General features: G+C 38.6%; 1 protein-coding gene across 1 annotated transcript; it reads right to left on the bottom strand.

Moving 5' to 3' along the window:
- Positions 1-32,042: 32,042 nt before the first annotated feature.
- On the bottom strand, positions 32,043-92,156 carry VTA1 (vesicle trafficking 1). The gene is made up of 8 exons (XM_055137087.1): positions 92,017-92,156; positions 71,032-71,126; positions 70,282-70,409; positions 69,590-69,665; positions 51,457-51,565; positions 46,761-46,937; positions 38,796-38,876; positions 32,043-32,606 (listed from the first exon to the last, which is right to left on the bottom strand). The coding sequence occupies exons 1-8, from the start codon at positions 92,126-92,128 to the stop codon at positions 32,461-32,463; spliced, it is 924 nt and encodes a 307-aa protein (XP_054993062.1). The 5' UTR covers positions 92,129-92,156; the 3' UTR covers positions 32,043-32,460.
- Positions 92,157-144,179: the final 52,023 nt, after the last annotated feature.

The following is a 144,179-nucleotide window of genomic DNA, read 5'->3' as shown; positions in this document are numbered from 1 at the left end:
CTTTCTCTCTGACACTGATTTATCTTCTCTCTTTCCCTTTGTTCTCTCCTATTTTCCTTTTGATGAGAACTTTTCCTTGGAATTATTTATCAAGGCATATATTGGATTTTAGATAATTTTAGTTACTTCTCAAGATAGAAATCAAACACAGGAGCAGGCTCCAAAGCAAACATAGATACCATATACGGAGCCAGGGGTCAAACTATAAGTGGCCTCATGGATGGCAAGTACCTCTTTTTGTTTGTTTTTGTTTTGATTTTGGAGCCACACCCAGCAATGTTCAGGGGTTACTCCTGGCTCTGTACTCAGAAATCACTCATGGCGGTGCTTAGATCATAGGGGATGCCAGGGATTGAATTTAGGTTAGCTGTGTGGAAGGCAAATGTCCTATCCATTGTACTCTCTGGTTCTTGATGAGAATTTTTTTTTAAATTATATTTTTTTAAAAAAAATTTATTGTGTCATCATGAGGTACACAGTTACAAAGCTGTTCATTACTGGATTTTAGTCATACAATGTTCCAACACCCATCCCTCCACAAGTGTACACTTCCCACCATCAATGACCCCAGTTTCCCTCCCTCCATCCCTGGCAGGCAGGCACTTACTTTCTTCTCTCTCTCTCTGTCTCTCTCTGTCTCTCTCTCTGTATCTCTCTCTTTCTCTCTCTCTCTCTCTCTCTCATCTCACTGAGAACTTTTAAGATCTGCTCTTAGCTATGCTCAAATTTACCATACAGATAGATATTATTAACTATACAGATAGATATTATTAACTATCATTACCATGATATACATTACAGCTCCATGATTTCTTTATCTTAAAGCTCCTAATTTATATATTTTGACCATATGATAAGGTATACCTCACATAAAATTAATGAACAGAGGGCATCTGATTAAACCAAGCATCTGCATTTTTCGAGATGGTTGTTCCAAAGCCCACATTTTTCACAGAAGAGGGCGAGGGAGGTTGAAACTCCAGCTACTGTGGCATGAGTTGCAGATCAGACACGGACGATCAGAATTTTGGAATTCTTTCTTAATTCTCCAGGTTCCCGTTGAGTTGAACTCCTTTTTTAAGATTGGAGAGATGCACTTGGCTGCCAAGTGCATACGTGTGGAACTCAGTCTTTGAATCTCAGCAGTTTTAGAGTCAAAGTCCCTCCAGGCTCTTTGTCCCTTTAGAACTCAGCTTCTGCAGCTGCCAGAGCCCTAGGCTATAAAACCCACCCCCTACAGCTCAGCTGTCCTTGAAGAGAATGGCATTGTATGAAAGCTTAAAATTCGTACCTGTTTTATTGGAAATCCAGGCAACACTCTCCACAAGAGAAGGGCCTGTGATGAATTTCTCAATGAGCTTGGATGCAGGCCTGGCAACAATTAAATTCATGAAAAGATAACAACATAGATAGGAAACAACCAGAACCAAAAAGTAGAATGGCAACAATTAAACCTCAAAAATTAATATTCATTCTGAGTATTCATCTTTAAACTCATCATCTAAAAGACACAGAGAGGCCATAGATTTTTTTTAAAGGTCTGTATTTATCTAAATTACATATTCAAGTTCATTATATCTTAACCAGGCTCAGAGTTAAAGGTTAAAGTATTTTAGGACAACTACTTAAAAGAGACTGGAGATGCTGGATGGATAAACAAAAGTCAGTATAAATGATCAAGGGAATACTATTTAGCCATTTAAAGAGACTAAGCTTTGTCTTTTTTTCTTTTTTGTCTTTTTTTAAAAAAAAAAATTTATTTTATTGAATCACCATGAAAAAAGTTACAAAGCTTTCAGGTTTAAGTCTAGGTCATATAATGATCAAACCCCCATCCCTTCACCAGTGCACATGTTCCACCACCAAGAACCCCTCCCACACACACACCCCCCAACCTGAGTGTCTAATGATCTTCACTTTACTCTCTCTATACTTTGAGTACATTCAATATTTCAACAGAGAACTCACTATTATTATTTATAATTTTCCCCCAACGATCAAACCTACTGAAAGGCATCATTTGATAATTTGTTTTCCATTGCTGAGAGTTAAGAATATATGATTTGGATTTCTGATATTTTAGTAATTAAGTCCAGAAAGATTTCTGCCAGAAGTCACTGAAAGAGAAGGCCGAGAGAGAAAAACCTTTTCCCTCCCCGGGCGGCCTGGAGTTGTAGCTCAGTTCACAGTCTAGTGCATTTCTGTAAGAAGCTGCTGGGTGCCAAAAGTGATTAGTAGCCCTCCAGGATCATAGTCTGTAAGGAGCAGAGGAGCTGTTGCGTGTGTGTGGCAGCTCCGGTTCTCATCTCTGTCTTTTTAGACAACATGAATAGACTATGCTGTGAAACAAGACTGAAGGGGCTGGAGCAATAGCACAGTGGGTAGGGCATTTGCCTTGCACACGGCCAAACCTGGTTCGATTCCCAGAATCCCACATGGTCCCCCAAGCACTGCCAGGAGTAATTCCTGAGTGCAGAGCCAGGAGTTAACCCCTGTGCATCCTGTGCATCGCCTGCTGTGACCCAAAAAGAAAAAAAAAAGAAATAAGACTGAAAATGAAAGATAATTACCATATGATTTCACTCTCATGTGGAATATAGAGAACCAAAGCAAACAAACTGGCCAACACAAGAGTAACATATACTGTGGAAAATACGGTGGTTACCAGTTACCAGAGTAAAAAGGGAAGAGGATGGAATGAAAGGGAAGGGGGAACCATTTTAATAGGATGATGTCACTGGGACTTTGGGGAACAGTGCAGTGGTATTCATACATGTACAGAGAGTTTAACTTCTAGAAATCTTTAATAATATTATAAGGTAATGATGAATTATTTTAATTAAAAAATAAAGTGATCCAAGACTAGAAAGAATGCTTCAGAACTAAAATTAAGGCAAAAACTTGTAAATATTTAAAGAAAAGTGTATACATACCCAAGGGGACAGAGAAATAGTACAGTGGGGTGGATGCTTGCTTTGCATGCAGCTGACCTGGGTTTGATCCCTGACACCCCAAATGATCCCTCAAGCCCTGCAAGGAGTGGTTCTGAGCACAGAGCCATAAAGTACTGGATGTACCCCCTGCCTCAAGTATACACATCCAAATATACATGGTTTTTTAATAAAATGGAGGAGAAAATCATAATACTTAAATTTTATTGTAAGGACTTATTTCTTCTTCTTCTTCTTCTTCTTCTTCTTCTTCTTCTTCTTCTTCTTCTTCTTCTTCTTCTTCTTCTTCTTCTTCTTCTTCTTCTTCTTCTTCTTCTTCTTCTTCTTCTTCTTCTTCTTCTTCTTCTTCTTCTTCTTCTTCTTCTTCTTCTTCTTCTTCTTCTTCTTCTTCTCCTTCTCCTTCTCCTTCTTCTTCTCCTTCTCCTTCTTCTTCTCCTCCTCCTTCTTCTCCTTCTCCTTCTTCTTCTTCTCCTTCTCCTTCTTCTTCTTTTCCTCCTCCTCCTCCTCCTCTCCTCTTCCTCCTCCTCTAAATTTTTTTTAGGGCCACAGTCTGTGGTACTCAGTGTTTTACTCCAGTTACTCTTGGATTTGTATTCTGGGATCATTCCTGGTACTACAGGGGTTGCCAGGGATAGAATTGTGGTCTGCTGACATTCAAGGCTAATGCCTACTCTCTATATTATCTCTCCAGCCACAGAATTTGTGTTTGCTAAAGAAAAGCTACTATTATAAACTACTAGTATAAAAATGTAAGCTATCTTTCCTTCAATTGTCTGTCTTTTGGACATTCCATTTTGATAAAACTTTAGCAATTTTAGAGGCAGACTCATGCTATACATACATATGACCTTGTAATAGAGCAAAGTAAAAATATCGTCATTGCTTATCAAAGCCAAATCAAATCACTTTAGTTGGAGAAACTAGGGTTATTTCTAACATTTCTGTAACTTACATTCCCAACATTTTTCTTCTCACTTTTCTGACATTAACTGCTCCCATCTGACTGTTTTCCTGCCTTCTCATGCATCTCCATAAGCATTTCCCTCTGTTGTGCATTCCTGAAGTCTACTCTGCATTCAATGTGTCTCTCATCCAGGAACTTCATTATAAACATTACAGACCTCCGTCATCATCACCATCATTATCATCATCAAGATCATAGTAACTGCTCCTCAGGCATACATGCTGAGCACTCTGTATGCATTATCTCGCTTTATTCTCACAAAACCTTTCTAAAATTTAGGAGAAAGAGTTTTAAAATCTTGCTCAAATTTACAAACTGGCCATGTAGAATAGAATTGGATCTCACGCTTACACATTCCAAAGTTCATATTTCCTGCATAAGGAAAGAATACTAGAGGAGGAGAAACTTTAGGCAGTAAAATAGCTTAGTAGTTAACGAAGTTAGCAGATATAGTATAGGTAGAAGATAAAGAGTACATTATTAGGAAGTGGAGAGAAGAAAAATGATAAGAATATCACGATCATGTGATGTAATCAACAACGTGGCATTTGAATAAATATTAAGATAAAGAAGTCAAGGAAAAGCCTCTGTAACAAAGTTTGGTGAATAAGATGCATGTGTTTGCTAAAAAGGTTAAAAATTGCTTAGTTCATAATGAAGACAAGTAGAGAAAAGGCACTTCTTGTTGTTATATCTTAAATATGATTTGCTTGGATGATATTACTGATATGTGGTAGTCAGAATAATAGGATGAGGAAATACAGTGTTTTAAAGGGGGATGCCCTGATCAACCTTGGCTCCAGAGTATATGGAGGAGAAGGAAATGAAGAGTGGACGAGAGGAAGTGAACAGACACATGAGGAGCACCAGGAGCCAGGGCAGCAGAACCAGGTACAAAAGTGGTTTTAAGGAATGATAGAGCCAAACATCCAAATCACAGTCAACAACACTGGAATCAAGAGACACAAACTTTAACAACTGAACTTTTAATGGTGCGTACCAGAAGGATAGGCTGCTGGTGGTGGAGGGGTTGTGGGAGATGATGGGAGGGAACCTGAAAACATTGATGGAGGGAAGTTGGCCGTGGTGGTGGGATTGATGCTGCAATATGTGTAAAACTCAACTATTAATAACCTTGTAAATCACAGTGCTTGATTTTTAAAAAATGCTGGGGATAGGGGTGAGGAGAGAGAGAAAGAAAAAAAATGACCTATTGTGCTTTTTGCTTTTGGTACCTGAGATTTGCCCGAAAAAGGTAGCTCTTATGCCAGGATGAGAGAGAAATAGAGAGAGAGACAGACAGACAGACACACAGACACACAGACACACAGACACGCAGACACACAGACACACAGACACAGACAGAGACAGAGATAGAGATAAATACAGATGGAGGAAGAGAGAGAGGAGTACATGAAAATTACTAAATATGAAAGAAAATAATGAGATGAGCCCATCGGGATATCTATTTTATGCTCCATGCCACTTCACCTAGATGAAGTGGAGAGAAGATATGGTGCTAGGCACAGTGTTAGAAAAACCACAGGTTCAGAATTATCATCAGGTTCCACATGATCTATTTTTATGGCAAAACTAACACCTTTAAGGAAACCCATATTCACCATAATGTCAGAATGTCCCCAAGATTACCATAGTGAACAAAACTGTCATTACCAATGATTAAAAAATGTGACTTTAAGGGAGAAGGGGAATTAAATAACATTTTTTTAAAAAATTCCAAGACCTTTATGTGGAGTGCAAGGAGGCCAGTTACGTCAGTATCTTCTGAAGAAAAGTGTAGAAGTGGTAAGAGAATTAGAAAAGGTCAAAAATAAGAGGATTGGAAGAGATCAGAAGTGAAAAACAAGAACTAGGGGGCTGTTGGTACTAGAGGAGTGTCAAGACTGGAGAAGAAGAATGGAAACTGTAACTGTGCTATAGGCAGAGAAAGCAGCTGAGGAGCTCAGTGATTCTCACAATGAATCAGGATCATATGAAAAGTTATTGGGACAAGTTTGTGGAGAAAACTGGTAGAACTTTTTTTGTGCAATAAGGAGCATGAACTACTTGAGTCATTAAATCATCTCTTGTAAGTAAAAGGGGATAAAGAGGGAAAGCTTGAGGACCAAGTACTTATTCAAAGAGAACTGATTTAACCAGGAATATAAGTTTACAGGATTTAAATGGCGGAAAGTTGGACTAATTTGAATGGGTTTCTCCAGAAAAAAGTAATTCATTTCATTTCCTTTAAATACTCTAATATTTAGAAAGAAATTCACTATATACAATTTAAATCCGAAAGACTGGAGAATCCTGCCTTCACTGCTGAGAGAGATTTAAATGAGTTTGTGATTTTTGGCACAGAGTTTGTGATTTATTATAAATATATAATGGAAATTTTATTCAGTGTTGATAATGAAAAATGGTAGTTTCTCTGAAAAATAAGTAGAGACAGAGATAAAAAGAAATAACAGGTGGAAGAAAGGAGGAGAAAGTAGGGAGGAGATGGATAAGGAGAAAGAGAAGAAGAGGAGGAGGAGGAGGGGGAAGAGGAGGAGGAGGGGGAAGAGGTTGGAAGAGGAGGAGAAGGGGGGAAGGGGGAAAGAGGAGGAGGAGAAAGAGGAGAGACAGAGGGCAAAGAGGAGGTCCAGAGGGAGAAAGGGAAAGAAGACAAAGAAGAATAAAGAAGAGGAATAGTTTCATAATATGGATGATATTCAGCACAGGTCAAGAGAATGGTGAGGACTCAGGACAGAGATGGAGGGAGTGGTGGCACAGAAGCGTCCTAGAGTCCTAGAATCCAGTGAAAAATAAAAAGGATTAAAAAGGGGAGGGAAATTATGGATGCAAATTGCTACAGAAAAATAGGACAAGACAAATTAAGATGATTTTGAAATTGGTACCTTAAAAACTGCTATCTTCTATTAAGTATTAACTCCATGTATTTTTAAATGAACAAATTTGAACATAGCCTTTTGAGGTTATGCCATCAACTCAGTTGTTCCCACAGATTACAAGCTGAACTCCAATTAAACTCTAGCTCTGTGTTATCTTTTCTTTACAACGCATTTGTCAATTTTTAATAGGCATTTTTATTTTATACATCTAATGGGATAATGGAGACATGATGTAAGAAGCTACCAATATACTATATGATGCTCCTGAGAATTTTTTAGAAAAAAATTTTACTCAATCACTTTCACTTAAGTTCAAAGTAAAATAATGGGGTAAGTAGGTAGAAGCGGCATGATGGAACTCTGCGTACAAATGCCACATCCACCTGGAGCTAGAGGAGCAGAACTGCTGTGGGAAAGGTTGGGAAACTGTGTAAGGACGTCTGCTTTATAGACCTTTTGCATTTCTTTTCAAGTTGCATGATGTCTGTAGAAACTGTTAACCATTAGGAGCAGCTTCCTCACCTGTAAAGTGACCTCTCTGGGCTAGCTCTGTCTTGTTCACTAGAGTATAAAATAAATACAGTACATATTAAATGAATTTGAAATTCAAATAACCATTTTATTTAGTATGCTATCAAACATTCTCTTCCTGTGCTAAAGACGTTTTAGGCGAGAGTGTAAGCCTCCGTTTCAAAAGAACACATTTATACTTAGGTGGAATTCATTTATTTATTAAGTCAATATTATATGAACTATCTCAAGTCTTTGGCTAACATTTCAGTTATAGCTACTTTAGAATTTGGGTCTTTTATTTAAGTTTTCAATTCTAAGCCAAATATTTGTGATTCCATATAGACCAAAGTAAAAGGGAAACTCAATCTTTCAGGTCTTGCTTTTCAAACTTTGACTTGGAAAATTTAGTAGACGTTCTTAGAAATAGAAATGATTGTTTAAGATTGAAAAGTAATTCTGAGCTATTATTATAAATATACTCTATGTAAATCACCTAACAATGTCTCTGGTTCATGGTAGTCATTTCATCTATCCGTTAAACATTTTATAAAATGAGAATGGAGAGGTAGCCCAGCAGACAAGGCACTTGATTTACATGGACTGACCTGGGTTCAATCCTATGTGGCCCCCCAAGCCCCGCCAGGAGTGATACCTGAGCACAAAGCTTGAAGTAAGCCCTAAGTACTGGCTGTGCCTTCCAAAAGGTTTTTTTCTATTGACCTGAATTAGCAATATGCAATCCAAGTAACTTACTTCTTTTCCCAATGATATATCAAGGCTCCATTTATTTTTCTAATCTGTGGTGTCCTCAATGAAATTCTGTGCAAATGTTTAGTATCTTGAGTTGTTTTAAATTCCTTAATAACACTTACAAGCAATTTTTAAAAATAAGCCTTTTATTTTATAAATTGAACCATGGAGAATTATTTATCTCTGGACTTATGTCTAAGAACCCAATTCTATGAATAGCTCATTGTCAACTCACATGGACCAGATCCTCCTTGCCACCGCACCATTGATAGCACCTTAGGAAGAATTTAGTTAAGATGAATGCTTATCAAAACTCTTTATTGTGGATTCAATCCATAGCATCCCATATGTACTCCCCCATAGTTGATTACTGAGTGCAGAGCAAAGGGTACCCATGAGCACTCCCAGATGTGTCCTCCAACCCCAAAGTAAATGAACAGACAAAAGTGCTTTATTTACTGTTTTTCAGGTCTATGTTCCTTAGACACAATTCCAAGTCTCTTGCAAAAAGATGCTGTCTTTGTTTGGTTCCTGATATAGTACTTATAAGTTATTCAACATATACCCCCAAATTGGATCTTATCTCCTAAGTTACACTATAAAAATAAAACCAGTTCTAAACTCAGAGTTTTGGTGCAATGGTGGCTGGAAATCATGACTAGACAATCACCGTAATCAAACCACTACCAAAGGCACTTTAGATCAGACCCAGTACAATGACCTTCAAAGATTCTTCCTCACCCCACACTTCATCACTCAAGCATCTCTATAGAGAAATTGTCCCTATTGCATTTTAAAGACATATGCTGTTAAAATAGGACGTCAAAATCTTCTGTTGTACTTTTTCTTCTTATCTATGCTGGTCCTCTGCACCTCCACTTCCTGGTCACCTTCAATGTGCCTCAATGGACAATAAAAGCTGTGTGTAGTTGTCCTGATTCATTCCCTGTAGGTCACCTGCTATGCTCACCTATCACAGTTTTGAATTTAATAGGCTGACACATGTTGTATGGCTGCTTTCTGCAACGCATTAAGAGGATTTAGATCCCAGGCCAACCATCAGATTTTTTTTATTAGTTTATTTTTAATTAGAGAGTCATCGTGAGGGTACAGTTACAGATCCATACATCTTTGTGCTCATGTTTCCCCCATACAAAGTTCAATAACCCATCCCTTCACCAGTGCCCATTCTCCACCACCAGTAAACCCAACATCCCTCCCCCCCTCCCCAGTCCCGTCTTCCCCCACCCCACCCTGCCACTATGGCAGGGAATTCCCTTTTGTTCTCTCTCTCTGATTAGGTGTTGTGGTTTGCAATAAAGGTGTTGAGTGGCCATTGTGTTCAGTCTCTAGTCTGTATTTGGCCCGCATCACCCTTCCCCCACATGACCTCCAACCACATTTTACTTGGTGGTCCCTTCCCTCAGTTACCCAGAATCAGCCTCCAAGCCATGGAAACAATCTCCTGGTACTTATTTCTACTATTCTTGGGCATTAGTCTTATAGTCTATTATTCTATATTCCACAGATGAGTGCAATCTTTCTATGTCTGTCTCTCTCTTTCTGACTCATTTCACTTAGCATGATACTTTCCATGTTGATCCACTTATATGCAAACGTCATGACCTCATTTTTTCTAACAGCTGCATAGTATTCCATTGTATAGATGTACCAGAGTTTCTTCAACCAGTCATCTGTTCTAGGGCACTCGGGTTTTTTCCAGATTCTGGCTATTGTAAACAGTGCTGCGGTGAACATATAAGTGCATATGTCACTTCGACTATACTTTTTCAACCATCAGATTTTTTTCAATAAAATTTTTATCAGAATGCAGCCACACTCATTCATTGATGCTTTTCATCTGTTGCTGTGTTCATACTGGCATATGCATAGTTGTGACAGAAAATGTTTAAGTCAAAACATCTATAATATTTCTTTTCTGGACTTCACAGAAAAAGGTTCCAATTTCTCATATAAAATATAATGAGAAATATTGTAACTAAGTATGTTCAGTGCCAGATCATACTGGTAATCCTGAGATATGATCTGGACAAATTCTTTAGAAGATTTGGTATAAATTATACTGTTTTGGTAGACCTGATGGGAGGTATTAGCAGAAAATATACTAAAGCCAAAGCAATAGAATTCATCTTCTTGAAGATACATTTGATGGCATCCTATTCCATTTCCTTTATTTTCCTGAATATTGTTATTGCAATGATCAGGGGTTGCCTGACTTTGGTGCGCAGCCATCAAGCTGCAGAGTTTCACATCAGGTGGTGGCACTTGCAAACTCAGCTCCATGCTCGCTGAGGATCACACCTGTTCCCAAGGCTCACACACCTTTCGTTGTGGTGTTCTCATACCCCTGGTGGGCAGTGGACCAGAAATTTCCTGTGGCACCAGTGATCACAGACAGTAGAGATGCCAGGAGCATGCTCTGCATATGTGGTATGTTTCTGAACTCATGATCATACACATGTGAGTTCTAAGGCATGCTAAGCCACAGAGATATTCCTGCAGATTCCAGAGTTGACATTTGAACACTGTAAAATTGCTACCACACAGATTTTCTTAAAAAGTAGGACAGGGGCTGGAGTGATAGCACAGCTGTTAGGGCGTTTGCCTTGCATGCGGCCGACCTGGGTTCGATTCCCAGCATCCCATATGGTCCCGAGCACCGCCAGTAGTAATTCCTGAGTGTAAAGCCAGGAATAACCCCTGTGCATCGCTGGGTGTGACCCCCCCCCAAAAAATAAATAAAAATCCAAAAAAGAAAGTACGACATCGGTGAAGCACTTACATGATGGTGAGTACAAGGTAAAATATAAATTGAAGTGAATCCATGCAAGTTTTCTTATATCATTTCCACATTAAAGTTGATGATGTGTCAAATCAACTAATGGTGTCTAGAATCTTAATCAATGAATGGTAAATGAAAAATTTTCTAACTCTACTTCTTGGTGAAAAGGATGCAGCGAACAACAGTGGAGGAGCCACCTAAATCTGATTCTTTCCCATTCCAGGTATTAAACTGTCACTCAGGAATGCAGATTCATAATAAAATCACTTTTAAATATAAACGAATGTCTAAAAATGTGCAAGAAAATTTGTAAAAGATGCCAGGAATAACCCCTGTGCATAGCCGGATGTGACCCCCCAATATAAATATATATATATATGTATATATATATACATATATATAAGAAAGTGGTGGGTGCAAAAAATGTTCATACTAATTTTCTCTGGGTTTTAGGGGATTTTTTTCATTTACTTCTTTGTTTTATGTAAGCATTGGATTTGTTTTTGCCACAGAGAATTATTTTTCCAAGATCAGCAGCAATATTTATTACCCATATAATATAACTTAAAATGATTTTGAGTGGTAGGGTTGTGCACATAAGATCTGATTCTTGCTACTGCTAGGCATACAGATGTGCTGTATTTTTCCATTCTCTTTATTGTTCTGTCCAAAAGACTGATTGTCTCAAGGGATTTGAATGGAAGTGATATAAAGAATTTCTGGAGAAAGACTTTAAGAAGAGGTGCACACCCACCATATTCTCTTTCCAGATATGCATAGCAAAAAGTCTTTGGGAAATGATAAAACCACAAGAGAGAGAGAGAACCATGTGTTAATCCTCTAGCATCCCCAACATGCACCCATTCTGAGTTTTCACATCAGCAATGTAACAAAATTACACTGCCCTTGAACTATTAGAGATTTTGAAATATTTTGGTATACATGAATTAATATAGACTTTTGCAGATTTTTTTTAAGAACATGAAATTGTGTGCTAATTTGTATTAAATTCAAAATTTTTAAAAAGCAGAGCTTCTCAGTATAAACTGTTTGCATCATTAGGGCATATCTTCCACTTGTCATTGTCTACCATACAGTGGACATGTATTTAGGAAGCATCTTGTTTGAAAACACCAATGAAATTCTGGTCTTTTTTTGAGGTTTGTATTAGATACAGGAGCTGGTCTTTAGGAGTGAGACTATGCGATTGTGTAAGTGGAAAAGTAATTGGAAGTTCTGTGAAGTGTGACTTACACTTTTATGAGGTTTTTCAGATAAAATTTAGCATTGTATTACATCTTACAAAACACTCTGCAAATTTTTCTGACAATCCCTTAAGAATTAATGCCATTTAACAAAGCACAGCTTTATGTAGCTGACGTCAAAATGACTTAAATATTGTTATTAAGAAGGCATATGCTTTTTGAACTCCTGAAAGTGCCTTGAAGCATGGAAAACACATGTATTGACTATATTAGATTTTGCACAGGGAAAAGCTGGCAGCATTCAAGCTTTACCATTCCATTTGTCCAAGGTCCAGATATCATACTTTATTATAAGTGGTATTCTCTTGATCTCAGCCAATCTAGCCTGTCTTTTATTACCCAAAGGATCTAGTTCTGGGAAAGAATAACTGGTTTGTTTTATGCATATTTTCAAAAGAACACTGATCAACACTTCTTGATTGTATGCTTGTATTGGTGGTTCTATTTCACTTTGTTGTTGTTGTTGTTGTTGCTATTGTTTGTTTGGAGGCCACACCCAGTGGTGCTCAGGGCTGACTCCTGACTCTGCACTCAGGGATCACTCCTGACTGGCTCAGGGGAACATATGAGGTGCTGGGGATTGAACTCTGGTTGGTCACGTACAAGGCAATTTCCCACCTAAGTAATACTGTTCCTCCAGCCCTGAGGTTTTCTTTCACTTCATACACTGTGAACAAGCCGGCTTGTTACAAGAGGATGTGAATGTTTACTTGAAATATGAGGATATGGATGTTGTGTTAAGTGCTTTGCAAGTTGTGCCTAAGAGCTGACAGCTGCTGTTGACAAAGACAGTCCAGTCTCTTGTTGGTTACCCCATGATCATAGTTTTCCATAAAGGAAGAAATATCTCTATTGGAATTACAAAGGATTTTTTCCTCTTGACAGATTCAAAAATAATAAATGGAAATGTGCTTTTCATATTTATCAAACATTTCCCCAAGAACTTTACAGAAGTCCATTTCAATTAGTTGTTATTTAAAAGGAGCTATTTATATTTAATAGGTAGACTAAGGGAAACTCTGTGTGCATGCGTGATGGAATTCTTTTATCCCAATTTTTTACTATCATATTTAGAATAAAACCATTTATGGCAAGACAAAGCGTAAAACACTCATTTGTGGAAGATACTATACTTGAAACATTGAACACCATGCGCTTTCCTGGTTTGCTAGATATCATTGTTGCATTCACATGTTACAGCAAGATTAGAAGTTGTTCTCAAGAATTCATTATTTACCATAAATCCTTTCACCATTGGGATTTGGAAACATGTCCTATTTGGCAGATATTCCCTTTATAGGTTTTTCATTTTCCTGCAATAGTTCCCTCGCATAATAATTTAGTAGCTGTGTGTTCATTTGAAGCTTGTAAAGTAATAATGTCGATTATTAAAATCACTCTTTCCTTGGCTTCTTTCTGCCATAAATGAGTTGCATATATGAATGTAATCCAGATTCTGAAATAGTTGAAGCCAGAAAAAATAAGAACCCTGAGAAAGAAAGTGGAGAGAGAAAAACAAGCTGGAATGTCAGCTATTCTTAAGATTTTTCTATAATGAATAATATGGGAATTGTTTCGTCAAAATTTTACAGATAAATAGATTTAACTTGTGGGTCCCAGGAAACCCTTATTATTTAGTAATGACAAATTGCATTTGGCTTTTCTTTAACTGTTGCAACAGATTCTGCAAATGTTATTTTAATGTATTATTTGTACCTGGATATCTTTGATGAAGTTTCTGAGAAAAACACGTTTAAATGCACAAAGTGATAATAGGAGTTTCTTACAGCTTTCATCACATCTGACCATGAAGAAAGTAAGTGGTGTAAAGAGCACACATTTATTAACTTATTGAAGACCAAAGTCTGATACAGAACTCACTGAGCTCAAATTAAGTATTCTGTCAGGGCTGTGTTCCTTTTTGGAGCATCTACAGGAGAATCTATTTTTCTTCTCTTTCCCAGATTCTAGAGGCCACCCACATTCTTTAGCTCAAGTTTCGCTTTGTTCCATCTTCAAAGCCTGCAATGACAGAGCAAACTCTTTTTCTGATTCTCCTCTCTGACCAGAACTTGGACATTTTTTGCTCTAAACAAGTCTGTGATTAGACTGGGCCCACTTGGATGACCCAAAATAATGTACTACTTCAGAGTCCTTAACCTTAGTCAAATCTGCAATCTCTTTTTCCAAGTATGATGGGATATTAAGAAAAGGTTTTGGGAATTAAGGAATCTTTGGAGATCATTATTTTACTAAAAATTATGTATATGGTAATCATGTGGAAACCAGAAATAAAATGTTATAAAATTTTGATATATTATTACATTTGACTTTTTTAACACGTTAATAAAACTTGGAGTAGGAGTCGTAAATTGAAAATAGTAATGAGCGGGGCTGGAGCGATAGCACAGTGGGGAGGGCGTTTGCCTTGCACGCGGCCGACCCGGGTTTCGATTCCCAGCATTCCATATGGTCCCCTGAGCACCCAGGGGTGATCCCTGAGTGCAGAGCCAGGAGTAACCCCTGAGCTTCGCCGGGTGTGACCCAAAAAGAAAAAAAAACAAAACAAAACACACACTTCCAGCTCTCAGCCAGCTCCTTAATGTGTGCTCTCTAGCGCACGTTTCTTCCACATGGCTTAAATAAAAAGCACCAGAAGCTGTGACCTCCCCAAAGCAATAAAAAAAAATTAGTAATGAGCATAAATCAATAACAACCACAATGATCCCCAAATTGAAGTATAGTCTAGTTTCAGGCAACGTAGGTATTACAGCAGATCTTTATTTTGGGTTTTAGAATTGTAGCCTGGGCATATTGATCCAAGAAGCACTTGAGTTGTATGCTCAAGTAACGCAGACCAGCAGTGTATATAAGCAAAAAAGGTAGATCTGTTCTTAACTTAGGTCTCTATGCATTGGTTATTTCAGTCAGTGCTATTCTGTTTGCTAAAAAGTTGTCAAGTGGTGAAAAAATAGCATTTTTTGAAAAAAATTTTTATTAGTGAATCACCGAGAGGTACAGTTAGACTTACAAACTCTCGTGCTTATAGCATTCTAAGTTTGATCTGTCTTTGCTTTGCTTGTAGGATTTCATCATGGTGGATCCAACTGTGCATGCCCCATTGCCTGCTGCCTCTTTGTTCCTTACTAACTGACTCTTAGCAGCATCCAGGCTCTGCCTGACTTTTCCCCAGAATCAAGATAGATGCCCTATGTTTGTCCTTCTTTTCTGAACTATGTCACTGTCACTGTCACTGTCATCCGGTTGCTCATCGATTTGTTCGAGCGGGCACCAGTAACGTCTCTCATTGAGAGACTTATTGTTACTGTTTTTGGCATATCCAATACGCATGGGTAGCTTGCCAGGCTCTGCCGTGCGGGCTTGATACTCTCAGTAGCTTGCCGGGCTCTCTGAGAGGGGCGGAGGAATCGAACTCGGGTCGGCCGCGTGAAAGGTGAAAGCCCAACCGCTGTGCTATAGCTCCAGCCCTCTGAACTATGTACCAGGTATAATTTGTAATTTTTATTGACTCAAAGATTACAAATATTGCAATGGCCTGTTTTTTCAAATTATATCACTTGTATCACTTGTCATCCCGTTGATCTTTGATTTGCTCGAGCGGGTGCCGGTAAGTCTCCATTTGTCCCTGTTGTGTGCTAGTGTAGCCCAATGTATCGGCTTGCTCCAGATATTTTTAATTGCAGGAAATACTAAACTTCAACTAGAGATGAAAGAAGGTAGAGATGTATCTTGTTCATATCAAGATCACAGTCTTTTTCATAAAAAAAATTGGTAACATATATATTTACCCTGGATGACAAAAGCTCTTTTCATGTACGTTTCTTATCTCTGATCAGCTTGGAATTTCTAAGTAGAAGCTCTTTAGTGGAGTTTTAAAGACTCTAAAGAATCATGATGAATGAATTCTTAAGACATGTTAGATCAACCAATGAATGTTACCCACTCTTTACATATAAATTTTGGTGAAATATAAAATTTTAAGGATGTGCTCACAGTGCTTTTGTACTACAGTTGTCAAAAAAGGTATGTGATGCGATCCTTGGACTGAGACTTGGAGCGCATCCATTTCGTTTTCATTGCCAGATGTGGGCCTGATTGAATAAATAGATCTCTCTTGGGTTTCAGCTTCATCCTTTGTAAAAAGAGCAGGAATGAATTACATCATCTTTAAAATCGAGTGAATCAAAGAGTTTGTCACCTTCACCAGCATTACAGCATCTTTTAACACTTCATTAGGATTGAATTAAAGTTTCCAGGATTATTCAGCTTCCCCAGGTACTTAAAAAATTTTTAATGTACAAATCCCAAGATTTCCCTGAGTAGGCGACTTAAGATTCAAATTCCCAATAAGACTCATTTCTCCTTGTGAAAGACATATTGTGAATGCGGGATATCTCCAATCTAGTCAAATTCTTTTTTCACCTAAATGAAATAGCTGTTTAAGTGCTTGGAAACCTTTAAGTGAAAGTATGATATAAGCATTTGAATCACTTTTTAAAAATATTTTTTAAATAGAAAATTTTATTAAAGTACCAGGATTTGCAAAGTTATTCATAGTCAGACATACAATATTCCAGACATACAATTTCAGACATACAATTCCAGACTTACAATGTTTCAGACATACAATGTTCCAGCACCACCAGAGTCACCTTCCTTCCACCAGTGTTCCCAGTCTCCCTCCCAGCCCCCACCTTGACAGCTTGCCATCTTGACAACTACATTCTAAAGTTTGGTTCTTGAAGTTTGGATCTCATGGTTTCAGTGCTGTTGACTCTGTGGTTTGGATATTTAGCTATACCACTCCTCGATATAAAGTCTGTACCCAAATTCCCTTCCTCCCTACCCCTGGTGCTTTTTGTCTGCCTTAGTTAACCTCCTGCCCCCACCCCAACCTCAATTTCTTTTTTTATCTTTACTTCTCCTCCCTCTATTCTGGAATTAAGGGTAATCTAGGCATGCCCCCTTTAATATGTTGTATCCCATTATTGATTTATCCTATCAGCCACGTATGATAAATATTCTGTGTGTCCTTCTTCTGGCTTATTCTATTTAACATGGTATCTTTCAGTTCTATCCATGTTGTAGCAAGTTGCATAATTTCATCATCATTCTTATAGCTTCGTAGTATTCCATTGTGTACATATACCACATCTTCATGGTCCACTCATCTAATAAAGAAAAAAAATCTCTAGCATCCAGTTGACGTAGAGAAGCACTAACTAAATGGAAGGCCAAGGCAACAGTAACTTCCTAGCAGTGATCCTCTGGGCAGGGCATAGTGACATTTCAGTAAGTTGGTGAGACCTATAGATCTTCAAGAGAAGACTTATAGACAGACCTATAGATCTTCACCCGTAGATTTGCCTTTTCATCCTCTGAGAATGTTTTACCACTTACACTTTTCTTCCTCTATCCCGCTATTTTTCTGCTTCTTCCACTCTCCTCTCTATGGTGAATCCCTCTCTTACCCTGATTTTTAGGTGTCTGGGGAATAAATATAGAAAGTAGGGGTTGGGTTAGGTTATGTGCAAAGACCAAGAGACCTCAAATGTACACAACTTGGTATTTACATGAAATCACACATTTTGCTTTGAAAAGAATAAACAGAGGAACAGACTATAACTCAAAGCATCTGAGCTTAGATGCTACCTACCAGACTTTAATATGCAAATGTACCTACCAGGTTTTAATATGCAATTTGAAAAATTTAAGAGTTATCTCCCCTTTCCTGTTGTGAATATTAAGTGTCACACAGATCTGGCTGTGGTGCTCAAATATTTAGCTGGCGAGCTGGTCAAGAGCACATATCAGGCCACAGTGCTTGCACATGGTGCTTAACTTTGGTGCTCACTGAAGGTTGCTTTCTCTCTTTCTCTCGTGACTTCCCTCCCTCTGTCCCTTCTAACCTTCCTTCCGAGTCTCATCTGGAAGTTTCTTGCAATCATGTCTGGTGGCGCTCAGGGGATGATGTGTTGAACTCGGGATTGAGCCCTGGTTGAACACATGCAAAGCAAGTGTCTTAACCCTTGTATAATCTCTCCTGCCTGGTTGCACTCCTTTAGTTGATGCACAGAGCTTGTGGGTCTGTATTTAATTGTGATGCTCATGCATATACTGGCTGAAGTGCTCACACAGAAGTTCACCAGAGGTTGCATGTTCAAGCCACGGTGACTGCACATCTTTTTAGTATGGTGCTTGGTGGGGTCTCATCATTTTACTTGTGTTTACGCACAGTTTGGCTGGAAACTGCTTATGAACCAGGATTCAGTCAGCAGAGTGTAGAACTCATTTGGCACATAGTGACACTGGACATCGAAATAAAACTAGTGGCCTGATGCTCGCAAAGTAGGTGATCTAAGTCACACAGTTATCCCTGGGGCCTCTTTAAAATCCATCTTTAAAAGATTGTTGTCCACTCAAAGGGGCAATGCAATTACTCCAATCTGTTTGCTAGCTTTTTTTTAGAGTACATATGAGTATTTTTCTGTTTTAAAAAAGTTATGTTTTCTGCAATTATATTCTCCTGCTGCTTCCTTTTCATCTTAATTACTTACCTCACTTTCTCTACTGGAAATTGAAGCTAACGGCTGCCATCCTAGTGGAATCTTTTATCATTCTAAATATCATAGATTAGAAATGTTCTGATCGTGTTCTGCAGTGTATCTTGAGGGAAACTAACCATCCATCATAGTATCACTTATATCACTTCTCATCCCATTGCTCATCGATTTGCTCAGGCAGGTGCCAGTAACGTCTCCATTTGTACCTGCCACGTGCTAGTGTCGCTAAATGGCATGTTCCTGCAGCAAGCAGACGCCATTGGGCTATACTAGATGCCATCCATCATGGTGAGAACAAAAAATTTTCACTTCTGAAATCAGTAGAGTAGGCACTAATACAAAATATGTCATTTTCTGATTTTGTTTGATTTTTTTTACATAATCCAAAAATCTTACTTCAAAAGGGCTGTCTGGTTCCTATATAATCAAATATTCCCAATACATGTTAACTATAAAGATACATATATACAATGTATATTTTAAAAGATTATATTTTATCTGAAACTATGGGATTTCTTCTCAAAAGTGGCACTAATAAATAATGATTTAATCTGTGAGTTTACACGATACTACTTGGAATAAAATTCCCCCACTTGTAAACTGCTTAGATGGTTTGGAAACACTTAGAATATGAAGGAATACTTATAAATAGCATTTCAACATGGGCTTGAAATAGAATCTATAGTTTCCCATACTCAATAAAGATATCTGCATACATACTTATACTGACTTATACATACTAGAAACAGGCATTTTTTTCCCTGAAATTCATCATCTAAAAGGTAACCACGTGGTTTATATATTCTTCACATGTGCAGAAGTAAAATCTTCAATCATGAGAAAGGACAGGTTCAGAAGATTATTTTTATAGCCTTACACTACAAAAGAAGAAAAGGAAAAACACACAGTTGTCTTTGAAGTAGGGTCACAGGAGAATATACATCAAGAAAAATAAATAAGAGGGTCCGAGGTATTATAAAGGGCAGGACACTTGCCTTGCATGTAGGTGACCTGGGTTTGATCCCTAGCACCCCATCGGGTCCCTGGGCCCCATCAGGATACATGTCTGAGTGCACAGCCAGGAGTAAGCCCTGAGCACTTTTGGATGTGAACCAAAACAAAATAAAATTGTAATATTTTAAAAAAGTAAAACAAATGAGGTTGTGACTTTCCCAAAGGTCATCATGAATGGTGATGTGCCATTCGCTTGTTTGTAAAAGTTAGCTGTTCCATTTTCCTCAGATAACAAAATTACTTTCAATTTTCAATGCGGTCTGAATATTTTTTCGTGCTTTAACTGAAACAATTTTCTTATACTGACTGAAACAATACTTCCAAAAAAATTGGTTTTATTCAGAACCATATGGAGCAATTTTAAGGATTTAGTATTTTAGTCAGGTTTTCTATTCTATCAACTTTGAGATAAATGTTGAAAACATCCAAGGATAATTATACATTTATCTTTGTCTTCATTGAGGGGGTCTACCCAGCAGAATTCCAGGCTTCCTCGTGGCTCTGTGCTCAGGGATTGCTCTTACTGGGAGGCAAGGGATGGAGTCAGGTTCAGTTACACACAAGGCAAAAAATGCCTTATTCTTTGAACTAGCGCTCCAGTCCCAATATTTTCCATCTTTCAATTGCATCAGATTTTGCTTCACATATTTTGAAACTCCGGGTAGGCCTGTAAGCATTTAGGACTGTTGGGTTCTGAATAAACACAAGCGCCCGTAAGGATACCTGTGACCACCAGGTATGGGTACCTGAGCCCAGGGCCAATAGTAAGGCCTGAGCCCGTGGGGCGTGGCTCCCCAAAGCCTAACACAGGAAGCCATGGAAAATAAAGGTTTGCCCATTTTTCCACTTTCAAAGAATCCACCGCAGCATTGTGGTTGATCTCTGCCATAATTCCCGCAAGCCAGGGGCCATGTGAAGTCACCGCTGTGTTAGTGCCATTGCTGCGACACTTGCAGCACCCATGTTGGTCATAGGGGTGGGTTGGGGGTCCTTCTGGAGTGTCCCCAGGGGGCCATTTGCTGGCTGCCTTTCATTCCTTAGGCTGATTACAGAGTCAGGGCTAAAGTGTCAATTTTTCTCATCAAAGGGACCTGGGAGCACTTTCTTTTCTTAAAAAGAACTCGATTTTTTTTGAGCCAGGGCTAGTACTGTTCTGGGGTCACTCCTGACTCTGAACTCAGGGATCTCTCCTGTTGGTAGGGGATACTATGGATACTGGGGTGCAATCCAGGTCATATGCGTGAAAGGCAAACACCATCCCAGTGTACAAGCCTCCTTGCCCTTGGGTGGTGGGGGATGGAGGCCTATTTTTCATATGCTTGGGACTCAAAAGCATCTGGCTGTGCCTTATAATTTTCACATGTTTTAACATATTCAGTAGATTGTGGGGGGCCGGGAGATGCAGAGCTTTTAGAGAACACAGAGAGGAGGTGGGGGGATGCATAGGGTGGGTTCACTCTTGCTCTGGACTCAGGCATCAGTCCTTGCAGTGCTCAGGAACCTTTTGGGATACCGGTAATGAAACCTGAGTCGAACACCTCATCCACTTTACTGTATCTCCAGTGCCTTTGTACTGGAAATTTTGAATTTATTATTCATCTTACAGCCTAGTTCTCTCTCTCAGTGAACCTGGAAACCTACCTAGAGCTTTCTGCCCACATGGGAGAGCCTGGCAAGCTCTTTGTGGTGTATGTATATGCCAAATACAGTAACAATGTTGGGTCTCATTCTCCCTGATCCTGAAAGAGCCTCTAATGAGGCACCATTGGGAAGGACGAGTAAAGAGAGGCTGCTAAAATCTCAGGGCTGGGATGAATGGAGATGTTACTGGGCCTGCTCAAGCAAATTAACGATCAACGGGATGATAGTGATAGTGAATTGTGATATTATTATAAAACAACTCCATTCTCAGTAATTATTTTTGTTCTGAAACCTCAACAGATTTCTGTTCACTGAGCAATCTTCACTTTTGCCAAAGTAAATCTTTGGCCCTAAGAAATGACAATTATTTCTCTGTACTGGTCCTTTGTTTCAAAAGGATTTCAATTCCATCTTTAATAGGATTTATTTAAGGAATGCTTGACATGTTAGTGGGGCTATTTACTCACTATGTGAGCCATAAGATGATTACCAGAATTTAAGTTTTGAAACCAAAGTAATTTACGTGACTAAAATAAAGAATGATTCAACCCATAGTACCATAGTAGGGTACTTTTGCATTATATTGCTCTGTGTCCAGAACTTTAGAATGTTCCCATCTTTTATTTAGGGAGGAGGAGGGTGGGGGGAGAAAAGGAGGAAAGAGAGAAGGAGAAGGGGGAGGGAGAGGAGGAGAAAGAGGGATAGGATGAGGAGGAGAGAGAAGAGGAGGAGGAGGGAGAGGAAGAGAAAGAGGAGGAGGCAGCAGCAAAGTTCTGACATGCCCAAGTGTTCAAGGCCTGAGCAGTAGCGTAATTTCAAACTTCCATCCTCTCATTTACATGTAAAATGAATTTTCAATGACAATTTTCAGTGTAGTCTGACAAAAAGTTTTTTTTTTGTTTTTAAGACAGAGAACTTTTTTTTAAATAAAATAACTCCAAAGAGTTTGATCATATTAATCTGTCAAAGTATGAAAAAACCAAGAACATATAAGCTGCCAGCTAAAAACAATTACATTGATATGAAACACCTGTATATATGGTGAGAATGTTCTCAGCATGTCTAATTCACGGGTATTATCCATATCAAAGAACTATGCATTTGAATTAAGAGTTAAATGGAGCCAATGGTTTCTCCACACAATATCTCAACATTCCAATATTATGGAATGAAGTTTTCTTAGAAAAGAGTGATTAACAAATGTTCGCAGAGATTTTGGATGCAGTTGACATAAATTTATCTCATGTTACAATATTAGAAAGCAGAGATTCCTAAATGTATTATTTACCTGTGAGTTAAGTATGGTATCTTTATTCTTTTCTCATTGATATTAATTTCACCTATTAGGGATGCTGAATATATAGTTCTTGGGCTTTATAAACAGATAACTAACTTGTACCATCAGGAACATTGGCATCTAAGCAAATAGAAAGGAAATACATACAAATATACAACACATAAATATAAATACATATGGATGTTAGTTTAATTCATATGGCATGTAAAGTGCTAATAATAAAATTTGCCACATTCTTGTTGTTAGAGAAGTATTGATTTTATACAAAGAGTAGAAGCATGGCACTATAAGTCTAGACACCATCCTGCATCTCCTGTCTCCTAATATAAGTAACAGAACAGTGGGTCTAAAGGACAAAAGCAATTCTCATGGTCTACAAATAGACAACCAATACGATTAAGTGCAAGTTGGAAGTGCTCAGAGTCTTTTGAGATTTACAGATCTTAGTGAACATGCATGTGCATGTGCGTGCATGTGTGTGCATGTGTGTGTGTGTGTGTGTGTGTGTGTGTGTATGCATGCGCACGCGCATTGGGAGGAGTAAAGGGTGGTGGTGGAGCAAAGGTGGTGGTGGAAGAGGTGGACTTCCATCAAGTTACATCTCCAAATTAACAAAGATAATTTTCCTGATTTTTGTACAACACACTGTCTAGTATTTAAAAGTTGTTCCTGATGGTACTTGGAGAACAATATGGTACAGGGGTCAAATTCGGGCCTCTTGCTTCCAGTCTATTAAGCAATATCTCATGGAGCTAACACAGATTATTCTTAAAAGTGAAATTGACTTTAGGGAAAACTTATAATTAATATTAATTCACACTGTCCATTACTTTCCAAGTGAAAATGTCAATTCTTTGTCAGGATGATCAATACCTCCATCCTCTGACTCCTGATTTCCTTGGGGTGTTATTAAATATCATAAATTGATTGGCTAAAACAACAAAAATTAATTTTGTCACAGTTCTGGATGTCATAGATTAATAGTGCAGACAATGTAGGACTTGAGTGATATCCCATTTCCTGGCCTATAGATAGCCTTTGTGAGCTTGTGGATAGATATCTGGGGTCTCTTCAGCTTCTTTTAAGGGAAGAAGAAACTTCTAGAAACTTCTTCCAATGGGATTAGAGCCTTGCTCTAATAGCTTATATGAAAGACCTCCCTAAAGGTACTATATCCAAAAAGAGTCAATTGGGAAGCAAGGTTTTATATATACATATATATATGTATGTATATATATATATATATATATTAAAGAGTTATTGAAATCAATACAGTTGTAGTAGCACTGTCCTCCTCTTGTTCATCGATTTGCTAGAGTGGGCACCAGTAACATTTCCATTGTGAGACTTGTAACTGTTTTTGGCATATCAAATATGCCACGGGTAGCTTGCCAGGCTCTGCTGTGCGGGTGGGATACTCTAGGTACTCTCGGTAGCTTGCCTGGCTCTCTGAGAGGGATGGAGGAATTGAACCCGGGTCTTCTGCATGCAAGGCAAATGCCCTATCTGCTGTGCTATATGTTATATATATATATGTATATATATACATACATATATATGTGTTTTATATATATATCTGTGTGTATGCGCGTGTTTTGTGCATGTTTTATTTTGTTTACTGCTCAATGGTTACGTCTGGCTCTGTATTCAGGAATTATTCCAGACAGGCTCCGGGGACCACATGGGATGACAGGGATCAAACAAACTCGGATCAGTCGCATGCAAGACAACCTCTCTACTATTGCTCTGGCCCTGGAAGGCAAGGTATTAAAATAGGAAGTTTGGAAAGACAGTTTAATCTGAAAAACATTCTGCCCTGTGCAATCTCATATTTACAAGTCCTTGCCTAAGGCCATGTCTATCACAATGACCCTAAATGAGTAGAATCCCCGAGTTTCCTACTTTCCCCCTCCCTGCTGCTTCTGCTCAAGCTTTCATTTTTGCTACCTTCTTTGACAAACCTTCAATTCAACCTCTTCTAAAGCATTCCCTGGTTTTCCTGGGAAGAATTACTGTGTTTAATGCACATTAGAGAGGTGCTCAGTACACATTAATGGTTTCTGAATGACTGATGCTGATAGTCTGTCTCTTATCAGAGTATCTGAGAAAAGTTTCATGGAGCAAATAATGATTAACTTAATACTTAAGCTAGCATTCCAATCTGACTTCCTGAATGCAAAGACTATAAAATTAGGAAAAATAATTGAAATAAACAATGCAGACATGTCTGGGGAAGGTAGTGATGGAGAACACCCCAAGGATATGACTCACCAGTCCATGATATCATTAACCAAATCTTATTTCTCACCATTTGCTTACATTCTGGTGTGTATTCTTGCCCTGAACTCACTGCCTAGTACCATAGTTTATTGGAAAACATTGTCCAGATTATAGAAAAACCTCTATCTGCTAAACGCTCCACTTACAGCAATAGTCTGATACCCTTGCTAAATTGGACTTACATCATGTCAGATAACTGAAACAGGCAGTATGGTCTTAAAGCTTACAGTATTAACTGTGCAGCCTTGGAAAATGTTTTACTCTGGGGCTCAATTTCCTCATCTGTAAAACAAGGAGAATGGGGTCTACCTCTCAGCACTGTTTTTCACACAGGTAAAATATTCAGTAATGCCTGGCATGATACATTAAAATCTAAAGAGAATATTTTTATATTAATAAAATATTTAAAGTCCTTCTTACTCAAAATCGTCACACTTAAGTCCTCCAGTGAATGCACTTTCAATCTCAGACTCCACAGAGAAGTAAAAGATTTCAACTAACCAGGTAAGCATACCTTTGTATGAGGCATGTCTTAACATTTAAAAAAAAACAGCACTTTTCTATCAGTGGAGGCCTCGATACTAATCTGATTTCTTTAGGCACATAAAATGAATATGAAATTTAAAAACAAAAGGAATGGGTTGGAAGGAAATTGTGAAGATAACCCAAACCTTACCCCTCAGTCACTGTTCCTTTGTGACAATTGCTATTATACTTGAGAAAAAAAACACTGCATAACCTTTTCTTAATGCACACACAGCAATACTATTTCTAGAAGTAGTTCCAATCTAAATTCTATGAACATCTGAGAGTGTTATTTCCAAGATCTGTAACTGGGATCATTTTTTGGAACACAATCTTGAAACCTGCAAACTTGCCTGGCCTTGCTAACCATGGGAACTCTTCCTGGCTTCTAGCTCCAGTTTTTCAGAGATTTGGTGAGATGACTGTGACAGACATTTTTATCTTATTTTTTCTTCCTTTTCTGCCTGCACTGACAAAACAATGTTATCAAGTAGTTTTACTTGGGATAGTCACAAGAACTTGGGAATAGTGTATTTCAATGTACACATCAGTAGAATTTGGCAACTTTCATTGCAATGCACATACTCATTCCTTCCAGGCATATAGGTTAACAAACTGTATTCCTCTTAATCTAGTTTAACAAAAATGCCATTATAGTATTACAAACAGATACCAATTAACTCTCATCACCTCCACTTCTGCCTTGACCAAAGTCATCACACCTCACTTTAATTACTATCATTTTTTAAAAACTGGTCTAGCTTTTATCTTTGCTCACTGAAGTAGTACAGTCGCAATATACGATTCAACTTGACCTTTCACAGAATTAAGTCACAAGAATACATATACTTCAAAATATTAAAAATATTCTTACAAAATAGTGGGGCCAGAGTGGTAGTACAACGGGGAGGGGCGTTTGCCTTGCATGCAGCCGACCCGGGTTCAAGCCCTGGCATCCCATATGGTCTCCCAAGCACCACCAAGAGTAATTCCTGAGTGCAGAGCCAGGAGTAACCCCTGAGCATCGCTGGGTGTGACCCAAAAAGAAAAAAAATATCAGGACCTCTCTCTTGCTCAGAATAAAAGTAAATTTTCTTACAAGATTTCATGTGGTTTTTTTTTTTTTTGGTGGGGGGCCAGTCACAGTTGTGGGCTTACTTCTGGCTCTGTGCAGATATCACTTGTGGCAGTGCTCAGGGGAGCAGATGGAGCACCAGGGATTGAACTCAGATCAGCGATGTGTAAGGCAAACACCCTAACCATGGTATTATCACTCCGGCCCAAAGATTTCAACTTTTCTTATAGTTGAGTAGTATTCCACTGTGTACACATGCCATTTTGTTAACCATTCTTCTGTTCTTGGTCATCCAGGTAGTTTTGTTATTTTGCTTATTGTGTTTAGTACTGCAGTAAACAAAGTAGTGCAAATGTCTTTTCACAGTACTGTTCTTGGGTCTTTGGGGTGGACACCAAGAAGTGGAATTGCTGGGTTGTATGGAAGCTCATTTCTTAGTTTTTTGAGAAGAGCTCATATTGCTTTCCAGTGAGGATGAACCACTAAATTTATCATTCACAGTAGATGGAGATATTCAAGTTGGCTGTAAAATTTTAAAGAGAAAAATCAGGTCAGAAATAGTACAGCAAGCAGGGTGCTTGCCTTGGTGGCTGATCAGTGTTTGAACCCAGGATCCCCATAAATGGTCTACCATCCCTTGTGAAGAATGATCTGAGTACAAAACCACTAGTAAGCCCTAAGCACTATTGCACGTGGCCCATAAAACAAAACAACAGCAACAAGACAACCAGGGGCTGGAGTGATAGCACAGTCGGTAGGGTGTTTGCCTTGCACGGGGCCCACTCAGGTTCAATCCTGTACCTCCAGGAGTGATTCCTGAGTGCAGAGCCAGGAGTAACCCCTGGGCATCTCTGGGTGTGATGCACCCCCCAACAAAACAGAAAAAGAAAAGACAAATCATGCAGCTTGCTGATATGTGGATTTAATTATAGAGTATTACACTAAGTGAAGTAAAGGGACAGACACAGAATGATCTCTCTCATTTGTGGGGTATTATAAAACATACTAAAGAAATAAAATAGCCAAAGGCAACAGAATGTAAAAACTGATCTATGGAACTGAGTGTTCAAAGGATTGGAGAATGGGTGCAAAAGCCACTGGTGGAGATTGTGGTACTGAAAAATTGTATGCAACACTATCACCAATAGTGCTGTCAATCATGGCACTTCAGATGAAAAAAGTCTTAATTTTTGCAAATAATAAAAAAACGAAACCGTCTTGCTCATTCACTAGCCTTCCTCGGTCCCTTCTTGCGTTTCCCTGTCTCCTTCCTTCTCCAGGAATGCTCTCCCTCAAAGGGCAGCCCTAGGGAATAGGGACATGGCTCCATGGCCTGAAGCAGATGCTTTTGCCCATGGGACCCCAGCTTCTCTCTAATATTGCATGATGCACTCCGCTTCCATCACACTGTCAGGGATGTGACCTAGCGTGGTGACCGATGGCTCCCAAACCAAAACAAATACTTCAGTGAGGCCACTTGTGGCCTCTCATTCTAAATATCACAAGACAGCGCACACACCTTTCCCAGCTGTACTGGTTATTCTCCACAGCACTGATCGCCCATTCAGAACATCCTGCACTTTCTCGGGAGCCTGAGGAGACTCTGCTGCTATGGTTCTGTAAAAATTCAAAGGCGCGCGTGGGCGGAAAGGGTGATGTGTGTGTGTGTGTGTGTGTGTGTGTGTTGTTTGCAGGCTTTCAGGGCATCTCTCTCTCTCCCCCCCCCCACCCCCGCTCGCGTTCGATGCTCTCGAGCTGCTGTGTATGGACTGAATCAGGATGGCTCTGCTTCTGTGTGTGCCGCTGTGCTCTCTTCTATCTGTCTCTCTATCTCTGTCTCTGTAGTCTCTCCTCTGGTCTCTTCCGACCTCTCTCTGTCTCTGCTTCAGCGTCTTCTCTCTGCCTCTGTGTCTTCTCCTGTGTCTTCTGTCTTGCCTCTGTGTCTTCTCCCCTTGCTTCTGTCTTCTCCCTTGCTTGTGTCTTCTCTCTCATTTCTGTGTCTTCTCTCTTGCTTCTGTGTCTTCTCTCTCTTCTCTGTCTTCTGTGTCTTTCCCTCCTACTTCTCCTGCAGACTTAGTTTATACTGTAATCACATAGGCAATCACATAGGGTGGTGACACAAAGGTGGTATGAACAAATCAACAAAGAGGGGTAAGACCACTCCTCCAGATTAACAAAATCTCATCTAAAGAGATTACTCCAGATTACTAGGAGATCCTTTTAAGGGCAGGATCCCATCAGGGTGAGTCACTTTCTTCTTTCTTCAGCTAATAATCCACTTAAATGGTTGTAGTAAATCTACTTCTAATATTTCTAGCAATGTCATTCTGTATGAGCACAGTAAGAGATATATCAGACATTCTTCCTGAGGACATTCACTATATATTCCAGACCAGTCTTCAGGCCAGGTTGGTCTTCCTAAGCTCAGCAGGGTCCTAGTCTCGACGTTACTATTGGATCATGACAGCATTTGTCTATGACCATGCTCTCAATTTACAGTTGAGTACTGTGGCGCTTTGGCCTGGCCCATTTCAATGCCAGGGTAGCTCACAGCTTGCCCTGGGTCCATTCCGTCCCTCGTCGGGACCCTGCTTTTGGGGTTCTAGGAACTAAGGGCAACTGAGTTGAGAAAGCAGATGCCCGGGAGTAAATATTATTGGAGCCAACCAGCTCCCAAGTTACAAAGCATAATATTAACTGTCTTCCTGTGTTTGTACAGAAAGGACATTGCTTTAAGGTAAACTAAGTTACCTGCAGCAAGGCTGAAACGACAAACCCCATGTTATCCTACACCATTCCAGGTATCACAGAGGAGCTGCTGCTTCAGAATCCTGCTTGGGGCCAGAGAGATTGTATAGCAGGTAGGTGCTTGCCTTGCACATGGTTGAGCCGGGTTCCACTTGGCACCCCACGGGATCCCCTGAGCCAGCCGGGAGTGATCCCTGAACACTGCCGGGTATGCTGAAAAACCAAACTGACCTGAAACAAAACCCAGGAGAATTCTCCTAGATTTGCAGTATTTCTGCTCTCCGCTAAGCTGAACTACTCAGACTTTAGGGAGTCCCAGAGCCCCATGGAGCTACTTCAACCCAGCAGTCCCGGGCCCGTATCTTAGATTCGGATTGGGTAGGACTGTGGTAGGGCCTGTGAGTTGCATTTCTAATAATACTTTTCAAAAACTATTTGAATACAGTATATGATAGGTTTGATTGTGCTTCTACTCCACTAAAACATAAACTCTCTGAGGTAGGGGTTTTCCATACTCCTCATCTGTTTTCTCTTTCAAAAGACAGTATAGGAACCCCTCAAGAAATATGACTAGAGGGAAACTACTTACCCTAATGTTACACCAGCAATTTTCTAAGTTTGTGTTCTCCCATTTCATGCAAAGAAATCCAGAGCTAATAAAAAAAATAATTATAAAGCTCACTTCCTTCCCTCCAAACACATTTTTAAGCAATGGGGCAGAGACAACTGAGATTGGCTAATAATTGCCTGCCAGTAAGTCATCTTCAACAGCTTACATTGTATTGATAACAGTGTTAACAATAAACATGCACTGAATGCCAGTGTGCTGAGCACGTGGTGTACAGATCTGCATTTAATGTATATTTAATGTACAGAATCTTAGTTCTCCAAACAAAGGGGAGGCAGTTAGTGGATTGCTTCCATTTCTCAGACAGGGCAGGTGCCCGGAGCCGTTTCTTGGTGCACCCCATGCTTCCACACTTTGTTCCCTCCTTGTGATCTCCTTCCTGGAAACAATAGGTAGCCTGGGAAATACTTTTCTTCTAGTTCACAGACTTTTGCAAGACTGGGTGAATAAATAAATATTTACCTCAGATAACATTAAAGATCATCCCTATTACTGTTCTATTAGAATGTAGCACTGTAGCACTGTCGTTCCACTGTTCATTGGTTTGCTTGAGCGGGCAAAAATAACGTCTCCATTGTTAGCCTTGTTGTTACTGTTTTAAACATATCTAATACGCCACTGGTAGCTTACCAGTCTCTGCCGTGCAGGTGGGATACTCTCGGTAGCTTGCCGGGCTCTCCGAAAGGGACAGAGGAATCGAACCCAGGTCGGTTAAGAGCAAAGCAAACGCTGTGCTATCGCTCCAGTCCTATTAGGATGAAGTTCTAGAAAACTGCATTAAAATACTGTATTAGTTGATGTAAACGCTGACTTATAAACGTTGTAGAGAATTACTTGTGAAAGGATGACAGTCATTTCCGAAGGACATGCTCTGGGGGTTTGTTTCTTGCAAAAATTTAGAATAGCTTATTCTGTCTGAATATTCTATTAAACCCTATAAATAATTACACTTACGCAAAAGACAGACCATTATGAGTTAATGGTTTTCTTTCAGAGTGTTGTAATGGGTTAGCAAACTTTCTAAAAGTAACAAATAATACATATTGTAGACTTGCAGACCATGTAATTTGAGAGTCATGGAAAGCAACCACAGAAAAAATACATGAATGGATATAATTTTGTCTCAATAATAGGTGTCTAGCCCATAAATTGCTGGCCCCCAATTGTAAAAACCAAACAAACAAAAATTAAATTTAGTGGAATGAATTAAAAAAAAAAAACGGACCATACAGGACCAAACATGATGGCTTTTCAATATCTGTATTGCAAACCATAATGCCCCAAAGTAAAGAGTTAGAGGAAAATTGTCTGCCATAAAGGCAGGGGGCGGAGTGGGATGGGGGTGGTGGATACTGGGGACATTGATGGTGGAAAATGTACAATGGTGGAGGGATGGGTGTTCAATCATTATATGAATGAACTCAAACACAGAAACTTTGTAACTATCTCACAGTGATCCAATTAAAAAAAATGGAGCAGATAAATTTCAGGTATATCATCCAAATATATCTCTTAAAGAAAAAGCCTCTTACTATAGACATATCAAAATTCCTAGAACTAAAAATTTATAAAATTATAACACGCAAATCAGACATTTAGCTCTATAAGGAATTGAACTAGTTAAAAGAATTCCTTGCATTTATTTTTCAACACAGCACAAATGCAGGTGACATAATAAGCCCATACCCACCCACCCCACAGCAAATTATAAATTTAACAACTAAGATTTTAAATTCTTATAATCTTCTGCATCACTCATTGCTATACACTCTATGGAGTCTTCTCCACAGCAGCATTAACTCAAAGCACCAAGTTCCCAGGCATTACTACAAATGTCTTTTTTCATTCTCTAGTACATGCAGTAAAACTGCTTATGAAGCATGTGTCAATTTGCCCTACGCTTCAATGGCAACCAACATTATTTATAGGTTGATATGTGGTTCTCTCTGTTCATCTTATATTTCTTTCAATGAAAATTGAAATTTAAATGTAGGCGGGTTTAACTCAAAAATTTAATCTTGAACATAATTTCTCTCAGATTCATGTTAACAGTTTATTATGTTCAATAATTAACAAATCCTGAAGAAAACAAAACTGATTTCTAATCTAGAATGTTCTGGCAAACTTTATTAAAATTTAAGTTCAGAATTTTAGAGTGAAGTAATATGGTGTTTGTCCAAATAACACAGTAATAAATTCCTTAATAATGTAAATTAACATACAAAGCTTATTCCCAAACAGTTCATAGAAGTGTGTTTCACTTTTTAAAGCAGGATTCAATGTACATTTTTAGAATCTTACTAACATCAGCCCTATATCCTCAGGAAATAAATGATCCATTAAGTGGACAATGAAAACTGATTGAGGCAGATGAATGCTTCAACAAGAATCTGATACACAGACACAGATTTCATTGTTATATTCAATGGAACTGAAGTCTTTGAAAACTGTGCTCTTGATAGGCTGAAGATGGAGTAACGGACTGTTAGTTCTTTAAAAATGCATGGATCTGTTGCACAAAGCCGTCATTCTCTGCCAGTCGTCAGTAACTTGAGGGCCTTCTGCAGATTTTGCACTGCTGTGCTCACATCTTCATACTGCAAAGCACTGCCAGCGTATTTGCAGTATTTCTGGGCTCTAGCAAAGTCTTCTGGTGTTAAATGAATATCCCCTAAAGAGAAATAAATTAAGATATAATATGTAAAACATGCTCTGATGAGCTTAGGTAAATACATACAAAATTATACAAAAAAGGCTATAAAATCCAGCTTATAGTTTATCAACCCAGTTATATTTAAATAGGTTTTGGGATACTTTTTATTTTCTTCTTTTTCTTTACTTTTTCTTATTTTCTAACTTCCTTATTACTAATATACTAATATATTACTTATTACTAATATAAACTATACATGAACCAATACAAGTTTATTGGTTATGAATTGAATGAATATAATTTTTCATAATATAAATTCATTGTGAAAATGAAACAAGATTTCAAAAATCTTGTTTGAGCAAGACTTTCCCCCCCAAGAGAATAATTAATTTGTATTCTGGCAAATTAATTTCAAGAATATTATATCCTATGTAATACAAGGACACAACAGCTTTGGTGTTTATGCTAGGATCTCCCAGTCTCTCTCCAAGGAATACTAAACACAGAGTAAACCATTTGATCCTAGTGTGATTTAATATAAATACAATCATCATCATCATCATCAACAACAAAATCAAAATGTCATGTAAAAATTACACAAAAAATTTCATAAGAAAAAAATGAATTTTTTCTTATGCATGAAGAGTTTGTATTTTGGGGCCTATATTAAAAACTCCAAGATTAAGCCAAGATTTTTATCATTAAGCTATAACATGTAGACAATTCTTAAAAATTATTTCTCTAAAAAAAACCCAAACTGTTTTTTCTAAAATTTATATTCACCATGTTTTCAGTTGCATAATTATGTTAAAATAATCTAGGTTAATAACTAAAACAAGTAATTTAATCTGTATTCAAATATACGTATATAAAGATGAAAAAAATAAACCACAGATTTTATATGTCTTCTCTTTTGCAAGAAATTATATTCTCTAGTCATTTTTATTATGATTCTATAGAGAACTATATAGCATGTAACATATATAGTTTGACTCCACTTAGAGGAAAATGATTTTGCTCAGTTGCTTTTGATTCTGCCATTGATATGTAGCATAAAACTACTTTGACATTACCTAGTTATGGATATTAAAATATAAGTAGCAACTCTGAGCACTTTGATTCTAAATTCTTATCCAATTTATTATGATCTAGGATTTTTAAAAAAGTACTGAAAGTGTCTGGAAGAAGTTTTCAGTACCCTGTTAGGCACCTGCAAGTACTTAACAACATTAACTAATAAATATTAAAAGGTGCTATTTAAATTATTTCCTGTATTTAAAGATACATAACATCTATATAGAATAAGAATTACATTTTAGGTACTGAGAGAAGATATATCTACATAACAGTATCTAGTCCAGTGTGTTACATTATACAAGCCCTCAAACAGCTGTGCAATATTACTAATAATTACAAAGAGTTGGTCTTTACTGTTGGGAGTCAGATAAAACATGATACTTCTTTTTCATTTTTTGGAGACCAGGGACTACTTCCAACAATACTGAACCTCCTGGACTGAACAACTGGTACCCATAAATTCATTAGGAAATATTTAACACATACTAGTATTCATGAAAACACACATATTTGTATATTAAAAGACGGTAAGCACCAAGTAATAAGGAGAAAATGTAAAAGAAAAATAGAAGCACCAGAGGGGTGGTGAAGGTGATTATGTAACCCCTCCTTCCCTCCCTTCCTCTCTCATTTATTTTTTGGACCACAAGGGACAATATATGGTGCCAGATATTGAACTTGGGTCTGCTCCATGCAAAGCAAGAACCTTACCTGTCTGTTTATCTCTCTGGCCTGCATCACAATTTTGAATTTGCATCTACTTTAGACTTCTATATATTTACACACACACATATACTTACAAACTCGGGAATACAGTTTTAGATGTTTTAATAGCCAAACTGTATCATACAAGCAAACATGTTCTTTTAAAATTTGTTCACAGTATTCCACAGTGTAGGTGAAACATTTATAATTTAACATTTCCCCATAAAATAGCATTTAAGATGATTTTCTAATGAAAAAGCCGGGTGCAGGGTGTGGTGGCAGGGTTATGTTATGCTCCCTTCTGGGAGAGAAGGACATGTGACTCTGGATGGTGGCGGATGACAAGATTATCTGGAACCAGCCAGAGGTGGCTTATGGGTGTGACTGCTGCGTTGCTGGAGACGGGGAGATGGGAGAAGGATCCCCGTTCCAAATCCAGTTGAACCCAGAGTTCTCAGTCACAAAGTCCCACATACCTGGGTTTTCTGGGGATTTACTCGTGGCTGAAGCTCAGCCCAAGTGTGTTGGAGAGCAGCCGTGAGCAGGGCAGCGGTTGAGTTCTGGAGACCTTAGGAGGGTGAAATCCCTCCCCGTCCCAAGGGAGCCAGCCCTGGCAGCCAAAAACCTCCAGGACTTAACTGCCGCCCTGCTCATGGCCGCTCTCCACACACTGGGGCTGAACCTCACTCACAAGTGAACCTATTCCTGCCTTGAGCAACTCTTCATACCACACACCTTACCCATACTCCTAGATTATCATACCACATTTGATAGGGTTCAAAGTAGGACACAAGCAATCTTAGAGGGAAATATGTATTTTTTACATATGTATATATGTATATGTATATGGGCGAGTAGAGAGGCTTCTAAAACTTCAGGGCTAGGACAAATGGAGACGTTACTGAGATTGCTTGAGAAAATCAACGGTCAACAGGATGATGATTGATGATGATGATGACATATATTTGTGTTTGTGTGTATATATGGAAGCACACAAGGCTCAACCTTTAACAACATGTTACAGATCTCTTATAGAAAGGATTAATGGCCCCATGGTGAAATATAACAGTCTTCAGGCTCTAAGAAACTTTTTGTAGCATTTTCAGTGGTATTTCATAACAAACAATATAAAATGTATTATTTCGGTTCTGCTTTGGGGCAAGGGTTGGGATTCGGGATGGAAATATCTGAAATATGGTGGGGAGAAGGTGTAATGGTGGTAGGGTTGGAGTTTGAATATTAAATACAATCAAATATTGTGAACTACTTTATAAAATAAAAAAATAAAAAAGATGATTTTCTATTATTTCCATAATTTCTACAAATGACGCTAAATCAAATATATGTCTTCATTCATGTCTAAGTTTTTCTTTAAGATAAGTTTATAAAAGTGGATATCTGCCATATTTACATTCGTTAATATGGAATGGAGCAATAGCACAGCAGGTAGGGCATTTGCCTTGCATACAGCCGACCCCGTACGATTCCTTTGTCCCTCTCAGAGAGCCCGGCAAGCTATGGAGTATCCCGCCCGCACTGCAGAACCTGGCAAGCTACCCGTGGCATATCTGATATGCCAAAAACAGTAACAACAAATCTCACAATGGAGATGTTACTGGTGCCCGCTTGAGCAAATCAATGAACAACGGGACAACAGTACTACAGTGCTAATTCTAATACTAACATATTACTAAGAAATATTACTAATCTACATTCCCACTAACAGCATGCAAATATCATGTGTTATGTCTTCTTTAGCAGAGTAAGTTGTTAATCTTTCAAAAAACTTTTGCATCTTTTAGAAAAGCTAAACTCAGTTATTCTTGATTCCCCTGACTGATTATCATTGCATATGTATATTTTCAGTTTATATTCTTTGCCCACATTTTTCTACTAAATTGATGTTTATCTAATACACTGCAAAGCTCTTTGTATATGTTCTGGACATAAATTCTTTACTATTTAAGAATCAATTTCTTTCTTGCCCATTAGTTGCACTGAGTAATATAATGTGTGAGAGGGAGTCTTGTGCCACATGGAAATAATTGCTTTTCATTAGTCAAACTTGTTAAATGCAACCAAATGAGACACACAATTTGTGAGATAGCATCTTCTTTATCACTGGTAATCAACTCTTCTAACATCAACTTTTGAATATTTTTCTTGCCAAACTGATCCAAATAGCACCTGTATTACTAATTTGATTCTTATCCAACTTGCTTAATGCTCTTAATGGATGACATGACACAATTTCTCAATGCCTCAATGGACTCACTGATTTTCCTGTTTTTTTTTTTTTTTTAACAGACATTTCACCTCAGATCTTAGGCAGACTTTCTTTCGGGGGGTGAGGGATGCTCACAATGGTGCTCAGGAGGCTGGGATGGTGCTGACCATGATTCTTGGCCAAATGGCCTGTTGATTCAGCACAAGGGGATACTGGGCTGCCCAGGGGGCCGTGAGTCCCTCAGAGCTATTACAAGAGGCCATGATTATAGAGGGGAATGTAGAAAGCAGGTCAATGTGTATTTATTGAGCAAGGTCTCTGTCTACTGTCAAATATCTTACACCATGTTTTTACGTCATTCATATTTTACAGTCTCTATAGTGCACAGAACCCATCTAATTTATATATATATATATTTTTGGATGGGGTTAGTATCCTTTTCTTAGTGGGGCATATTATCTATTAAATTCCTTAGAATTGGCTAATGTTAGGCAAAAATCTCAAGAATCCTAGCATATTTACAGTTTTCCTAACCTCCAGACAGTTTATTGGGAATGAAGAATTCCAGGACAGGGATCAGCCCTAGGACCGGGTCAGGGAACAGCTCGAGGGAACAGGCTGGAGCACATGCTTTGCGAGTCGCAGCCCAGGATCCATGCCCAGCACTCCGAAGTCCCCTGAGTACTGCAGGGAGCAAACACGGAGTGGGTAGTAGCACACCCTCAATCCCCAGGGCCGTGCTGTGTGATCCCCCTCCTCCCCAAACCACCACCACCAGCAACGAAGGCTTCTAGTTCTATATGCACCAAGCACCTAAGCACACATGGCTGACTTTTGTTCTTCTTGAAACCACACAAAATGATAAGGTAAAGCGAAAAGTAAATGACTCATAAAACTGCAAAGGCAAAGCAGAAAGAGGTAATTGAGTAGACACTGTGTATTAGAGAAAAATAGCAGATGAAACCTCAGCTCCGCTCTTGGCCCCTGGAGGCGGCTATGGCATCTGATCCACAGCCCCAAACTTCAGGGAATCTAAACACACGGGGCGGGAGTAGGGTCATGCAAAAACCAAACGAAACATCACACTGGTTTGATGCCCTTTATCTCAGAATTACCTCCTTGGCTCTAAAAGAGTCCCTTTCTCATATTCCCCCCCCAGGCAAAAATGACAACAGAATGTATTTTTTAGAAAATTGTGGAATGAGCATCCTATACAGAGCGAGAGCGGATCCCCCCACCAATATATATATATATGTATATGTATATATATTTATATATACATATATATATGCTATTTCAAGTTCCTCCATAAAAGGATCTCCTTATTCATGACTGAGATGAACTAGTATAAAGATTAGTCCCCGAGAAAACAGAAAAATGAAGCTGGAAACAAATCTGCAGACATTAATACCAGTAGAAACCCTGTAAAAGTTACTAAAATCATTGTCTTCGTTTTAAATATTGAAGGGCTAAATCTCATTAGACACATGAAGAAAATTCTAAATGAAAAAGATCAAAATGAGCCAAGTATATGAGGAAAAAACAAGAGATAGTTCAGAAAAGTAGGAAAGGGGTCAGTGAGATAGTATGGAAAGTAAGGAGCTTACAGCCGACCCAGATTTGATCCCTGGCACTGGTATGATCTTCCAAGGATCACCAGGAGTGAACCCTGAACACAAAGCCAGGAGTAAGCCCTGAGAACACCTGGTTGTGGGTCAGAAACCAAAAGGAAAAGAAAAACATAGCAGGAAAGATTAAAATGGAAAAATCAATAACCTCGCCTGTATCAATATGGAAATACTTATTATACTCAGATGATCTTGTATTCAAGTATGGTCAGCTCTTGAAAAATCTCTTAGACAATGCAATAATCTAGAGCAGAAAAGGAAGATCATAATCTTTAATTAAACTCATCTAGCATAACCTTCCACAATAACGTCCTACTGTTTATGCCACTACAGCCAGTGCAAAAGAAAGAGTAGAGGGAAAAAAGGGGGGAAGGGAATGAATTGAATTTATGTTATTTTTTATATCATGAGAGAACACTGGCTCCCTGAGGTACCTCGTGAACACAAGCGCTCTGAGCGATGTGTTTCCAATGACCCAGGAGTTCAGATGTACGGAATTTCTAAGGTTAAGTGACAAAAGGATACCCTACAACAGGAGACATGCTATAATTCATAAAACAGGTGACTTACCCTGGGAAAACGTACTGAAAATTGCAGGATCGATGGCAGGAATAGTCTGTGGAGTGGGTTGGATGGTATTACTTGCCACACCTGTGAATCAGAAAACCACAAATGGATATGACAGTATTACACCTCTTGATTAATTTTTCTTAGAAAACACAGGATAATGAAGCAGCTTCATTGCTTCACTGAATTCTTTGCTTGAAATCTTTAAAAATTCTAATTCAATGTTTCAGGTTAGAGTAGGGATATCTAGAAAAACATATTTTGAGTTTTTGCATATATGTATTGGTAATATAGTTCTTATTATGTACTTTATAATGAGTAACATACAACTTGTTCCTCAATTAAAGATTAGCAAATATATGCAGAAATATCAGATTCCTGTTATTTCAATTTCTTCAAAAATTAAATAAGAGTAAAACAATACAATTATAAATTAATTTAACTTAGGGAGTGAATCTCATTTTATCATTTTGCATAAAATTACAAATCATACATTACAAATTTTCCAGCTTATGTTTTAGATTTTTAAAAAATATACAATAAGCAATTAATTTTAACATCCTGTTACAACTTGTTATGACTGTTATATTTAAAGAATAACTAACATTCTTGATTAATAATAAGTAGAATGCTAGAATTAAAGAATATTAATCAACCTAAAAAATTAACACAATATGCTGAAACTTCACCAGAGACTTAAGTGGTTTAATCAGTAGGAAAGCAAAGAATGAAAAACTGATTACTCTGAATCAATAAACTCAGTCTCAAAAACCAAATTCTTTTGCCCAAGCTACTAAGTTAGATTCAAATGGGCAATTTTGTAGAAAGAATAGTGAGAAAGACACTGAGATAAGAAGGATGAGAGAGGAAAGGGAGAAAGTAAACCAACAAGTTTTCCAGACGCACGTATTATTTGATTTTGTAAAGACCGAAATGCTACATAGAATTTGTAGGGAAAAAAATTTTGAGTTTGAAGGACTCAAATCAGCCTAAAAGAAAAGGGATTACATTTTTATGATTTTATTTCATTTAATTTTGTTTCATGGCAAACTACATTTTTGTTGTTGTTGTTGGGTGGGGGGTGCATTCTGGAGGTCCAGGTATACCAACAGAGATTCTTAGCCAAACGGACTGTGGGTTCAATGCAAGGATGCAAGAATGCATAGGTCCCCAGAATCTCAGGCCCTGAAATACTAGGGGTACCTGGGACACCCCAGCATAGCGACTGGGAACCTTCAGAGCTGTATCCAGTGAATGCTCTCATAGATCTATATTACATTCCTAACAATTCTTAATTTTTGTGTTTTTATTGTTTTGCATTTGAGGCCACACCCAGTGGTGCTTGAGCTTACTCCTAGCTTGGCTCAGGGGACTGTATGCAGTGACTGGGATGGAACCTGGGTCGGCCACATACAAGGCAAGCACCTAGCCAATGCATTATCTCTCTGGCCCACTTTTTAAATTCTATTCGCATCTACTAGGATTAATTTAACAGGAAGAAAACAATTTATAGGAAAAATACATTCAGCAAAAATTTGAACGTTATTTTTAAAATAGGTGGCATGCATTATTTTGTCCCAGTATATTTGCTTCTCCACGCATGGGAACTGAACAGATGAGGTACCGTTTAGGATCTGTTTTATGTTGTGTTCACAGCTGTATTTTTTGTTTTTGTTTTTCTCTTCTTTCTTCTTCTTTTTTTTTTAAAGACCTTCATTTGAACTACAATATCATGAAAGTAATTGCTCAGTTTGGCCAGCCCAAAATTCAATTTGCCTGTGAGAATATAAAAGTTGAAATGCTTTCTAATTCCAGTGAACTGAAACTGGGCATCAGCTTCTGGACCTATCATGATTTCAATATTGTAGCACTGTAGCACTGTCATCCCGTTGTTCATCGATTTGCTTGAGTGGGCACGAGTAATGTCTCCATTGTGAGACTTGTTGTTACTGTTTTTTGGCATATCGAATACGCCATGGGTAGCTTACCAGGCTCTGCTGTGCGGGTGGGATACTCTCGGTAGCTTGCTGGGCTCTCCAAGAGGGATGGAGGGATCGATCTCAGGTCACCCGAGTGTAAGGCCAACGCCCTACCCTCTGTGCTCCACTCCAATAAGAGGCACAAATTTTGTAGTCTAGGTTCTTTGACTTATGCAGCCATCCCGAGGCCCAGCAAGAAGCAGTCACCACGGGTCTGCATTTTATTAAGAACTGATCAATCTTTCAACTAAGCCTGAAAAGATCACACAGGCTGCTCAGTATGCTGCCTGCAGCAGTCAAAAGATGCTGCTTCTGGGTTGTTTTCTTGGCAACCTTCAGGGCACGCTGCCGTGGGGCCTGACAAACCAACACAAACTCATAAATACCTGTTAAGTTAGTAAAAATGGTATTGACTTTATGTTATTTGTTCTTTGAGATGTTAACACGCAGCCAATCTTCACTTTTGTTTTGTTGAAAAATCTTTGTTGTCAATTCGCAAACGAGTTACAGACCCTATGCTGTAATAAGTTGACAAGGTGTAACAATAAAAACATTCTTGTGGGAAGCAGAACTGGATTGGAAATTCCTTTCTTTTTTTCTAGTTTAGATCAAAACAGGAGTGCTAAGAAACTTCTGGTCAATTTTAATGTATATATTTACACAGCCCGGTTAAATATGATTATAACAAATTAACATAAGAGTTGAACATGATAAAATTTGAATTAAATATTAAATTATTCCATTGACTGCACTGTGTGGGGATTCTGAAAAGCGAAAAACGGATCTTGGTTAGAAGACTCTCCAAAAAAGTATAAAGAAACACATTAATAAAAAGCAATGCATTCAAAGAGGGAAAGTAACCAAAAAATAAAAATAAGTGTGTTGGGGTGGCGGGGGAATCATGTTTAGGGCAGAATATGAAGAATTTGGAAAACCATTAAAGAGCTCAAATGCAGTACTTTTGACACACAATTATATATAAAACGGCAAAGTTTTTAAAAGTCTACTTATGTGATCACTGCATTTATAATTAAAAGGCTAGCATTAATTATAAAAGAATCCTACTATTCTCTGTCATTAGAGATGAATTCCTGAGGCCACCTTCCTCAGTATTTACTGGGAAAAACCTTGAATGAAACAAAACAAAACCAAACCCTGCACATTGTATCATCAATATCTGATAGCAAACAGTGGTAAATATCAGTGGTTACACAAGAGGCAAACACAAACAACTGTTATCCTGGCCCTCTTTGTACCCCCATACGCTTTCTGCCTTTTTGTGAAAGAACTGAAACTGACTATTAGTACTTACTATTCTTTTCAGCTATCGTAAGGATTTCCCTTTGATAAAAATGTATCCTGGAGCTTTATATGAGGGAAAGTAAATCATTCTTAAGTGAGTAACAGGGGAAACATCTGTTATATTTATAAACTGAAAATGTTAAAATGTTATTTCTTTTTCTACTAGGCTTAAGAAAAAACTGTTTTAAATATAATAGAAAAAAATAATCTGCCCGCTAAGAGGAGATTCTAATATCTTCGAACAATCTTAAAGGGAAAAGCAAACGGCAGGCAAGCAGATTTTGATTTGAGAGACTCTGAACTCCCCAGAGGAAGGGATGAAGAAGGGAGGTGCTGAAAGCTTGACATCGGTAAGGCATGGGTTCAAACTCTGGTTTAGCCACTTCTAGGTATGTTTTCACATTACTTCCAAAGGGCAAATGTAGTTTTTTTTTTTTTTAAGTAGCAGAAACTATTAAAGCATTGAAAGTAGTAATATGATAGAAAAAATCTAATTACTTAAATGTTAAGTTCACAAGAACCTATAAATAAAAAGTAGAATTATATCCTAAAAGAAATGCAAGGTCTTACATTTTATGCCTTTACTCTGAAAAACAAAAGAGCAAAAGGAAAGGGCTTACACTACAGAACAACTGGATGAGAATGAACTACTCACAACAGAAAGTTCCATCCAGACAGAAGTCTATGTCGCTAAGATTTATTGTCATGGATAGCTTTTCAGCAGAAAATGTGTTTCTTCAACATCGAATACCAATATTTTATCACTTTATTTCTAACAAACACAACAACTTCACATGGTTGAGCTTAATGTATACAATGTCTTTCTGTGGCACAAAAATAGGGAAAAAAAAAGCCAAAAAGGAAGGAAATTTGCTGAGCACTGATTTTATGTTAGGAAAGGAACCAGTTAATGTTCATTTTTTCCTTCATTAATAATTACAAATGACCATGATACACAATCAATTAATCTTTGAAAAAGAAGCACAAATATGAAATGGAGCAAGGAAAGCCTTTTCAACTTGATGTGGTGGTGGAAAAACTGATAAGCTGTAACCAAAAAATAAACTCATACCTCTTTCTGATGCTATGCCTGAAAATCAAAACAAAATGGATTCAAGACTTAGATATCAGACTTGAATTTGTAATGTAGATAGAGGGAAAAGTAGGCAGAACTCTCCTTGATGCAGAAGCTAAAGGTATCTTCAAGGATGAAATAACACTGACCAAGCAAATGGAAGGAAAGATAAGCAAAGGGGCTCTGTTAAACTAAGAAGAATCTGCTCTTCAAAGTAAATGATGACCAAGATACAAAGAATGGATTGAGAAAAATTATTTACCCAACACTCATCTGCTAAGGGGTTAATATCCAAGACATAGAAGCACTGGTAGAATTTTACAAGAAAAAACATCCAACCCCATCAAATAATGGGAAGAAGAGGTGAAGAATTATAGTTGAAAATCATCACGATGGACAAGAACTGAGTGCTGAAAGTAGGCAAAGGGACAAAAGTGATAATCTCTCAGTACCTGTGTTGTAAATCATAAGAGGGGAGGGGAGAAGAAAGGAGGGAGAGAGGGGAGAGAGAGAACAGAGGGATGGAGAAAGAGGGGGGAAGAGGGGGAGGAAAGGGGAGAAGGAGGTAGAGAGTGAGAGGGAGATGGAGGGAGAGGAAGAGAGAGGGGAGAACACTGGTGGTGGGAAATGGGCACTGATGAAGGGACAGGTGTTGAACATTGTATGACTAAACGTAATCATGAATAACTTCTAACTGTGCATATCGAGGCGACTAAACTAAAAATGAAAAAAAGTCACCACAAGAGGAAGTGAAGCTGATAAAATTCATTTTAGAATGAGGAAAAAAACCTAGACTGAGAGACACTGAATAACAGCTGAGTTTGTGGCTGACAAAGAGTGAAAACTAATGATTAATATATCTGACTACAAAATACATGTTATCCTGACTCTGCATGCTAATACAAGTGCTTGTGTATGGAATTCTTGATCAGTGTTTAAAATAATTAAAACAATATTCATTTAAGGCGAACATATTTGCATTCCTTTTCTTATTCTATACTACAAATATTAAATATTAAAAAGTTAGACAATACTGGGGAGGGTTGGGGTGAGAGTACAGCGGGTAGGACATTTTGCCTTACACACGGCTGACCAGGGTTTGATCCCCAGCATCCCATATGGTCCTTCAAGCACCGCTAGAAGTCATTCCTGAGGACAGAGCAAGGAGTAACCTCTGAGCATCAGGGGTTGCCCCTGCCCCCTCAAAAAAAAGTTAGAAAATATTTTTAAAGTACATAACAAAATTTTACTTAGAGACTCATTTTGCCTGTTAACATCATCACACAGACCGTAAAATAATAAATTCAGGGTAAAATTAGAGGATATCAACATAAAAAAGGGCGCTCATCTAAGCTCTGCAGACCAAAAATGTTAGCCACATTTGCAGGTAATTTACAGTTTGAAGTTTTAAAATATAAGGAAAGATACTGATCATTTGATCCTAAGTACTACCACATGTTGAGGAAACTTCTCTTGGTGGGGCCTGGTGGTAGACTGTGGGGTGGGGGTGGGGGGTTCCCAGCAGTGCTTGGACCCACCAGGGCTCAAGTGATGGTGTTCAAAGGGTCAGGCAGTGCCAGGAATTAAAACAGGAACCTCCAAAGCCCTACTGACACTCTATCTCCCGAGACCAAGAATAGAAAGCCTTTTGTTCATTATTTAATTTTGGGGGTCTCCCATGCAATGCTCAGGGACCCCAGGAGATGACTGGGGAGCAAGTCAGTGCAAAGGATCAAATTCTTGAGATACCTCCCCAGCCCTGGTAATAGGAAGGCTTTGGATATTATTAATCTGGCCAGGGAAATAGTACTAGGGCGAGGGTAGGACCTTATCCTACCTGGAAACAGATGGTCTCCCAGCATCGCTGGAGGTAGTAGCCCAGGTGATACCTCTCTACCCGCAACATCTGGCAACATCTGAGGATGTGACCTTGGAGGTGCCTGAGCATGGCGGGGTTTGAGAGCCACATGGGCAGATTCGAGCAATGCGCTGGCCCTGCCCCTGCCAAGGATCCCTGAGCCTGCTGAGAGCCCCTCTTGGGAGCTTCCTCAAGAAATAACCTACCTAGCTTGTGTAAGTAAATAGAGGTAAAAATTGAACAATAAAATAACTGTGTTACCTAGTAACAAGTGTAGTAGAAAACAGGGCTCAGAGAGCTGTGCTTCATCATTTAAAGGATTTGAAAGAGTTACAGAGCCAAAAGCAGTAATAACAAGTCTCACAATGGAGACGTTACTGGTGCCCGCTCGAGCAATTCGATGAACAACGGGAGGACAGTGCTACTACCATTAATTATCCTTACACTAGGACTCAAGTAGGAGGCTGGAGAGCTAGACCAGCAGACAGGGCACTTACCTTGCACACAGCCAACTTATGCATGATCGCCAGCACCACAGAGCACTGGCGGAGTGATCCCTGAGTGAGGAGCCAAAAGTAAGTCCTGAGCACTGCTGAGTGTGGCCCTCCTCAAAACAAAAACGATGACAAAAAAAAAAGCAAAGAAAACTTTTCAAAATTGTTTGAAAAAAATAAAGAATTAAAAACATTTTTATATACCAGAGACTGACTTATTAATACATACTAGTTTTATCAGAATTTTACTTAAAGGCAGTCGATAATACTGGCAGTTGGTAGAAAAACTGTGTCTTGGGGCCAGAGTCATAGCCGAGGGCCACTGGTACATGTCTGCACATGCGAGGCCCTGAATTTGATCCTCGGCACTGCACAGAGCTCAGAGCAGTTAGGTGGAGTTGCAGGGACCCCCAGCACTGGCAGTGCTGGCCGAGCGATGATGGAAGTGAGCCCTGGGCCCTCTGAAGACTGTTAGGCGGCCTCCAACACCGGAAACCAAAAATGAAACCCTGCCAGCATAGTTAGAGCCTGCGTGACATGCCTGTAATAAGCCCTTCTCGTCTCAGTGCTACTCTCAACAATAAGGGAGACACAGGGAGGGATGGAAGCAGCAATGCACACGGAAAGCATACAAGAGCCAGTAATAAAACTTCAGGCTAGTAAAAAGTATATATGGAACCATTTATTTTAAAAAAGAATATTCCTAATATTAAAATGTCAATGAAATAGGGGACAGAGAGATAGTCTAGGGGTTAAGGCGCTTGCCATGCACAAGGCCAACTCTGGTTCCAATCTCAGCACCACACATGGTCCTCCAGGTACCACCTAGACTGAGCCCTGAGCACCACTTGGTGTGTCCCCCTTAGTCGCCCCCTGCTCCCCCCACCAAAAAAAAAGCACCAAAAAAAAAAAACCCCAAACAAATCCACATACAAATAAAACCCCAATGGAAAAGGCTCAACTTTCTTTCTTTTGCTTTCTGGGCCACAATCAGCAGTACTCAGGTCTTGCTCCTGACTCCGTGCTCAGGCTAATCATGCCTGGCGAATTCGAGAAGTGTATGGGGTGCTCCCCAGCACCCGAGATTAAATCTGGGTGGGTTGCATGGAAAGACTCAATTTTCTGCAGAGTTGAAATTGAACTCCCAGGTCTTCTGGCACTCCATGACCATCACCTGACCCTTCCATCGAGGCAGCAATATGACAGGCAGGAGGGTTGTTTGTGAGTGGGCCGAGAACCCGGGTCACTCCCATTCCCTACCTGTGCTGTGAGGCACTTCTGCGGGCGTGTTGGCAGGCGCGTGTGCGCCGGGCGGGATCTGGATGCCCGTGAAGCTGCTGGAAGGTAAGCTGCCTGGGTCGTACGCCGAGGCCGAGGCCTGAGGGGGCTGCGTGGGCAGAGAGGCGGCTCCCGCAGCATCTTCGCTCTCGTTGAGATCTGTTACACAGGTTTATGCAGTGTTAAACGAGGTAATTTTGAATAAAGATGCCCCAGATTATTTTGCTCCATAACATGGCTATTCAGATATTAAAAGGCAATTCTATGCAATGCAGCTGATAAGCAGGCCCCAGCACTTAAAGAGGAAGGCTGGGTTTTATTTCTCCTTTCCTTACGCTAACTCCATGCCTGACAATGTAAAGAGCACTTCTTCTAAGTTTACACTTCCGACTTCTGTAAAATCTTTGAATATTGTGTTTCTCAGAAAGTACTTTTTTTACGGCTGGGAGTGGGAGGAGGGGAAACAAAAACTTACCAAAACCTCTTTAGACTTCAGATCCGCTTAAGACTTTTTATTCATTTATTTATTTACTTATTTATTTATCTATCTATTTATTTATTTATTTGTAAAACACACTACATTTATGCTATCCAAAAATAATGAAATTTCTGACAGCCACATTTTACTCATTATGTATTTTTTACTGGCTATGAAGTAATTGAGGCTCAGACCATCAAGCTAATCAAGAAAAACAAAAGAACGGATCTCCACATTTAGCTCTGCAGAAAGAAATCATATTGTATCATTGAACGAATTTGAAAACAACTCTGAGAAATTAAATTTTGATAGTCTATTTAGAGGGCTGGAGTGATAGCACGGCGGTTGGGCTTTCGCCTTTCACGAGGCCGACCCGAGTTTGATTCCTCCACACCTCTCAGAGAGCCCAGCAAGCTACCGAGAGTATCAAGCCCACTCAGCAGAGCCTGGCAAGCTACCTGTGCATATTGGGTATGCCAAAAACAGTAACAATAAGTCTCTCAATGAGAGACATTACTGGTGCCCGCTCGAACAAATCGATGAACAACGGGATGACAGTGACAGTCTATTTAAAAGTCTATTTAAAATGACAGCTACCCATTTGGGAATCTTAATTTAAAAAGAGAAGAAAAGAAAGAAGAGAGAGGAGAGAGAGGAAAGAGAGAGAGAGAGTGAGAGCAAGAGAGAGAGAGAGAGAGAGAGAGGCAGAGACTGAGACAGAGACAGAGACAGACTTATACTGGCTGACCTGGGTTTGATGCCAGCATGCTGGATGGTTCCCTGAACACCCTGTCAGTAGTGATGAATATGCCCTACTGAGGTGTAGACACCTACCCAGAGGTGTCTACTGGGTGACTCCCACCCCAAAACATTACACATCAATTTTAGATCAATGTTTTTGTTTGGTTATAAGCATACATGTGAATATAATTACAAATAAATAGCATCGATTCTGCCTAAAGCTAAATTCCGTCTTTTGAGAAGTGTCCATATGGTTTTCCCAAAAGGCTGAAGTAGTCAATGTTTCCACCGGCAGTTGAATGAAGTGAATTTGCAGTGAATTTTCCCCCAGATTGACACCAACACAAGTTGTCTTTGTTCTGTGATGTGTGCCTGTCTCGCTGGGGTGGGTAATATCTCATTGTTGTTTTGAGTTTCCCTCCGACACAGAGCATTTTTTCTTACATGTTTTTGGACAACTGTATGTCTTCATTGAGGAAGTTTCTGTTCATCTCCCCACTCCGCCCTTCCCGCCCATCTTCTCCCCTTCTCAGCGAGTGGTGGGCAAGCCTTCTCTCCTGGTCTGTGGGGTGTCTTCTATCTTTGAACACGTGCCTCAGGCCCCTGCAAAGGCAGCGGCTGCTGCCACTGAGCCATCTCCATGTCTCTGTCCCTGAAGACACTTAAGTGTTTAAGTCATAAAATCAGTTCCTGGTTTTTGTTTTTTAACTTGATAAATTTCTCTTTTTTTCTATGGTGATAAGGATCAAATTCCCAGAGCCTCATATATGCAAGGCATGTGGTCTACCACTGAGCCACACACATCCCTGAGCCCAGTTCAATTTCTCTTTGAGGACCTCACTGAGGCGCTGCCTGGTGTGCTCTGTGGTCGCCAGGAATGGCCATGAAGGTCCCTGAGCACTGCAGGGTGGAGGGGGTGCGGGGCTAGATAATCCTTGGCACTGCAGGGTCCTGGGAGTACATCATCTTCAGCCTCACATTGAACTGCCCGCTAGGCTGGCCTCGCGGGGACCCTGAACAGCAGGACCCATGAACCCTCCAAAAGAGACATCTCAGGAACGATCTCCCACTGCCATGTAGACCTGATACAGGTTAGTGTTGCCTGTATCAGGTATTCATGCCCTGACTATGAGTGTGAGCCCTTATAAAGGTGTCCTATTTTTCAACCTTGGTACCAGGATCATGCGAGAAAAAAAAAAAATCATCCTAATAAAGGAGAAACAATGTCTTAAACACACAACCAAAAAAAAAAGCAGAGCACAAAAGTCCCAGGAGAGGTCACGGGAAACTTAAGGCTTTACAGGGCATCTGAAGTGCAGCACTGTTCCTCATAATACTGATATTGTACTCTCGAGATAAGGGTGCATTATCAAGTGAACTGGTTGACACTTTCTTAAAAAGTTCAATGAGGAGGAAGTCTTGTTATCTCATGTCAGACTGAGAAAAAACCTTTTACTTAAATTTAGAATAAGAGCAAAGTGTTTAGAACCAGAAAGATTTGGGTTCAAATCCTTGGTTCTGCTAACTGAGTGGAGCTTGGGAGGGATGCCCAATCATTTCTAAGTCGTACTGACTAAATTAGGCAGGGTTTATAAAATGCGTATTTGTCTCACACCTAACAAGTGTTACGTAAATTACAAATATTACCACAAGACAAGAGACTGTATCAAATAATATTATGTAACACATATATGAGAATAAATATGCACTGTAGCACTGTAGTCCCATTGTTCATCGATTTGTTCGAGTGGGCACCAGTAATGTCTCCATTGTGAGACTTGTTCTTACTGTTTTTGGCATATCAAATATGCCACGGGTAGCTTGCCAGGCTCTGCCGTGTGGGCGGGATACTCTTGGTAGCTTGCTGGGCTCTCTGAGAGGGGTGGAGGAATCGACCCCAGGTCAGCGGAGTGCAAGGCAAACACCCTACCCGCTGTAATATATACTCATAAAATACACACACACACACACACACACACACACACACACAAACACATGAACTGTTGAAATTTCAGAGGTATCATCAAAGACAGGCATTATTCAGACAGATACAGACAAGCATTCTAGGAGGGAGGAATAGTTCTAACTTTAAAAAGACACAACGGTACTTACTTCTATAAGTGTAACAAAGAGTTTGTACAGTTGCTACAGGTAGAACTGTCCACTGGCCCCAATATCATATCATGAAGTTCTAGATCTTCAAAGTGACTATATTTCAATGTAAGATTTTTAGAAAGCTACTAAGTTTAAATGAGGTCATGTAGGTGGGGTCCTAATCCAACAGAAGTGCAGTCTTAGGAGAAGAGGAAGGTTGTTAGGTATTAGGTATGTGTGTGTGTGTGTGTGTGTGTGTGTGTTACTCTGTGTGTATCTCTGTGTGTGTATGTGTCTGTCTGTGGGCTCAGAGGACCATATGCAGCATCAGGGATCAGCCGAGGATGACCATATGTACGGTGAGCACCTTAAGCCATGTACGATCTCTCTGGCCTCTGGTGTTTCCTTATCTAGAGAATCTGTAAAGTCGATTTCCTATGTGGCTAATCAATAAAAACGATGTACGTGAAAATTATTTTTCCTTTACTTTTTCATCATAAACTAAAAGGTCAAGTAAAGGAATGAGACTTACATTTTTATGATTTAATTTCAAATTTCCTATATATATTAAGAAAAACAATTATTAATTCCAAGTACAGAACAGTGTCTGTTATAAACTGTGTGCAAAGAGGGATATAACTATTTATTAAAAATCCATTATAGGGGCTGAAGTGATAGCACAGCGGGTAGGGTGTTTGCCTTGCACGTGGCCAACCTGGATTAGATTCCCAGCATCCCATATGGTCCCCTAAGCACCACCAGGAGTAATTCCTGAGTGCAGAGCCAGGAGTAATCCCTGTGCATTGCCGGGTGTGACTCAGAAAGAAAAAAAAAATCCATTTTAAATAACAGGGTCTTGATAGAATCTCAGAAAATTGGGATGTGGAATCCACTTCGTATTTTTAATATACTCTAAATACTATAAACTATGTCAGTGTATTAGCTACTATGTCAAACCACTCAGAAACAAAAAAGGGAGATCGTCAAATATATAAAATGCATTCTTTGTGGTTTGGAAATATTTTATAAAGTATAGATTACTTATTCTAGGTAGGAATAAAATCTTATTAGAGGTAGAAACAGGATATTTTGTGACATATAGTTATTAAAATAACATATAGTTATTTTGCAACATCACTAAGTTTTTAACTATGAACCTAATTTTCTTTTTTTTTAATTTTTATTCTTAAAAATTTTATTGAATCACTGTGAGATAGGTACAAGCTTTCATGTTTGGGTTACAATGACACAATGATCAAACTCCACCACTATGCACCTAATTTTCAGAGAACTTGAACTTGATGGGGAAAACAAGATATATGATTCCTTCCCCAATATATTTCAATATACATGAATAATACATACCATTGTCATCGTCAATTCCAACAGGTCCTGATTGAGGGGTTTCTCCATTCTTTAAACAATTATGGATATATGTAGCCTTCCACCTTGCATATTTCCTGTGTTTTACATTCTAAAAAAAAAAGTATTATCAATTACAGACTGTAGTGGCCAAATAAAATTGTATTTATGACAATAGAGATTACAATATATTTAGGAGCTAACACCTGTCTTTGCATGTATCCCACTACCACTGGTTTCAAACATCTCTGTGGCTAACAACTGGCTCATTACAAATTGTCTTCCTCAAAATACAAGCCCAGTTCTCATTTATGGTTTTCTATTGTAGTAAAGGAAATATGGGAATGTCTCCTCAGCAAACCTTAAAGGTCATGGGAAGGGGAGAACTACGCTAAACGGAATTTTAAAATCATAATAAACTATCAACACACTGAACTATTTCTAAAAAGAAAAAAAAGTAGCACCTATTTGAACCTATGAAACCAAAAGGAAGAAAAAATGTAATAGTAAAAACAAATGCTAGCTGATAGGCAAACTTTACCTTTTTATCTGTGCTATGCAATTTAAAAGCTGTGGGGCTAAGTAACTTCAGTTCATAAAAGGAAAAAACATTAAATGGGCCATTGAAAGCAGAACTGAAAATAGGTGAAGAACTGGCTATTTTCTCCTTTTCTCTTAAGCATTTACACCAGTCTATAAAATCAAATAAAAAAACCTTAATTTAAAAATATGAATTCAATCTGTTAATATCTTGGGGTGGCTAGTGGTTTTCTGTTTCTATTTTCAATTGACCTTCAAGCTAAACCAGTGGCATTGGTATCAATTGCGAACTTGTTGAAATGTAGAACCTTTAAGCCCAATCAGAAACCACTAAATTTATTACTTCACTATAACAATTTCATTATTTCCTTATAACAAGCACCAAGTGATTTTTTATGCACATTAAGAGTGTAAGAGAACACAGGATTTTATAATCCGGAGAACAAGTGTAACTTATTCTGAGAGAACTGTTAAGTACCATTAAATACCAATTCACTATCGAAGTTGATACTTGCTCATTTTATGAGACTATGTGAATACTTTTACAAGTGGCATGTAAAACACCTTAAATAAATGCAACCCTCAAATTACTGAGTTCGTATCATCTTTCATTCCCCTTTACTTAGTAATCCTCTAATATACTGTACCTTAAAACAAATATCCTACACACAAATTTCTATTTTTTTTCAGGTATAATTCATTGCACTAAATTCTACCCCCAAATTTCAAAACAAATATCCATGTTTTCCAATTCATCACTTCAATTCTCAATAAGCAATACTGTCTTGCTTATTCTCGCTTATATGTCAAAGTTAGCAGAGGAAGCGAACGTGTTCCTGCCCTTTCTAAAGAGACCCTCTGGGCTGCCAGTCTCTTTCTCACTTATGTCATCAGCTCACTAGAGGAACTGCTTTTATTAATGACACCAACAGCATATTCCGTGGAAACCACTGGTTAGTGTGTGAGTGGTGCCTGTCTACAGTCTACAGGGATTTCGTGCTGGCCCATGAAAATGGTTCTGCTGCTTAGCAGAGTGGTTTTGAACTGTGCCACATGTGTAAGAAAGCTGTAAATCACTGGCCTAGTCCACAGTGGAAAATTCAGCTGACATTTTTCGGGCATCATCTTACCAAGTCACTTAGAACACTGCTGTGCACAGGACCACACTGACCTTTGTGAAACATTCTGACTCCTGGGTTTATATGCTGGTCTACCTTCTAGTTTCCTACTTGGGATCCTTTCGAAATCTCTAATGCAGGTTGGAAATGATCACTTGGGACAAGAACTCAGTATTGAACATAGGTAAATGAATATACATGATAACCTTTCAGCATCTGTATTGCAAACCAGAATGCCTAAAATGAGAGAAAGACAAAGGGAGAAGGGGAGAGAGAGAGAGAGAGGAGAGAGGAGAGAGGTGCCTGCCATAGAGGCAGACTGGGGTAGTGGGTGGTCAGGAGGGGTGGGAGGGAAACAGGGGACACTGGTGCTGGGAAATTACACTGGAGGAGGGATGGATGTTGGAACGCTGTATGACTGAAACCCAATCATGAGCAGCTTTATAATGCTCTATCATGTGCTGATTCCATAAAGTAAAAAAAAAAAATAACAATACTGAAAAAAATCTCTAATGCAGGGCTTCTCAACGCTTTGTTGACTGTACCTTCCTTCTGACCTTGTTCCCTTTGCAATTTGCATCTGGAGCCCTTGGAATATCCTGGGGACATAAGGCCCCTGGCTGAAAATATTTAGTCCACTACACAAATGGGACCATTTAATATCTGCAGGCCAGAACTGCAGACTGGGGGTGAAATTTCCAGTTTGAAATACTCTTTCATATACTCTCTAGATGGGACACTGCAAACTGGTGGGCACCATTAACACTAATGTCTATAGAATTTTATATCTGAATTGTTTCCCTCATAACTAGCAGAAAAATCAATCTCTCTCTCTCTCTCTCTGTCCCCTGTCCCCATCTGAATAAACCTTCTCTCTCCTCTCCTCTCCTCTCCTCTCCTCTCCTCTCCTCTCCTCTCCTCTCCTCTCCTCTCCTCTCCTCTCCTCTCCTCTCCTCTCCTCTCCCCTCCCCTCCCCTCCCCTCCCCTCCCCTCCCTTTCCCTCCCCCCCCCTCTCTCTCTCTTCCCCGCCCCCCCTCATCTGAATAAACCTTGTCCAATTTGCCAATGATCTGCCCTCAGAAGAGGGGCTCCCCCTTCAGGTAACACATCCCTTGTGTGTCTCAATTCACAGCGCCATCTACCAGACTCCTACAAGCATAAGGATTCCTGTCACAGGTTCTTTCTCTGTGCTTGCTCCCACAGTCCAAAAGTCATCTATGTTTTAATATAGTTAAAATCATTCATCCCAATTTCTTGCCTGTCCCAGCAATCTCCCAAGGATATTTCATTTCCCCATATTAGATATTTGAGGGCATCATTTTCAGCCCTTCTTTCTTAGCTTCTAGCCCAATTCCCGTCCCTAATTTCTAGGAAACTACTTGATTGTACTTTTGAAACATTATGAACTGATGTTCATCTCTCATTTTCTCACCAACAATGGCTCCTTATCTCCTTAGAGCCTTGACTCCCTCCCTCCTTGCATCCCCCTCCCCCCCAGCTTTCTCATCTGGTAGTTAGAGTAACCTTTTTTAAAAAAAGCCCCTGTCATGTCATGCCTGTCAGTGGCTTGGGCCTGGAGGACTGCCTCAGCAACAGGGCCCGCACTGCAGGACTGAGGCTCTGAGTTGGGTCTCAGCACCAAGCTGTACCTGTGCATGCAATCATGGCAATAATAGCCGTGATCTCCAGGAACCTCACGCGGTGCATGCGAGCACCACAACCAAGGGTGCAACCTCTGGCATCACGGCATTAGAAAGGGAAAACAAAACTTGTTTTTAAAAAAAACAAACCACAACACAAAACAGCTATGAGATTTTATCCTATCTGGTTCAATTGTCTAACTTCTCATATTCCCATATCAGTCATTATCAACTAGTGATGCTGGCATCTTTTAAACAGGTGAAAGTCAACACAATTTGGTTCCCACGGCCTTTTCCCAGCCTAGGTAATTCACTCTTTCTCCGAGTTCAGCGTCAATTCCTCATAGTTCAGATGAGAATTAACTTCCTCAGAAAATCCTTTTTCTGAATTTCCAATGTTAGGCAGGGGCTTTCAGTAGCCCTCTAGTCTTGTAATCATAATTAAATGTATATGAAATCCTCCCCCCTGCAACATATACATACCCTAACTCTAAGTTCAATAATGGTAAGATCTGTCTAGTTTATATTATATCAATACATTTTGCGATCGATAGTAGCATAGTTCAATAAATATATGTATCTCCAATGTCTTTTAGCTTTATTGATTCTAATGCAAATCATTCTGCTCAATAAATATTTTACTCCTGTGGTAATATAATGATGGCTGAATATATAGAGAACAACTAATTTTACTATAAGGTAAAATAAAATGATTAAAATTCTAGTATTTGGCTGTTTTTTGAACAATAAAAACTGCAACGTCAACCTTCTTCCTTCCTTCCTCTACATTATTTGGGAACAAAACCATGAACTTAGTCACTAAGTTTTCCAGAATAGTTTAACCTTTTTCCAAAATCTGGACAACTGGAATTGAAGGTCTACAAACATTAGAGTATTACCTCACTTAGGTGTGCATGTCCACTTGAGTTCACCATTTGTAATATGATACTCACAAATGTTCACTGTTAGCCTATATTCCAGTAATGTAAACCAATAAAACAAGTGATTATCTCAAATTTCCCTCTTTTGAGAGAAACCAGAGACACAATTAACCTCAACATTTTTTTTTGTCTTAATAAATTCTTGCTATTATAAGGGAGATATAAGACCCTTTTTTCTTTTTGCAATTAGAGAGCTGATTATCTTGGCATGGGCACTAAAATACAAAATCTTACTATTATGGTAAAGGACATAAAAAATTACAAGCTTCCCATTATAAAATTATAGTTACAGATAAGCCACAACAATGCAAAGGACATCAATGACCTTTACATACAATATGATATGCTGCATATTTGGAAGTTGCTGAGATGATAGATATTAGAGGTTTTGTTTTTTTTTTTTAACTGCCTCTCTTCATTGTTGCAGTTGTGTTGGCCAGAGAGTGCACTAGAGCTTGGTTGTGGCACTCACACACTTCTCTCTGTGGGGGTTGTAGGTGGGGAGTCACACGCCAGACTGCAGTGCCTACACAGTCACCATGCTCACTGAGGTCTGGGCTCTTCTGGTTGTGATGCCCGCACAGGAGCTTGGCAGGGGTCACACTCCTGCACTCTTGGAGTCAGACTTTTGGTTGTGACACAACAACTGTCTGTGGTAAGTACAACTGTATATTTTGTTTCAGTGCTTGAAAGGTCTGCATCCCTTTGTGTGATGCACACATGCGCATGCACACACACACACACACACACACACACACACACACACCCTTTCTAGATGTGGTTTGGACAGAAATCATCTGTGAGCACAGAAGATTTCAGACAGCAGAGGTCAAATGGGAGAGCCACTGGGCCTGCCTTGGCACATGGGGGCACTGGAAATTTGACCTTATGGCTGGACATTCAGAAAGTAGGTTCTCTTAGCCACTGCCTTTTCCTTTACTGGCATTAGACATTTTCATGATAACTAAAGATACTGTCAGTAATGCTGCACAGACACAGATGCTACTAAATTGACTGTGGTCATCATTTTGCAACATACACAAAGAACAAGTCACTCACTGTGATGTACACCTTAAAATGCACCTACTGAAAAAGAGTATTATGTACATTGTAAGGTGTACATTGTGATGTACACCTTAAAATGCACCTACTGAAAAAGAGTACTATGAAAATATGGCAGATAGAAAGTGGTGAATTGCTTTTTATAGTAAGTACATGCAACAGGAGAAAGAAAAAAACAGTAAACAATAACTAATCAAATAAATAATACTTTAGTATAATCTTGCAGGATGGGCATGACATATGTAAATGAAGTGTTGTAGTAAGACTAGTTTGAGAAGGAAAAGAATAATGAAAATTAGATAGACCGAAAAAGAGCTCTTCCCCACCATGGGCAGAAGACATATTACTAAGGAATAGCTGGTTCAATAAGATAAATCCAAGACATGAGTAAAATCATAGACAAACATCTTTATTGGAATACTCTACATTGCAGAGCTTCCTAAACTGACTTGGTTTACTGCCCTCTTTTCAGGGAAAACAAAAAACAAAAAAACAAACACCCAGCACACCACTGGGAATCCCGAATTAACAAACAGAAAGCACCGCACAGTGGTATCTGAGGACTTCAGAGGACTTACTGTCCTCTGGATGATAAATAACTGAACCCCCTACCCCATCCTGGGAGTGCTAACACCCACTTTGGAAACACTCTTTTAACAGGTTATAAAATACTTCCAAACATTTTGTGCTTACTTGGTCCTTCCAAAAACCTTTAATTTAGGCACATCATGTTTTATTCATGCTAAAACTCAGATAGTAAGATTGGGTCAATGTAAATACCGTGGACACTGTTCAGTTTGATCTTTTCTGGGGTCTAACCAATGGCAGTGCTCGGGGACCAAGCATTGCAGGAGACTGAATCTGAGGTCCCCAGATGCAAAGCCAGTGCTTCAGCAGTTTCCCTAACATTAGTTCTCATTTTGGCTTTCAATCCAGATGACACTCTATCTCCCCCAATTTTTTTTTTCATGCTTTTGTCCTAATTTCACATGGTGTCTTCTTTCACCAACATTTTTCCCTCTTCAGATCCAGTTTCAAAAGTTTACTCCTTATACTCTCCCAGGCAATGCAACAGTTCTGTAAGTTATTTAACAGTTATTCAAGTCAGGCACTATGGTAACAATGCTAGGAATAACAACACAAAAAAAGGTAGATGTGAATTTTGGAGTCCAAAGTGAAAACTTGGTAATAATTTCCCTCATTAAATGTGATAAAATTATTTGAAGTTCATAATGTTTTCTTCATCCTGCTTCGGATTTTAAAATTCTAGCTTTGTAAAGATTAGTTAATAGCATTAAAAACATAAAATGATTCATTCAGGGTCATGCTGTGTAGTAGTAAACTCTGCCACTCAATTCAGGGCTTCCTTGGTAAGCTTCAATTAGTACATGTAACTCAATTAGCAGACATAATTTGCGACTTATATGAGAATATATGAAATAAGAGAAAATGGGGCTTTAAAAGGTCAGCTACTTAATGTGTATTAAAGACAGGATATACTCTGGTAGATAGGTACAAAGAGGAACATTTTGAAAGTAAATGAATAAATTGCTTTGGAAAACTTAATTTGCCTCCTTTTGTAATTTTTAAAAAACAGAACAGATTTTCATTGGTTTGCAATAATTTAATTGTATGCAAAGACTTTACTGGGTAATTTGCATCAAAATAATTTTAGAGGGCTCTTCCATTTCCATTATCATAGAATAAACAGTGTAGACTTTCAAAACTACTTTGAACTCGTATATAAAGTTTAAAAAACACTTTAACCTGAACTGGGTTCATTATAACAAAGACACTTAATTTTTTTTTTCCAAAAAGCAAAATAAATCACACAACATGTGATTTTATTCCACACTATTTCCAAAGCAACTCAGCAGATAGGCACAAGGAATATTTAGAAGAAACTGTTGGCAGTTTTCACTTAAAATGAATTTGCTTGTTTTCTTTAAAATAAAGAATGCTAGCTGTTAAGTATTACTTTTGAAGGAAAATTTCAAGATGTCAATATTTTTGAGATCTTTTCTTTTGGCTGATTAGACATCCTTTCTGGGAAACAGGAATTATAAATAAGAACTTTTACTTTTGTCCCTGGCCTCTAAGTTCCTGTTTTGTAACTCAATGGCTGAGAATCACTGACTCCTGCAAATTTTGGCCACTAGAGCCAGTTTTAAATCCTTTTGTATTTGCTAACACTGAAGAATGACTGGTTAAAAAAACATCACTCCATAAGCTAGACCTGAACCAGGGTTCTCATACTGAGTGCACGTAAAAATCAAAAGAGGATGTAACAAAAGAGGGGTCAGAGAAATAAATCAGGGGCTAGACTGTCTCCTTTGCATGAAAGATCCCTAGCACCAAATGGTCCCTGAGCACTAAACAAAGATCCTGAGCCCCCGAATAACACAAAACAAAGGAGATATTAAAAACAAAACAAAACAAAACAAGAATGCTTCCCCAAACTATGGAAAATGTGATGTAAATTATTTCCTAATGGCATATCGGGACGCTAGCTAGCTAGAAAGATACTATATTACTTGTTTCTAATTCTTCCTCTTGGGTTTTCTCTTGAACCCTTCCTAGTCAAAAGTTTGCCACCAGCAAGTCTGCAGTTGCTAAAAGACTTCTTTTTGGTTAAGGGCAAAGTTTTAGATGTCATCTTAAATGACTCTGTAGCACTGTAGTCCCGTTGGTTGTTCATCGATTTGCTCGAGCGGGCACCAGTAATGTCTCCACTGTGAGACTTGTTACTGTTTTTGGCATATCGAATACGCCACGGGTAGCTTGCCAGACTCTGCCGTGTGGGCGGGATACTCTCGGTAGCTTGCCAGGCTCTCCGAGAGGGACGGAGGAATCAAATCCAGGTCGGCTGCATGCAAGGCAAACACCCTACTGCTGTGCTATTGCTCCAGTCCTAAAATGACTCAATGAGCATAAAAAACTGAACCCTTCCTACACTTGCAATGGTCACGCTCTTTTAGTGTCCTGCTTATAAAGATTTGGTTTCTGGGGCTCCATGGGGCTTCTTTTCTGTCCTTTACTCGTATTCATTCTTGTTTTGGGTTTGGGGCCAGACCTGACGGTGTTCAGGGCTTACTCTTGGCTCTGTGCTCAGGGATCTCCGGGCATCATAACGGGTGCCAGGGACTGACCTCAAGTCAGCAGCATGCAAGGTTATGCATCCTACACGCCGTACTGTCTCTCAAGCCAGTAAGAATAAATATGTATTTATTCATATCTCCTGAGTAGGGGCTGCCAGACTTGAGTTCTTGGACTTCTCATGTTCTCTTTCAATACCTTAGCTTGATGATATCAGCTACTCACGTGGTCTTTAAATACCACTCCCTCAGCCAACTTTCCTTGTCTCAGGCCTCTGAGCAACTGCATATATCCTCAGCAACAGCTCACTTTTACATTTGACAGTTCAAAATACACTAAGTTCAAAATTAACTCATCTTACTTCAATAGATTTTTCTCTCTACTTTGCAGCAAAAGTAACCACATTCTTGTAGCTGTTTAAAACCCATACCCTTGGAGCCTATTCTAAGTCTGCTTATTTTTGTTACACCCTACCAATGAATCAACTAAGTTGTCAGTTCTACATTCAAAATATATCGAGTCAAACCACTTCTCTCTACATCTGATATAACAATCTGCTCTGTACCAAGAGTACTTCTCATTTTGACTAATAATGTATTAATGGATTTCTCCAATTCCATCATTACCCATTAGAGTAAAACTATTAATATTTTAATATATATGTATGTATGTATGTATATATATATATATATATATATATATATATCAGTGATATTCTATCAATTCTGCTTGACATTTTCCTTCCAGCTCTCACCTTTTGTCACTTTGCTCACCCACTCTGGAATTCAGCTAGTCTTACTATTCTAAAATCTGAGTACAAAGATTTATGATGTCAAATCCTATGTGACTTCTCTCACCTCTTCTCTCGAAATCTGCAGGATTTATTCCCTGCTTTTCAAGACCTCATTAATATGGTGCGGTTTCAGTGAGATCTTCTTCAACCATGTCATTTAAATTGTTGTATCTATGGGGGTGGAGCTATAGTACAGTGGGTAGGGCGTTTGCCTTGCATGTGGCCGACCCGGGTTCAATTCCCGGCATCCCATACGGTCCCCTGAGCACTGCCAGGAGTAATTCCTGAGTGCAAAGCCAGGAGTAACCCCTGTACATCACTGGGTGTGACCCCAAAAAAAGCAAATAAATAAATAAATTGTTGTATCTATACTTTAAACTTCTCTATGATGTTTGTGATCTAACACATAAAACCACACTGTCTGTCTCCACTGGTGGAATGGAATTCTCACAAATGGGAAGATTTGAATCCATTGTTGTGTATCCAATGCTTAGAACAGTGACATGTATTCAATGCTTAGAACAGTATTTGGACATGAGAGGTTAACAAATATCTGGTGAATAAATGAACAGATGGTAGGTTCTGGAACCCTCACTCGCTCCTTTCTTGGTACTTTAAAGAATTCTGAAACTAGATGTCCTGCACTGCACTAACAATTAAACTGTATTAAACTTGAACACTTGTCATCCCCTGGGATGAAATTGTAAAATACCACTGGGTACTTAGATTCCAAGTGGTATGACATTCATGTGCACAGTGGGTAGGGGATTTGCTTTGCACAAGGCTGACCTGGGATCGATTCCTCTGCCCCTTTCAGAGAGCCCGGCAAGCTACCGAGAGGATCTCGCCCGCATGGCAGAGCCTTGCAAGCTACCTGTGGTGTATCCAATATGCCAAAAACAGTAACAAGTCTCACAATGGAGACGTTACTGGTGCACACTCGAACAAATCAATGACAAAGGATGACAGTGATACAGTGACAGTGAAACTTGAATACACAGTTTGACTTGGGTTTGTAGGAAAGGATTGAGTGAACATGGAAGACAATTTACAGCATTTATTTCTAACTTTATAAAATAGTGACCCAAAACAGATTAATAATCTCTGTGGTAACACTGCATAAATTAACCACATATATAATACTTATTACTTAAATTTCCCCATGAATATTATGCAAAAATCCAAAATCTATATGTAACTTACAGATAAAATCTACAATAATCTTAGTAAATATATTTAACAAATATATTATCACTATGATTTGAATATAAGTATTTTAAAGATACATGCATTTGTAATATTTAGTGAATAATTGTATATTTTCATAGCAACTATAATTGCATGAAACAAGTTTTAAAGAATAAGTAAAATATACTGAAAATCTTTTTTTTTTTTGTTCTTTTTGCAGAGGAGCTCACACCCAGTGATGCTCCGGCATTACTCCTTGCTTGCACTCAGACAGAAATCACTCCTGGTGGTGCTCGGCAGACCATAGGGCATGCTGGGGTTCCCTACCTGGTGTACTCTCTCTGGCAATACAACAAAACTCTTAACTGTAACAATACCTTAATATTTAAATTTAATTATTTTTATAGCAATATTTGGATTATACATTCAAATTACCTTCCAAAATAAAATTACAATATGGATATTAACTGTCTGATACTAAACCTACAGTAAGGAAAAAACCTGGTATCTTCTTCTAGATGTATATATGAAAAATGTATATACAGTCCTATGAAATAATTATATCATTTCATTAAATTTAGAGATTCATTTTGCTAAAAAAAGATAATCTCACATACCTTTCAGATTCTCCAACTGCCTGAATTAATTTTTCATTTATTACATAAACATTTTGTGCACACTGCTTAATATATCAATACTAATACACAATATATTTATTAAATGAATTTTTCCTGAACTACCAAGTAGAAAATGATTATGTCTTTATCTTCCTATTGTGAATCTTCTGAGATAAGAATCTCATACAAAATGATTGCCCAAATCAGGAAATTTAATACATGCGAATATATTCTCTCTTGATCCACAGTCCTTTCTACCTAGTTCAAATTTAAAAGTGTACAAAATCTGTCATGCTATTTAATCTGGAAAATCTTTGCTAGTATTTCTCGATCTTAACATTAAAAATAATTTAGTCCAGTCCAGTGAAGTCTATGAGTTTGGATTTGTCTGATTTTTCTCATGATTAAGTTCAGGCATTTAGTCATAGTATGAGGCTTATCCATCAAATGGTCTCAATATTGACATGTCTGTTGACTGGTTGCAGACTTGTCAGGTAAATTTCCCCATACAGATTTACTATTCTCCCTGTAAAAATAATAGCCAAGGGCTGTACAGAGAGTGTAAGATGTTAGGCAGGGGAACCCAGTTCAATTCCCACCAGCACAGAGTCCCTTAACACTGTAGGACTCATCTATGGGCACAGAGTTAGGAGTCAACTTTGAGCACAGCTGAGTATGGACAGAACACCAAATAAAATTAAATAAGCTTAAAGCACTATATACTTGTTCTGTCTGGACATAGTCCCCTGGGCACTGCTGGGACAACCCCTGAGCACAGAGATGGGAGTAACCCAAACACTACTTGTTGTGATCCCAAAACAAAAATCAGCAAAAAGCTGAGAAGAGATATAAGCGATTAATATAAATTACTATTCTTTATCAAACTTCCTACCAACCTTAAAATTCATGAATGATTTTCTGACTTCATCATTTCTGTACTAATTATATTACTGCCAGAAAGTACTGTCTCTGTTCATTAGTTTATTTAATTGTACAGACCACAGAGGACCCATGCACAGGTAATTTTATTTAATGGGTTAACCAACTATTAATATCCTTATTTTGATGTTCAAATTCTCTATTAATATCCTTATTTTGATGTTCAAATTCTCAGCAAGTTGAGTGCTATTATCACATAAACATTACTTTACTTTCTGCCATAAGGAGGTCCTATTTCATCTAGGATTTTCGATAATCCAGCCCTAGAGTCACTTCTTCCTACATGTAGATTTATTTTTAAGGGTGACTGGTACTGAGAATCCAAAATCAGGCTTGAGGAGCCACACTGCTCCCCGAACGCATTCCAGTACATACAGAAACTATGTTTATGTGGCATAAACTTAAGTCCATGTAGATATGCTGTATTTACACAAATATATTCATATATTATACAAATATCTCTATATAAAAATCCTACTTACATATGTTGACTATTAAAGAATGCAGAAATTAGGTGCGCCATCACCCCACACAACTGAAAGTCTGAATATAACCTCTGACTACGCCCAAAATTAATTACCAATTATGTACTGTTGACTGGGAGTCTTATCACTAACACAGTTCATTATCAAATGTTTTGTATGTTATTACACATGATATTGCAATAATGCTAAAGAAAATAAATTGCTATTAAATCAGTATCTGCATCAATATTGTTTTCTGGTAAAAGAGCTGTAGGTGTTATGTGTACCTAACTTATTTACTGCAAGCAGAGCAATGCAACTTAAGTGGGTATCTAAGGTCAAGCATTCATATGTATATCTACTTACTGAATTTAAGAGCATGAATTATTAATCTGGAAATCTCTATTTCAATAAAATCCTATAATACAATCTAATTGTATGCCATTTTATATTACAACTATTTTCTCTAGAAGAAAACTGGCTTTCTTGGTGTATTGTTTGATGTGTTTATTCCTTAGGAAACAATGTAAGCAGTTTTGGAACTGCTAAACTAATTTACCAAGAAAAGAAAAAAAAATACTACAAAACAGTATTTTATACTGGTTGGTAAACTGGCATACCTTGAGATGAATAAATCCTAAAAGTATAATCTGATGAGTTTTAAAAAACACATACTATCTATAAAAACATACAATCAAAATAAAACATTTCTAGTTCTGCAGAAAATTCCTTTCCAGATCAATTTCCCTTTGCCACAAAAAAGCTTTTACCCCATTTCCTTCACTGGAATGAATTTCCCTACTGTAGTATAATACATGAAGGGAATCATAAGTTTATAACAATATAAGTCTTCATTTGCTCAGCATAATGTCTATAAGATATTATGATATTCTACACAGCATATCAGTTCCTTTTTATATCTAAATACCCCCACAATTTGTTTTATCAGTTTCTCCACTGACAAACATCAGGGTTGTTTTCAACTTCAGGCTATTATGAATAAAGTTCTTATGAGCACTCTTAAACAAATCTTTTTTCTGGACATATGTTTTTATTTCTCTTGGATAAATATCAAGGAGGAATTTCTGGGTAGAAGGGTAGGTGTATGTTTAGCTTTATAAAAATCTGCCAAAACTTTCCCCAAAGTGGTTATAACATCTACGATCTCCACCAAGCTATGTATGAAAGCACTTATTGTTTTATATTCTAGTCAATATTTGATGTGGCTTGTCTTGATTCATTTTTTTAAAAAAGTCTCCTTGTCCTACTGATAACTAATTTGTTAAAAATTTCCGATTATGGTTCTGGATTTTCCTAATATTTTCTTTTACTTTTATCAATTCTTATTTCATATAGACAGATCACCAGTGCACATTTTCCACCACCAAAACCCCCTGTATACGCGCCCCCCCCCTCCCACAGCCTCCCCCTACCCGTGTGGCAGATTATTTTCATATTACTTTTTCTCTACTTTGATTACACTCAAAATTTTGACATCAGACCCACCATTATTGTTCGGGATTTTCCCCAACACTCAGACCTGCCAAAAAAGGCAACATTAGACAATTTGTTTTCTATTGCTGATTATGAATAGCATATGATGTTGCGTGGCTGCAAAGGCGGCTGCGTGATATTGAAATTCTGAAATTTTAATAATTAAATCTAGAGGGATTTCTGCCAAACGCCGCTGGGTTTCGAGATTCGTTTGTGTATCTCTAGGATCATGGCGGTTAAGCAGCTTAATCAGTAGCCGGAGGGGCCGTTCGTGGGCAGCGACTCGGGGTTTCGCTGGGGTGGGCGAAGGGGAGGACAAGGGCCGGCTTCACCTGCATCCTGTGAGGCCCTGCGTGTCTCATCACTGCTGGGCTATACCTGACTGTCCAATGACCTCTGGGAGATGGTGACCACCGAGCTGCCAGGCGGAATAGGCGGAGGGTCAACATCGTTTTCCCATCTGGGGTAGCCCGGGACCGGTAACCTAATGCAAAGTCCAGAGGCATTTCTGCCAAAAGCCGCTGGGTTCTGAGATTCCTTTGTGTGTCTCTGGGACTGTGATCATTAAGTAAAGGGGCTTACTCTTGATCTGTGATCAGAGATCATTCTCCGTGATGTCTAGGGACTTCGGGCCTGAGGACCATATGGGGTACCAGGAATTAAATCACAGTCAGCCTTGTGCAAGGCCAGAGCCTTGGCTTCTATACTATTTCTTCTGATCCCAGAAAAGATTTTTAATAAATTTTGTTCAGCTATGAATTTATGAAATGAAATTATAGGGAAAAATATCAAATAAAACTATAGACAATGTGATAAAATGAGTTATAAGTTCTGTATAAGTAAGCTCACATTACTTTAACCTACAAGAAGAAGAAAATTTGAAATATAGCACAGGCAGAAAGATAGTACAGGAGGTAAGTTCTTGTTCATGGCCAACCCAAGTGCATTTCTGGCACTACATATGGTGCCTGGCGCACTGTCAGAAGTCAGCCCTGAGCAAAGCAAGCACCGAGAACTGCTAGGTGAGGCCTCCTAAACAAACAAAATATAAAAAAGCAAACAAACAAAAAACCCAGTAAACAAAATTTAAAAACCTACAACTTTTGAAATAAAAAACAATCTGGGAGTATGGTGCCACCAGCAGGTCAACGTGTACCTGCAGGGTGAGTGTATCAGCAGCCTGATGGTGCCTTCATACTTCCTGATATCCCCAAATTGCCGTTGTGCCTTTGGGCCAACAACTTGGGGCCAAGTTTACTAAAAAAAAAAAAAAAAAAATTAAATGGCCAAAATTTAGTATGCGGGAGCCACACCCACAAACCACCTCTTGCTCAGCTATACAAGTTCATTTATTGGTCTTATTTCAGAGAACCATAAATCTCAAAAGAGATCAAAAACCGCAATTAGGGCCAGCGGTGTGGCACGCTACAGGTGAACGGGTGTGCCCTGCAGGGCATATGCCAATAGTTTATTTCTCTTTAAAAGACGGAAACAAGGTCCATGATCCAGAGACACACAAAAGAATCTTCGAACCAAGCAGCTCGCTGCAGAGATGTCTCTGGATTTTTAGTCAGGCCAACTTCACCAGGTGCCTCAGACGGCGGTAGGGGTTGTCCCTCCAACCTGTCCCTAAAAACCCCAGTGGCCGCCAACTCACAGAAGCCAATGAGAAGTGCAGGTACTTGGGTTAAGTGATAGCAAACTCCAGGTCTCAAGGGATAGGGGATGGGCCGGTCCCTTTCACCCCCTGTCCCCACGGGACCCTGGAGGTCACACCCACAAACTGTCCCCCAGATGCTACATAAACTCCTTAAGGGCCATGATCCAGAGACACACAAAAGAATCTCAGAACTGAACAGCTCACTATAAAAATTGCTCCAGACCCTAATTATCTGGAATTTTAGAGTTTTGGTAGTGCACGGCCGCTCTTGTGGCTACACAACATCTTTTGCTATTCATAACAAGCAATACAATAGAGAGTATGGGGGAGATTGTCTGCCATAGAGATAGGAGGAAGAACGGGATGGGGGGATACTGGGGACCTTAGTGGTGGAAGATGTGCACTGGTGGAGAGCTGGGTGGTTGATCATTGTATGACTGAAACTCAAACAGGAAAGCTTTGTGACTGTATCTCACAGTGATTAAAAAAGATAAATAAAAAATTTTATTCTTTTTCTGAATAAAAAGAAAAAAGTAATGTGGAATTCACACCCAATTCAATCAGCTTAATCAATGGCTAAATAAATAGCACACCTACATTAAAATCAAAAAACAAAACAAAATACAAAACAATCTGATACTTTTTAATCTGAGATTTTTACTCAGTATGAAAATTTACCTTGAATGTCAAACAAGATTTAATGACTTGGATGAGGATAAGTTTCCTCATCCAAGAATGAGTTTTCCAGGGCCAGATAGCACAACAGATAGGGCATTTACCTTGCATGTGGTTGACCCAGGCTTAATCCCTGGCACCCGTTATGGTTCCTCCCCACCCAGGAGTGGCCCAGGGTACACTATATGGTCTCCCAAAACCCACCTGGAGTAATCCCTGAACAGAGATCGAGAAGTAAGCCCTGAACACTGCTGGGTATGGCTCTAAAACCAAAATAAGTAAATAAATAAAAAATTTAAAAAAGCTTTTTGTCATACCAAGTTACAATCACATCTCTAGTCTCAAATATCTAACACAGAGCCCCCAAACTAGTAAAATAGAAAAAAAAATTCAGATAAGTAGTAAGAAGAGACGTGTGTAAAGATGGTGCTAACAGAGTTGATCCACTAAAACTTTCAGAGTATACAAAGGTGATACAGAGGAGAAGTTTCTACACTCCAGGTTTCAGTATTCTCTGATATTGCTGTCTCAAGAAGACTTGACAATGGCATTGCTTCATACCAGAGTAATGTCTCATCCTGGGGCCATGCAGGATAGTCCAAAGGAGCCAAAACTCAAAACTAGGGAGCAAAGTGGGAGCAGGGCACAGGAAGTTTGAAACAAGGTAAGAACGGGGCATAGCTGGATAAAGATTGCGAAACAATGCCCCAGAGGATGGTTCAGAAATACTTGGGTGTGTATCTGGTTATCTAAAAGATTGGAATGTTAGGTGAAGATAAATGGTAGGGATCCCTGATGTGCTGTCAAAGTGCTAATGCCCAAACCTAAAATAATTAAATCTAGAAATTAACTTCATTCTATATGTAAACATTTTTACAGAACTTTTTGAAGTTTTGATGTATATTTTCACAAATAAGCAAGTACCTTGTAAATCGGTGTCAATTTGTTTTTTGGAAATAGTGGTTAGTCATGATTCTGTAAAAACGCTATCACAGAAATAAATGTTCTTTACAGTACTCAACTCATCAATGTAATATGCCTTGATTAGTCCTATCTGTAGCGCTCTCATTTTCCCTTAGTTTTTCTTGGCTATTATCTCCCCTCCCAGAAACCAAGTTTTCCACGCCAAGGGTAAAGTTCTGATATAGTGAAAACAATGAATTTATAGCACCAAGTTTCTCACTTAGTTTCAATTTGCTCATTTAGAAGATGGATTATATGTTCTACTTATCTAAGAGTGGTTATGAGAAACAAATTGGGAACATGGATATGAAGTATCTTGTAGAATATCAGGTTCTATATTTATCCTACAGTAGACAGACATAAATGACAATACATCTGATGAGGGAAAAAATCAAAAATTCAAAAAATTCTGTCTCTAGTAGTATGCTTATCAATCACTATAGAAATATGAGAATAGTATATGTCTACATAAGTATATATTAAATGCGAACTATATTAGTATATATGCCTACATATACTTAAACTTTATATTAAATATAAGACTTAATATTTAAATACAATTAAATGAAATTCTAAATCTACATTAATACTGTTGATGAGCATTTGCTATGATGCAAATTACCTTTATTACAGTGCAAGATATACTCAAGATTTTAAGTATTACCAAAGACATAATTTAAAAAATAATTTCATCCTTTTTTTTTTTTTTTGCTGCAGTGTTGGGGGTTGAAGTCAGGGCTTCATCTATACAAGAAACAGTTTCTACCACTGAACCATATCAAAGGCTGTTTTCAAAAACATTTTAAAAAGTGGTTGACAGACATCTACATTACATAGTGGACCACTTTACCTTTTTGATGTACAAGCTGTTCTGAACAAATAACGCAATAACAAAAAATCCAATACAGATCACTGGCTAGCGAAACAATAAAGAATGTATACTCACTTCATCAGTGAGCTCGCCAAACACTGTGATGACATCTATTAAAAGACTCGCAGTATAGAAGGACTTGATCATGTTTCTGGAAAAGAAGAGTTGGTGCAGTTTAAATGAAAAGCATTAATATACATCATTAGCTAAGTAGGAATAAATACTCAAATAGCTGCCTTAAATAAAACCAGATTTTAAGAAAACCCAAAACTCCTTTTGTAATGTGTTAGAAGGAAACATTCAAATTCCAGGTGATAGCAAAGTTTTTGATTGGCATAGTTCTGATTCTTAGAAAATATAATCATGATATAATCGAAATCCATATCAACCCAGATGTTTTTTCTTTGCATTTAACTATCATAAAATAGCAAATTATTTGAATTAGCAGGATTGGCAATCTTTTAAATCAACATTATTGAACCAGGCTATTTTTGGCTAAAATCAACTTAGATTTGACTAAATGTTAAAGAATGGCTAATTAGGAAATATTTACTGAGAAAACGAATCTGCCCTGGGAGTTCTTCTTTCAGTCATATTTTTCTAAAATGACAGGATCTCACTTGTAACCCAAAATCATTCACAGTTTCTATAAGTAATTAAAAAAGAAATCTGTCATTAATCAGGAAGTCAGAAAGTGTTCAAGAGAAAATGGAAAATTCTGGTATAGAGTAATTATTTATTTTTTTTTTAAAAAAGCCTTTACTTACTTGTGAAAATGCCCAGCACGATCTTCATTGTCTGCATACAAAAACATTTTCAAAGCATAATTTTCCAAATGGGCACAACCTACTATTTCTTGAGTAATAGCTTCATTATCACCCAACTGTTTCTTAAGCTAAAACAAAATCAGATGAAAAGAGTATTAGTTGTGATCACTAAAGTATATGCTGAGTAGTCATTTTAAATAAATTTACACTAATTGCTTTAAAAGATGTCAACAATATAGTGTGAGAAAAATCTTTTTTCTGCCTCATTTTTTATTTGAAATGAAATTCAACAATGACAAAATTTTGGAGAAACACATTCCTGATAGCCCTCAAACCTTAGTTTCTCTAAAGCCCAAAATACCAATAATAAGATGTTCAAGTATCTATGTATGTTCAGGTATCCTAAAAGAAGAATTGGGGAATTCTTTCTTAACCAATTGACTATTTTTCTTCTTTTTTTGTTTTCAAAAATTAATTAACAAGTTTTAATTTGTCTTAATTTCAATTTTTACAGTCAATTTGAACTACAATAACATGAAACAAGATATGCATGTGGTATGTATAAAGTTTCATTTATGCTTACAACTCAAAAGTATGATACAAATAAAAACAACTATGTCAATTTTCTCTTCAGATTCAATACATGGTGGACTCCTAAGGAAGAACTGACAGTATATACATGTACAATAATGGCATTATAATGGCATTTTACATATTAAACAGAAAACAAATAATCAGTGTTGAACTTACAGCTTCTAACTGATCCATTAGCTTTGATAAAAATTTACGACATTCAGGAGTTTTACTATCAATCTTCATTCCAGTTTGCATAGCATATAAGCGGCCTACCAAAAAAAAAGGAGAGAAAAAATATTATTTTTCTTTGCATCTATACTGTGAGCTGTACTACGACTATGTGCCGCCCGGGAAGGGATTTTCCCTCTCCACCCTGTTTTTCTGCTCGGAAAATGGTGGCAGTGGCATCATCCAAGTGGCGAGAACCACCCCCTAGAACTTCCACCCAGATGTATGAATTTTACAATATTGTGGCTCATAGAGGATCATGGGAAGGGGGCGGTACCAGCACGCCCTCGGCCCAGATAAGATCCAGAGCTGCTGCTCTCGAAACAGACCCTCTGCTCCTAAAGACTATGATCCAAGAGGTCTTCTAACCCATTTTGGCACCCAGAGCAGCTTCTTACAGAGATGCATCTAGACTGTGAACTGAACTAAAATAACAGAAATCCAAAACCTTATAGAATCTTCATTCTCAGCGATGAAAATAAATTACTAAATGATGCCTTTTCAGCAGGCCTGATCTTGGGGGAAAATTCCAAACAATAATAGTGAGTTCTCTATTGAAATATTGAATGTATTCAAAGTATAGAGAGAATAAAACGAAGATCATTAGCTACTTAGGTGGGGGCTTGGTGGGAGGGGGGTATATTGGGGTTCTTGGTGGTGGAACATGTGCACTGGTGAAGGGATGGGGGTTCAATCATCATATGACTGAGACTTAAACCTGAAAGCATTGTATTTTTTTCACAGTGATTCAATATAATAAAATAAAATTTTTTTAAAAAAAGAATTTTAAGAATGGTTTCTTATGAATCACTTTCTGTAGAATATCCTATTTTACTATGTTCTGGCTGCTCTGAACTAACTTGCCAATTCTGTTTTTCTAAATTGCCCAAAGAAAGATTTGTTTAAAGATTTGTCTCATTTTTCTGTCAGAGTTAAAAAACACTTGGGAAAAACGTGAAGTTCAAAGCATCAAGAAAAAAAAATTTGTAGTTTTTAAAAAATTTAACATTATTTTAAATAGAAAATAAATGTTCATAAAATAGAAAAATGAACTTCACTTATATTAATGGTTATAAAGTTGATAGTTTTCTCTTTAGCCTACTCAGATGCAAGGATGATGTTTCTCTTCAGATTTCTGATATGTAAGACTTATGATCTTTGTCATATATATAGCCTAGATTGTATAATGTATTGTTTATGGTATTGTCTATTGTGATAGTTAAAACTAGCATTAAAGACAATATGAAAAAAATATTTTTTCTTTTCTATGACTGAATACATGTAAGTTATATGTTTTATCTAAATGAATTTCAGGTAATATTATTTTAGGTTTTCATTTATTTATTTTTCTCTTTCCACTTTTTTTTTTTTTAAGTAAAGCATAGTGATTTATACTCTCGGTAGCTTGCCAGGCTCTCCGAGAGGGATGGAGGAAGTGAACCCAGGTCAGCCGCATGCAATCAAATGTTCTACCCACTGTGCTATCGCTCTCGCCTGCATGGCAGACCATGGCAAGCTACCCATGGCATATTCGGTATGCCAAAAACAGTAACAACATGTCTCATAATGGAGACGTTATTGGTGCCCACTCGAGCAAATCAATGAGCAATGGGATGACAGTGATATGGTGATTCATAAATTCATAGTTGAGTCTTAGACATTCAATTTTGCAGTCCAGGTCCTACCATCACTGTCCCTTCCCTCCACTAATGTTGGCAGGTTCCCTCCCATGTCCTGTTCAACTTGCTGTGTCCAGCCTGTCCTCTTGACGGCACCTTTTTGAGTTTGGTTGTTAAAGTGTCTCTTGATTTCAGTTCTGTTGACTCTGCAGTTTGGCTACTTGGCTCTATCATTCCTTAACATCACCTTTGTACCTGACTCCCCTGACCTGGCCCCTAAACTATGACCTGACCCCCTTCTCGAGGTGCCCATTCCCCTAAACTATATATTTGAAGCTGAACGTGCTGTCTCTTCTCTGCCTCCCTTCCACTCTCTTTCCTTTTCCTTCCTAGTCTCTGGGGTCAGGTTGATCTGCGCATCCTCCTGTAAAACACTGCATCCAATTATTTTATCAGTGACATCATCCTAGGTTTATCCTTCTTCTGGCTTGTTTCATTTAACATTATGTCTTCCAGTTCCATCCACGTTGGCGAAAATTGCATATCTTCTTGACCTGCTTAGCTGTTGTTGGACATCAAGGTTGATTTCCAATCTTGGCTATTGTACTCAGTGCTGCAGTGAATAATGATGTGCATATATCCTTTTGAATGAACGTTTTTTTTCTGTCTTGGGGATATATATTCACAGGTAGGTCATATGGGAACTAAATTCTAAGTTTATTGACTACACTCCATACTGTTTTCCCTGGGGGGGTGGACCAAACAACATTGCCACCAGAGTGGATGAGGGTAAATGAGGATTCCTTTTTCACCAAATTCTTGCCAACAAAGGCTGTTCCCAGTATTTTTGCTAAGTGTCATTCTCACAGGTGTAAAATAGTACACCAAAGAGGGTTTCTCTAATAGTAAGTGATGTTGAGCATGTTTTCATGTACCTGTTGGCCATCTGTAGGTCTTCCTCGGAGAATTGTCTGTTCATTTCCTCTCCCCACTTTTAGATTTTGTTGTTGCTGTTGATCTTTATGAATATTTTATAGATCATGGATATCAACCCTTTATATGATGCATTGAGTGCAAATATTTTCTCCCGCTCAATTAGCTGTTCTATAGTTTTAGCCCATGTTTCTTTTGTCATACAGAAACTTTTACGTTTGTTGCTGTCCCATTTGTTTAGTTTTGATTCTGTAGCCTCTGCCAATGGCATCATATCATTGGAGACTCCCTTGAGGCCTAAGTCTTGGACAGCTCTCGCTGTATTTCCTCAGTGCAGTTTATAGATTCAGGTCTGATCTCAAAATCTTTTATCTACTTTGAGTTTTGTGTAAGATGTGAAATACGGATCCAGCTTTACATTTTGCATGTGGTTATCCAATTCTCCCAGGACCATTTGTTGTCTTTATTCCTCCTAGCACTTTGTCAATAATTAGCTAACTACATATATGGAAATTCTTGGATATTTATTCTTAGATATTCTATTCTGACCAATTTTGACTTCCTTTATTACAGTACCATGCTGTTTTGATCACTATGGCTTTATAGTATAAATTCAAGTTAGGTAGTGAGACGCTTCCACGTTTCTAGTTTTTCAGTATGGTTTTGGCTCTGCAGGGTCTTTAATGATTCCACACAAGCTGCTCTAAGTCCTAGAAGAATGTTGTCTGAATTTGGACAGGATTACACCGACTCTCTTGAGGTAATATAGTCATTTTGACAATATTCTAATCCATGAGCATGGAACGTTTTTCCATTTCTTAAGACTTTCTTCAATTTCTTTCTTGAGTGTTTTGAAGTTTTCACAGTATAGGTCTCTCTTTTGTTAAGTTGATCCCTAAGTACGTGATGTTTTGGACACTATTTTAAATGTAATAGATGCTTTGATCTCTTCCTCCTGTGATTATTTGTATATAGGAATGCAACTGATTTTCATGTATTGATTTTGTAGCTGGCCACTTTGCTGTATTGGTACTGTTTCTATGAGCATTTCTGTACTTTAGGGCCGTCAATGTATATATATTATCGTATAATCTGTATTATCTGCAGACAGAGATGACTTGACTTCCTCTTTTCCAATTTGTATCCCCTTTGATTTCCTTTTCTTGCCTGATTGCTGCTGCCAAGACTTCTAGATTAAAATAAGAGTGGGGACAGTGGACATCTTGACTTGTGCCTCATCGTAGCAGAATGCTTTCAGTTTTTCACCCTTAATACTAATACTGGCTATGGGGTTCTTTTTTTAAGTAAACAGATTTTATTTGGAGGGTTTTTGAAGGGAAGGAGGAGGAAAGTGGGAGAGAGTGGAGAGTAAGACAGACAGATTAACGCACTGAAGAGAGAACGCAGGCTTCTCCAAGGACGGAGAGAGCCAGCTATGGCTTTTTTATAGATAGCTATTACTAACTTTAAGTATTGAGTGTGTTATCATAAATGGGTGTTGGAGTTTCTCTGCATCAACTGATATGATTATAAGGTTTTTATCTTTTCTTTTAATGATGTGGTACATTATGCTCATTGATTTGCATATATTGAATAATCCTTGCGTCCCTGGGATGAATCCTACTTGATCATGGTGTATGATTTCATGGTATACTGGTCAATTTGGTTTGCAAAGATTTTGTTGAGAATTTTTTGCATTGATAATTTAAAAAAAAAGATTGTTGCACACACGTGTTTTTTTTTGGGGGGGTGGGGTGGGGATACAGGATCAGCCAAGATACCTTTTTTCCAAAACTGGAATTCTATAAATACTATTCCTCTTCCCTACTTTACTATTTTCGTTGACATACAGTGTCTTATTCATTCTCTACAGCTCAAATTTAAACTCCATGACAATAATGCTGTTAGTCTATTTGGTTTGCTGATATATTCCTGGCATCTAGGCAAGGATTTGGCTTTCAATAAACATTTTCTGAATAAATACATAAATAAAAGAGTAGGTCATGTTGTCCCACTGATTCAAATGCCACTTTTATCATTTATTATCATATTTTACATTTCCAAGGGATGAAAGGCCTCATGTCTGCATGCTTTCTACCTTGCTTTGTTACTTTGCTAAGTTAGGGCTTCTTTATCTATTAGAACTTTGTAACATGATTTAGAACCTTTTATTTTTAGGATTTCCAATTTAATTATGTCTACCTGATATTAAAATATAGCTATAAGGGCTGGTGAAACAGTACAACACGTAGGGCATTTGCTGTTTATACAGCAGACGTAAATTTAATCCCCAGCATGCCATATGGTTGCCCAAGCACCACCAGGACTGATCCCTGAATAAGAACCAGGAGTAATTCCTAAGCACCACCCAGTGTGGCCCCAAAACCAAAAATACATAAGAAAATAAGGAGTAAGTAAAAAGGTACTTACATAGTTTTATTCTATTTATGTTTATAGTTTAAATGGCTTTACTTGAAGGAACTACTTTTGATTTTGTTTTGTTGGGCCATACCTGGCAGAACCTGGGTTTAGGTCACTCCCCAGGAGTGTCAGGGAACCACGCTCTCCACCACGCAAAGCATGCAGTTCAGCTCTCTGAACTATCTCCCTGACCCTTAAGCAACTATTTTAATACTTAGCTCTTTAAAAGTTATCTTAGAGTTTCAAGTTTAACTTAGTATGTTACTGCATAACAAATATAAGGGTTTGATTCACATAGGTATTAATGAGGGGGAAAGAATGATGTTCTAAAATTACTATATGTATTTACACTAGCACAAGACGTAAAAACCTCTGCTTCTCTCTCTCTCTCTCTCTCTCTCTCTCTCTCTCTCTCTCTCTCTCTCTCTCTCTCTCTCTCTCTCTCTCGTTAATACTTTCACCACACATAGCTGAGTATCATTCACTTAATCCGAAAATAGACCTCTTTGCCCTCTGCCCTCTCCTTTTCCCTCTCTTACTCTCCAACTGTATTTCTTCAGTGACAAGTACAAGTTCTCATTCCCTTAATGCCACCCCCTCTCCATATAGTCTCCACATATGGCTAAACACTTTCCCATTTTTGAACCAGTCATATTTCTTTTGAGTTATTCAAGTGCTATGCCTGCTTTACACATTTTGTGTCTTAAAACTAGGGTGAAAGACTCCAACACATTCCTGCTCCTTTGGGGGCTGAGGGTTAGACAGGTGTCGAGCATTGCTCAGGAGGCCCAAGATCCATGGGGTAAGTGCCTGACAGCGAGGGCTGTATGGTTCAATGCCCAGCAATGTGGTTGCACCCCTGAATTATCTCCCCACCAAGACCTCCGCTTTGAGATGTTCAGGTCTTTGTAGCCTTTCTCTATCCCCTTCCCTTTCTTCTTAAGTTAATCAAAGGGTGTGGAAAGATAGTATCTTGGGGTAGTGGACTTGCATTGAATGGGACCAACCCAGGTTTAATCCCTGGAGCCCCATATAGTGCACCAGGCCCCATCAGGAGTGATCCCTTAGTGCAGAGCCACAAGGAAGAGCACTACCATGTGTAGCCACCACACACACACACACACACACACACACACACACACACACACACACACAAAATAAATAAATAAATAAAGTGCATCATATGGGTGTTTTAAGATAGATATATGATTGCAAATAGTATGCCCTTTAAAAATGTTTTGAATATTGTTTTAAACCAGAGGCAGAAGTACTGAGGTACTACTACCCCAAACTATTACTTGTGATTTATTTTTGTCAACTTTAAGCTCAAAAAGTTCATTTTACAGGGGTTTGATAGTTCCATAATTGTTCTAGTTTTTCTTACAGTTTAATTTTTTCAATTAAATTCTAAACAGCATATCTCCTCTCCCATTTACTTACACTTGTATCAAAATAAAAATCACATAATAAGTAATCTTCCCCCACCACCAGTTTTTGTGCCACACTTGGCTGTACTCAGGGCTTACTCCTGGAGTGATCAGGGATCCTATGTGGGTGTTGGGGATCAAACCAGAACTGGCCATGAAAAGGCAAGCACCCAACCCACTATACTCTCTCTCTGGCCCAGTAAGAAAACTTTCAAAAAATTATCAGGGGTTCTACTTTAATAAATGTTAACTTTTTCTATTTCCTCAAGTATCATCTTCCTAAGTAATAATAATAATAAGCGTTTCTGCCCCTAAATTTAATCCTACTTTGTTTTTCAGTATTATCAAAATTATCTGAAGTATTTTACATAATCTAACTCTTATTTTTAAAAGAAGGACTTTTAATAATTTCCTTGAGAAAAGCAGATTCAAACTGAGGAGGACCAAATCAGAGGAGGTCAGGAGCAACCACCCCCAGAAGCCAGGTAAAACTGACATAAGGAAAAGTGTAGAGAGGAATTTATTTGGTTGCATGTGACCTAAAGCTCAGCTGGCCCTATGTGACCGATTCTCTCTTTGATATTGTAACTGTGAAGTGCTTATAGCTGTGCAGTCAGTCAAGGTATTGCAGTTTAGAGCGCTTCTTGTTTAATAAGTTTAATAGAATCAAGTACAGGCCACATTGCTCAGATTTCCCATAATTCAACCACTATCCCCAGCTGCACTGAAATTGATATTCATATGGCCAAAGGGTTGACAAGACATTAAACAGGAGTATAGAGTAGAAAATATTAAATCTACTGATATTTTTATTTCATTGCTTTAAAGGTTTCTACTTTTAATATTATATGTCATATTAGTACATCGACACATTTATACCTACATAATATACTGGAGTTGTGTATTTTAGACACATGATCAAAAGGGTAAAAATCATCTTCCTAATCTCATTCTTTAAGTAGCAAACTCCTCAAAATATCCTCATATTCCTTCTCAATCTCTGTGTAAGGGTATAAGTATAATCTGATGTCACTTGAAGAAATAATTTACAGTACTGAGGAGGAGTGATTTTTAAAATTCTCTTACATACCTTCTTATCTCAAGGTTGACAAGTATGACTGGTTTCCCCTGCATACCACTGATACTTACATACCAGGGTTCTGGTTCTCTTCAATGTCTTTTTCTGTGTGTGTGTGGGGGGGTGGGGGACACAGGCAATGCTCGGGAGTTTCTCCTGGCTCTGCACTCAGAAATCATTCTTGGTGGTGCTCAGGGGACCATATGGGATGCTAAGGATCAAACCCGGGTTGACAGTATGTAAGTCAAGTGCCTTACCCACTGTACTATCACTCGGGCACCCTCTGAATGGCCATTAAAATGCTTCCTGCAGCCCTCTTTCACTTGACCCTGTTAGGCTGTTAACGGCCAGAAAAAAGCAGTTCACTGTCAGTGGAGTTTGAGGGTCCTTCACTATACTTTCAGCATCTTGTAATTTTTGCAGCATAATCGACATCTGTGTCAGATTACTAGTTGCCTAAAAATATCTATAAATATCCATTCATTCTTCCTATCTTCTTTATTAACAAGATCCTTTCATCATTAGAGAGCTGTCAAGTATTTCTCAAAGCACAATATGGTCATGTAACATATTAATACGCAACCAGAAATTGTTGGGAGAGAATCCTAGTTAGTCACCTAAAGAAAAGGAAAGGAGGAAAAAGGAAAAGAGGGAAAAACGGAAAAGAAAGAAGAAAATTAAAAAGACAGTAGGAGAAAGATCTAATTTCTTCCTTTCCTCCCTCTTTCTACCTAGAATCAAAACTGGAGAACTGAAATTTATCTTGGACCACAAAGAGGACAAGCTTGGAATAAGGCACTTGAATGTATTGGTAATTGTGTTCATTTGTAGATTTCAAACTGGAAAGCCTGGGTCCCTGGTGACTTTATGGAATTGGCATACTGGATTGGGCACATCCGTCTTTCTTTTAAAAGGAGATGTGGAGCCGTAATTTACTTAGCCACTGCTATTTCAATTGTTTTTTTTCAATTGAAAAATTCTAATGCTTACACATAGCACCTTATCTGCAAGCTTACTGACAGCTAACCTCCAACAATTCAGTTCTTTACATGCCTGTCATTCCAAAGTTAAATTTCCATTTCAAACATCTGTACTCAAAAATCATTATTATGAAGCAACCACTCTAAACACAATTTTCTTTTCTTCCATTCAACTGTGCCTATTACAACTAATTTCCAATTCCTAGTCCTCTACCCTTTTCTCTCCTTTTTTTAAAAAACATTTATTTATTTTTTTAATTGAATCACTGTGAAACAGTCCATTACAAAGATGCTTGTGATTGAATTTCAGTCATACAGTGTGCCAGCAACCATCCCTCTACCAGTGTACATTTCCCAGCACCAGTATCCCCAGTTTCTCTCCCAACTCCCCAACTCCCCTCTCAGGCTGCCTCTCTCTCTCCCTTCCCCCACATTCTTTCCCTTCCCACCCCCTCTCTCCCTCTCCCTCTCTCTCCTTCTGGCCATTATGATTTGCAATACAGATAATGAAAGGTTATCACTGTATCACTGTCATCCTGATGCTTATTGATTTGCTCGAGCAGGCATATCGTCACATAACGTCTCCATGTGAGACTTGTTACTGTTTTTGGCATATTGGATACACCACGGTAGCTTGCCAGGCTCTGCCGTGTGGGCGAGATACTCTCGGTAGCTTGCCAGGCTCTCCAAGAGAGGGGCAGAGGAATCGAACCCAGGTCGGCCACGTGCTAGGCGAACACCCTACCGGCTGTGCTATCGCTCCAGACCATGTCATTTTAGCTACTTTCTACTTTCAATGCTCAGTTTTTATCCAGCATGACCATTCTTTAACTCGCCCTTGCAACTTGTTTACAATACAGTAACTCAGTTTACTGGAGAAGTCCCTAGAAACTGACTTCCACTTAAATGAATGCATCATAAAATCAATTTCGCTATAGGCAAATTAACATAAAAGATCTTACATTTCTGGCCATAAAAATATTGCCAAACTGCTAAATCAAGTGAGACCTAGATAAAAAAAAAAAATTCAACGTTCAAAAACAACTTATTTATTCATTTGTTCAATCGGCCATTTACTCATTTGCCACTATGTTGATTCCAGTTTGTGGTAATGGATAGCTGGAGCCTATCTCAGGAGCATAGGGTGCAAAGCGGAACTGGCCCTCGACAAGCCACCTTCTGCAGCCAGAGTGCACCCACAAACATATCGCCACACTCAGAATGGGATAATTTAGAGGCACCAACGAAACCAATGCGCCCATCGTTCAAGTGTGGAGAAACCCAGAGCCCCTGGATAAAATCATGCAGAGATGGGAAGAATGAGCAAACTCCACACAATTCATACCCTCAGTTGAAAAATTTAAAATTTGATCCCCAGAAATCTAATAATAAAAATTATGCTGAATGAAACAATGTTATTCAGCACTTAATGTATATTTTTCAAGCATATTACTGTCCTCTATCTGTCTTCTCCTGGATCTTTTATTACCTCCCTTTGAAATATACTCTCATATATAAATCGAATCATCCCCTTTCTCTACATGTACACAAAATTAGCAGAGGCTACTTTGCAGATCAATGTCATTATAAATAGGGTTATCAGCTCAAACTGAATAATTATTTTACCACACATCAATCTTTTTAAAAACAACAAACTTACCAAAACACACATATAAAATTTTTAGCAGACATTATTTAGTACTTATATATGCATTTTATATCTATTTATATATATATATACATACACACATATACACACAATATCATGTTACTGATCAATGCAATGGCATGATGGACTGTAGCACTGTCATCCCATTGTTCATCAATTTGCTCGAGTGGGCACCAGTAACATTCCCATTGTAAGACTTGTTGTTACTGGTTTTGGCATATCAAATATGCCACGGGTAACTTGCCAGGCCCTGCTGTGCGCGCGGGATACTCTCGGTAGCTTGCTGGGCTCTCTGAGAGGGACGGAGGAATCGAACCTACCCACTGTGCTGTCGCTGTGCTATCATGCAATGGCACGATAAGGTGAGAAAATACAGCAGACCATTTCACTTCACTAGGTCTTTTATAATTTTACTACTGCAGTGAACATTACATGAATTCTATACAATACATAGCTCACTGAGCTACTGGGTAGATAAACTTTGGGGGTAAATTGTTATTTGCCATGGATAATAGTGCATACAATTAAGAAATGAAGTTGATTCCTACATTCACCATGACTTCAGAGGTTGTCATCTCAGGAATGAACCGCAAAATAGATACGCAGAAAAGTAATGCAGCACTTTGTTACCAAGCAAAAAAAATTTCTCATGTTAAAATGTATAATTGTTTCTAATTCATTATTCATAACTACTTCTGTAGATTACAATAAACATGAGAATGAATACACAGACATAAATACTTTGAAACAAAAATCAAATTATCCCGATTTAGCCATAAGCATCATCATCTTCCCTCACTGATATAAAAAAAAAAAAAAACCCTCAGCTTCCTGCTCCTTAAAAGTTAGTCCCAAAACACATATGGGCTGATACTTAAAATACAGTGTAACAACAATGTATATTTTTTCTTGTTTTACATAGTTTTGTAATTACAAGGATATTATTATTTAATACCACTTTTAATTAAAGAACTAGATCATCTTGGGAATGGAAATAAATAAGATATACACTGCCCTGGTTTGTCCATTTTTGAAAATATTAAAGATACCAAATCTTAAACACAGAAAATAGAAGAAACATTTTCATGTTTTAAGAAAACATTAAATCTGTTTCTGAGCTTTAGTATTTTTGCTGTTGCCATAGGAGAGGAATAAAAAGATCACTTTCATATAGACCTCTGTTCAAGACAAATAATTCATTCGAGCAGCAGTGATGTGATGAAAATTTATGTCTTGCATGAAAAATTACCTATTAAAATAGAACAAATAAATACGTAGCTAAAGTGATTTACAAGAAAATGTATTTGATTTATTTCATCAAGAAAATGTTTATTTTTATGAATAAATATTATTTGATGATGACTAATGAGGTGTATTCGCAAAAGGATTAAATATTTTCCAACCCAACTTTAGTTAATGTGAGGAGACATTTAAAAGACAAATGTTTATTAAGCCTGAAGGTATGTGTTATTCAAAGTTCCAAACAAATCTAAACATTAATAGTTTACCATATCCTTACTTATTAAGAAGTAAAAATGTATAAAATGCAGCATAGATATGAAACATAAAATACATATAAAAGCAATTGAGAGGATTCATGTTTTAATAGATTAAATAAACATTCAAATAGTAGTTGTTATGACATACACTGGTGTTTATGAACATTGGATTCTAGTGATTGGTATAGGTAATAGCCTAGAAAATATTTGTGAGTATATTGCAAATACCTGCTATATGGTTAGAATTACCTTGTGAAGGGGCTCTTGAATCAAAGTTTAAAAAGAAAATTTGAATTATAGCATACTACAATAGAGTATTTATTTCACTCATTACTTTGCTCATCAACTACAAATTTTTGGAGTTTTTGTCATAATACAGTAGCTTTAAGAAAAACTTAACTGCTTCTTAATTCCTAGTAAAGGACTGATCTACTTGGTGCACAGAAAACACTAGGAGATATCTCATTTTAAAATTAATAGCACAGATTCTAGTTGTGGGCACAGCATATTTACCATAGCACTGTGAACAAAGTGCATGCTTTCAGAATGTGAAAAGCCATGACAACTGGAAAAACAAATCAGGCCTGAACAGTGACAGAACCAGTATTCTGCCTGGAGGCACACCCCAAATGAAGAATCAGGAGGAACTTCTAAGCAGAGCACAGTTCTTGAGTAAAACCAAGCAATGAGACTAGAGATAAGGAAGACAGAGACTGCAGTAAGATGAAAGGCAGAATTCTGAAGGAGGGGAGCTATGCAGAAAAGAAACCCAGAAAACATAACAGAGGTAACACTGAGGATACTATGAACATCAAGTGAATGTACGGGGGAAAACTCCGAAGGTCAAAGAGTAAGAAGACAGGTCTGAGTTGTTCCCAAAGCATACACAGGACCAGGTGCCAACAAGGAGTGGAGAGTCCTAGACATTTACTTGGGATATTCAGTAGAAACCCCAAAAGAATAGGTATGTTTCAGGGGCAGGGTGAACCTATCCCTAAAGCCACAGCTATCTGTCCCAATAAATTACAAAGCAAACCAAATAAACAGGCACAAAAGAACCAAATTGAAAGACAACTTAATTGCCGGTCAAATCAAATCCCTTATAGTGAGATCTCAAGTTTCTGTCAAGTACATAAAATTCATGTTGTCAGGCATCAGAGGCAGGAGAATGCCACCCATAAAGTGCTAAGAAAAAGAATGAAAAGCCCCATAATAACAAAGCAATGGAAAAAAACAGTGACATCATAATATAGGATTTGATGGAAACAGAAGGAAAACAATATTAAGTATTTAAAAGACACCATGAATAAAATGAGAAGAGAAATAAAACACACACACAAGAACACAATGCAACTTTAGAGATGAAAAACGCAAATCTGAAATCAAAATTTGACTCTGCAGGATTAACAGTTTAGGAACCAGGGCCAGAAAAAGGTACGTGAACTTCAGAATAAAGCAGTTAAAAGCTACTCAAAATAAAGGAGCATAAAAAAATCAATAAAAACAAAAATGAAACCAGAGTGTTTCAGGGAGGTATGAGAAAATAAGAGTTCAAAAAAAGGTGTAACTGAACTCTTACTTGGTTACTTATTTCACATACTGGATATTCAAAGAATTCATTAGTGGCAAGACAGCATAACAATAATAGTTCTCAGTTGAGAAAATGGTACAAAACTGAGACTAAAATAAACATTTTAATGCCCGATTTTTAATTTTTTTAAAGAACACTTTAATGTTGTCAATAAAGGTTTATTTTGGGGGGGGGTATTTTCGGTTTGGTTTTGGGGTGCTCCCAGCTGTGCACAGGGTTTATTTCTGGCTCTTGTGCAGGAACTTCTGGCAGTGCTTTACATGGCAAACCTTACCTTACCTACTGCACTATCCCTCCGGCCCATAACTCTCAGTTCTGATGAACAAAGTTACTGCATCTTTACCACCAAAGTGCCCAGGACCCTCCCCTGTCTCTGTTTCATTCCTAGTCTGCCTTTTGTCTTCCTCTCCATAATCTCAGTTTTGCAGTCAAAGACCAAGAATTTGTCTTCATTCAATACTGCCCCTTCCTTTATTTTGTTTCTTCATATATCATGAATCACGAAATCCCCGTTGATCGTCGATTTCTCGAGCGGGCTCAGTAACCTCTCCATTCGTCCTATCCCTGAGATTTTAGAAGCCTCTCTCCACTCGGCCTTCCCAACAATGCCGCATTGGAGGCTCTTTCAGGGTCAGGGGAATGAGACCCAGCTTGTTACTGGCTTTAGCATATGAATACACCATGGGAAGCTTGCAAGGCTGTCCCATGTGGGCAGGAAACTCTCAGTAGCAGTAGGTTATAAGATATCGCTTCTGGAAGCTTGCTTTTAAGTATCTGGATGTTGGCCGTTGATGGGATCACACACACCTGCGTTCTTCTGCCTGTACCTTCATGCGTGAGACTTGTCGAATGTTTGGAGAGGGGCCTTGAGCATGGCTGTAGCTAGGTTCCGGTGGTCTTCGGCTGCTGGGAGCTCTGCTTGGGGCGGGGAGGGAAGCTGGAGCCTATCCCCTTAGAGGGGCCCCTGGGAAGACAGCCAGGCGTGCAGGCAAGAGACTCTCATATTTCACAGATGAGTGAAATCATCCACTATTCATTTGCCCTCTGACTCATTTTACTTAGCAGGATATCTTTCTAGTTCCAACCACATTGAAGCAAACTGCAAGAGTTCATCTCCTCTTGGAACTGCCCAATATTCTAAACTTCTTTATCCAATTATCCGTTGTGGACATTTGGGTTATTTCCATATTATACTCAGTGTTACAGTGACACAGAATGTATTATGTTGTAAAATGAATGCAGTTGTGTTCTTGGAACAGAACGCCAAGAATTGGGGAAGTAGGACTGACAAGGTCATATGTAAGGAAGCTAGATTCGTAAGTTTTTAAAGAAGATTCCAAACTGTGTTACCTGTGGTGTTGGATTGAAGCACTCATGAAACTATCATTAACATTACTGTAAATCACAGAATCTCAATAAAGGTGGTTTGAGAAAAGAAAACATAAAACATTTAGAACTTGGATCTACATTAATGAAAATGGTAGTTATATGAGAAAATATTTTAAAATGTTCTAATTCTATTCTTATATTGGGGAGAGAGTGCTTGGGTGACACATGATGGTGCTGAAGGTGACTTCGTAGTCCTTGGCTCTGTGAGCTCTCTGGGTAACATGGAGTGCCAGAGATCAAATCAAGGTCAGCCACATCAGAACAGCAAGACCTTAAGGCCTGTACTGTCTCTCCAGCCTCTATACTTGTTCTTTAAAAAATAGTTAATTTCCACTGTAGCACTGTAGTCCTGTTGTTCACTGATTTGCTCGAGCGGGCACCAGTAACATCTCCATTGTGAGACTTATTGTTACTGTTTTTGGTATATTGAATATGCCACGGGTAGCTTGCCAGGCTCTGCTGTGCAGGCGGGATATTCTTGGTAGCTCGCCAGGCTCTCCGAGAGGGATGGAGGAATCGAACCCGGGTTGGCCACATGCAAGGCAAACGCCCTACCCACTAAAATAATTAAAATTTTAAAATGGTCAAAAAATTTTAAATTATACACTTAAAATATCACTGTATTACTGCCATTCCGTTGCTTATCGATTTGCTTGAGCAGGCACCAGTAATGTCTCCATTGTGAGACTTGTTACTGTTTTTGGCATATTCAATACACCACGGGTAGCTTGTCAGGCTCTGCCGTGCAGGTGAGATACTCTTGGCAGTTTGCCGGGCTCTCCGAGAGGGGCGGAGGAATCAAGCCTGGGTCGGCTGCATGCAAGGCAAACGCCCTACCCGCTGTGCTATCATTCCAGCCCACACTTATGATTATATGTTTAAGTAAAATGTATAAAACTATGGTCAAAGAACAGAAGAGGCAGGGAAAAATGTTCTTACCTTATATGTGAGGTAGCATATAATATGCAGCATAGTGTGAGAATTGCAAATGTGAGAGAAATTAAAAAGTAAGACAAAGAAGGGAATCTAGTAAGTTTATAAGAGAGATTCAATGAAATCCAAAGTGCTTCCTAAGAAACAATAATTAACAACAGAAACTACTAAGCTACAGAAAGATAAAATTGAATGAAATCAGGAACAATCAAGCACTGAAACCTATCAAATCCTTTTTAAATTTTTTTTTTATTGAATCACCCTGAGATACACCATCAACATGCATTATTATTCTGTCTTTAATCAAATTAAATTTATATCCTTGTGTCATATCATATTTAAAAATTTAGTAATACACCTACAATGCCTGGAGCAACTGTATTTAATTTTTCTATTTAACAGTATCAAATGATTCTCTCTCCCTCTCTACACACACACACACACACACACACACACACACACACACACACACACACGCACACTCATTCAAGTCAATTAACTGTACAATGTCACCCCCTAGAGGAGACTTTAAAAACCAAATTTCCACATTCTGGCTAATATGAATAGTGCTGCAATGGACATAGAAGTGCAGATGCTCTTCTACAGTGTGTTTTTGGGGCCCTGGAGTATATTTCCAGAATTAGCATTGCCGGGTCATATGGGAGATCAACTTCTAGCTTTTTGAGGAATGCCCTTATTGTTTTCCAAAGCTTGTCACAAGTGGTAGTGGGAAGTAAGCAGCTAGGACAGAGAAGGGACCACTATGACAATGACAGTAGGAAATGATCACTCTGAACAAGAACTGAGTGCTGCAAGTAAGTAAAGGCATATAAACATAACCTTTCAACACCTGTATTGCAAACCATCACTGTATCACTGTCATACCCTTGCTCATTGATTTGCTCGAGCGGGCAACAGTAACGTCTCCATTGTGAGACTTATTGTTACTGTTTTCGGCATATTGAATACGCCACGGGTAGCTTGCCAGGCTCTTCCGTGTGGGCGGGATACTCTTGGTAGCTTGCTGGGCTCTCAAACCCAGGTTGGCCGAGTGCAAGGCAAACGCCCTACCTGCTGTGCTATCGCTTCAGCATACTTTCATAAATTTAAGGTGGAGAAAATTCACATTAAGTACAAAAATAATGAAGTTTTATTTAACAGCAAAATCACTAAATTCTTTAAATTCATCTGAATCTCAGGCTAAGATCCATAATTGCTAAATTATATTGTTTAATAATCTCCCAGCAGATGATTTAAATGTGTTTAAAAATCAGAAAGGAGTTTGTACAAAGAATAGAATCATTCATTTTCAGCAATTAATGTAACATACAGAAATTTTATACAGATTCATCAATGTCCCTATCAGTGAGGCATTTTGTTTATCTTACGGCTGAGATTGGGGAAACTGAAAATACTCAGCATTGCTTCACAAAATATAAAATGTTTAATGTTTCCATCTCAGTATCAGTCTTAAATATATTACTGGTGGCAAAAAAACAAAACAAAACAAAACAAAACAAGAACAACCGTCAGAGCTAAAGACTCAGTTCATTTATTGTAAGAGCACACACCATTTAACATAAGTGGCAAAGTTAGTTGTGTAATGCCGGACCAATTTAGTCAGTGGAACTTCATTTTTTTTTTCAGAAATATATGACTTAATCTTGCACTTCTAATGAATGTTAACCCGCATATTCACAAATCCCATCTCATTTTTTAATTCCAAGTCTACACTTTGATATGCAACATAAGCTCATCACTGGAATGAAAGAGGCAAATCCCACTACCCGTCCCCTTTCAGTATTTCTTCTGCTCTTATTAATCAGAACATCTAAGATTCTGCATGATAGAGAATTTTCCAAACTGGTCCTTCCATGTCTTTGAACAGTGAATGTTCCCCACACCTTTCTACCATGACCTTGGCTCCTAAATATACCTTTGTATCCCACCCTGAGTAAAAGTCAAAAATGATGAATTAGTAGCTAATATCTTAGAACCATTCCACTCATGAGACTACACTTGACCAATTATTCCTGCAAAGAAGCACCCTCTCTAAGTGACTCCTCTTCCATGTTCCTTTCTACCCTAAATTAGAATGCTCCTCTAACTTCCTTTCTCCTGCCTACAATTTTGGAATAAAGGCTTTTTTTTTCCTTGGTTTGGCAGATAAGAAAGAGAAAGTCAGGAAGCCTTGCCTAATGCCTTAATTAGTGGATATTTCACTTATACCAGTAATTTCAATTGTTCCTTTTTTCCTTGCTGTCCTGAAGGATTCTCCACTGTACATCTTTAGGTCAGTATAGCATAAAAACTCTGAAAATAGGACTAAAGTTTTCCTTTTCAAAGTACGATAAGGACAATTGTGAATCCCCCTGGGGAAGAGAAGCAGTGTACTACTTTGCTATCCTGACAAAGAACCTCTGTCAGGGAAGAAACATATGGAAATTGAGGACTGAGAAATTAATTCCTTGTAGAATGACTTGCATACTGAAATTTAATGAGCACTGCTTTAGTATATTTAGTATCTCCAGACACAAATTATAAGATGTCACCATACAGCAGCCTTCTGTTAAACACCAGAATCACAACAGACCCACAATCACAGCCATGGAGGAGTTATCAAGTAGCAAATCTAAATGTTTTCAAAGCATTCAAAGATATGAGAATGATTTTTACTATCCCAACAAAGAGAAGAAAAGGGAAAAATTTGAAAAATGATTTTTTTTAAAGAAATGATATAGAAGTTAGCATAGAGAGACAAAGGGACAAGCAGCATCATCCTAAGGACTCAGGAGACAAAGAAGCTAAAGGATGAAAGTATCTCACATGGCTAGTCACAACTTCAGTTCAGAGAGAAATAATGAAAGAAGCAGTATTTGAAAAGCTAAGAACAAACTGTTCTCCAAAATTCACAAAGGACATTCATTTTACAAATTCAAAGAAATTAAACATTACAAAGTTCATACACAAAAAAAAGACACAAAATCAGAGTGTAAAACAAAATGTAATAAATGTCTGTATTTTAAAATGAACTTTTGAAAAACAAAGGATTCCACAAACTATTTTTTTAAATGAATTTGGAGAAGACAAATGCAGAGCATATAACAAAGGATTACTATCCAAGTCATTAAGAAACAGTAAAACAGAAAAACAGTCCAAGGCAATAATATTTCAAAAAGAGAATCACAAATGGTTAATTAACATATGAAAAGACGCCCAACCTCATTAAGACTCAGAGAATTGCAAATTTCACTCACAACAGACACCATTTCACACCCACCAGATTAGCAAAAATTACAGTCTAATACCATCAATTACGGTGAGCATGTCAGAGTTCATTTTACTATTCCTCAAACTCTACGCGTCGTCAAGTATGTTCTTTAAAAAGCACATGCTTCATAAGAAAAATATTTAAGTGTCATCTGGCCTTAGTGACAGGCATGCCTATTCGTGCACATTCAGCGAAATAACGCACATGAAAACCACATGGCAATGGGCTGAAGACGGTTTGTGAAACAAAGCTACACAAAGGTTCCGTGGCAATCATGAGACTCTGTAGTGAGAGAGACCTGGAACTTTGAGGGGATGTCACAGTCAGAGAATAAAGGACACCAGGGCCAGTTTGGAGAGAAATAGCAAAAAGACGGGATAAAGGCACAGGAAACAAAGGAAGTCACAAAGGCATATATGACAGCCTCTGATGACGAGCCAGTTGTAGACAGGAACAAGGACTGGAGTTCAGTCTTATAAGAAATTGCTTCTCTGCCCGAAACACGTGTTTTCTCACTTTACCTGTTCTGGTTATCATGGCATCCCCAACCCCCCTGCTCCAGGACACGGACACACACACACACACACACACACACACACACGTGTTACTCTCTCCTGGAGGACACGTTTTCCCAGGGGATGCAAAGGGAATAAGCCTTTCATTTATTCCGAGGCTTTTCCTGGGATTCCTCATTCACCTGGAAGCTGAAATCCCCCACGCAAGCCTGGCGTGCTATTCCTTCAGACATTGCACTTCTCTCTCCCTGCTTTGGTTTTCTTCGCAATATTCTGCACAACGGCGGCTTATTATGTACTCTCCTCACTGCACTGCTCTCTGAAAGCAGGAACTGGAGCCACCGTGCCAAGGATGCTGGATACAGGCCTGTGTTCGGTAAACGCATGCTGGATATTACCACTGTCCCTGCGTGAGGATGCGTCCAAGTACCATGAAAAGCACATCACAAAGTAGGAACAAAAGTAGGTAAAGCCTAGCGAGGACTCAACTTTCTGCCTGCGGGAGAGAACACATTTGCTCTTGAATCACGAACTTCCGAAGGGAATAAGGAAAAAAAGTAATACATTCCAAGAAAATAAAGGGCGTGGAGGCTAGAAAGGGCCTGACACATCATGAGAAATCAAAGCGGGGAACACCTGTAGCACGGAAGGGCTGACAGTGAGTCAGGCGTACGTGAACCTCATAAAACATACAAGCGAGATACACACTATGCACTTTGTGTCACGCTTCTCGTCTCCAGAACTCCTCCTCTGCAGAGCTGTAGCTGCGCAGCCACCCTTTTCCCGACAATAGAATGGAAAGTGCATAAAGCCAGGAGCGTGCGAGCAGCTCCGCGTTCCCATCCACTGTCCATAGGACTGACACGCCAACTCACGAGTGTTGCCAGCCAACATCTCAACACCAGGAATTTGGGCTTAAAACATCTTCCACCGGTGGGCGGGCGGCCTGAATACAGAAATCGGAACGGCCAAACAGTCAAGGGCTCCTTTTCGAGCACTCTTCATTGAGCCACTCACGGTTTATGCGTGAACTCCTTTTTTGTCATAATTAACCTGCACGTTTTTCCCCCCCGCTAATCTTAAAAAGCACCTGCTGTCCCTTTGCGCACAGCCCAGTGGTTTGCAGGTGGTGCCGGCGTGGCGTGGGGGGGTTGGAGAGGGGGGCGGGCCTCGCACCTCTTTCGGATTCAAAGCTCATCTCAACAACCCTGGTCCATTTCAGACTGCCCTGGAAAGGGCGCAGAAAGCAAAGCTTAGGGGCAGTCAGAGTCAGAGTTCAAGAGCCCTGCAGCCCTGCAGGCAGCTTCTGGAATATTGATGCTCGAGGCCGGAGAGCCAGAGGGTGGGCACCCCCGGGGTCCCGGGAGTTTTGTCTGCCTTGGGGCCGACGGGCAGGATCCTAGAAAAAAAGAGCGGGGCTCCAAGGTGCTCACCCGGCAGGCCAGAGGTCAGAGCCCAGGTGTGAAGCCAGGGGGCGGGGCTAACGTCCCCGCCCTCCCCGAACCAGCTGTGTGTGTGTGTGTGTGTGTGTGTGTGTGTGTGTGTGTGTGTGTGTGGTGGCGGCGAAGGTAAATACGGAGGGGCGCGACGACTCGGAAAAACTCACAGTAATAGGCCACCACAGGGTCCCGCTTGTCATGCTCCTGAGCAGTCCTCAGATGATGCTGTATGCTCTTAAACTGGGGGGGAAGTGGGGGCAGCGGAGCGAGAGCCGCCATCTCTACTCCAGGAATCACCACTTCCTACTTCCGCTTCCGTCCGGAGGGTCGCGCGCACTAGCGCGCATGACAGGTCCCGCCCACCCGCCGGTTGCCCAGCAACCGGGATGTCAACTACAGGCTCCCAGCAGGGACAATAATCAGTGAGCTTGATTCTGGAAGCTGAAGGCGCAGCAATGACGGCGCTGAAGACACTAGCGCTCTCTGCTGGTGGGAAAGAGTTTCTGTTTTGCTTTACCTTTTTTCTTCGCTTGATTCTTCAAGACATCCTCCTTTCATGACGAAAAATTGGAGAAGAAAAAACACGAAGAAAGTAATGCTTGTTGACTGAGAAAAAAGCATGAATTTCTTTTTAGCATCATCCAAAAATTAGGACTTCCAAGTCCTCAGATTAAAATATTAACGACCGTGGGGCTGGAGTGATAGCACAGCGGGTAGGGCGTTTGCCTTGCACGCGGCCGACCCGGGTTCAAATCCCAGAATCCCATATGGTCCCCTGAGCACCGCCAGGGGTGATTCCTGAGTGCATGAGCCAGGAGTGACCCCTGTGCATTGCTGGGTGTGACCCAAAAAGCAAAAAAAAAAAATATATATTAACGACCGTGGAACTCTAATTTTAGAACATTTCAATTTAATTATGAAACACGAAAGATGTTGTGGAAGTTTTTAATTCCATCCTTTTGTTTTTGATGCATTGTGTGAAGCCCTTCTTTCCAATGTAAATACTGAACACATTATAAGTAAAGAAAATAGAATTGCCTAGAACTTGGTAGTATAGAATGTACTTTATGTACAAATGCATTGTTTATTTTCAGCGTGTGATGAACAATTTGCAAAATACCTTGGCACTATCTTGACGTTTACAGAAGGCATAGCAAAAAAGAGTCGTATTAAGAGAAGATGCAAGTTCAAGAAAGTACAGGGTCTGGGACCAGTACACAGAGAAGTATTCCACTGCATATTTGGTCAATGCTGCCGACTTATCACTGCAGAGAATTATCATTTACCTACACTCTCCCACCCATTCTATCATCTTTCAAGACTCTATACTTCATCTTCTCTAGTAATTTTCAACTTTTTTTTCTCCATTCATGTGTTTGGAGAGTTCATCTTAAAACGAGTTTTACTGAAATCACACTACTGCCAAGAATTTATCGTAGGCTCTGAAATTTTCATGTTATTCTTTAATATGTTATTTATTTGCTACAACTCCAATCCTCGCAGGACCTGCTATGACACTGTTATCCTTCATTACTTTATTCAGGGATGATTTGTTCTGCCACTCAAGAATCTGAGTTCTCAGTTCAATATTCAACAACACATTCACAACAATTGAGTATGTGTACGAGCCTGGTGCCTATTATGATGTCTTGAGTCCTATCAAGGAGTGACCCTGAGCTCAGAGTCAGAAATAAACTCTGAGAACAACCAGATGTGACCTAAAACAAACAAAAAAAGACAAGCCAAGTAAAGGTAATTGTAAACTTTAGGTTAATTGGTGGATTTAGGCATAGGATAGAATGTAAGGTAAGTACGTATGTAAAGCTATGATAGTATGTAAAGGTATAGTGGTATGCAAAGGTAAGCATAGTATGTAAAAGTAAGTGTGTAAAGGTTAAGATTATGATTGAGGTTAGGGCTAGAATTAGATTTAAATTTGTGCATGTGTTATGATTAGGATTGTGTACGAGTCAAGTATTAGGTTTGGCTGTATTTAAAGTTAAGAATAAAAGCTAAGTATAGGGAAACAGTTAAATGTAACCTAATTGATGGAGTTAGTCATAAACTAAAGTCAGGATTAGAATTAGGCTTAGGGTTAGGTTTGTGTATGGGTTAGGTATTAATATTTTTTGGTGCTCATACTTAAAACTGCTTATGAAGTATAAGGCAGGTGTTAAATTTGGATGGATAGAATTAGGGTTAGTGGCAGGGTTAGGATTAAGATTCTGTAGAAATTAGGTGCTAGGTATAGCTTTTTTATAGCAAAAAATTAAAGTATAATTTATCCTAATTAATAGAATTAGACATAGTTTAGGATCAGTATTAATATAGGATTAGGGTTAGGATTAGGATTAGGGTTAGGTATAGTATTAGGATTGTATAAGAGTTAGGTCTTAGATTTGACTCTGTTTAATGTTAAAATGAAAGCAAAGTATAGGTAAATTATTAAATCTGTATTTATTGATGGAATTAGACATAGACTAGGGTCAGGTTAGTGTAAGGTCTGTTAGAATTAGGATCAGGGCTAGGGTCAACTTTGTTTGTAGGCTAGGTTGTAGTGTTTTTCTATATTTATAGTTTAAAGTGTAAAGTACAGTGTGATTGTCACATTTGGGCTAACTAGTAGTTTGGTTTTTTTTTTTGCTTTTTGGGTCACACCCAGCGATGCTCAGGGGTTACTCCTGGCTTTGCACTCAGGAATTACTCCTGGCGGTGCTTGGAGGACCATATGGGATGCCGGGGATTGAACCCAGTTTGGCCAAGTGCAAGGCAAACGCCCTACCCGGTGTGCTATCGCTCCGGCCCCCTAACTAGTAGTTTTATGCTAAGCTAGATTTAGACATCTCATAGGCTCAGTATAAGGTAAGAGGTAGGCTAAGGCCTAGGATTTTGTAGGTTTGACTGTGTTTAAAGTTAAAAATGAAGATATAGGGTGATTGTAAAACAGACTAATTAGATTTAGGCATAGGCCAGGTTTAGGTTTAGAATAGGGTTAGGGTTAGGATTAGTTTTAGGTTTAGCACTAAAGGTAGGGTTAAGTTAATGTAGGGTTAGGTGTTAATATTTTCTGTGTTAATAGTTAAAACTGCTAGTTAAGTATAGTGAAAGTGTTAAATTTTGACTATTTGGTAGTTTTAAACCCAAGCTTGAATCATACTCTTCACATCTTGGGATAGAATTAGGATTAAGAATAGAATTGGGGGTTACAATTATATAGTAGTTAGAGATTAGGTTTGTGTATCAAATTGCATTTTAAAGTTTAAAATAAAAGCAAAATATAGGGTGATAGTTAATTTTAGCCTAGTTCTTGGAATTGCGTAAGTTAAAGTCAGGTTTAGAATAGGGTTAGTGTTAGAATTAAGATTAAATTTAGCTTAGATTTGCACCACCCCAAGCAGGGCCCCCATGGCCGAGGACCTCTGGAACCCAGCCACAAACATGCTCAAGGCCCCTCTCCACACATTCAGATGAGCCTCATGCATGAAGGAACCAGCTGAGAAACCCAGGTGTGCATGACGCGGGGCTGAGATCTCCAAGCCTGCTCGGATTGGGACTGGGCTTCTTCCATCCATATCCCCCATTTTCCAGTGGCTAGGCGGTCACACCCAGAAACTGCCCCCGGTGTGCTGTGTAATCCCACCAATGACCAACATCCAGAGACTATAAGACCAAGCTCCTGGAAGTGCGGTTGCAAGACATCTTATAGCCTAGTTCTCCCTCTCGGAGAACCTGACAGGAATCTAGAGTTTCCTACCCACATGGGAGAGCCTGGCAAGCTCCTCATGGTGTATTCATATGCCAAAAACAGTAACAATGATGGGTCTCATTCCCCTGACCCTGAAAAAGCCTCCATGAGGCACCGTTGGGAAGGCCGAGTAAAGAGAGGCTTCTAAAATCTCAGGGCTAGGACGAATGGAGACGGTACTAAGACCACTCGAGAAAATTGACGATCAACGGAATGATGATGATGATGATGATGATGATGATAGATTTGCTCAAGATTCCTTTTTCATTTACATACATTTCAGGAAAGAAGGATAAAACAAGCAAGAAAATGTATTTGAACTCCACCTGCCAGAGTATACTATGATGTTCCTAAGTATCCTGCACGTTTTGAGAAAGATAACTAATAGGAGGGGAAAAAGTAACAAGAAACTGTGCTGTTAAATAAAATGAGTATTGACCTATGAGGGTGGCATTTTCTTATTGATATTTTGTAATGAGTGATTTACGATAGCATAGCGGTAGGGCATTCACCTTTCATATAGCCAACCCGTGTTCGATTCCTCTGACCCACTCGGAGAGCCCAGTAAGCTACCGAGAGAGTATCTAGCCCACAGGGCAGAGCCTGGCAAGCTACCCATGGTGTATTGGATATGCCAGACACAGTAACAATAAGTCTCACAATGAGAGACGTTACTGGTGCCTGCTCGAACAAATCGATGAGCAATGGGATGACAGTGACAGTGACAGAAAAAATTTAACCTCTCTTCCATCCAGCTCTACTTAGTTGCTGAAGGATATGATGTCACCTTTAAGAATAGGACAAGAATGATAAGGGAAGGACAGAGCCAGAGAGGAGACAGCTCTGGGTTAAAAGGGGAGAGAGAACAGATCTAGTCTTTGAGTTAGGGTTTTCTATTTGATACTTTTTGCTCTAGATGTTATTTCCTCTTAGCTAATTTGCTTTTAAATTGTTTTCTTTTTATTTTTTTATTAAAATAATTTTTGGATCACACCTGGTGATGCTCAGGGGTTACTCCTGACTCTGCACGCAGGATTTACTCTTGGCAGTGCTCAAAGGACCCTATGGGATACTGGAGATAGCACCTGAGTCAGCTTCTCCTGTAAGGTAAACGCCTTCCTTGATGTACTATTGTTCTGGACCCATCTGTTTTATTATTTCTTAAGGTATCACTTGTATCACTTGTCATCCTGTTGCTCTTCGATTTGCTCGAGTGGGTGCCAGTAACATCTCCATTTGTCCCTGTCGTGTGCGAGTGTAGCCCAATAGTATTTTCTTGCTCCAGGAATACTAAGAGCCTCAAACCATTCAATCAGGGTTTTGACGAAGAAGTCTGACCATCTCATAGGTTGTCAAAAGGGCGGCCACGCAGCCTTTTGATGTCCTGTGGAATCCAGTTGGTAACAGCTCTAGTCCAGCGATTGTATCTAAATAGCATTATGTGTCTGGCCTATCTGATTTTCAAGGCCTTGGCAAATGAGACAGCATCCCTGATTTTTGATCGTCAATGGAGGTCTCTCACTTGAGTGAAATGTGATATTCCAAGCAGAGCTCTCTCGATTCCTCTTTGGGATACCCAAAAAGCGTTCTCATCCTGTTTTCATAGGGCCCAGAAATCTGAGGCATATGGTAGTGCAGGGAGAATGGTGGAGTCAAAAAGATGTGCCCGAAGCCGGAGGTTATTCATCCTCTTAACCACTTCTTCGACACTCTTGAAGGCGTTCCACGCTGCTCTCTTCCTCCTGCACTGTTCTGGCGCCAAGTCATTCCTCACATTGAGTTTTCGACCCAGGTACACATAGTTGCTGCATTTGGAGATGTTCGTTCCATTGAGAGCAAATGGAATGTCAGGGACTAGTTTGTTTCCCATGAACATTGTCTTGGTGAGATTCAGCTGCAGTCCAACCTTTTCACACTCACAGTTAAAATTGGCCAGCATTTGTGCCGCTTGGCTAATGTTTGGTGTTATTAGAATGATATCATCAGTGAAGCGGAGGTGGTGTAGTTGCTGACCATCTATCTTCACTTCCATTCCTTCCCATTCCAGTTGTCTCATGACATCCTTGAAGGTGGCACTGAAGAGTTTCAGTGAAATGGTATCACCCTGCCACACCCTTCTGGACCGGGTGCTGTAAGCGTCTTTACCGATGAAATGGCATGTCTAATATCAATTTCGGAAGGGAGGACGTTGGGAATGACATATCCATCCTGTGGAATTTGGTATGTGGGCAGGTAGACATGGCTGTCAAAGAGATCCGAATAGAAGTCATGAATAATCCTCTCTGTTGCCCTCCTGGAAGATGTGATAGATCCATTAAGACATCGGAGGGCAGTCATCTTGGTCTTGTAGTTGGCAAAGGACAGGTGAGCATTGCAAATACTTTTCCTGGCTTCTGCTGCATCGGCCAATCCTGCTGCTCTTCTCTCTTTGAAGTCTTCCTTTATCACTTCTCTGCACAGCTTTGCGAGCTCAGACGTTAGCTTGTGATTGCCTGAGGCTTGTGCCAAACCACGTTGGAGAATGAGCTCGAGAATTTCCCAAGACAGGTGTCTGTTTGTGGCTTTCCCACTCTTGGCATTCCTCTCGCAGTCATGGAGGTGCTGAACCAGTCGATTATATTCCTTATCGATGTTGTCAATGATGGCATCTTCCCACATTGCTGCAATAGTGCCAAACAGCTCCCCATTGGTGGTCATTCTGGGAGTTCTCTTCTTAAATTTAAACTTTGCAGTGCTTTCTCCCCACTCTGTGAAGTAGAATTTGTATTGTATAAATGCAATATTTACTGGTGGAATTCATAAGTAGTTCATATGTAAAGATTTATGCTTTAGATATTCAATGTCATAGCCCACACCCACTACCAACGTGCTACTATCTCTCCACTGCTATCCTACATCACTTCTCATCTATCTTCCCCCTCTCTCTTCTGGTAAATTCAGTTCTGTTGTTAAAATCTAAGGGTTTGTTTTCAATGGTTTATGGCAATTAGTTATCCAGGAATATATGTATTTGTGTATTTAGCATATTCATGAGTATATTTACATGTGTAAAAACACAATAGGGGTGGTGAGGCAGGCGAAGGAAGGAACAGAGCCAAGATGGTTGGTTTCACACACAGTTTATTCCAATCTCATCTCCATTCTCCTCTGATTCTCCTCCTGCTTCTTCCTCCCCCATCCTACTTCATTCTCTCTCTCTGCTCCTCTTGGAACTAGCCCCCTGCCCCCTCATACAGCTACCTTAAAATCCCCCACATCTGCTCCGGATGTGGCAGGCTGGGGCTTATGCATAGGTGTGGTCACAATCCATAGGGGGTAAAGTTCTATCCCTTCGGGGATGCTTTCGCTAGGACAGAATCTCTCTCAGCGGGACATCTGCCCAAGAGCGGAATTCCATGGGTGTGTTTCTCCTCTCTTATAAATCATTTTGTAAGGACATAGCAAGAGATGCATTAAGCTTATAGAATTGCTCTCCGGGGGTCACCTCGATCTTAGACTACAGCGCTCAGGCCAGATTAGTCTTTCCTAGCCCTAGCAGGGCCCTAGTCTCGTCGTTGCTTTTGGATCATGACATGACAAGCCTATGACCAAGCTTTTAACATATAGTTAAGCATTAGGCGCTTTGGCCAGGCCCATCTCGATGCCAGGGTAGCACACAACTCACCACTTGCCCTGGGTCCGTCCCGTCCCCCATTGGGACCCTGCTTTTGAGGGTGCTAGGAAGTAAGGCCAGCTGAGGCTTAAGTCAAGAAAGCAGATGCTCGGGAATGAATAATATTTGAAGCCAATTAAATCCCATGTTACCAAAACAAATTAATAAATGTCTTTCTTTGTCCATACAAAAAGGATATTGTTTTAAGGTAAACTATTCAAAAGACATAAGAGGAGAAAGACAATATTAACTTAAAGACAATATTAATTTACACTGTGCTAGCAAGGTCTGACCTTACAAATTAACAGTGCTTGATTAGAGGAAGAGCAGATAAACTGGTAGAAATGGTTACAGATAAACAAAGGAATGGGAGTGACTCGGGAGCACTTTAATGGGCGTGACTGATAAACCTAAGCTCCTTGTGGCAAGGGGAGCAGGACAAACCAATGATATCCAACATTTACATATATACATATATGCAGATGCATTTATGCATGACTGTGGTATATCTATGGTTAATCATCGTCGTCATCATCATCATCATCCCTTTGATCATTGATTTTCTCGAGCGGTCTCAGTAATGTCTCCATTGTCTTAGCCCTGAGATTTTAGAAGCCTCTCTTTTCTTGTCCTTCCCAACGATGCTTCATTGGAGGCTCTTTCAGGGTCAGGGGAATGAGACCTTTCATTGTTACTGTTTTTGGCATATGAATACTCCACCGGGAGCTTGCCTGGCTCTTCCATGTGGACAGGAAACTCTCAGTAGCATGTCAGATTCGCTGAGAGGGAGAACTAGGCTATAAGATATCTTGCGGTCATGCTTCTGGGAGCTTGTTTTATGTTTTTATTTTATTTTATTTTTAACTTTGTTGAACCACTGTGAGATATTTACAAGCTTTCATGTTTGGGTTACAATCACACAATGATCAAACACCCATTCCCTCCATCAGTGCACATTCCCCACCACCAACATCCCGGTATACTCCCCTTTCCCACCCTTCCCCTGCCTCCATGGAGAAAATATTCCCCATACTCTCTCTCTACTTTTGGGCATTATGGCTTGTAACACAGACACTGAGCGGTGGAGCTTGGTTTTATAGTCTCTGGATGTTAGCCATTGATGGGATTACACGGCCCCATGGGCAGTTTTCAGGAGTGACCACCTAGCTACTGAAAATGAGGGATCTGGGTGGAAGAGGCCCAGTCCCTATCCAAACAGGCTTGGAGATCTCAGCACCGGGTCCCGCACACTTGGGTTCCTCTGCTGGTTCCTTCATGCGTGAGGTTCATCCGAACCTGTGGAGAGGGGCCTTGAGCATGGCTGTGCCTGGGTTCTGGAGGTCTTCAGCTGCCAGGGTTCTGCTTGGGGCGGGGAGGGAAACTCAACCCGCCCCCTCTAAGGGGCCCCGGTGAAGTCAGCCAGGTGCAGGGGCAAGAGACTTTGCATCGCTCTCTTCTGGGAACTTGGTTTTATAGTCTCTGGATGTTGGCTGTTTTAATAGGATTACACCACGCTGGGGTTATGGTTAATAACAAAATAAAATGACAGAACAGAAAGTTCATCAAGAAATAATTATCCAAATCAACTCTCTTACCAGATCTGCCTCTTTAAAATAAAATATATCCTTAGCATCACATATGTCTCCCTGGGCACCACCAGGGGTCCCTGACTGAGCATAGGGATAATAATAGCCCCTGAGTGCCGCTGGTTGTGGTCCAACCATTCTCTGCTCCCAAATAAGCAGACTATGCACTATCTACATAAAAGAAATGGTTAAGTAGTCAAGTTCCTTTGGTGTCTTAGAAATACCAAACTTCTGCCTCTCAGTGGAGAAGATGAGTTTAGGAGGCCAAGAAGGCCATATTTCACAGACTACCTTAGCAAAGAGAGCTGCAAATCAAGAAACTTTCAAAGATCTGCAAAGGAGCTTTGCTAACCCTGAAAGGTGTACTCTCTTCAAACATCTTTCTGTGGAAAACAACTCTGGGAAAGAAAATGAAAAATACCTAAGATAGACACAGAACTGAGAATTGTTGCTATATTCAATGGGCTAGCTAGAAAGTTCTTTTCAAAAAGAAATACAGGGGTTTGAGAGACATCTCAATAATCTGGAGGACCTGGTTTGTGTGAAGGAGTCAGCACTGCATGCACTGGGCCACCCACCATTGGATTGGAAGGGGAAGTTGGCTCACATCTGATAGTGCTCAGGGCTTAATCCTGGCTCTGCTCTGCAGGATCACTCCTGGCAGTGCTCAGGGGACCAGATAGAGTTCGGAGCACCTAACCTGGGTCTGCAGCATGCAACGTAAGTGACTTACACACTGTATTGTCTCTCAGGAACTCACTACATACAGAACTTTTGCTAAATAATCAATACTTAGCAGCAATGCTCTGTGAGTTATGATGAGTTGGTTAGTCTCCTGTAAATTCCTGTGGGAAAAGCATCAATGATTTTGAATTTCTAACCTAGAAATTGATTATTTCAAACAGTGTTATCTATGGAGTGGAGGGAGAGTAACAGGTCAGCTACAGGGCTGGAGAAGGTTAGCTGCAAGACAGAGTTATCACGTCATGTCTTTTGTACAATGGTATGGGTCAGGTGAGTGTCTGAGGAGATTAGACTGTCAAAGTGTACATGAGCTTTTGCACACAGTAGACATGTTGGTCCTGCTAGCCTCACTAAGGCAGCTGCTAAACTGCACTTAGAATCTGATCTGTCACTGACTTTGGACTATCAAGGAGCCGTGGTTATTGGACTGAAGCAAGATTCTGCACTTTGCAGAAAAATAAGTCAGACCTAATATGTTCTCCAGAAAGAGATCCACTGTCTTTCATACTAGAAAAAGTTGGTCAGGAGACCCCAACCCCATAATGAAAAGAGTTGTATTAAGAAAGAAGATGCAAGTTCAAGAAAATACTGGATTTGGGCCCAGTTTCACAATGGGTAGAACATTTACTTTGCAAATGCCCAACCTGAGTTCCACCTCCGGCTCCCCATATTGTCCCCTGAGCACACCAGGAGTGATTTCTGAGTGCAGAGACGAAAGGAAGCTCTGAGCTCCATGTTGGTCCAAACCCCTGGCCCATCCCATCCTCTCCTTGCCTTTCAAAAAAGAAACAAAGAAAAGAAAAGCCAAAAGAAAGTACAGATTTCTTCAGGAGGGAGATTATCACAAAATAAAATGGTAAGCCCAAAGAGAAAATGCAGGCATCTCCAAAATGGAGTGTTCCGGTTGCTTTAGGAATATGACTTTAGAGGGATCTTTTCACAGTTGACTTAGCTTACTTGGGCTGTTTGTGCAAATAGGATCTTTGCTAGGAAGTTGCTAAGTAACAGGCTTTAATCAGGGGAATCGTTACTTAACTAAGGGGGATACTTATCTATGACCTTCCTCTTGATCTAGCTGAATTGGGAGCAAGAAGGTTCTTTTTCACCTTTTTGTCTTATCTCTTCATGTATTTATTGGCTTTATGATTCCCTTAAATTTAATACAAATACATATTGTCCTACCTCAGGCTGAATAATACTTAAGAAAAATATTTAAACTCAGCACTTGTTTGGTTATATATATTTTCCTAATGTAGCAGACATAGATAAAAAATTTGTAAGTGTTATTGGGCAATACTTAGAAGTGTCAGGGGCTACTTCTGGTTTGGTGCTAAGGCATTTTGAGCTATCTCTCCAGCCCTATGGATAAAGATTTGACATGATATCAAATGAAGATAATTACTGGTAAGACAAGCAGATAATAAATGCACTGAGTTGTATAAATTGTCCTTGAGATTAATTTCGTAACTACTTAAGAAGTCTAACATAAATAACTTCCATTTTAGTAATCTGTAACACCAAAGTTATAGTTGTAAGGAAATATTCTAGGCACCCAGGAATATTTTTTAACATGTAAGGAAACCACAGACAGTATTTTTCACAGCATTTTAAATCTATTTGTATCTATATTGCTATGTGATTTACTATGAAATCTTTTGATAAAATAGCAAATATAATAATGAAAATGAAAATGCAATTGCTTATATATAAAATTAGTATTCAAATATAGTATGATTTTTTAAAGAAATTCTGTGATCTTAATATGAGACAATCATTTAAAAAAGTTGTTCAGAGTAATTTATTATATTCAATATTCCACCAGTCTTACCTTTTCATCACCATTATTTTGAATTTTCAATATTATATTCAATATTCCACCACCAATCTAAACTTCCCACTGCCATTATTTCAGATTTTCCCAACAACCACCGAAGACTGCCACAATAGAAGGCCCTAAATAATTTGTTTTGTATTGCTTGTTATGATAATTTGATAAAAATGGTCAAAAAAAGTTTCTTTAGAATAAAATGTGTGAAGATTGTTGTATCTCACTATCTCTTAATTGTGGAGCCACTAAGCCCTTATATAAAAGATTACTAACATGTTGTTACAGCATGAGCCTTGTATGATAATTTCTTTTCAAAACGAGATTGGTTGCTTTCTACTTTATATCCCATCCAATATGGTGTGCAAATTCTGGTACATCAGTGGTGTAGAGTACTGTAGAGTATGAGATGTCATGCTCCACAAATTCTAAAAAATTAAATAGTGTGATAGAGCTGTAGTTAAATTTTTAACTGGGTGGTGACTCTGGGGTCTGGAAGCATCTCTGCAGCTTGTTGATATCTTCTGAGATTTATTTGTGAGTCTCTGGATCATGGTAGTTAGTGAGCTTATATGGTGTCAGAGGCAATTTGTGAGTGTGACTTCCAAGTCCCAGGAAGAACAGAGGGATAGGGTTGGTTGCCCATCTTTGACTCCATAAGACCCCCGAGATACCTGCTACAAAACCAACATACCTGAGTTTTCCAACGTATTCTTTCATTGATGAGGCTTATCCCAAGCCTGTGAAGACCGACCATGAGTATGGCTGCGACTGGGTTCTGAAAGTATAAAGAACCACATTCATATATTATATATATGTTTATATGCATATATTTGATATGCACATATATTGTATATTTAATATATTGTTTAATTATTTAAACAATAATTAAACAATTATTTAAACAATAAACAAAGATTTTATTTATTTAATACACATCCTTCATAGAAGTTTTTGATGTAGTTCAGAGAAAGGTTTCAGCAGATGTTATTTTGGCATTTCTGTGAGTTAATTCTTTTTATTTTCTTTTTGGGTCACACCTGGCAATGCACAGAGGTTATTCCTGGCTCATGCACTGAGGGATTATTCCTGGCAGTGCTCAGGAGACCATATGGGATGCTGGGAATCAAACCCGGGTTGGCTGCGTGCAAGGCAAACGCCCTACCCGCTGTGCTATTGCTCCAGCCCTTGAGTTAATTCTTGACCTACATTGTTTATATATATATATATGTATATACACACATATATATGTATATACACATATATATGGCTTGCTCTATGTATATATGTGTACGTATAATATATACACATATATACATACATATAGTAAGCCAAATGTACGATTGGAAATATTTTAAAAGCTTTAACTTCCATAAGCAGTTTTTAGTCCTCTAGTTCTTTTGAAGTAAAATCAAGAGGAATATTAGAATATCTTCTAAGACCTCTTAAAAATTAGATAACAGATTTAATATGAAGCTCAGAAACATACACAGTATCTTAACTACCAAGTTGTATATTTATATATATATACTTACACATATATGTGCTATACTTATGTTATATTTTTTCTTACATTAATGATTTGACTGAACTACTTAATGTCAACACCTAGAAGTGCTCCCCAAATCATTCTACACTTAAATTTTAAAGTAATATTCTGCTTTTAAGTTCAGAGCATTTTTAAGTCTATGGTGAATATATCTATTAATTCTCCATTTATGCACAGGACCTTCTTCACCAGAAATCAGGCAAATCCAGTTAAAATACATAGGCAACTTATGTTTAATTATTTAATACTCACACAGCATTCACAGAAGTTTTTGACATAGTTTAGAGACATGTTTCAACAGATATTGTCTTGGCATTACTGTGGGTTAATTCTTGACCTACATTGTTGATTTTTTTTTGCCAGAATCAAACTTCCATGTTCTGCTCTGTCTTTTGCAGTAATAATCGCTTAGCCATAGACATTTACTTCCTGTCCTCCTTTTCTGTTTCCTCCCTTCTCCCACCATCTTTTAGATCTCTGGGGTACCTATCTCTGTGACAAAACCAAACAACAACAAAGAAACAAAATCTGAGGTTATGTGGTTAGGCTAAATAATCGTTTTTTGTACTGTCAGCATTGCCTGTCAGCCAGGAATGCCAACAAAGCAAGAGAGCAGCCCAACAAACTGAGAACTGGCTATAAGTATCTTGTCTATATATAAACCGGTGGATGTATTGGCTTTTTGTATAAAATGTCATGGTTCGTGCTGGAGACAGCAGGTAAGATAGAGCTCTTCCTTGTGCAAAACTGATCTGGGTTTAATCTCTAGCAACACTTACAGTGTGCTCTGTGTACCACCAGAAGTGGTCCTGAGCACAGAGCCAGGTGTAAATACCATCCCTTAACCCTCAAAATTAAAATGTCTTGATCTTTTTCAATTTGTGTGTGATTGTCTTTTATTTAGGTATATCTGAAAAGGGCCTCTGTAAAGTTGTGAAAATAAAGTAACTTTGATGGCCACTCTCCACACATTCGGACAGAGCCTTACGCATGAAGGAACTTTCAGAGGAACCCAGGTGTGCGGGACCCAGGGCTGAGATCTCCAAGTCTGCTTGGATTGGGACTGGGCCTCTTCCACCCAGATTCCCATTTTCCAGTAGCTAGTTGGTCACACCCAGGAACTTTCCTTGGTGCTATGTAATCCTATCAATGGCAAACATCCAGAGACTATAAAACCAAGCTCCCAGAAGCAACATCTTATAGCCTAGTTCACCCTCTCAGAGAACCTGTAAAGCTACCAAGAGAGTTTCCTGCCCACATGGGAGAGCTGTCAAACTCCCTGTGGCATATTCATAGGCCAAAACCAGTAACAATAATGGGTCTCATTCTCCTGGCCCTGAAAGAGCTTCCAATGTGGCACCATAGGGAAGGACGAGTAAAGAAAGGCTTCTAAAATCTCAGGGCTAGGACGAATGAAGACATTACTGAGACCGCTCAAGAAAATCGATGATCAACGGGATGATGATGATGATGATGATGATATCTGAAAAGACAAGTATATGAGAAATATTGCCAATTATTTTCAATAAGACCAAGATTCAAATGAATATACCTACACTTCTACTTTAAGTAACAAAATTTTATTCTAGATATTGTTCTGTTGAGGATTAGTAGGACACAGATGGATAAGTAGCTGTCATCTAATTGGTATATCTACTTGCTATCTCCCATATGATTAACTGTGCTCAATTCTGTTTTTGTCACTTGCTTTTCTGCTCTTTGTAATCTGTGAAAATTGTAATATCAGACACTTTATCACCCTCCTAAAGGAGTCAAGAAATTACTTCATAAAACTCAAAATTGTAATGAATGGTAAGAAGTCTTGATATTGTGGAGTTATAATGTTTGTTATACTGGGTAGAAAAAAAATAAAATGGGAAACATAATGCTCTCTCAGAATTGCTGGATAAAAGAAATTGCTGAACATTCTTATCCTTTCTGAAACAGCATTGTAATTCGTCATCTGAGTCTCTATCCTTTGTATTGTTGGATGAAACCATCTCCCCCTTTTCATTGAAAAAGATTGAATAGCTTTCTCAGAAGGTGCTGTCTAAAAGTTTTTTTTCCTGTAATTTGATGGTATCTATACCTTTTTATCCAAGCTAGTTGTTTTTTCATTGTACAATTCAATCACTTTGTTAATTTTCTATGTATTAGATATAGTGTGGTTAATGAAGGAAAAGTCAGACTCATGCATATTTTAAGGACATGCCCCCACCTCCCTCTCTCTTTATGCTACACTTTCCAAATTAGGCTTCTCTATGACCAACTTATTTGTTTGGTTTGGGGCCATAGCCAGAGGTGCTAAATGATTATATCTAAAGTGCTCGGGGATCACTGCTAGTGATGCCTGGCATAGAAATGGGATTGGCTACAAACACTGCATGACTTCAATCCTCTGTGGTTCAAAGCGAGGCTAATTTTTCTTAGAATTTTAGAAAATTTTTGTTTACCTGATATAGACTTTAATTATTCCTTACACCTTTGACAAATAACAAGTAATCATTGACATACTTTTTACTCTGAAACGATGATTTACATTAGAAATTTTTATTAGCCAGTGATTCTAGGAATGAAGGAAAAAGTTTCAGCTAAGGAATCTCTCTACTTTTTTGTCAGAGTTTGCTTACAAACCTGTTCCTTCCTTCTAGAGGTAGTCTCTCATTTCCCTATCAATGCATCTAGGAATGTAAATTTTGTTTTTAGCATTATTTAAAAATTATCTCATATGATTATTATATTATCTACTACTATTTTAATCAGGGTTCTATATTTCCACACTGTTCTAGTGTTTGACTCACAATAGTTTTCTAGTTTCTGCTAACAGATTCTCATTGATTTCCCTGACCCAGGTAATAACTTATTTTCATGTCTTGATTGTTTTCCACCATCTCTATATTGCCTATTTCCAAATGTAATGCTACATTTTTTTTCTTAGAACACATATTTTTTACTGAAAAGTCACTGGTGCATAAGATATCAATTTGTGATCTTTGACATGTACTTTGTTTAAAGGGTCTCTCATTGGCTCTCTTGACTGTCTTGGTAGGCTTTTTTTTCTTTTTGCTCAAAGGATGAACTCAGATTATAGCTTTTCTTCTTCTAACAGGTTGTGGACTGGATGTATTTTGGACTGGATGAAAAGATACCTTGATATGCACTGGAGCATGTCATTAAAAATCTCTTAACTATTTGGCTCATCTACCTTGTTTCCTTTCTTTGTAGTAATTTGAAATTTGTATTTCTTCTTGAGTCACTGGTGAATTTGCGTAATCCTTCTTTAATCTGCTTACTCTGTGTTCAAATCCTGTTTATCAATACTTAAAAAGAAAGTTCCTTTGTTAGAGTAGATTCAGTTTCAGATTTAGCCTTTCAACCTCTGTAAGTTGTAATTGTTCTTCAGGAATTGGAATTCTAGCCATAAGTTGGCTCTCTGAAGACTATGTTTGTGATCATTTCTACCAGTCCAAGTTCTTGCTTCTTCTTAGAGTCAGGTCACATCTACTTGGAGCATGTTACCCAAATCATTGTACTCATGAAGTACATGATTACTATTTTCTTTTAACTATTCTAGGGTTTGCTTCCTCTCTTTTTTCTTTTATTCTCAGAATCTTCAATATTTTTCAGGAATTAAATAACTCAGTCTTGAAGTGGAAGCAACAAGGTAACATTTGTGTGAGTGCTGCGTTTTTCTGTCCTGTGTATGTACTGAAGCATCTTCTAATTTTTTAAAATATGTGACTAACTAGTTTTTCCAACACCATCTATTAAAGAAGCGTTTCTTGCTCCACCTCAAACTCCTAGCTTCTTTGTTGAAAATTAACGGATCATTTACCTAGGATATGTCCTGGGAGTTTGATACTAATTTTTCTACTAGTCAGAGAACTCTCTTTTCCAGTAACAGACTGTCTTGATTATTGTAGTTTTATAGTATGATTTAATTTTGGAGTAGGAGAAGTCTCCCGCCTTCTTTTTTCCTTAGGATTGTTTTGGCTTTGGGGTAAGTTAAGAGTTTTAAACAAATTATTTCACAAAATTCTAACACCTCGAAGTGAGATGAAATCTTATAGGTCTATTTTGCAGATTGGGCTTCAAAGGCTTATGTAATTTATCTAAAGCTAGTATGTACAAAAACCAGAGTTATCAATAGTGAGTAAAATACTTGTTGCTCTCAGGTAGGCAATAGGGCATGTGAGAATACTACTTTGTTGACGTTCTATAACCTAAAACTTTAATATATTAGCAGAAAGTAAATTTTAACTTTCTTATTTTCTCTTGTGAAGCGTTCAATGTTCTATTAATGTGCAAAGCAATTGGGCTGTTCTTTCTGCAGAGAATGGCACTTTTTTTCTGTGCTTTTGGCAAGATATCATTATGAAAAGAAAGTCCAAGTTAAGGAATAACCCAGCATAATGCATGCCAGTGAGCTACCTGAAAAGCATGAATGTCTCCACGAAAAAAATATATATAAATGATTCAACTAATTTCCCCCATTATTTGACATAAGTATGGGAAGAAAAGAGCAAATAATAATTGAGATGATTATTTCTGACACCTGAATACTTATATCTAAACCCTGGTCTTACACTTGGGCTAGATTTGAGATTTTAAGATGATTACTATTACTGAATCTGAGTATATCCAGCTGGGAATTAGTAATAGTACTCTCCATAGGGTGTTTATATGTGAATTTTTAAACCATTTGAAGTAATATACTTCATTTATAGTAATGTTCTTTTAATGAGTGCTCAGAACATTTATTATTTTTTAATTATTTTCGCCTCTTATGTAGGATATGAAATATTAGCAAATAATTTTATAGATACTCTTGAAGTACCAAAATTTGTGATAAGAAGCATTTAAAACCTGCATACTCTACCTCCTAAAGGGAATAAATTTCTAATGTTTTGGAGAGATCAAGAAATAATTGAATAAAATTAATGTGTGGAAAAGCACTATTCAAAATAGCCAACACATTAAAATCAATCCACTGGTGTTATTTATTATTATAATTTATATTTTCTTTAAATTAGTATTTCAAAAATCAATTTACATTGGCTTATAGTCATACATTTCAATGTATTTGCTCATAGTCATAGAGTTTGTTTTATTTTTTTCAATAATTATTGGACTGCTAAAGAACAATCTACTGTGAAAAGTTCTGGAAATGTGTAAACAATGCAGCCCCTACCTTCACATGGCTTACATAAAATCATGATGTCTGTCTTTGTGTTTGTATAGATGTATAGGCCTATAATCTTAACAAATATATGACTGAAAATGAGGAAGTATTTTTAATTGTTTGATAGCACATACTATCATGGTTTTCTTCTGGAAAACAAGGAGACATAATTTCTATTTATGTTTCCTCTCTAATGTTTTTGATTTCTGGAATTTTACATTTTGTTACAGTAATTTTTCATCCTTCTCATGAGAGGTGACTTTTGAATAGGATGGAATAGAGGTCAATTTAGGTACTCACAATAGTATGCTTCACAGAAGGACAGCTGAGATAAGGCAATCTGGATAGCTGCCTCAATTCATAAATCACAATCCTTAACCAATTCGCATCTCATTGAAATCTCTGACCTGCCAAAATTGGGTTTGTCTTTCTGCATGAATAATTTATATTTTCTGGAATGGAACTGGGAATGAGTAGGAAGAAAGGGTCAATAACCAATGATGTTATTTTAGGCAAATGACTTAACAGCTGGGTTGAATTTTCATTTCTCCAAAATGAATAGAAAGGGTTCTATATCCTCTAAATAATTTTAAAATCCTATCTTTTTATTAGCCTAAGTTTCAGAATTGTATGTGGGGCTATTGTACTAACTCTGAAATTTATTGTTAGCAATTTCTATGGTGCCAGTAATTGCTTGATGGAATGATTAAATTAATGACCTCATTTTTCTTTTTTATCATTGAGTTTGTATTTCAAATGTTTTTAAACCACATGGTTTTATTTATATAACAAATATGAGTTATTTATCTTTCAGGTACTCTATGCATGTTGCCAGTTTCCAGAGTAAAACACGGTTTGTAAGTCAGAATACCTAGTTTGTATATTTCTCTTCTAATACTGGTTGTTACTTAAGTATTATATGTGAATCCTGTTTTAGCTCCTTCATCTATAAAATGGTGAAAATTATTCTTTGCTAATAGACATCATAATTAATGGAGGTAATGCTATATTGCTTAAATACAGTATTATATTAACATCTAACATTGCTCTCTCAATAAATATTCCACTCTTGTTTTAGAGAAGAAGCATAAGAGAAATAATATTAAATAGGTAAAACATTGGGTTCTTGGTAAACTTGGATTTGTATCATAGCTTATAATAAAAATACCTTGGGTAACTTGCCTAACAATTAGAAGCTCCAGTGTTTGTATTTTCTTGCTGGTAGTTAAATAATATCAATCTATGATTTTGCTTTCAACAAACATGGGTAAAAATGGGTATTATTTCTTCAAATATTTGTTTTATCCAAATTCCCTAATCCTTGGACTCCAATGATTACACCTAAGATAATTACATGTAAATGCTACATTTTATTTATTTTACATTTTTTAAAATATGGCCTCAAAGTTACTCCATCCTTTCTATAATTTTTTCATCTCTTTGAATTTCATTGAAAATAGCTACTTTAAACACATTATCTATTCTTTTAAAAGATTTTAATCTGAAGTTAATTATATGAAGGACATATTTCATCTTTGATATTATTTTTCTCTCTAGGACAGAAGTCACTCAGTCCCCAAACCTACTACCACTTTTGTAAACTAAGCTTTTACTGTGGTGTTGGCATGCCCATTTATTCATATATTTGTGCTAAATGATCAGAATTGAATACTTATAGTATAGATCACATGACCTGGCCTATAAGTCAAAATATCAACTATCTGGCCTTTTAAGAAAAAATATTGTAAAATTTCTAGATTCAGTTAGATATCTTTGAGGTTTGATGCAGGCACGAAGGTAGGTTGTAGAACAACTAATAGTATAGAGAAAATTTGGGATCACAACTAAAGTAATAGGCTTTGAATTGACTATAGATACATGTTGTGTTATAAAATCATTCTAGTCTGGTTGTGTGGCCTCAAACTACTGTCAATATTGCTTGTACTTCAATTCCTTATTGTTGGTATTTCCTTTACCTTGAAATGTTTCCTCTCACTATTAAGCATATTAGTACCAGTCAAAGCCTCAGGAAGACTTCTCTGAAAATTTCTGGAACTCTCATCATTTGATGGATTCCCTCTACACACTCTACCCTTCAGAGTCCAACCATTTTCTTTCTTTCAAACACTGATCTCTGGTTTCTTAGTTCAGTGAGGCCACTGAGCTCTGCTCAAGTCTTCACCCATTGAAAATGAATTCTACAATAAGCTCCTGTAATCAGGACCCTGGTTTGTATTCTCTTAGTGATTATAAATCCTGAACAACTTGCTTTAAATTGCTAAATAATGTTTCACAATGATATATTTTTGGATTTCCAGTTTTCTATATATCTATTGCAGAAGACATAAAAGAATATTTATTACTCATTATTCTACTTCCTCTAGAACCGAAAGACCTCTTAAAATAGCTTCGTGCTTCTCCATGAAGAGTTATGTTTGTGTGACCTCTGAATAAAGAGAAGAGTAACTTTGTAATAGTTGTGATATAGTAGGTTGAATTTGTAATTAAAATCAAGAAAGCTACAGAGTTCTATCCAAATGCCAAATAGTATATAATTAATAATAAGTCAGTCTGTTTAGTATTGTATTATATATGCATATGCCTTTGTACATATACACATGTTTAAATATATATTCTGGGTTTCAAGTCTACCTCTTTCCCACAAAAATAACAATATGATGTGATAGGATTTCTATTATTATCAGATATTATTGTGAGATAATATAGATCATATAAGGTATTTAGTATTTCACTATCACTGTCACTGTCATCCCGTTGCTCATCGATTTGCTCGAGTGGGCACCAGTAAGGTCTCCATTGTGAAACTTGTTACTGTTTTTGGCATATCAAATACTCCACGGGTAGCTTGCCAGGCTCTGCTGTGGGGGCGTATTTGATATGCTCTCAGTAGCTTGGCAGGCTCTCCAAGAGGGGCAGAGGAATCGAACCTGGGTTGGCTATGTGCAAGGCAAATGCCCTACCCACTGTGCTAGTACTATAAATTTAGTATCAAATTAATGTAAAACAGTAATAATGTTGTTATTTCTCTAGCTGCTATAGAACAACTATTTATTATACTAAAGATGAAGCTGTAGGTATTAAAGTGCTAAGTGTAAAACGGTTCTTGGCAATTCTTTGTGCTGTGTTTGGATGAAAGCAGACAGATTTACTTGGTCACAACTGACTGGACCGGCTCTTAGGGCACCAGGAAAAAGGTTCAGCATGAAGAATCTTGAGATAGAAGGACAAGGTCAAGATTAATGATGTGTTTCTTTTCCTTTTATTTTTTGGGGGGAGGTAGAAGGTGGAGGACTTACACATGAATGTGCTTAGGGCTTACTCTTGGGCTGTCCTTGGAGTTCACTCCTAGCAGTGCTCAGAAGGCCATATACAGCATATAGAGGAATCAAATAAGGCTGGATGCATACGTGATAACTGCCTTAACCCCTGTACAGCCCCAATGAGGTGTTCATATTTGATAGGGGTAAGCTGACCAAGTAAGGTCTCTCTTCTCTATACAGTGAAGGCTGTAGTGTTTTGCCCATGAAAATTGGAAATATTGGCACTGACATATGGAACATTTGGAACAATGTCAAATGGGAACATTGACGAATTGGGAATCCTGTGTAAATAATGGCAGTGTGCAAGCATTCCCTGCATTGAGTGGAGTCCTCCATTATAAGGGAATATTACACCCAGGCATATGTCCCTTTCCAAAAGAAGTTTCATGACTATAAACTAGTTAATGCAGAACATAAAGTGTTGCTCCAAACTCATTTCTGAGTAATTCTGAACAGCCACCTCACTCCAGAACTTGGGTAACTGAGACTTCAATTCCATCACATGGTAGACATTTCTCTATCTACTGTGCTATCGTCATTTCTTTGTGGGATGAACCCTTGAAAATACCCTCCAATAAACTGCACACAATGTAGTGCCAGCTCTGTTCCTATGGAACCCAAGGAATTTAGTTTGAATTTGAGAATGTTTTGTTATTTTTAAATTTAGGTTATTTCATTTTATTTTTGGTTTATGGGCCACACCCAGTGACACTCAGTGGTTACTTCTGGCTCTGTGTTCAGAAATTACTCCTGCAGTGCTTGCAGGATTACATGGGATGTAATGGATCAAATTCTGGTTGGCCACGTGCAAGGCAGGTACCATACCTGCTATAATATTGCTTTAGATCTAAGAAGGTTACATTCTGAATGCAGACAATTCATTGCTCTGGCTCTGAGATCAGGTTGAATAGGTCTGATTAGGAAGTATGAGATGAGTAATTTTTGTATAGTTGTTATTATGGCCCGTTATCTCTTCCCTGTTCTTCTGGGGTGTCTATGTGTGACAAATCTAGCAATGGTCAGGGACTACTCCTGGTACATTGATTGGGGATCATTCTCTGTGTGTCTTCAGGACTATGTGTGCCCGGGATTGAACCCAGGACTACATGGAAAGAATGTGACTTTGAGTTACCTCCCTGGTTCCTTCACTAGATCCTGAACCAGAATCTTCTCATGCCCGAATGAAATTGAAAATGTCTTATCTGTTTTGAATTGAAAGTCTTCTCAGTAAATGTGTTTCTGAGTAGGTTTCAGACTCACTGCTCATGACCTAAAAAGGAAGGAAAGATATGGAGAAAGTGGCGAAAGAAAGGGAATAGTAAGAACAATTAGCACAGAGCCTTCCAAAATTAATACAAAAAATTAAACAAACCTTTAGACAGTGAGGATGCTTGTCCATCAGATGAGCGGAAACTTTATATATTTTCTGGATTTCATATTTAAATCAGTTTCTTCAAAGGCTTTAGATCTGTGGCACTTTTAAAAAGTCTGTATATTCCTCTACTCCGGACAAATATTAAGTCAGCAAAAATAAAGGGGTGTACATGATAATCTTTCAGTACCTATATTGGAAACCATAATGCTCAAAATAAGAGAGAGAGGGGAGAATAGAGAGAGAGAGAAGAGAGAGAATAAAAGTATCTGCCACAGAGACAGACAGAAGGGGAGGGACAGTGGGAGAAAAACTGGGGACATCGGTGATGGGAAATGTCAAGGGAAGGGTGATGGAACATTGTATGACTAAAACTCAATCATAAACAACTGTGTAACTGGGTATCTCATGGTGATCCAATTGAATAAATAAATAAAATGGTGTATAAATCAAAACTGATAAAAAAGTCTATATATTCCTGAAGATGTTCAGTGATGGAAATTTGTCATAACAGTGATTCTTAGATTAGCTTGAAGGATATTTAGGTAATACTTCAGCTATTCTTTCATTATGAAACAATCTATATCACACCTGGCTTTAGAATACTCTAATCTGAAGCTATAATAAACTGTTAATAAAAAACAAGAAACTTAGTTATTAGTTATGAACAAGTTATTAAACTTGCTAATTAGTTCATTAGCCAAGTAACATAATAAATATCCTTAGAAATAATTTAGAGTTGATTAAAGATAAAGTGCATTACTCAACATGCTCAATTGTACATAATATTTCAAATTACTTAAGTATCAATCAGTTAATAAATATTATGGTGCTATCACTGAACAGATTTATTGGATTAGTGAATAGAATGTTATACATACCTTTCTGAAAAATGTTAAGTGTTAAAATTTGTGCATGCCCATAACATTAATTAATTATATTTAAATTTAAGTATCTACAGGAAGTTAATAATCTGAAAATAAATTATTCTTTTGGTGAAATTATTTTCTTTACAGTCAAGCTCAAAAGTTTGTTTAATATTACTCTCTTGTCAGTGTTTATCATATATTTCAGTTCAATTTTCATCAACATGACTTCCAGAATGCTCCAATTTGCTATTATTTTTCAATGCCAGACATAATGAGAAATTGTAAAAGCTTTTGTTGCATGGTGTAGTGTGGGGGAAATTAATGATTGTTCTTTAAAAAAGCAGTTTACTCAAAGTGTGTATTTAAATATATTGAATCATATTTTGTATTATTGGAATACACTGAATATCTTTATTTTATTAAGTACTCTGAGAATCAAATTTTGGTGCACATAATCAGTCTTATGTGCATAAACTCCAGATGACTGAATTGAAAACCTTGCGCTAAATAGCTGGGCTATCATTAGAACTTCGTTTCTTAGACCCTTTGTGACACGTTACCAGGGAAAATTCATTGCTTTGAATAATAATGAGTTTGAGACAAATTTAGCCTTTGAAAGCTGATTAATGCCTTTCTTTGTTATAAACACCTAATATATGAACTACCTTTTCTCCTTTTATAAGGAAAATTTAATTTTCATTTTTTATGAATTCCTACTTATTAAGTATTTGAATGTGTTAATTTATCTTTCACATGTTCATATAGATCTGGGGTGCAAATGTACTTAATCTGGAAAAATAGGAAATCATGTGTGAGATAATTACATTAATATGCCATTGCCTATAATTTGATTTTTATAAGTCATCTGAATTAAATACATTACACATTCTCTGGTAGTTTCTAAAAAATGATTTTTCTAGTTTTATACATTATAGTTATGTTCTTGTCAGATGAGATAGGGCACATGGAGGTATATTTTCAAAGTGTGTTGGTAGGCTGGGCAATATAGAATTGAGTGGGCATTAGACATGTTATCGAGAACCTGCATAGCTTTCTGATTCATCAGAACTTACAAGCATTAAAAACCTACTATGGCTTCAGGACACTAGAAGTAAGTAAGATCCTAATATGAATCTTTCATAAAAGAGTACCAAAGAAGAACTCCTTCAAAATTTTTATCTGTGTTCACCCAAGATTCTAATAAGCCCAACTACTCTCTTACAGCTAAGTATTCTATGTACAGCTTCCACAGTAATTTCAATTGAAGACTTATTTCTGTGCAGGTGTGGGACAAATGTTTGGGTAGTGTTACGATTTTCAAGATTAAGAGCATACAGACAGCAGTAGGTATTGAAGTTCTTCCTCTGATTTAATAGATTTATTATGTCACAAGTTGAGGTTATTGGATAATCTTTCACAGGCATTATCCCTGTCAACTTCCAAGAGATCTTTGTGTTAACTTGAAACATACAGAGAAATATATTAAATTTAAGAACTTCAAAAACTGATATTCATAGTAGGGTAAAACAACATTACATTTCTAGTAATATATTATTTCACCTCTCCAATTCCACCACTTCTACACTAATGTCGCTAAAACCTAATAGGAATATTTTCTCATTTGTCTTCTTACTGCCTTATTACCTAATTAAAATCAATGCCAGAATAACTGTCTTTTATATGGCTTTATTGTTTCCCTGCCATTTCCCCCATTGTTTCTCAAATCCTAATGGCTGTAGACAATACACCTTAAATTAGCATTCTAAGTATTCCATAAATTGGCCTTTTATCAGTCTGACTAGGTGTTTTTCTAGAAAAAGGCAATGCTTCAGACACTCAATCTGTCCCCTGTACCTTAATGTGTCTAGCTTTTCCCTCACATGTAGGATAATTTGCATGTTCTAAAAATGTTTTACCCTTATTCTGTGATCTCTAGTTTACACCATTAAAGTCGTATTTGTCTTGGGACATAAGAGATAATATAGCAGGTAGGGCACTGTCTTGTACAAGGTTTATATGAGTTTAATACCTGGCTCCCTATATGGTCTCCCAAACCCTCCAAGAGTAATTCCCTGAGCACATAGCCAGGAGTAAGCTCCTGAGCACCACTGGTATGACCCCTTACCCCCAAGTATTGTCTCACTGTCATCCCCTTGTTCATTGATTTGCTTGAGTGGGCACCAGTAACGTCTCCATTGTGAGACTTGTTACTGTTTTTGGCATATCGAATATGCTAGACGGAGCTTGCCAGGCTCTGCTGTGCAGGGTAGCTTGCTGGGCTTTACGAGAGGGATGGAGGACTCGAACCCGGTTCGGCCGTGTCGGCCTCATGCAAGGCAAACACCCTACCCACTGTGCTATCGCCCCAAAGCCAAATTAAAGATAAAATAAAGTCCTATCTGTCTTTCATATAATTCTTTTTCCTCTACGACCCTATCCCCAATCAAATGAACTAATAGTAAATAGTCTCTCTGAAATTCTAGGGCACTTGCAATCCACTAGGTTATTTGACATCTTTTATAAATTATAAAAAAGATTACTCCATTTGCCTACTCCGTCTCAAAGGCATACAGAGTTCCACCTAATGGTGAGTACACTATGATTCCAAGTGAATGAGGAAAGGTTCAAATTAAGCCTTCTCAGTGCCATAATAATGAACAGGTAGGTATTCACAGCACTTTAATTCTCTTTTCCTGTCTTTGTCCAGCAGGGTAAAGTTGAGCATGGTATATACCTTTCTAGACTTAGTTTTCTCCCTTGAAGAGAAGGGGTGATAATTAAAAGTTCATAGTATTACTTAGTAACTACAACATGAGATGAATGTAAATTCTCTAACTGGATATTTGACACATAAATAATAACCAGTAATCTGTACTGATACTGACCAACCAGTAAGACACAAGAAGGATTATTTATAACACTATCCTCAGTCCAAACTCTATTTTCTGTTTTCTCTTAAAATTAAAATTTACAGTGTAGAAATTAAATTTATTGATAGACAATACTAATTTTTTGAATGATATGTTTGCTGATGACCATTGAGTCCGTGTCTCTTAAATAAATATTACATTTATTTAATATTACAACTACATTTTACAGCTACAATGTAGTTATATTACAACTACATTTCTTAAAAAAGGATGCTTGTTTTCTTCTGATATTGATATTAGCCAGACACTTGTCAACATACAAACCCAGAGAGAAAATAAATAGAAGGAAAATAGTAGTCTTATTAATACCCTGACCTTGGTTTAAAGTTCTGATGGATTTTGAGAAAGACATTTGTTAGCATCATCAATCATGCCCGTTCAGCTAATGAGAACACTTTCCATTTTCTGAAAGACAATCTGTGAAAAATATCAGATTACAGACCACAAAAATGTCAAAATCACATAGTTATACAGAAAGGAAAAGCAATAGAGATGATTTTCCACACAACAGCAAAGAGAGAGGCCTTAGCCTTGACCCAGAGCCATTGCCTTCAAGGAAACAAGGTAATTTATTTTTCCAACCTAGGCTCATTCAAATTCTTGTCTTCTCTGGCAATATCACTGCACATTATATTCAGCGGACAAAATTCATGTCAGTCTTTTAACCTCTCTAGAACACTTTGTAACTGTATGAATCAGTTTTGAGTGGAGCTTTTCCTGTTTCATAATTGGGCATTTTAGGCTGAGAAACATCTCAAAAGATTAGGAAGGGCAAATGGGGTGATGCGATTGAAGGAGAACTGGATGAAGTATCAGCATGTTTGCTTGTGGAGTGAGTGAGTGACTTTAATATTTTGTCTCTGATTTTTATTACCTGATATCAAAGCCTCTGAAAAGAAAAGATTTGGGCAAACTACATCTAAAACAAAAATTGCTTCACTGTTTTTAGATCCCTTCGATGCTTTCAAATTTGGTAAATACTTTATTACGTTATTGTATTTTCTAGATTAGAAAACATGTACTGAAGGATTATTTGATTATTTTAATTCTATTATACTTCTTGTGTCACACAATAAGATAGATAAAAATAAGTGTCATAAAAGGTGTTGGATCATAGATATGGAACTTTTAGAACTTATCATTTTATCATTCCACAAAAGAGCTACAGAAATCTAGTGGAGGAGTAAAAGTTTGTGAGCACTTTTATATCATATCATTCCATTTTATAAAACTCACCAATAGTTTATTATCAAGGAATCTTTCTTTTAAACACATTGGGCTCTTCACATGCTTTATGACTTCCCCAATTACTTTAGCAAAATCAGATGTTCTCATCACTAACCCCATTTAAATTTGTGTAACTGTGTCAGCCAATGTTTCTAAAATGAAAAGGTAAGTATGACTTTGGGCTGTAAAAATAGCCCTTGTTGGCTGAAGAGGTAGTACAGAGGTTAAGGCACTTGACTTGCCAGTGCCTGATTTCAGTCCTGACATGGAATACTATCTCCCAAGCACAGCCAAGTGTAGCCCCTAATCACAGTGTCTTCAGTGGCCCTTGACCACAGAGCCAAGTGAGACCCTTCAGTACCACCAGGTGTGCTCCCCCCAAAATAATATAAAATAAAAAATACCCCCTTTATTTTTGTTTTGAAATGTGATTTTCACAAGGTGTTCCAAACCATCAAATGCAGAGAATGCTGTCCAATGAAGTTCAATATTTCACTTTTCCGAATGCCTAGAAATAAACTGAACTTAAATTATAAATTCAGCTGATTATAAATTATTATATTCATAGATATAATATATATGTTATATAATATATATTTTATATATTAAATTATTATCAACTTAGCTACAGTGTTTTTCTGAAATACACAGAATTTTTCTGAACATAAATTAAATCTAAACCTGCTATATCCTTATGGATTAAATCGTGTAGATTGTTCTACATTTTTAAGTTTTGTAGTTTGTAGAGGTTTTTATTTTATCTTATTTTTACCTAATTTTTATCTAATTTATCTAATTAGATAAAACATTACTTTATCTAATTTTTATAATGAATCTGCGATATGAGTCAGGTAGGCTTACATTATTCTGCTCTTGCCAAGTTAAAGAATCTCCTGATACAAAATATTAAAATTATAGAAATAAATTATAGAAAATTATTTTTGATGAACTTATGTTCAGTTATATATACTCAAAAAGAATAAATATGAAGAAAATGCTGGAAATAAAAGTTTTGTTGTCATCCTGAGGTTACTTTGATTTGATTTCTTTTGTCATCATAAATTGACATTTAGGGAATGTAAATAACATTCATTCACTAGGTGGCGCTAATGAGACATCAAATAGTGAATTGTCTGCAATTTGTTATTGAGTCTAGAAATAAGGATGTTAGAGGTAAAGACATAATTGGATTGTCTACCGCTTGAGGAGGCATTGATGCCACATAAAATTATTATACATATTTATTCTGTACTTTCTTCATGGTGAATTTGAAAAACACTTTATTTCTTTACTGTCTACTTTAAAAGATTTGAAAAATATCTTCCAGTGAAAACTAAGATTGATCCGAGATTATATAAAGCACTGGTAAAACTTTACAAATAAAAAAAAACATCCAACCCCAATAAAAATTGAGAGAAGAGATAAACAAGAACCTCATAAGAGATATACAGAGATGTACGAATGGCTAAAAGGTTTATGACAGAAATGTTCTACATTACTTTTCATCAGGAAAATTCAAATCAAAACAACAATGAGATATATCACCTCACACCAGTGAGACTGGCACACATCATAAGGAACAAAAGTAACCAGTATTGACAGGGATGTTGGGGGGAAAAAGGAAGTCTCAGTCACTGCTGGTGGGAATGTGGACTGGTCCGGCCTTTTGGGAAAACAATAAGCACATCTCTCAAAGAAACAGAAAAATAGGAATTGGGCTTCAATATGACCCAGCAATTTCACTTCCAGGCATTTACCACAAGGGCCAAAAATCTCTCCTCAAAACAAAACAAAACAAATATTTGCATTTTTTTGTTCATTCCTGCACTGTTCATAATAGCTAAAACCTGAAAAAAAAAAGCATCTGTCTAAGAACAGATGACTGGATCAAGAAACTATGAATAAATACATATGTATATATACATATATGTATATGCAATGGAGTACTACTAAGTTTTAAGAAAATATAAGTCATGAAATTTGCTGCTGTGTAAATGCCTCTAGGAATATCATCCTGAGTAACATTATCGGGAGATGGACAGGTACGAAATGTGGTATCTTTCACTTGTCAGATAAAGGAAACATGGTAGGGAATAACAAGCACCCAAAGACAACAGAAACTGAGAACTTGTCTTCGGTATTAAGCTTGGGGTTTTGGTGATGAGGGCTTGGGATTTACACTGGGACAATGGTGCAGGGATGCAGAAACTCAGGTGGCAGTGACAGTGCTGGATGTTTTACGCATGAAACACTGCATTAACAGTTTTGTAAAATATGGTGCCTAAACTAAGGCTGGTCCTTTTACTATATATACTAGCTTTTGCTCACAGACCAGAAGAAGGGGAAAACCTGAACCACTTTGTGATTTCTTTAAACAGAAAGTCACTGTCATCCTGTTGATCAACGATTTGCTCGTGCGGGCCCAGTAACATCTCCATTTATCCTAGCCTCTCTTTAGCAGCCTCTCTTTACTCCTCCTTCCCAATGGTGCAGCATTAGAGGCTCTTCAGGGTCAGGGGAATGAGACCCATCATTGTTACTGGTTTTGGCATATGAAGATGCCACGGGGAGCTTGCCAGGCTCTCCTGTGTAGGCAGTACATAGCTGAACCAAGTTCAAACCTCAACACCCTCCAAATAGTCCCAGAGCCATGAATAAACCCTGAACAATGCCAGGTTTGGCCCCCAAACAAGCTAAACAAAAAATATGTCTTGTTCCTCTGGCATAATCCTGAACGTGATCATAATGATAAATTCTCAGTCTCTGTTACATGTCAGATACAGTGCTGTGCTGTTTATATGGATGATGTAGCGTTACCCTTAAAACAACTTATGAACTGCATCCACATTTTCACTATCATAAATAAAGGTTGAACACTTGACTCTCCTCTGAAATGAGTTTTGGGGAGAATGTTTTCTAAAATATAATGGCGAAATAGAATAATTTTATAGCTATTAAACACAATTTAAACTGACCTCCAAAAAGGCAATCATTTTATACTATCATTGTACTGATAAAATCTGTGTCTAGGGTCAGAGAGAGAGTGCAGCTGGTAGGGTTCTTGCCTCTAACTGGATGTGACCCCAATATAAAATAATAAACAACCCCACCTATGTCTTCAAGGCTGGGTATGGAACTCAAATGATTGTCTCGAAAGCAAATAACTAGTAAATTATAATACTGTTTAGTTTTGAGAAATAACTAATATTTACCAGTTTCTCATATATGACAAGTGTTCCAAGTTAGAAATTTTCTTTCTTTTGTAGCTTTTCTAAGTGCTGAAATAAAAAATGGATGTACTGTGTAAATTGCATTGATTTTTTTAGAATAAGAAAATGATATTTAACTAGAAAAGATTGAAGTGAATTATTAATATAACAACCAAACTGCACAAATAACATTTGCTCATGTGAAAGAAAGTGCCTAGTGTCAACTGAGCAAAATTTTTTGAGATATACTTCATCAAAAGAGAAAGAAGTGCATTTTGTAACGGAGAATTCATGAGCGTTTACTAAAAACATACATGTACATCTCTCTTCAGTCACATTTTTACACATAGTAAATTGTCATTGACATTTCTGGCACTCTAAGGCTTTTAATGTTTAGTGTTCTCTTAGTTTTAACTAGTCTTGTTCCAATTTTAATTCTGTATTCTATTTTTTATTTAAATGTTTAATCTTACATTTATATAATCCTTTTTGAAACCACTGAATGGATAAAACTATTACAAAGAAGTTTCCTTCATATGATCATTAAGAGACTGCATAGTTTAAATTTTTCATAAAGAACATAATTTGTTGCCAAACTCATGCAAGCCACATTACTGTACTGCTAATACAACTTTCTATCATAAAGAAAATCATTTTTGGGGGGGCTGGAGCGATAGCACAGCGGGTAGGGCGTGGCTGTGCACGTGGCTTGCACGTGGCTGACCTGGGTTCAAATCCCAGCATCCCATATGGTCCCCTGAACACCGCCAGGAGTAATTCCTGAGTGCAGAGCCAGGAGTAACCCCTGTGCATCGCCGGGTGTGACCCAAAAAGCAAATAAAAAAATTGTGTTTTGGGAGACTCACCAATAAATCTCTCAGATGAGAACAATACAAAGCAACACGCTGCAGAGATACCTCCAAAACTTGTGCCAGGCTGTCTCATTCGGGAAACTCGGAGGAGTGTGGGTGAGTCCCCCCATCCAGCCCAAGAGAGCCCCAATAGCCAAAAATCTCTAGAACTCAAATCGCCTCCATGCTCACTCACAACCAATTTCCACAGACTCTGACAAGCCCTCATCTATGCGTGAATCTGCTGAAAAACCCAGGTATGCAGGACTTGTGACCAAAATCTCCAGGCTGGCATGAAGTCAGGAATGGCTACCTCCTCCCATCTCTCTGTGCTTCCCATAGCCTGGCAGTCACACCCACAAACTGCCTCTGGCGCCATATAAACTCATTAATGGCCAGGGTCCAGACATTCACAGATACATCTCTCGGAAGAGAGTATCACAAGAGCAACTAACCTCAGGTGTATCACTGTATTTAAAATTTTAGAATTTCTGCAGTGTGCAGCCATGAATCGCATACTCTATATCGCTGATGCACTAAGACAAGGGCTTACTGATTCCAAGGTGAAATAAAATAATCTTCACGCACTTTCCTCTAAGGAAACTTTTTTGGATCATTTTTAGCTGTTTGTTCATAACAAGCAATACAAAATAAATTATTTAGGTTCTGCTTTGGTGGGAGGCTTTGGGGGTTGGGGTGGAAACATTCAAAATATGGTGATGGGAAGGTGTATTGGTGGTGGGGTTGGTGTTGGAAAATTAAATGTAATAAGTTATTGTGAACAACTTTATAAAAATAAAATAAAAATTAGAAATGGTTTTTTTTGGTTATAAAAAACAAAATAATAAATAGTTAAAAAGAAATGATGGTTGTGGTTATAATTGCCTATGTCAACAGAAATGACCTCATTTCAAGTACCAGATTTTATTGAATATGGTGGTTTAAGCCAAAGACAATGTGTCAGTAAGTTTAGGATAAACTATTTGTGGGCATAGCCACAAGGCTATAATTATTTTACAGGAATGAGTTGAAGTGGTTTCCCAATGGGAGGGGTCTTCAAAGATAAATAAACTTCTCAATAGGACAGTGAAAAATTAAATCTCTTTCCTCTCTCTGTAAGTTAAATAGTAGGCTATGACTTATATTGAATTACTGATGGAAGCAAAACTGTCAAGAAGACTCATATGAATTATAACCACTATTTGGAAATATCTATAATTTAGGGGCTTCATAGATTTGCTATAAATGTGTTATGGAAGTAAATGTCATAAGCTAATGAAGCCTCTAAAAATCACATACCACACTGTTCACCCTTTGTACGTGTACAATAAATGGTTTTTGACATATTATATAGCCTTTGCAATGATCAATTAAAGACGTTTCATCACTTCCAATCAATCTCCATTCCCCTCATTCCTCTTCAATTCACCAGTCTTAGACAGCCTAAGTATTTTCTCTCTCTAAAGATTTGCTTATTCTGGACATTTCACATAATTTTCAGACATTCAATTTCATATAAATGAAATATACGTTATGTGTTCTTCTGAGATTGACATAAAAAACTATAAATTTTAGTATCATTAAATATTGTCAGTTTTTTTTTAAGGTTAATCCATATTGTACTACCATGCATTGGTTTTTGGCTCCTTTTAGATGTCAATTGATATTCCACTCTATGAATATAGGTTCGGCAGTGCGATACCATTTCACCAAAACTCTTCAGTGCCACCCTCTAGAATGTCATGCAACGACTGGAATGGGAAGGAATGGGAGTGAAGAGAGATGGTCGCCAATTACACCACCTCCGCTTTGCTGATATATCATTCTTATAACACCAAACATTAGCCAAGTGGCACAAATGCTGGCCGACTTCAACAACAAGTGTGGAAAGGTCAGACTGCAGCTGAATCTCATCAAGACAATGTTCATGAAAAACAAACTAGTCCCTGAATCTCCATTTGCTCTCAATGGAATGAACATCTCCAAATGCAGCAGCTATGTGTACCTGGGTCGAGAACTCAACACGAGGAACAACTTGGCACCAGAACTGCGCAGGAGGAAGAGAGCAGCGTGGAAAGCCTTCAAGAGCGTCAAAGAAGTGGTTAAGAGGACGAAAGATCTCCGGCTCCAGGCACATCTTTTTTATTCCACTGTTCTTCCTGCACTAACATACGCCTCAGAGACCTGGGCCCTATGCAAACAGGATGAGAACGCTATTCGGGTATCCCAAAGAGGAATCGAAAGAGCTATGCTAGGAGTATCTCGTCTCACTCAAGTGAGAGAAAGAATCTGGAGTTCCGACTTCTGTCCCTGATTCTGGTCAAGAATCAGGGATACTGTCTCATTTGACAAGACATCAAAAATCAGATGGGCAGGACATGTAATGTGATTCAGAGATGACCGCTGGACTAGAGCTGTTACCAACTGGATTCCACGGGACATCAAAAGATTGCGTGGCCGATCACCTACGAGATGGTCAGACTTCTTCGTCAAAAGCCTGAATGAACGGTTTGAGGCACTTCCTGTCCCTGGAGTGAGCAGATATCATTGGGCTACGCTAGCCTGAGACAGGGACAAATGGAGACGTTACTGGAGCCCGCTCCAGCAAATTGAAGATCAATGGGAAGACAAATGATACAAGTGAGTGATTTACAGTTGATGGATTATTGGATTGCTTCTACATTTTGGCCTTTTATGAACAAAGCTGGAATGATTTGTGCATGGTTTTACGTTATGTATATTTTCAGCTCTCTTGAATGTATTCTTAGGTCCTTAATTTCTACATTTTCAACTTGTAAACTTTTGAGGAATAGATTGTTTCCTGCAGTCACTGCCATTTTTTATTTCTACCTCTGACTTATAGGCCTTGGAAATTCTTTGTACCCAAGCATTTCTTTTCCTTTATTTATTATTAGAAACACCACCCTAATAGTTTAAGTGAAATCTCATTGTGGTTTGATTTTTCTTTCCTTAAACCACTTATGACGCTTGCATGTACCACGTGATCATCTGCTATCTTCTTTGGGACTGTCTATTCAGATACTATGTGGATTTCTACATAGATTATTTGTCTTGTTCCTTACTTATAAAGATTTCTCCTCCCTGCAACACTCTTCCCCCCATTTATTTGAACACCATGGTTCGTAAAGTTGTTCAAGATACATTTGTTGCAGGCATCCTATATTCCTACTACCACTGTGACCTTTCTTTCACATTGTCCCCATTTTCCCAGACACCCCCTAGAGCTGCCTCTGTAGCAGGCTCAAAATAATTTATTTTATACTGCTTGTTAACAATAAATGGCTAATGGAATTATAAAACGTATGCTTCAGTTTAAGATGTAAAAATTTGTGTATATCACCACTGGAACATTAGGTCCATGTTTGAGGCTTACTACGCTGTTATTGCTGGTTGAGCCTTCTACGTTAATGTTCTTGTTGATCATGCTTAGTTGGCTCCTATGCTACATTCCCATCCAATCTGGTGTGCTCCTACTGGGATATTAGTATTGTAGCACTTGGAGACCTTCCAAACTCCTGGAATAATTCTTAAGAAGGACTTTTAAATCTATTTTCAAGGCCAATCTACACCTCTGGCAACCGACTCTGGCAATTAATATGTTCTCTATGAACGTATTATTTTTGTTGCCACTGTTTTATAAGATTCCACATATAAGAGAGATCATATGTTATTTGTCTTTCTCTGATTTGTTTCACTTAGTATAATGATCTCAAGTTTCGTGAACATATTGCTGCTAATGACAAGATTTCCTCCTATGTGTTACTGAATATTTTTATGGTATAAATCCACTGTGCTTTCTTTATCTTTTGATCCTTTAATAGATGCTTAGGTTATTAAAACTTATCTTGGCCACTGTAAATAATACTGCGAGGAACATAAGTATGCATGTATCTCCTCAAGATAGTATTTTAGTTTTATTTGCAAAAATACCCCAAAATGAAATGGCTGAATCCTGTGGTAGCTTTATTTTAAAAAGCTTAGGGAATTTCCATACTACTTCCTATAGTTATGATACCAGTTCTATATCTGCTAAGTACACACATATATCCCTTTTATTTTCATCCTCATCCATATATTCAATGATGCACTATAGCTCTGTAGCACTGTTGTCCTGTTGTTCATTGATTTGCTTGAGCGGACACCACTAACATCCCAATTGTGAGACTTATTGTTACTATTTTTGACATATCAAATACACCACAGGTAGCTTGCCAGGCTCTGCCGTGTGGGTGGGATACTCTCGGTAGCTTGCTGGGCTCTCCTAGAGGGGCGGAGAAATCAAACCCGGATTTGCTGTGTGCAAGGCAAACTCTCTACCAGCTGTGCTATTGCTCCAGCCCCAATAAGATGCATAATATATAAATTCTACTTGGTAGATTGTTTATTATTTGGTATTTTCTGGAAAACAAGTGTTATTTTTCACAGACAATTTTTGTAATTTGGATCTTCTCTCTAACGTAATCAGTCTAGCTGAAGTTTTGTTAATTTCACTCTCTTCGAAGAACAAAATTAAATCTAAATTGTCCTAAGATTTTTTTCTTGCTCCTATTTCATTAATATATGGTTTAATCTTTGTCATTTTTTCCATCTACTTTACCACTTTTAGGTTGCTCTTTCCTTTTTTAAGGTAAAAAGTTAGGATGTTGAAAAAATTGTTTTCTTTTATGTTCAGATTAGGGCTAGGGTTAGGGTTAGAAAAAATAAAAGTTTTTCAGAGCTATACATTTTATTCTAAGTATTTAATTGTATACCATTAAGTTAGGCATGTTGCATATTTACTTTTATTTAAAATATTTTATAATTTTTCTCATGGCTTCTTATTTGAACATCGGTTATTTAGGATATGTTGTTTAATTACCACTTAGTTTATGAATTCTTAAGATTTGTTATTAATTTCAAATTCTAATTTATTGTAGCAAGAGAACATTCTTCAGTTGATTGCAATAATCATTTAAATTAATTGGGGTGGTTTTATGGTCTACTCTATGATTAATCCTGGAGAATGTTTCATGTATACTCAGAAGAATATGTATTTTATAGCTATATGACTGATTGTTATCTAATTAGTTTATGGGGAAAAGTATTCTAATTACTTGTTGCTTTTCTGTCAACTGATCTAATCATCATTGAATGTACGATAGTAGAGTCTACCCATTATTATTGATTCTCCTTTTTGCATACTGTTTAGTTTGTTGTTAAAGAAAGTGTTGGCTCCTGTTTGTGCTAGCTGTCTGTAAAAAGACAAGATAATTCACTTTTAGAAGAGAAGGTAAGTTCTGCTTTTGCTTAAAAAGAACTTTTATTGTTCCTTTATGGGACTGGAATTTGGTTTCCATAAAAACAGTCATGTCCTCTCTAGTGGGTTACTCCTAACAATAATAGTGAGGTTTGTGTTGAAATATTGAATGTAACCAAAGTAAACAGAAAGTAAAGTGAAACTTATCAGTTACAAGGCAGGCGGGAGGTGGGGGGGGCGGAATGGGAGGTGTACTGTGTGGTTTTTTTTTTTTTTTGGTGGTGGTATATGGGCACTGGTGAAGGGATGATTGTTTCAGCATTGTATAACTGAGACTTAAGCCTGAAAGCATTGTAATCTTCCACATGGTGATTTAATAAAATAAAATTTTTATTAAAAAAAGAATTAAAAAATCCTAAAATATATTTTAATTGAAGTTTCATACTTTAAAAAAACAGTCATGCCCTTGAAATAAAGAGTAGTTTTTCTCTCCACGTTTATAATTACAGCAAAAGACTAAGTTTGTTCTTAGTAAATTGACAAGAATTTTGCATAGACATAATAAGAACTGAGACAATAACTTTAATTTTATACTGAGTTAATTTTGAGCAAGGTGGCTTCTCCCAAGGAGCCTTTGATCATATTTATTTTTTTAACAACTGGCCTCAGGCAAATATGTTTTACTTTGCTTAACTTTGGAGGTCATGTATGGTTGTACTCAGGGCTTCTTCCTGGCGCTGTGCTCAGGGATCACTCTTGGTGGTGCTTTGGGAATAATACGTAGTGCCAGAGAATCAAACTGGGCTCAGCTGCATGCAAGGCAAATGCCTCACCTCATGTACTATCTCTCCAGCTCAACATGTTTTTTTTTAACAATGTTGAGCTGGAGATGTAAAATTCATGATGGACAGATAGGTAGAAGCAGCTACAGTTATTTATATACTTGGCCAAAGCACAAAGGTGCTTTGGCAGTGCAAGACGGTGGTAGGGATTTACACTTTGGAAATTTTTGGTCTTCAATCAACTGCGTGACAGTAGGAATATTTTCTAAGGTTTTTTCTGAGATACTTGCTTCCCATATCTGCAGTTTGGAGCTAGGCCTTGGATAAAATCATTAGGAAAGGAAGTAAGAGACTCATTTGGAAAGGCAAGATAGTCTCTTGAATCTTTGGGGATTCCTCAATGTGAAAGCAGAATTGGGTAGCACAGAGAACTGAGAGAACAGGCACTTATTTCAGAGACACTGGAGGATGGGATAAAATACTTAATGCATGGATCACCATTCTTTTTTATCGAATAGAGGAGGAAGAAAAGGAGGAGGTCAGTTAAAACTGATTGACTTTCCAGTCATGGTCACAGAGACCTAGGAGAGTGATAAAAAGACAGGGAGGCCTCAGCACCTCTGGGCTTTACTTATTTGGACTTTGCCTCACCAACGGTAATGTGGAAAGGTCCATGTAAGACTGCTCTTCAGGGTCCTGTACAGTGTCTTGTGTAATGGTCCATTTGGTCATTTAATGGGTAACAAAAAAGTACATACTGCTGTGAGCAAACAAGCCCTGAGTGCACACTCTCGTGAGCAAACACTCCTGTGAGCAAAGACTCCCATGAGCGTACACTCCTGTGAGTGCACACTCCCTTGAGCAAACACATACGTGAGTGCACACTCCTGGGAGCAAACACACCCGAGAGTGGACAATCCTGTGAGTGGACACTCCCATGAGCAAACACGCCCTTGAGTATACACTGCTGTGAGTGGACACTCCCATGAGCGAACACTCCTGTGAGTACACACTCCCGTGAGTACACAACAGGAGTGTGTACACACTGAGGTGTGTATGTAGTACCTCAGCCCCAAATATAGTTGTCTTTAAGACAATTGGCCAATTTAATGGGCAACAAAAAAGTACATACTCCTGTGAGCAAACACACCTTGAGTGCACACTCTCATGAGCAAACACTCCCGTGAGCAAAGACTCCCATGAGTGTACACTCCTGTGAGTGCACACTCCCTTGAGCAGACACTCACGTGAGTGCACACTCCCGGGAACAAACACTCTAGTGAGTGCACAATCCTGTGAGTATACACTCCCGTGAGTGCACACTCCACTGAGCATAAGCTCCCGTGAGTACACACTCCCGTGAGCAAACAGATCCGTGACTGTACACTCCCATGAGCACCCACTCCTGTGAGAAAGATTCCCATGAGTGCACACTCCCATCAGTGTGCACTCCCATGAGAGCACACTCCTGGGAGCAAACACTCCCGTGAGTGCACTCTCTTGTGTGTGGACACTCCCGTGAGCAAACAGTCCCGTGAGTGCACACTCCCATGAGTGCACATTCCTGTGAGCGCAAACTCCCATGAGGGCACACTTTCTTGAGCATAATCTCCCATGAGGACACACTCCGTAAGAACCCACTACCATGAGTGCACATTCCCATGAACGTACACTCCCATAAGTGCATACTCCCTTGGACCAATTCTCTTGTGAGCTTACACTCTGGTGAGAACACACTCCTGTGAGTGCACACTCCTGTCGGCAAACTTTCTCGTGAGTGTAAACTCTTGAGTGCACAGGCCCATTAGCATGGACTCCCATGAGCGTACATTCCCTTGACTGCACACTTCTGTGATTGCACACTCTAGTGAGCAAACATTCCCATGAGTGCACACTCCCATGAGTTTACACTCCCGTGAGCAAACATTCCCGTGAGCAAACAATCCTGTGTGTACCCACTCCTGTGAGTACACAACGGTAGTGTGTACACACGGTAGTGTGTACATAGTACCTTTGGTACTATCTCTACAGCCCCATTGTTTTCTTTAAGAAAAGTGGCCAATTTAATGGGTGTAAAATGTACATACTCCCATGAACTCACACTCCCGTGAGCGCAGACTCCCTTGGGCACACGATCTCTTGAGCTAACACTCCGTGAGCAAAAACTCCCATGAGCAAACACTCCCGTGAGTGCACACACCTGTTGCAAACACTTCCATGAGTATACACTCCCATGAGTGCACACACCTGTTGCAAACACTCCTGTTAGTACACACGGCAGAACCTGGCAAGCTACCCAGAGTGTATTGAATATGCCAAAACAAGTAACAACAATTCTCACCATGGAGACGTTACTGGTGCCCACTCGAGCAAATTGATGAGTTATGGGACAACAGAACAACGGAATGATATATCTGCCATATGTAAAGTTGTTTTAGAGTAGATATATGTTACAATTCATTTAAAGACTATTTGGTTGCACCATTAACATTTTATATGTGTACCATATACTACATTACTTCAAGTAGCATGCTATCTTTTATTATGTACTTGTGCATAATTATAGTGAGAGTCATTAAATTTATTTTAGTAACTGGTGGAAATCAGGCAGAGTCATGGGATTGGATGGATATGTGATATCATAGGAGGATACTAATGTTCAATATTTTATTTAAAAGACAATTTCCCTCACTATAATATATAGTACAAGTTTGTAGTAAAATTTGGGATACTCAACAAAGCACAAAGGATGAAACAAAAAACACTCCAAATCTATTACCAGAATTAGGCATTTTAAATATTTTGAATCATCTACTTTCAGTTTTTTAGAGACATGTATCATCTATTTATCTATAGTACTGCTGAAAATGTTATAATTTTTGTTCCTAATATCACACAGAGCGTTTTCTAAATAATTAAAGCTCTGAAACATTATGTTAATGATTACATAAGATATACTGAATATGTTTTCTTTCTTGCCTTGAATGTGGCCGACACCCAGGTTCGATTCCTCCTTTCCTCTCTGAGAGCCCGGAAAGCTACCGAGAGTATCCCATCCGCATGGCAGAGCCTGGCAAACAACCCATAGCATATTTGATATGCCAAAAACAGTAACAACAAGTCCCACAATGGAGATGTTACTGGTGCCAGCTCAAGCAAATTAATGAACAATGGGACGACAGTGCTACATGCTGGATATATAAATATAGAACTGTAGCACTGTAGTACTGCCGTGCCATTGTTCTTCAATTTGCTCGAGCAGGCACCAGTAATGTCTCCATTGTGAGACTTAATGGTAGTGTTTTGGCATATTGAATACGCCACAGGTAGCTTGCCAGGCTCTGCTGTGCAGGCAGTATACTCTCGGTAGCTTGCTGGGCTCTCCGAGAGGGAAGGAGGAATCGAACCTGGGAAGGCCATGTGCAAGGCAAATGCCCTACCCGCTGTGCTGAAGTATATTATATATACATTGACAATATACACATGAAATTATATATTTAATCAACTTTAAGGTTGATCTTCATTTCTACTTGGTGCCATGATGAACATTCTTAGTGGTCTGAACAGTCTTTTCCTCCTTTTTTGTAGGGGGTGGATTTGGGTCATGCAAGGCTGTGGTTTGAACCACGGTCAGTCATATATATAAGACACTCTCTTCCCAGGTCCATTTTTGCTACTTTCTATCCCTTATTTCTTTAATCTTGGTGAGGTGGGTGTCAGCGAACTGGAGAACAGTGACAACTGTGAAAGTCTAAAAGCCTCAAACATGATGAGAAAAGAGCAAATTATCATAGAAGTCATGGCTATGAGCTGGAATCATAGAATTCTAATAGAACTTGACTTTAATTTCCTAACCGCACTGCCAGGTCTGTAAAATGTGGACTATGTGGTCACAAGAATTCGATACACAAATTTTAGACCTGTATTTGGAAAGTGGAAGGTTTAAGGTAAGTTTCAGGTTTTATTTTTAATATTTGAAGGAATATCTTTTTTTCTTTTCTTTTTCAAAGTTATCCTGTGGAGATTGCAATGGCTGAATGCCTCCTTTAGCAGAAATCTAGAGAACTAGGAGGGTCCATCATTGTGGGTAGAGGGAGGAGCCTGTATTGAAAGCAGCCAGCCAGACACACACTTGGCTTATTCTCAGGGAGGAGGGAGAAGATCAAAGAGATAGAAAATTCCCAAATAGGCCTCTGAGGTGGACATGCTTCTTAAAATTTTTAGACGTACTTTCTAAAGAGAAAATCTTTACACAATTCCACGGAGAAAAGTGCTAGTTTCCGGTGTCACTCTTTCTGGAATCTGATTTGGGAAGACCAGGGCTCTGGATGCTTGCCACAGTTGTCAGCTATGTTTGGAACTGGTGGCCGGAAATTGAAAATACCAAGAAAATGGTATGAGTTTCCTCATTACCAAGTTTCCTGATCATGATTCTCATGTCTGTACCACATTCTGTGTGTAGAAGGTTGAAGTATGTTATCAAAAATGTATGTGGTATTCTAATTCCTGGAATGTATTGATACTATCTTATTTTGGAAAAAGTGTCTTTCTACGTATAATTAAGTTAAACACATTGAGACGGGGAAGTCATCTGGGATTATCTCAGTATATTCTACTATAATGACAATACTACAGAATGAGGCGGAGGAAAAATTACAGTAAATGCAGCAATGTGGTCATGGTGGCAGAGACTGATGTGATTTTATTTCTAAATGAAGGGAAACCAACAGCCAAAGAAGCTGGAAATGGTAAAGGAATTGATTCTCCACAAGAGCCTCTGGAGGGATACCTCGGTTTCAAATATTTGGTCTCCAGAACTATCAGGGAATCACTTTCTGTTTTCTTAAGTTACCGCATGTATAGAGTTGTATGATAACGGTCGAAGGAACTCTAATATATGGCCTAAATCTTGTTAATTCGTTGCCATATAGCAATTATTCAGTAAATATTAAATATTATTTATGTTACAGTTAACATTAATATCTCTGAGTAATGTAAGAGTGTGTCCAGTGGATATTGGTTTCTCCCTAGATTCCCATATAAGTATTGTCACTTCTCTGCATGAGAATTTGCTAATAATTAAGAGTTGTTCCTGTCCAGCCCTGCGCTCCCCAAAGTCTACTGCCAGGACCAGCTGGGCAGGCATCTGCCTTCACCTCTGCCCCAAGCACCTGTGCAACCACGGCTGTTTTTCTCAATAGGTTTGTGAATCCCCATGCACTCCCTCCTGTCCATCCCTGCGCTCCCCAAAGTCTACTGGTCACTCCCGTGAGCAAACACTCCCTTGAGTACACACTCCCATGAGCGTACACTCCTGTGAGAGCAAACTCCCATGAGCAAACACTCCTGTGAGTACACACTCCCGTGAGTGCACACTCCTGTGAGTACACACTCCCATGAATACACAACAGGAGTATGTACACACGGCAGTGTGTAGATCGTACCTTTTGTACTATCTGTTCAGCCCCAAATATTGTAGTTTTAAGAAAATTGGCTAATTTATTTTTTATTTAATTTATTTTTTATTTTATTGAATCACCGTTAAAAATAATTACAAAGCTTTCAGGTTTAAGTCTTAGTCATACTCATGAGAAAATGCTCTACGTCGCTAATCATCAGGGATATTTACATTAAAGCAACAATGAGATATCATTTCACACCAGAGACTGGCCCACATCCCAAAGAACAAAAGCAACCACTGTTGGCGTGGATGTGGGGAGAAAGGGACTCTCCTTCACTGCTCGTGGGAATGCCAACTGGTTCAAACCTTTTGGAAAACAATATGGACGACTCTCAAAAAATTAGAAATTGAGCTCCCATTTGACCCAGCAAATACCCCTCCTGGGAATATACCCTGGAAAGGAAAAAAGATATAGTAGAAATGGCATCTGCATTTGTATGTTCATTGCAGCAATGTTTACAATAGCCAAAATCTGGAAAAAAATGGAAGGCCCCAAGACAGGTGACTGGTTAAAGAAACTTTGGTACATCTACACAATGGAATACTATGCAGCTGTTAGAAAAGATGAAGTCATGAAATGTGTATATAAGTGGATCTATGTGGAAAGTATCATGTTAAGTGAAATGAGCCAGAAAGAGAGGTACAGGCATAGAAAGATTGCACTCATCTGTGGAATATAAAATAACATAGTGGGAGACTAACACCCAAGAGTTGTAGAGATAAGGATTAGGAGGTCTGCCCCACAGCTTGGAAACTGACCTCACATGCTCAGGGAAAAGGCAGTTCAGATAGTGAAGGAAACACCAAATAGAGGATGTCAGGAGGACCCATTCAGGTTGGAAGATGAGAGCTGAAAGTAGACTATAGACGGAACATGATGGCCACTCAATACCTCTACTCAAATACCCAAAAGGAGAGAGAACAAAGGGGAATGCCATGCCAAAGAGGTAGGGTGGGGTGGTGGGGGATGGGGTGAGGGTGGTGAGAGAGATACTGGGATCATTGGTGGAGGTGAATAGGCACTGGTGGAGGGATGGGTAAATGATCACTGTATGAGTAAAATGCAAAAACAAAAGTTCATAAGTTTGTAACTGTACATCACAGTGATTCACTAACAAAAACTTTTTTAAAAGTCTCAGCCACAAAATAATTAACCCCCCATCCCTTCACCAGTGCACATGTTCCACCACCAAGAACCCCAATACCCCCCTTCAACACCCCCACCTGAGTAGCTAATGATCTTCACTTTATTCTCTCTATACTTTGAATACATTCAATATTTCAATAGAGAACTCACTATTATTATTTGGAATTTCCCCCAACAGTCAGGCCTGTGAAAAGCATCATTTAATAATTTATTTTCCATTGCTGAGAATAAACACTCTATGAACTCCCGTGGTCGCTGGCCGCTGGTTTCGATTTCTGATATTTTAGCTCAGTTTACAGTCTAGATGCATTTCTGTAAGAAGCTGCTCTGGGTGCCAAAATGGGTTAGAAGACCTCTCGGATCATATTCTTTATGATCTATGAGGGTTTGAAAATTGGCTAATTTAACAGATTAAAAAAAAGTACATTCTCCTGAGCGCACACTCCCATGAAGAAACAAACCCATGAGCAAACAATACCATGAGTGGAGGCTCAGGAGAGAACACACTCCGGTGAGTGCACACTCCCGTCAGTGCGCACTCCAGTGAGTGGACACTCCGGTGAGTGGACACTCCCGTGAGTGCACACGTGAGTGCACACTCCCGTGAGTGCACACTCCGGTGAGTGGACACTCCGGTGAGTGGACACTGGTGAGTGCACACGTGAGTGCACACTCCCGTGAGTGCACACTCCCGTGAGTGCACACTCCAGTGAGTGGACACTCCCGTGAGTGTGCACTTCCGGGAGTGGACACTCCCGTGAGTGCGCACTCCGGTGAGTGGACACTCCCGCGAGTGCGCACTGCGGTGAGTGGACACTCCCATGAGTGCGCACTCCCGTGTGTGCTCACTCCGGCGAGTGGACACTCCGGTGAGTGGACACTCTGGTGAGTGCGCACTCCTGTGAGTGGACACTCCCGGGAGCGTGCACTCCGGTGAGTGGACACTCCCGTGAGTGTATACTCCCGTGAGTACACAATGGGATGTGTACATGGGAGTGTGTAAATAATACTTTTGTAATATCTTTCAGCCCCAAATATTGTCTTTAAGAAAATTGGCCAATTTAATGGGTGTCTAAAAAGCACATCCTCCCATGAGCGCATACTCCATGAGCGCCCACTCCTGTGAGCACACACTCCCGTGAGCAAATACTCCCATGAGTGCACACTCCCGTGAGTACACAGTCCCATAATTGCATACTCCTGTGAGCAAACACTCTTGTGAGTACATGGTTCTGTGAATGCACACGCCCGTGAGTGAACACTCTTGTGAGTTCACACTCCCGTGAGCAAACACGCCCGTGCATTCACACACTCTTGTGAGCGCAAAGTCCCCTGAGCATATACTCGCATGAGTGTACAGTCTCTTGAGGGCTCACTGTCATGAGCGAACATGTTTGTGAGTGAACAATCTTGTCAGTACACATTCTCGTGAGTACACAATGGGAGTGTGTACATAGTACTTTTTGTACTATCTCTTCAGTCCCAAATATTTTTGTCTTTAAGAATATTGGCCAATTTAATGGGTAACAAAAAGTACATACTCCCGTTAGCAAGCACTCCGGTGAGTACACACTGCCATGAGTCAGAAGTGAGAGCGAGTGGGGGTCCAGAGATTGAAGCAGACGGGCTCTAGAAAGAGAGATCAGAAGAAGAGAGATCGGAAGGGACCAGAGGAGGGACGACAGAATTAGAGAGATTTCGGAAGAGACCATTGGAGAAACTACAGAGACAGCATAGAGAGACAGTCAGAAGAGAGCACAGCGGCACACAGAGAAGCAGAGTACAAGGAGGAGCCATCCCAACGACCCAGTCCATACACAGTGTCTCGAGGGCACCAAACGCAAGTGGAGAGAGAGAGAGAGAGAGAGAGAGAGAGAGAGAGAGAGAGAGAGAGTGAGAGAGAGAGAGAGAGATCCGCCCTGAGAGCCCTCGAACACAACACACACATTACCCCTTTCTGCACATGCGCATGTTAATATTTTTTACAACGTCCATGTGTTTCAACATCTCTCAAGTTCCCAAGTGCCTCAGATGTCTATTTCTGGGGAGTTCTTTACTTCTTAAACCTTAACCTTGACAAAATCTCAAAGAGAACAGATTCATAAATTTAAAACCTATTTTTTTTTCTTTTTGGATCACACCTGGCGATGCACAGTGTTAACTCCTGGCTCTGCACTCAGGAATTACCCCTAGGCGGTGCTCAGGGGACCATATGGGATGCTGGGAATCGAACACGAGTCGACCGTGTGCAAGGCAAATGCCCTACCTGCTGTGCTATTGCTCCAGCCTCTTAAAACCTATTTTGGACTAACTGGTAATTCTCTCACTCACGCTCTTCATTCCTTTTCCCCTGATTTTAAAAAAATGAAGTAATATTTGTTTATAAAATTATTTATGTTTCCAAAATACATAGTTGTAAACCAACACTATGTACTTCACCAGGATTCTCATTTATATATTATTTATTATTTAAAAAATTTTATTGAATTAGCGTGAAATAGTTACAAGCTTTCATGTTTGGGTTACAGTCACACAATGATCAAACACCCATACCTCCACCAGTGCACATTCCCCACCACCAATATCCCCAGTATACTCCCCCTTCCCCACCATCCACCTGCCTCCATGTCAGACAGTATTCCCCATACTCTCTCTCTACTTTTGGGCATTATGGCTTGAAGCACAGACACTGAGAGGTCATCATGTTTGGTCCATTATCTACTTTCAGCATGCATAACCCATCCCGACTGATTCCTCCAGCCATCATTTTCCTAGTGTTCCCTTCCATCTGCCTTCTCCCCTCAACTCATGAAGCAGTCTTCCAGTTATGGGGCAATCCCCCTGGCTCTTGTATCTACTGTCCTTGGGCGTCAGCCTCATGTGATGTTATTCTATACTCGACAAATGAGTGCAGTTCCTCTATGTCTGTCCCTCTCTTTCTGACTCATTTCACTCAGCATGATACTCTCTATGTCTATCCATATATAAGCAAATTTCATGACTTCATCTCTCCTAATAGCTGCATAGTTTTCTATTGTGTAGATGTACCAAAGTTTCTTTAACCAGTCATCTGTTCTAGAGCACTTGTGTTGTTTCCAGATTTTGGCTATGTGAACAATGCTGCAATGAATATAAAGGTACAGATGTCATTTTTACTGTGCTCTTTTGCATCTTTGGGATATATTCCCAGAAGTGGTATAGCGGGGTTATATGGAAGCTCAATTTCTAGTTTTTGAAGGACTGTCCATATTGTTTTCCAGAGAGGTTGGACCAGTCAGCATTCCCACCAACAGTGAAGGAGCGTCCCATTTTCCCCACATCCATGACAGCACTGGTTGCTTTTGTTCTTTTGAATGTGTGCCAGTCTCTGTGTTGTGAGATGATATCTCATTGTTGTTTTGATTTGCATCTCCCTGATGACTAGGGATGTGGAGCATTTTTTCATGTGCCTTTTGGCCATTTGTATTTCTTTTTTGAGGAAACTTCTGTTCATTTCTTTTCCCCATATTTTGATGGGATTGAAGTTTTTTTCTTATCCAATTCTACTTGTGTCTTGTATGTCCTGGATATTAATCCCTTATAAGATGGATATTGGGTAAATATTCTTTCCCATTCTGTGGGCTCTTTCTGGATTTTGGTCACTGTTTCTTTTGAAGTGCAGAAGCTTCTTAATTTGATGTAGTTGCATTTATTTATGTTTGCTTCCACTTGCATGGAAGACTATACTTCTATCATATTTGAAATTTAAAGATATGTTCCAAACATTTATTTGGGCCATTAACAAAATAATTTCAAAACTCCCATTGTGCATAGGGTTCCATGTCTATATCCCAGATACATTTTCTCAGAGTTTATTCTGGGCTTTGTGCTTAGGGATCACTCCTAGTGGACTTGGGAGACAATATGTGGTCTTGGGGATTGAACCTGGAGGGTCCATACACAGGGCAAGTTCCCTATGCATTCTTCTATTGGTCTTGAAACTTTAACTTAGTTGTTTGCTTTCTTCGAACCTAGAAACTTCGAGAATACCACTTTTCTATACCAGTTGCTTAGGGCTTTACTGAGTGCTGTCCTGTGCTACCAAAAGCAAAGGAACAACCAAATAGAAAAAGAGGTGTTTCATTGGCAATAAAACAACATAAGCACGGGATGGAAAACAGCTTCAAAGAGAGGGATTAGGGATCTACAGAGACAGAGTGACGTCACTCAACACATATTTTTATGTATCCATACACTGTAGACTCTGTACCTACTCTTATACATAGAATACATATTCCAGTAGTTTTTAGGAAACCTGTTGATATATCATGATGGAGAGTGGTGAGCATGCACAACTGAGGAACATACAAAGAACCTACATTACATGTACAGAAAATGACAGAGAAACATCATGGGGGGATGGTAATGCAGGTGATGAAGGTAATGCAGGTAATGATGGTAATGAAGACTCTCACCAGTAATGGTAAAGGTAATGCAGGTAACGATGGTAATGAAGACTCTCACCAGTAATGGTAATGAAGCAGGCACCAGTAATGTCTCCGTTGTGAGACTTGTTACTGTTTCTGGCATATCGAATACGCCATGAGTAGCTCGCCAGGCTCTGCCGTGTGGGTGGGATACTCTCAGTAGCTTGCTGGGCTCTCCAAAAGGATGGAGGAATCGAACCCGGTCGGCCTGGTGCAAGACAAACGCCCTATCCGCTGTGCTATCGCTCCAGTCTCTCAGTCCCTGAGGTCCTAATTAGTGTAAAAATGTTCCAAACTTCAGCTTTAGCCCAAACACAGCAATACAATGCAAAGGCGGCAACTTCTTCCTCAGAGTTTGTCACACCCTCTGAACTAGAAGCCTCAGGCCAGTCTTTTAGCGTTTTCTAAACCCAAGGACTCCTAAATTTTCAGAGGGAAAGAGAAGGAACAAAGTTGCAAAAAAAAAAAAAACCCCAAAACCCCAAAAAACCACAAACAAACCTTTTCCTTTTACAGTCATTAGAATTTCTTGATGCTATTGACTTTACTCAGTGAACAATAAGCATTCATAAAAGGGTGGGAAAACTTTCAAAACTTTGCTTCTACACAATGCTGACAGTTGTTATTGTTCTTCTTCTTCTTGTTCTTCTTCTCCTTCTCCCTCTTCTTCTCCTTCTCCCTCTTCTTCTTCTCCTTCTTCTCCTTCTTCTTCTTCTTCTTCTTCTTCTTCTTCTTCTTCTTCTTCTTCTTCTTCTTCTTCTTCTTCTTCTTCTTCTTCTTCTTCTTCTTCTTCTTCTTCTTCTTCTTCTTCTCCTCCTCCTCCACCTCCTCCTCCTCCTTTTTCTTCTTCTCCTTCTTCTTCTTCTTCTTCTTCTTCTTCTTCTTCTTCTTCTTCTTCTTCTTCTTCTTCTTCTTCTTCTTCTTCTTCTTCTTCTCCTCCTCCTCCACCTCCTCCTCCTCCTTTTTCTTCTTCTCCTTCTTCTTCTTCTTCTTCTTCTTCTTCTTCTTCTTCTTCTTCTTCTTCTTCTTCTTCTTCTTCTTCTTCTTCTTCTTCTTCTTCTTCTTCTTCTTCTTCTTCTTCTTCTTCTTCTTCTTCTTCTTCTTCTTCTTCTTCTTCTTCTTCTTCTTCTTCTTCTTCTTCTTCTTCTTCTTCTTCTTCTTCTTCTTCTTCTGTCACACCTGGTGATGCACAGGGATTACTCCTGGCTCTGCACTAGGAATTACTCCTGTTGGTGCCCAGGGGACTATATGGGAAGCTGGGAATCCAACCCAGGGTCTGCTGAGTACAAGGCAAATGCCCTACCCGTTGTGCTATTGCTCCAGCCCCATAGTCACACTTCTTTCACACTGCCTGTGATTTCTTGGAATGCACAGGGGATTCTTTGCCGTGACCAGGCTTGCCATACTGGAAGGAAGAGTCCCTCTGGGAGGGAAGTCTCCAGGCTCTTGCATGGGATGGGTCAGACTTGAGAGGTGCTACTTGATACCTGTCTTCAGCCCTTTCCCTCTCCTTGTCCACTAATTGCTTTGCTGCCCACCTTTGTTCCTCTGGCTCCCAGTTGTAGTAAGCTGCCTTACCCTTTAAATCTTGTCTCTTCTGAGAATAAGGGATAAGAACTGAGTTGTTCCTAAGTTTTTGAACTAGGAAGCAATGAACGAGAAAGTTTCCAGAAAGGAGGTGGTGATTTTGGCAACGGAGGGTGCTGTTTAGGTGTAGTCTGTGCCTCTGGGTCATTAGCGGGTCCTATTGATGAAGATGGGTGTGGGGCCCTTCCCACTACTGCCAGAGAAAATAGGTATTATTCAGCGAAGCATAAGAACCACCATTTTGAAGTGGCAGCATTTCTGCACCCAAAGCCTTCTTAGTGTAAAATTTGTACAGCCATGACCATGGTCTTGAGGCATAACTCAGAATTACAGGGTCAGCTGGAAATCCAGATGCACAGAAGGCTGCTGAAACCTGCGGTCTGCCAGTCCTAGGAAAGAGACGAGACCTGAATCGCCCATATGGTAACAACCAATAGGAGTTTGACACGGCACTTGCCCAGACAAACTGCCTGGCGGCAGCCAATCAAGTAAAAGGTCACCAAGAAATTAGCTAGACCACCAAGAATTGGGCAAATTCCAGAAATCAAGAATAATAAGGGTGTGAAAACAAAAGAGGGGGTCACTCTCCTACTACGAGCGGTCGGCCCCGACCGCTCAGCTTTCTCAGCTTTCTGCACTCAACTCTTGCTTGACTTGTGCAAAATAAAACTCTATACTACTAAGCTCATTGCTTTGTGTGGTCTTTGAGACATCAGACCCTAACAGCAGGAGATGTGATCACAATGCCATCCAAAGGATCTGGATCCTATTCCTTTCATTCTGAGACAGGGTCTAGCACATACAACTGCCCGTTCCTTTTTTTCTGAATCCTGTATACTTTAATAATGTGCACCTAAGATATTTCACCCCTCATTCTTGTTTCTTGCAGGAAAGTTATAGCTGTAAATAATATTGTAATGAAAACTGTCTTTAATAGGCTATATTTCCCCATGATCTAGCTTATATTTGGACCAGATGATGTAACAAAGATTGATATGATCCTTTCTTTTTATTCTGTTTATTTGGAATATCTTCCAGTATTTTACTAAATGCCTTACAGGGGAGTAGCTAGGGGTAAAAGCCAAATTTTCTATTCATTTTACTTCTTTAATAGTTGTGGTGACCTATGAAAAGAAAAGCAAACAAAAAACAAAGACAGATTGGGCCTGTGGTTTTCTTTCTTATAGTGACTTATTTTAGTCCCATTTGATTTAAGTTCCCAATCCTTGCCTAACTTAAGTTCCCAGTGATGACTATAATATAAATTTGAAGGAGGTGCAACCACACCATGCCATGGAGAGGATTCTAACCCTGATTTTGCATGAAGGGACTCCAACTCCTAACTAACTTTGGATATTCTTGTTATTAGGTAGCACTGTCATCCTGTTGTTCTTCGGTTTGCTCAAGCGGGCACCAGTAACATCGCCATTGTGAGATTTGTTGTTACTGTTTTTGGCATATTGAATACGCCATGGGTAGCTTGCCAGACTCTGCCATGCAGGCAGGATACTCTCGATAGCTTGCAGGACTATCCGAGAGGAATTGAAC

Source organism: Sorex araneus, chromosome 4 (genome assembly GCF_027595985.1).
Source record: "Sorex araneus isolate mSorAra2 chromosome 4, mSorAra2.pri, whole genome shotgun sequence".
Lineage (NCBI taxonomy): Eukaryota > Metazoa > Chordata > Mammalia > Eulipotyphla > Soricidae > Sorex > Sorex araneus.
Note: the sequence above shows the minus strand (reverse complement) of the source record. Positions and strands in the feature narration are given on the sequence as shown.

Excerpts from the sequence above, each read along its gene's own strand:
- VTA1 (XM_055137087.1), bottom strand. The coding sequence starts at position 92,128 with ATGGCGGCTCTCGCTCCGCTGCCCCCACTTCCCCCCCAGTTTAAGAGC. Across the intron at positions 69,666-70,281 it reads CGTGCTGGGCATTTTCACAA|AAACATGATCAAGTCCTTCT; the intron begins GTAAGTAAAGGC and ends CTTCTTTTCCAG. Across the intron at positions 38,877-46,760 it reads AGAAGTGCCTCACAGCACAG|GTGTGGCAAGTAATACCATC; the intron begins GTAGGGAATGGG and ends TCTGATTCACAG.